Source organism: Carassius auratus, chromosome 18, assembly GCF_003368295.1.
Source record: "Carassius auratus strain Wakin chromosome 18, ASM336829v1, whole genome shotgun sequence".
NCBI classification, from domain to species: Eukaryota; Metazoa; Chordata; class Actinopteri; order Cypriniformes; family Cyprinidae; genus Carassius; species Carassius auratus.
The window spans coordinates 7,470,661-7,574,009 of NC_039260.1; the positions used below are offsets into that span (position 1 = coordinate 7,470,661).

At 36.7% G+C, this 103,349-nt stretch overlaps 2 protein-coding genes across 2 annotated transcripts; both read left to right on the forward strand.

The window, feature by feature from the left end:
- The first annotated feature begins 5,469 nt into the window (after positions 1 to 5,469).
- LOC113118006 (uncharacterized) lies at positions 5,470 to 12,761 on the forward strand. Its single transcript, XM_026286863.1, has 5 exons — positions 5,470 to 5,621; positions 5,761 to 5,762; positions 10,651 to 10,775; positions 11,726 to 11,850; positions 12,077 to 12,761. The coding sequence occupies exons 1-5, from the start codon at positions 5,470 to 5,472 to the stop codon at positions 12,633 to 12,635; spliced, it is 963 nt and encodes a 320-aa protein (XP_026142648.1). The 3' UTR covers positions 12,636 to 12,761.
- Positions 12,762 to 25,934: 13,173 nt separating this feature from the next.
- On the forward strand, positions 25,935 to 102,406 carry itpr2 (inositol 1,4,5-trisphosphate receptor, type 2). The gene is made up of 57 exons (XM_026287346.1): positions 25,935 to 26,346; positions 33,603 to 33,673; positions 39,676 to 39,791; positions 39,937 to 40,023; positions 40,826 to 40,984; positions 42,112 to 42,210; positions 42,845 to 42,928; positions 43,031 to 43,177; positions 43,878 to 43,973; positions 45,423 to 45,473; positions 47,163 to 47,311; positions 47,803 to 47,902; positions 47,982 to 48,145; positions 48,364 to 48,505; positions 48,582 to 48,740; positions 48,819 to 48,991; positions 49,751 to 49,870; positions 49,997 to 50,179; positions 50,268 to 50,519; positions 50,628 to 50,775; positions 51,983 to 52,130; positions 52,229 to 52,416; positions 52,544 to 52,664; positions 52,772 to 52,823; positions 53,687 to 53,855; positions 53,982 to 54,149; positions 54,904 to 54,993; positions 55,082 to 55,207; positions 55,409 to 55,531; positions 55,672 to 55,872; positions 56,150 to 56,392; positions 57,370 to 57,495; positions 57,660 to 57,788; positions 57,945 to 58,065; positions 58,476 to 58,654; positions 59,231 to 59,364; positions 60,447 to 60,555; positions 76,336 to 76,438; positions 76,536 to 76,723; positions 76,801 to 76,981; positions 79,549 to 79,790; positions 80,161 to 80,361; positions 80,648 to 80,758; positions 80,959 to 81,054; positions 81,197 to 81,313; positions 83,766 to 83,876; positions 84,053 to 84,245; positions 84,345 to 84,470; positions 85,087 to 85,262; positions 86,370 to 86,534; positions 87,863 to 88,046; positions 88,661 to 88,735; positions 91,607 to 91,737; positions 92,116 to 92,281; positions 93,261 to 93,421; positions 99,814 to 99,975; positions 101,633 to 102,406. Exons 1-57 carry the CDS (start codon positions 26,255 to 26,257, stop codon positions 101,714 to 101,716), a joined length of 7,992 nt encoding a protein of 2,663 aa, XP_026143131.1. The 5' UTR covers positions 25,935 to 26,254; the 3' UTR covers positions 101,717 to 102,406.
- Positions 102,407 to 103,349: the final 943 nt, after the last annotated feature.

Here is a 103,349-nt window from a genome sequence, read left to right on the forward strand (position 1 = left end):
CATCATGTACTGGAACGTCAATTAATAATAATGTTGTATTTTCACTGTTTTCTAGTTGTTTTTACATGTTTTTATTATTACTTTTGTTGTTAAGTTTAGTAACATTGTGTTTGACATCTGGGCTTCATTTTCTTCACAAAATGACCCATTTATACTCAATCACTGTCCACTGATTGTTACCATTATTGTGTTTTGTGTTTCAAGTGACAAGGTCTCGTTTATAACTTATTGCCTACGTTTATATGCCTATGTATACTTTGTCCAACAAAGTACAATAAACTATCTACTGTGTTGTTTACTTATATTTTTCTAAGTAAGTCATACACTTTAAAAGCATGACATAATTCAGTGTTCTATTGTTTGAGTAACATTTACAAAAATTTAAATGTACTGGAGTACTGCAGAATAAACTTCAAATGAGAAATTACTTAAACTCTATCTGTAGTTAATTTTACATATGTAATTCAAAAATGTTACTTATTTTATTATTTTTAAATCCTGTTTGTTGCTGCTGTGTGTTTTGAGTTTGAGCTCCGTCAAGTTAATTCTTTATCATAAATTTTTTATCTTAAAATCTATTTTATACACCATCATTTGTGTTTCTATAACTGAAACGACTGGGGTGAAGGAGTGGCAGGAAGCAAGTGCGAGGTTAATGTAATTTAATGAAGACAATGATGCAAGACAATACTGAGACACAAATAACGCTGGGAGGAATGCACAATCCAAGATGGTGGTGATGAGTGACGAATCTGGAAGGCGGAGGTGAGTTGGCAGCAGGAGAGTGTGACACAGGAACTGCGGGGAAGCGAGCCAAACTTAAGTGGTGTTGCTTGTTGGCTGGTTGCATAGAGTGGATGGGGTTCCGGGGAGACACGGACATCCAACGCAGAAACACACAAGAAAGCTAAGCATAGGTCACAAACTTGAAACAACGCTCTCACGAACACAAGACGCTAGACAAGCCAATATATAGGGATGAGTAATGAGTGACAGCTGTTGCTGATGACAATTAACGGAGACGCCCACAAACTAATCAGTGCTGATGCGTAACACACAGACTTCACCCACAAAGTGCAAAACCCAGAGATCACGGTTTACCAACCGTGACAGTATCCCCCCCCCCTCTAAGAACGCCCCCTGGAGTTCCCAGAAGGGCCTACCTGCTGATTGTAATCATCAATAAGGGAGTGATCCAGTATGTCCCTAGCAGGTACCCAACTCCTCTCCTCCGGACCGTAACCTTCCCAGTCCACCAAGTACTGGAATCCTCATCCCCTCTGTCTCGATTCCAGAATATGATTAACCGAATAAGTTAGTTCCCCATCTATGAGACGCGGCGGCGGGGGAACCGGGGTAGGTGGATTAATATGTGAATAAAACACAGGTTTAATTTTGGACACATGGAAGGCGGGATGTATTCTGCTGTACGCTGGAGGTAGTTTGAGGCAGACTGTCACCAGACTAATGATCTTGGTGACAGTAAACGGGCCAATGAATTTGGGAGCTAATTTGTTAGAAATGGAACAGAGAGGAATATTGTTGGTAGAAAGCCACACTTTTTGACCCACGACATAAACGGGAGGCTTTGACCGGTGACAATCGACCTTGGACTTAGTGCGCTCCCTCATCCGGAGCAGAGTCTCGCGGGCTCTGGTCCAGGTGTGGTGGCACCTCTGGACAAAGGCGTGAGCGGAGGGGACCGCGACTTCAGATTCCAAACTAGGAAAAGCTGGTGGCTGGTAACCTAAGCTGCACTGAAATGGAGAGAGGCCCGTGGCTGACACTGGTAACGATTTGTGAGCGTACTCCACCATAGAGAGTTGTTGCCTCCAGGAAGAAGGATTCTTGGAGACCAAACATCGCAACTTTCTCTTTAAATCTTGGTTGGCTCGCTCAGACTGCCCGTTACTCTGGGGATGATAACCCAAAGACAGACTAACCGTGGCTCCCAGCAATTTACAAAATTCCTTCCAAAATTTGGATATGAATTGGAATCCCCTGTCAGAAACCACGTCTACCGGGAGGCCATGTAACCGAAAGATGTGATCTAGGACAGTGACCGCTGTCTCCTTGGCTGTAGGTAATTTGGGCAAGGGAATGAAATGTGCCGCCTTTGAGAACCGGTCCACTATGGTCAAAACGACCGTCATGCCATTAGAGGGTGGGAGGGCGGTACACAAAATCTAGTGCGATATGTGACCAGGGTCTCGAAGGGACAGACAGCGGTTGAAGAAGCCCATCAGGAAGCTGGTTAGACGAGCAAGCCAAAACAAAATTGTGGACGTCACGAGTCATAAGTGGCCACCAGAATTGTTGTTTAACTAACCCCTTGGTTCGGCTTATCCCTGGATGACAAGCAACGTTAGAGCAGTGACCCCACTGAATAACTTCGGACCGTAACTCCTCCGGCACAAATAAACGATTCGGTGGGCAACTGGGTGGAGGCGTTACCCCTTCTAAGGCCATCTTGACCTTCGATTCGACATCCCATACGAGTGCTGAGACGACTATTCTCTCAGATAAAATAGACTCGGGAGTCACCGGGCGGGCGGAAGGATCAAAAAGACGTGACAAAGAATCGGGTTTGACATATTTGGAATGCGGGCGGTACGACAGAGTGAAATCAAAATGACCGAAAAACAGTGCCCACCGAGCCTGTCTGGAATTTAGTCTTTTGGCAGTTCTAATGTACTCAAAATTCTTGTGATCGGTCCAAACAATGAAAGGTACCCCTGACCCTTCCAACCAGTGATGCCACTCCTCTAAAGCTAATTTGACGGCCAACAATTCTCTGTTACCAATGTCATAAATGCATTCAGCAGGAGATAAACGATGAGAGAAAAATGCGCAGGGATGCATCTTATCGTCCGAGGCAGCACGTTGGGAAAGAACTGCTCCTACCCCCACCTCTGATGTGTCGACCTCCACCACGAACTGCCGTGTGGGATCAGGGGCTACAAGGATGGTTTGAATACAATGGAGGGCGAAGAGGAAAAATTATGCGAACTTATACGTATTCATCCACATTTATCTCTGCGTTGCCTTTGTTGCCGCCGATGTAAAATCAGCAACAGAATGCCATTGTGATCTGAATATCACTCGACCCGACTCTACTAATATCACCCCAACTCTACTTCCCCCTGTTGCGTGAGCGGTGTATTGCATACACGCATCGCCCGTGACGCTTGCGTCCACTGTTTAGACTATGAAAGGGAGCGCGTTGCTCACGTCGCTCGCGTTGCTTGCTCGCGTTTCTCACGTTGACTATGTAAGGGCCCTAAGCTTTGGAACAAGCTCCCCTTTGACATGCGTACTGAAACAGACGTTGTACTCTTTAAAACCAAACTTAACTTATTTGTTTAAATTGGCATTTGATACGCAGTAGCGGTGTAACATTGTAACATTGTAACATTGTATTTTCTCTACTTCTATTCGAATATTGTGTTCAAATGATGTGTTATTTGTATCTGATGTGAAGCACTTTGGACACCTTGTGGCTGCTGTAAAGGGCTATAGAAATAAAGTTTGATTGATTGATTGATCTTTTCAATTGTTACTATTAAAATTATGAACTGAAATTAAATATCGTATTGCTGTTTGCCATTCCTGTACAAAGTTTTGCAAATGAACTTCTTTTAACTAAACAAATAATCAAATAAAATACTGAATGGAAGGAAAAACTGTTGAATTCTCATTTTTAAAGGTATTGCAACTTTACAGCATTATAGATGGTCTACCCAAGCTTATACTGTAATATACAATGGAATACTAGTATGCTATCCTGAACATAGACTTTGTCATTCATGTACATGGAAACCGTAGAGGCAAAAAAAAAAAAAAAAAACATAAAATCATAAAATCATACAGTATAAGGTAAGTGTAAGTCTCTAGTTTACCTCAGAGAGGATGCAAAGTCTTTATTTTTAGTGCAGGGATGTTTATCAGATACAGAGTGTCATGTAGGCACTCTGGAGCTCTGGGAAGTCACATTTATGAATGCGTTTAAGTGATATGATGATACCTTTGTTAACAGCCAAAGTCAAATAATTCTGTAGCTTCAGTTCTGCTTGTATGCATTGGTTTGTAACATTTTCCACTACCTGATATATTCCAATTTCATCCAAAGATCATTCACAGTTTATTCTATGCTGTTCTGTACTGATCTGGACTAGTTGACATTGTTTTCTTATTCCATTGTGGTGCTATGAAACCCCTTCATCAATAAAGCCTTTACACCAGCAAGATTATCTTGTCCTGTAGTCCTGAGTACAGTTAGCTAGCTGTAAAACCTGAGAATAGTATTTTGTTTGATGTACCTCATGAAAATTAACAATGGTTTTACTACACACACACACACACACACACACAAACACACACACACACAAACAAAAGGTTATTGTCGTTAAGTCATGGTATCCACAAATTAGCCATGGTTTGGGGATCTATGGGCCATAACTCAAAAGGGCATGTTCATGTAGATTAAAACATTTCACATCAATTTAATGAACAGCACAATGTAGTTATGTGTGGTATTTTGCATTTTTAATACAATAAAACAAAAATGTTCAAATATTACTTGTACAAACAGTAACATGTCATTGCCAGCATGAACCTAGAACTCATAACCTAAAATTGTTGATATGAAGTTTAGAGTCACACATATTTATGTGTAAGTTTTCACAGTTTGTGTCTGGTGTTAACTACCAACTGTTTGTTATCACATGTGTGTGGTGTTTGTGTCTGCATGAACTTGGTTTGATGGTAGCATTGGTGTCTCTGACTCATGAGCTAAAATTGCTGGTGTGAATTTTAGAGTGACACTTTGCTTATGATGCCAAGAAAGCCTTTTTTGAACATGATGGATCAGAAATAAAGATATTTGAGTCTTTCTGGTAGTTAATTGATTAATACAATTTAAAAGTTTCATTATAGGCCACAAATGTGTTGGTCGTCTAATCTTTCCAATTTGATGGTGAACTAATAATACATCAAACTACAAATCACAAAGAGTAAATACGCGTACGACAATACAGACAGTAAACTTTGTACAAGACATAACGGAATCCAAATGAGGTAGAGAGAGAGAGAGAGAGAGAGAAAATGAATGAGAGAGAAATGAGAGAGAGAGGTGAGAGAGAGCGTGATCACAGAATAAGCTCAGTTATGCAAATCACAGACAGTAACCCTTGAAAGACAACAACGAATCAAATCATAGACAAACTTTAAGCAGCATTTAAATCTCCATAGAGAATGATACTTGCACGTGTCTCTTTGTGACCCGCCAGACCGGCGTGCGTGTGAGCTGGTGAGCGGCGTCCTTTGTTCTTTCGTGTCTTCCGGGGCTGCTGCGGAATCGCGCGATATATGAAAGGTCCAACAAAGCAATGTTTCAGAATTCGTCTTCCTCGTGTGGAGAGGCGAATAGGTGAATAAACTTAGTAAGGAAAAGAAACAAAAACAACGGAGATGAAAGCTCCCGAAGGAGCCATGAGAACGGCTGTTCTCTCAGCCGCCGTGCTGAGAGGGACGGCGATAGGAGAGCGGACCAAGGCCGCGAAGAAGGACAAGCGGGGTCAGAGCGCCAGAGAAGAAGAGCAAGAGGGCGAGGAACTTCCTGGGTCAGTCTTTATGGCTCGACTGGTTCATGACTCTGTTCGCGTGAACAACCAATGAATGACCGCGATCTAAAGTGGGAAAAAGCTCCTTTGTCTCTGGGGAAACACCCACTCTAATAAGTTCTGGTTTATGAGATTTCAGAAGTGATATTCTAGCAAGTTCGTAATTCCAGATTAATACATTTTAAACACCTTTCATATAGGTGGATAGTTGGGTCACAACATGACAATTCCAAAGACACCAAAAATTACATATATAACTGATAGAAACACAACGTTACATTCATATGCAGAATTACCCACATTTAAAGATTAACACACGATAAAATTGTAGATACTCCAATTTTTGATTATGGAAAACATCTAATGCACCAAAAAGCAATACTTAATACATTTAGAATACATTGAGAAAAGGTATCAGTTTAGAATACATTGAGAGAAGGTTCCAGTAGGCTGGCTTTTTCCTGTCCTGTTTCCCAGTGGGATCATAACGTTTAATGAGCTGCTAAGGGGGTAGGGTTAAAACTCATGATTCTATTTGAGAACATTAAAATTAGGAGAAACATTTCCAATGTATAAGTTAGCAACTTATACTCCTCACATAACAAGGATTAACCATTTTATGCAAAGCACAAACCTAATAAAAATACATATTATTAAGGGCTTACATAAAGAGCGTAAAGAAAAGTTTGTGTGTGTGTGTGTGTGTTTAGGAATGTGGTCGTTTCTCCTTTGAGGCTGCTCACGTGACTTTGGAATGTCTCGTACAGTGTCGTAAATAATTTAAATCCAGCCAGGCTGGCGCCAGGCATTTGGTTTAGAAAGAGTTGGGTTTATATGCCTGAATTCAAAATCTACAATCGTTGGGTTTGCATTGTTTTAGATTCAACGAACCGTGATTCATTAGTTCAGAACCCATGAATCGATGACATGCATATCCGTTACATTGCTAACAGTCCCACCATGTCATTATAGGCCACAAATGTGTTGGTCGTCTAATCTTTCCAATTTGATGGTGAACTAATAATACATTGTGTGTTCACGGCTCTGTGTGCGTGCATTTCGGATGGGTTAAATGCAGAGCACGAATTCTGAGTATGGATCACCATACTTGGCTGAATGTCACTTTCACTTTATTATTATTATTATTATTATTATTATTTTGCAGCCATCAAAATTAAAATGTGTTTATATTTACAAAATATATTTAATCTTTTAAATTATATATTTGTACTTTGGTTAATTAAATAACAGTTAAAGATTAAAGATTGTATTGTAAAACATTTACAAAAACTCCAACCGATAATATATTTGTTATTAAATTATTAAACTTTCATCTGAAACATCACATGGTTTTCCTGTTGTGACTGTTACTCAATTTTAAATATTTAATAACCATTTAAAAAAAAATTGTCTATTTTGTTTTTAACTCATCAAAACAGTTGGATCATAATATGAAGGTATACTTTGATTTTTATTCTTAGAATTTTTTTTATTTCATTTATCTAGATTTCTCACAATCCAAAATTATGATTCAGTGAATTGTGATAGCTTTAAGACCTCTTCCCACAATATTAAATAAAGCATTGTAAATTTTTTATACTTTGCTTTATTCCATGAGCAAACAGAGTATGAACAATGTTTAAGTAATGAAATATGAAAACAGCAGAAGTCAACAAATTAAAATGGGGGGAAAAAAATACCAGAAAATAAATTGATAAACTTCTAAAGTGACAAAGTGGCACTTCTCCGGGTGTGTGTTCACTGTGCACTTTGGATGGGTTAAATGCAGAGCACGAATTCTGAGTATGGGTCATACTTGGCTGTTTATCATTATTTTTTTTTTAAATGAATACATATATGATATGTTTTATAAATATTAGTCATGATAGTTTTTTGTAATATTCAGTGAAATGAGCCATTGTATACTTATCAGAAGCCAAAATTCATGTTTGAGGGACATGGGAAAAGTATTGGATTATAGGAAAGTCTTAGAATAACTTTTATGTCCCACAGAAGAAATAAAATCCTGCAGACATGAAGACAAGACATGAAAATGAGTATAATACTCAGTGATTACTTGATTATGAAGTTCTTGATTTTGGTGAAATATCCTTTAAAGGGGGGGTGAAATGCTCATTTCACTCAATATCTTGTTAATCTTGAGTACCTATAGAGTAGTACTGCATCCTTCATAACTCCAAAAAGTCTTTAGTTTTATTATATTCATAAGAGAAAGATAGTCTGTACCGATTTTTCCCGGAAAAACACGAGCCGCTGGAGGTGTGACGTGTGGGCGGAGCTAAAGAATCACGAGCGCGAGTAAGCTTTTGCGTTGAGAGCGTTTGGAAGTTGTGACATTACCGTGAGGAAAAAAACATCCAAAACAAACCATGGCTAACAGTCAGATTCAGCGTATATTTATGATCCAGAATCAGATCCAGAGGCTGAAATTTAACAAGAGCAGCATCAGCAATGACTACTGCAGGACGTCTCTATGTGGTATGTACTGAAACTGTATATATTTGCTTAGTGGTTTTGGAAAATGACTAAGTTCCACTTTATGTCGTTTTTTTTTTTTTTTTTTTTTAGCTGTAACGTTACATGTGGAAAGTGCAGTTTGATGCCAACATCGCATGTTGTTTACTTGATGTGCTTACACGCCGATAGCTAAGTTAACAACACAGAGATATTTGAAGCAGTTTTACTCACCACCTGCGGTTCCAACACACGATCGTGACCCTTTTTCGTTGGGACTGCATTATCCTTAAGAAATAAACGATACGCAAATCCGGCGTCAAACTGGGCCTTGTTTGTAAAACAAGCATCTTCGAAATGCAGGGAACAAACAAAAACACTTGCACAACTCCGTCGATGCTCTGTAAAAATAAACTCCATCCACTGGTCCCTTAATGCTGTTTTTTTTTTTTTGGTAATCTGTGCAGAGTTGTCTTGCCCTGGCAACCAAAAACACACTTCTTTTGTGACATTTCGTGACGCTCTCGCTCTGATCAGTGAATGTCTGTGCTTAGCCTCTCAGTGCTCTGCTATACGGGAGCGCGCGCTCTTCCGGCAGAAGTGCCCTTGGGACCCATATAAGGAAATTCCGCTCCATTTAACGTCACACAGACCCATACTCGAAAAAAACTTTCCGAAACTTGTGACAAACCGGAAGGAGTATTTTTGGAACAAAAATACTCCTTCAAACGTACAATTAAATTTTTGAAACTTTGTCGATGTTTAGCATGGGAATCCAACTCCAACAGTGTAAAAAACTCAGTATGCATGAAATAGCATTTCACCCCCCCTTTAAGTAAAATACAAATACATCCTTTAAGTAAAATCAAATACATTACTATATGCATGAAGGTATACTTCAGATATGACTTATTTTAACTTATTTCACTGAATTATAGAAAAACATGTTCTCTTTCATTTTATTACTTGGTAAAATTACACCTCCGATGATGATGTATTATTTAGAGGGTTAGTGTAGCTAATGCAGAGATGTACTTAACAAATAATAATTATTATTATAATTTTTTTTTTTGGCAGACGTCAGTTGAGGCGACATCAGTTGAGGCGACATCAGTTGAGGTGACGTACTTATCACGCGTCATTTGAGGCGACGTCAGTTGAGGCGACGTACTTACATAAGGCTTGTTTGAGATGAGCAAAATCTACGCAGAACCGATCACCGGTGATCAGCGCAAGATGCATGCCAGTTAGAAATGTGTCCGAGTGATGTCCGCCTTGCTCTGAAGTCATGCTGACGTATGTCAAAAATCTCTCGCGAGCGCAAGGCGCACATGTCGGATTCTGCAATCGGGCGCAGTTGCTCTCCACCGACTGCGCTGATCAAAAGCACGATGGGACGACACAGCTTAATGCTCATTGGTTCAAACAACTGAGATGTAATGTTCTCTTTTAAAATGTTTGATTTTAAAACTCTAATATCATGTTTTATGTGTTTATGTTATGTGTGAATATTCCCAAACTATCTGACAGTGCGATCTCTTTGGGTTATGTAATTAAATTTTTATTTAAAAAAAATCTAATAAATAAAAACACATAGGCTATGTCTGTATTAAAGAAAAAAATATTGATAAACACGTCTTTGGTATGTAATTAAATGGGTGTCTTGTTCATTTTATTAATTTTCATATAAAAGGTACAGAACTTGAATTACATCCAGTTTAAGCGTGAATCCCGCGATAGCCATCTTTGATCTCCCAGGTGTCAGATCCACTACTAAAAGAGAGATCTGTCTGGCTTGTCTGCACAGACTCAAACTAAGCTTGATGACGTCAGCAACCTGTCTGACAGATGTAAATCTTCTAGTAGCTGTGTGTGCAAACTGCCATCGTTAATCTTGCAGAGACAGCGAGCTTGAGCGGGGAGTTCTTTGGCGTGAGTGAGTAGGAGTAAGTATTCTGATTAATTATTTTGTATTGTATTTTAAAATGTAACGCCAGTACGCCATATTAAGTTAATTGACTGTGAGCTTCTCCTCCTGTCTGTACTGTAATTTCTTTACTGTGCGACAGAGAGTCGAGTGACGCAATCGTTGGCCTATTTTTACAAAAACTGTTTCTACGGGGCCATAATGTAACATAGAAGGTAATGGAGCCCTTTATACATTGTCGTGTATCTTTAGAAATAAATAATGGACAAATGGAGTCTTTAAACGCCTCAGATGTAAAGTTATTCGCTGTCAAAGTGACGCCAAAATGAATGGGAGGTCAGTGGGATGCTAACAAGTGAAGTTCTGCTACAAGATGGCGGCACCCGGCCGACTTCATATTCCGGTCGACTTCCTTGCCGCCTGCGTACTTATCACGCTTCAGTTGAGGCGACATACCCTTCTCACACGTAAAAGTACACGACTTGTCGACTTCGGCAGGTAATCCTGTCACATTCGACTCGCCATACTACTCGCTGGCCTCCGTTACATACGCAGATACCAACGATCCTAAAGGGCAACGAGAGCCCCGGAGCGGTCGTGTTTAACGCCGGGGTTAATGACACCAAGCTGCAGCAGACGGAGACACTAAAGAGGGACTTCAGGAGCCTGATCGAGACGGTGTGCAGCACACTGCCTGCGACAACGATCATTTTGTCAGGACCACTTCCCACATATCAACGAGGACACGAAAGGTTCAGTAGACTTTTTGCTTTAAATGAGTGGTTATTGTCATGGTGTAAAGAACAGTCTCTGCATTGGCTACCTATTAAGTTCTGTATCAGTTAAAAATTATTATTACTTACCTACAAGGCCCTTTATAGTTTAGCTCCTGCATACCACTAGTCTTCTACCACGCTACAATCCAGCACGGTCTCCAATACACATAACTCTGGACCTTTGGTAGTACCTAGGATAGCAAAGTCCACTAAAGAAGGTAGAGCTTTTTTGCATTTGGCTCCCAAACTCTGGAATAGCTTTCCTGATAATGCTTTCTCTGTTTTAATCTAGATTATAGACTCATCTCTTTGGCCAAGCATTCAAATGATGCATCTCATAATCTTGGACTGCAGTTATGTCTGATCAAATGCATATTATTATTCCTTAGCTTGGGTTAAACAAATTTTTTTTCTTGTTTCTGTGTCAAAATACACTACTTTTCATTTCAGAGAATATTTAAGATGTGACTGAGAGGGTGGAGAGTTTCTGTGGTTTACACGTCTCACTATAGATGAGTCAAAAAAAAAAGCTTTAATCCTCCCTTTAAACACCATAAATGACAGTTTACAAACAGTTACTATTTTTATCCCATTCTGGGTTTTAAAAGGGCTGGTCTAGAATCTGAATAAATTCATTTGCTCCTCATCATCACCACTTTCACAAGTGAGTCCACATCATTTTTGGAGCGCAATAAAGATTCTGTTAGATAATCCAATAAGGACAACATGGTAAGCAACCTTACTATATTTTATATTCAGTTAGTCCATTTTAACCTTTTAACCTCATTTGTCAATGCACTCTTTTGAACAAAATTGTAACTTTATCATAAAACTGGAGAGGTATGCTGTGCAGTTCAAACAGTAATATACAGTAATACACAGATAAAATAGGACTGCTGATGATTTTGCTTTTTTCAACAATTTAGGTTTTAATTTTGCTGTCCAGAGCCCTTCTCCTAGTCTCTCTGCTTCATCTTTATTCTCAAAGTGTGGAGTGTGAGTCTGTGGACATTAACACTCTGCACGAAATTACAAGATTCTTTCATCAGAAGTAAGTTTTCATTTTACTGAAGTAAAGGTTAGTTGAAACATTGCAATTTTAGCACTTTCTGATTACATTTTGAGTTGTACATGTAATTTATTATATTCAGACTAAATACAAGAAGAGATAATAGATCGATTTGCTCTCATTCACACTTTTGCAGCATGCATGTTTGACCAGTACCTCAGTTTTGAATATGTAATTGTGAAAATGTCTGTTTTCTCTTTTTTTTCAGTTATGAAATAGGGCAGTATGCAGTAGCCATCAATGTCCCAGAGGATCAGTGTAAGAAAGGTTTCAAACCGTCAACATTCCTGAGAGAAGACAGAAATGTAGATGTGAAAAATATCATAAGTGCTCATACAAATCCAGTTTATGAAGGCAGAGAACTCATTGCTGCAGGTGTACAGACGACACCAAACCCTGCTCATTCAGAGTTTTTACTGATGAACCCTCCAAATAAGTCACCCTTGACAAGATTGTTGAATAAGAGAAAGAATGGTTGTGTGGTTTTCTACACCTTAAACACTCCCTGTATGAACACCTGTCTCAATGACAGAAGCAAGTTCAACATTATAGGTGGGCTTAATAAATTAAAAAACTATATGGGAATTAAAGCTTTTGCTTTCAAAAACATCTGGAATCATGATCAAAACAGAACAAATGAGCTGAGAGAGAAACTTCAGATGATTGCTAATCGCATTCCACTCTACCGCTGTAATAGTGATATTTGTACCCTTTGCGGAGAGCCACAGTCAAACATTGAAATAAATGATGGCTGTTTAAATGATTAACCCTTTTTTTGCATAGCGCTGAGGTACTGATGGTTAATGACTCTCTTGCTTGATTAATTGTCTTAACTAAAATTTCAGATATTCTGTCTGTGTATACATTGACTGAGATGTGTTCTGTGTTATTAAAGTGGCTTTGCTATTGCTTTGGGGATGCTGAGTCTATTTATTTGATGTTATAAATTGTTGACTCTTTGCTTTGATTTGTTATGTGATACATTTAGCATGTTTAAAAAAAAACTAAGGGCCAGATTTACTAAAGGTTTGTGCCAGAATACACTCTCTTTTGATGAGAAAAAACTTATGTCAGAATTTACTAAAGGAACATTGTGAAAAATTAGCACTGAAAAGCTGTGGACAGTTGTTTACAATTGTAGGAATTTTCTTTTCAGACACAGAATTTATGAGAGAAGAATCTTCATACGAAGGTTTGTGCTAGTCAGTTTGCTGTTGTTTTTGCCATTTTTGCCAAATGCTAATTAGCACTGCTCGTTTTAGTAGATTGTGTTGGTAATTCTGGAATGATCTGGTTGTGATTCATTGTTTTTTTTTTTTTTTTTATGTGTTGCTGTTAAATATATTTTCCCTAACATGTGTCTGTCAATCAAACCTGAACACATTCTGAAGGGAAAGATGCAGATCCACATCCCCAGAGGCTCCACATAGATAAGGGCTCCCCAGATAGATAGTGTGTAAAAAAGTAGCTAAACATTTGGGGATAACTCATAGACACAGTGGTTTTTCTATGAATCTGATTTTCTAAATCCCAACCATGATAAATCTGCCAGTCATACAAAGCTATTGACATCTGTAGATTTTTTGTCCATTTATAAGCCTTACAAATACATTATCTCCTTAAGTGCCCTCACAGGTGAGTGTTTTCATGCTGTAGGTTTCAGTATTTGAATGAGGACCTCATAAGTATATTTATATAGTATATAAATGCTGACAGACCAAAGATGTCTATTGATTTTATGAAAAGCTAATTCATCATAATAACTGATTAACCATATGAATGCAGTTACACTCGTTCACTTAAATTATGGGGGGGGGGGGGCTTGCTGCTTGTCTTATAATGAGGAGAACTTGGATATTTGATGATTTTAAACACATAAAGGCGATTTAAATGCAGAAATATAAAAGCAATAAATGTTTAAGTGCAGTGTATGAGACCTAGAAGCAGGACCATTTTTAAAAGCAACATCACCTACTGAAGAAAATAAAAATTAAGAAGTGCTTGCTACATGTATTTAAGATCATTTTGAATTTAAATATTTTCTAGATTTAAATATACACATATATGTAGGCTATGATATACACAAAATAAATATGGGGCAATTTTTAGGAGAAAATGTATTGATAAAAGGGACGTATGCATGTTTCCATGAAATGCTTGTGGTTAGCACCATCTTGTGCATCTCTGTAAACCTGCACATTGCAGTCACTGAACAATCTTCAAAACCAATGAAGAAAACAAAAAAGAGAAAGGAGAAATGGTGGTGTTAACACAAAATTTTCACCAGATGTCGGTAACAACTCAAGTAATCCAAACATACAAATAAAACAAATCAAATAAATTCAGAAATTAAGTTAAAATTATGTGTGATAAAATGGAATGACGCAGGAAAAAGCAAGGTGGTGAAATGAGTAATATAAAGGGATATTTCTATATGTATGTTAACAATAGGATTTTATTTTTGTTAACTAAACCACTATTCGCACGGGATTAGTATTATATGTGGACCTTTTGTGATTTTGAAATGAGTAACATTATTAAACCAAATTTCGGTTGTAATCGAGAAACAAAATCAACGATGTGACCATGTGATTTTATTTTGATTATTTAATGCCGTACACATAATACAACAAATTACAACAATCAACAAATTACCCTTGCAGAAATATTAAATAGATCCGTTAATCACCAGTGATATTATACCATTAATCGTTGGTAGGCTTACGCGAGAAGTTACAAATTAACACTTTGCTCATGTCTGATAAGTTGTTTCTGTGATTATGGAAAAGGCTCAATAGATTATTCAAAGACACTTTGACAAGATATATGACATTCAAGTGGCACTTTTATATAGGTTACAAACCTATCTCATTTAAAATATTCGAAAGAATGTTAGCTAAATTATTTTGCTAGTTTAAAGCTGCGGTAGGGAACCTTTGACGCTCTAGCGGTTAATAAGCAGAACTGCTTGCGTTTTGCGGAAGAACATCGTAGCCGGAACTACTTCTCTCTGTTTATGTCTATGAAGAATCACAAAGGTACTGGGTTTCTCCGCCGCGGTATCCCCGAAGCAACCTAAAATAGTCTGAATATAAACACTTATTATAGGTGCATCCTAGTGATTCAGGACAAGCCAAAAACACGGTTTGGAAAATGGATTCATGGTGTAGTCGCTTATTATATAAATTTTTCTACATTTTGAACACAAACAAAGTTACGGACCGCAGCTCTGATTGGTTATTTTTTACCGGGAGCGATGGAGTTTCTGCAAATGGCAATAGGACCACTGGGAGGAGCCAGAGGAGCTTGATTTTTTTTTTCACAGATTATCTGTCTCATATTCTACTGTCAGGACATAATGACAGGTTAAATAAATATGTAAAAAATATTTTTTTTATAAAAGTTCCCTACAGCACCTTTAACTTTACATTTTAAACTTTACTTTACATTTTTAAATTCAGTTTCAGTTTAAAATCAGTTTCCCAAAAGGTTCTTAGTGGTGAAAGAAGGTTCTTCAGATTATAAAAAGGTAAGAAAGAGATGGTTCTTTAAAGAATTTTGACTGAATGGTACTTTGTGGAACCAAAATGGTTGTTCTATGGCGTAGCTGTGAAGAACCTTTTAATTGTAACTGTAATTGTAAAAACTTTATTGACCCCCATAGGGGCAATTTGTTCTCATATCAAACAAATCTGACAACTCAGGCAATTTCACACCCAATACCTTACTGCAATTATTTACAACCTTTAATACAAGTTTTTTTCTGTTTGACCTATAAAGAGGCGAACCAACAAATCAATGAAAAAGTAAAAATCGATCCAGTATATGCCTTATAAAAAGCAATCATCAGTGTCCTATCAATATTCAATTTCGCTAAAGTCTTTGTTAGCTCATCATACACAATCTATTAGTATTCTTTGCTAAATTTAGTTTGTTATCAATGATAGTACCTAGGTACTCATAACTATCAACCAATTCAATCATCTGATTATCAACAAAAGTACATGCAACTGCTGCCTGATTTCGCCGCAGGTCAATGCACATGTCCTTGGTTTTCTCAGCAGCCAGACCAGCCTCTCGACACCAATTTGCAAAATAATTGGCCCGTGTTCCGTCTCCTCACCAACCAACAAACTCACAATAACTGTATCATCAGCAAACTTAAGAATAAGTTTGCTTTAAGAACCTTTATTTTTTAAGAGTGCTGCACAAAAGGGTGCAAAACCTACTCTGCATAGTCACAAAATGCAATGAACGATGATCTTATTATAGAGTAAAATTTGTTGTATTATAGGGTACATTTTTACAGATTTAGAAATTTGTCACAGTTATGCTATGTTACTTTCATTTTCATGGACTTTAAGTTTGTATTCATCAGGTTCCTTTCTTATGTTCATGTTTCCCATTACTCATTAATCATCACAATTTCATAGATTAAAAAACAAACAAACAAAAAAACACTTTATTAGTTTTGGCTTTATTGTGCGTGCTGAAAATACTGTGAGTTTTAGCATATAGTCACATGACTTATTTGGAGATGGATATGAACATCAGTTAAAAATACTAAAAAGTTATAAAACATGTTTATTATTCAGGAGTCCTGATTCATTAATCACTTCTTATTTACATTTATTGGTTGTAATTATTATTATTATTATTTTTTTTTATTTTTTTTTTACAAAACATTTGTGAAAATGATAGCAACATGCAAATCATTCTAATCTAATTATTCTGTTTATAGTGCTTTATTCTATTAAACCGAGGAAATTACTGCCTGTTCTTTCAGTTTTGTTGGGTCCCATCAGGTCAAACCAGATCATTTTCTCCAAACTGAACCCAGACAGCTCACAAATTCAAGAAGTCCCTTGATGGGTTGGTTGGCTTTGGAAATAAAGATAACTGATGTGAGCCAGTTAGAGTTGTGCAGGTTTGAAACATGACCAAAGGTTCTGCTATACACTGTAAAAAATGAATCATGGGTCTTGTAATTTTCATTTAAAAAACATGAGGTGATAATTAAAAAGTGTGTGTATATTTCATGAAAGAGTTTAAATATTACATAATTAAACAATTGTGATTCAGTGTTGTATAGACAATATTGAAGACTTTTTAATAATAATACCAAGAGTTATGTTTTCTAAAAAATTTAAAGGACACTTAAGCAGTTTTTGGGGCTTGAATTGAGAAACTGATTAAACTTAATAAATAAATAAAGAAGGAAAGAAGGCTACCTATTTATTTTAAGGGAATTTTTATTTTAGAAGTGATTGTTAGTTCCAAATATGCTTTGTAAATGGCTGGATATTGAGAGTACATTTTGAAATTAAAGGCTATTTTATGTGTCTTTTGGGTGAAGGGAAACATCTATTAATGTTTAATGTTCAGTTATGTTTGACATTTGAAAGAGTTTCTGTTATATTGAAGCTTCCATTACACAGTGCAATCGTTAACATTGTGCAGAAGAGAGCTTATGATTATGGATACTGTACTCCTAAGGCATTAAGAGTCCACAGTGAGCAGTAGCTTTGCTAGTGCAAGTGCAGTTTTACCAGTATTTCTTAAGTATTTTCCTACTTGAGCTGTTTGACTGTATACAGTCTTTTAAATGTACAAAATAACTCAAAGTCAAATACAAGAACTCACTCAAAGTCACAGACTTTTGAGAATCAACTTAAAATAAATGAGCACATTTCACTAATTATATTAAACTCATTGTCTTATAGATTAATTAATTTAGGAGATTTCACATGATTTATTCAGGTAGATTCCATAAAAATATCAAGCCTGTAAATCTACTCAAAATTTTATGTGTAATATTGTTACCATAATTTTTTAAGTAGCTGCTTGTTCCATTTTTTACACTGTATGAAAATACATGCATATCTTATCAAATGCAAAAGGGCCTTCTCAGTGAATAATTTAACGTACAGAACTTACAGATAACTATATACATTTATCTGTCTGTGGACGCAGTAAAACAGTACAGTATTTGAATGTTATCTGTGGTTGAGTACTTTTAAGTTTCTGTCTGTTGGAAATTTACATGCAAGTTGTGAGTTTTATTACCTTTCTTCTTTGGAGTGTTAGGTTCAGTGTAATAAAGAATTTGATGTACATATAAAACTTCATCACATACAAAATATCATCAAAACAGATTAAGTTTATAGTGTGCAGGAAAACTTGCTTTGACACCTGCAGCATCTCATGCTGTAGTTTTCTCACTTTTGCCAAAAAAAAACTCACATTAGAAACAACACAGTTTCTAATATGCTGCATGAATGCATGAATTTGTTTTCTTAAATATTACAGTAATGAAGGCTTATAGAAATTGGGTTATGAGAACACTAAGAAAAGCAGAAACATTTATGGAGCACTATGTTCAATGCTGTTATAAGTTATTTTCCTCAGTAATTACAATTTTGTCATGTTAAGATTAGACGTACGTGAGGCCACTGAAGATGCTTTTCTTCTTTTGCCTGCTTCATTTGTGTTTTTTAAGCTTTAAGGGGATTGAGAGACTTGGCTCTGCTGCAGGGAAACTTTCTTTAAATAGGTCAACATTTGTACTCTTTATTATAAAAAGTAAAATCACATTGTTAGCTCAGTTTTTAATTAAAATGCATTTAATAAATGCAAGTTAAACTTAACAAAGGCAAGGAAAGGTTGTTTTTATAACCGCAGTAGAAGCAGTAGAAGCCCCCCAGCGCTCACTGCAGCTGGCTCGGGATCAGCGCTCTCTGAAGCTGGCTCGGGATCAGCGCTCTCTGAAGCTGGCTCGGGAACAGCGCTCTCTGAAGCTAGCTCTGAAGCTGGCTCGGGAACAGCGCTCTCTGAAGCTAGCTCGGGAACAGCGCTCTCTGAAGCTGGCTCGGGAACAGCGCTCTCCGAAGCTGGCTCGGGAACAGCGCTCTCTGAAGCTGGCTCGGGAACAGCGCTCTCTGAAGCTGGCTCGGGAACAGCGCTCTCTGAAGCTGGCTCGGGAACAGCGCTCTCTGAAGCTGGCTCGGGATCAGCGCTCTCTGAAGCTGGCTCGGGATCAGCGCTCTCTGAAGCTGGCTCGGGAACAGCGCTCTCTGAAGCTGGCTCGGGAACAGCGCTCTCTGAATCTGGCCCGGGAACAGCGCTCTCTGAAGCTGGCCCGGGAACAGCGCTCTCTGAAGCTGGCCCGGGAACAGCGCTCTCTGAAGCTGGCTCGGGAACAGCGCTCTCTGAAGCTGGCTCGGGAACAGCGCTCTCTGAAGCTCTAGGAACGGGGTCTGGTGACAAGACAGGTCTGACAGGGACTTCAAGGATCTTGACTAGGTGTGACAAATACTCTGACAGGGTCTTGGCAGCAATGACAACAGGCATCTCCTGACAAGCCGAAACATACTGCAACACCGCATCAGCAGCCGAGTCGGCCGCGGCTCTCTCCTCAGCACTCACGACTGCAGACTCAGACACTGTTCTCTCCGTTGCTGGTTCAGAAACCTCCTTCACTGAGGTAATCTCAGGAAAAACATTCTCCACTGCAGTCTTCGGAACAGCATACTCTGCAGCAACTTCTGGAACCGCACTTAAAGCAGAATTCTCAGGAACAGCGCTCTCAGTTACAGCAGCGGGTTGGAGAGGCATCACGGACTCAGGGGGACCCAGGGACGGAGAACAGAAAGGACCCTTCTTCCTCCTCTTTATCCTTGGCCGCGGAGCAGAGGCAATAGCCGGATCTGTGACTGGTTGGGGAAGTTCAGCAAGAGCCATGACTGGTAGTGGAAGGACAGTCTCAAGCAGGGTTGACTCCGATGCTGAGGATTCCGAGGCAGACTCCCACGAGAACCGTCTACCTCGTTTCCTGCAGAGACTGATAGGTGCGGAAGGTGCCTCGGGATTCGGGGAGGGATGAGCCTGATCTCCCAGTGTTGCAACAGCCAGGACATGACCCTCCGAGATCACTTGGCAGCTTGGCAGAAGGTGGGGACCTCAAGGGAGAAACTTGCGGCTCTTCCTGGGAGAAACTCTCCCATAGTTGGGCATAGTTTCTCAGGATCCACTGACCCTGGGATGAGAATGGAAGGCTGACCCTCCTCTTGTCAGTGGGGGATGACAACCAGCATTGCTTATGGAACTCCAATTGTCACTGAAGTTCGGAGGACATCCTGTCTGCTGAGTTCTCTCTTAGGCGGTTCATTCTGTCACGAGGGGGTGCGAGGATGAACTCAGGCGCAGACAGAATGCACTACACTCAGGGTTTATTAATGACAAAAGGGGAAAACAAAACCCACAATGGGGAAAACAATGACTAGGGAATAGACAAATAACTTAACAAACAATAAAACTAAAAACTCTTCACTCTGGTACTCACACTACAGAAAACCAATCCACAGGTCTCACATTATTTGTCAAAGTGTAACAATGAACCGCACTAGACAGCAAACACAAGGGGATTGAAATAGGGACACTAATGATAACATAACAGGTGACACAGGTGAAGCAATAATTACAGAACAAGGATAAGGGGGCGGGGCAAGGAAACAAGACAACACAAGCACATGACCCAAAGACAAGGCCACACAAAACACGGGCCTGTCATGATCCTGCCTCAAGACCAGAGAAAAATCAAGGACATGAAGGCAGAATCATGACACAGGTGCTTTACAATGTGCATCAAAGGTAATATCGTGTTATAATTATAATGACTTTATTACACTGTAGTAATTTATGAACTATATCTGGTTAACGGAATTATTTGCAAATTTCATCAAACAGACATTGATAGAGACATCCCTGCTAAGGATTACAAGTACTGTAGCTTATCTTTCGTTTTTATATAAGGGCAAACACAAGAAGAGAATAAATGAAACACATTTCCTCGTCTCAAATTGCAATCCAGAGCAGATTCAACACTAAGTTCTCAGCATCTTCTCTAGAATCCGTCACAGCCATCATGGTATGTATCATTGCTATATATAATTGTTAGTCTACATTTCATTTTCATTTAAAAAAAGTGTCACTGCTAATGTCACTGTAGCTTTTAACATTAATAACCACTAATAACCAATCGCTCTGAAGCATCAAAAAATGTTGCTGTCGATGATGGACACGTGCTTGTATGCATGTGCCGGTGATGTTGTTTGTGATGGTGTCCTTACCATTATACTTTTTTTTTTAAATTTTGGAATACCAGTTCCTCTCCTCTGGGAAATACAAAGTGTTTAACAAAGTCTTCTCCTAGAAATGGTGGAGGTCTGCAGAGATAGTTAGGAATATGCATGGAAGGCACTGATTCAACGTTCAGACCATTATGTCCTTAGATGCAAAGATTTAAGAAGTCATGCTGGCAGTCTGGAGATGACAATAGTCTACTGGCTTCTGTTAATGTCTCTCTAGTACAGATGGCATTTGAAGCCTATATCCTGTCCTATTTTGTTTCTAGTGATATGCAGTAGTATTAAGTGTCCAATTGCTGGCACTTGTCAAATTGATGGTGCTGTCTAGACCCTTCTCATTTGTGCTCACTAGCACACAGTTGTTGAGGGTGTAAGCAATCAAACAAAAAAATCAACTGAGAAATCCCCATCAAGAACTCACTATGCAGTTTATAGCAGACTATACTGTACATGTAAAGGGTGTTGCTGTAATATAACACTTAAGAAGAAATGTGGGATATTCATAGAATTTTATTATATTGTTAATGTAGATATGTATTATTTCTTTTGTGTATTTATACTAAGTGACAGTGTATTCAGACAATTTGTATTTTCATACAAATACCTAGAAACCATATAGTTACATTTTTACCAGATGCTATGTGTGGTATGGTATTATGATCTAAATGTATGCTACTATGGAAGACCGATGGCTAATTTTAATAAAACTCAAACCATCAGAATAATTCAATTTAATCATATAAAAATGAGTTTTATTTATTTATTTATTTATTTTTTACAGATGTTACTGTTTTTGATCATTAACATAAATAAATATCTGCATTCTAACTCAGGCTGCTACTACCGTCAACTCAAGCTATTGTCAAATGTGCATTTCTAATATTGTTAAATTTATGATTTTTGTAGTTTAGACAAAGACAAACTTGGCTGTAGATAATTGTCATCTAAGTCAGGCAACACAAACCTGTTTCATGATTTGAAACAATCATCACTCATCACATGCAGAAACGAGGAAATTATGATTGAAAAAGGAAAAAATGACTGAAAAAGTTAAAAAACTTCAAAATCTTAAAATGTTTGTCATGATCTGACCCTAGTTTAAAACCACAGTTAATGGTCCAGTTACAACTCTGACTTTGGAGCAAAAATATGCTTTTGAACTTGAAAGAAATAAAGATTTGAAATTCATTGTAATAATTAACGATATGAAATGATATGAAAAATATTATCATGATAAATTTTTTGCAATATCACCCAGCCCTAAATGCACCCAGTGTGTACATACATGTTTGTTTTAATAAATACCTTCATACAATTACATTTAATTCACTTCTGTAATTACTTCTATAACTTTAGACCTATCCCTCAGATCATACCATGAAACCTGTCCCTAACCTCTTTTTTTTCCCATAGTAAAGTCATTTGATATAATGTATGACCTTTATTTTTCACATTCTTTCTGAATTTAAGCAAAAATAGACTTTAACAAGTAAAATATTAACTTTTTTTTTTTTGTATTGGTTTGCAGTGAATGTAAAATATGACATTTTTATCTTTCATTAAAACCCTCAGATTCAAAAAATGCTGTCATCCATGATCATCTTGACAGTTGTGCTCCACACTTCTCTGAGTCAGCCATGTAATGATGCAGTAAACCAGAATGCATATGACACTTTCCTTGACCATCACCTACGCAAAGACACACCAGCTGATCCAAACAAAAACAATGAATGGCAGAAATTTGTTGACAAAATCGACACCTGGGACAGGCCAACTCAGTCATTCTTTCCCTTCAGTGAAGCAAGCAGGGTGATAGCTGTGTGTTCTACAGGAGGAAAACAGTTTCGAGGGAACCTCTGCATCAGCAAGAAGCCACTCACATTCTTCAATGTTGAAATCAATGATAAGAAGCAAGTCAATAAAGTCAAAGTTCTGGAACAGCATGTTATTCTTGCCTGTGATAGAATTAGAATTGAAAATAAATGTCTACCTGTTCATTTTGAGGCAAATATAAACGATGCTAAACCAAATAATAACCAAGAAAACTGCAGTTAAAGTGATGGCAAACACAAGCTTTATTCCTTTTGAAGACCTGTTTCATGTCTAGCACATGACCTGCAAAAGTCTGATGGATGTTATTTTTAAGCTTTGCTCATTTAATATTTATCAGACCATTGTTAAAATAAAATAAAGATCTCTGCTAATTTTTTCCTAAAGAACACACAACATACATGTACATGAACACACACAGACATATTGCTTTATATAGTTTTGCCTTATTAATTCAGTCATCTGTTGAATAAAGTTTGCAATTAAACACACTCGTCTTCCCTGGTTTTAAAATAACTCCTACTTACATAATAAAATGATATATGTGGAATCTGCTGTGCCCTTCTTTTCATCCAGCCATCAATTCTATGTTCTATTCTATTTTATGTTTCTATTTTTACTACTTACAAATCATCACCACATGAACACAAAGTAGTAATATAGTAAATAAACTAATATAAGGTACATGAGGTTAGTTAAGTAAATCTTACACCTTGTTAGTTTTTTTACGATTGCTATGACAATTTTATCAGATTCAGATTCAGATATCTTTATTAGTCCCCAAAGGGGCAATTCAGTTCTACAGCCAACCCATCCAATAAGGTTATTAGCACACAATAATATAAGGATTATAAAGTTAAAAATTTATACAACGATCACACCCTAACACACACATACAGCACAACACACACATTCACCTGCCAGTGACAGAACAAAGTAGTGGAATCCAAGAGCCGTTTATGTAGTTATGAGTTCTCATTCAAGAATCTTATAGCAGAGGGAAGGAATGAGTTTGCATAACGATTCGTTTTCCGTATTGGCACATAATACCGCCGACCTGACTGCATGAGCACAAATCCATACCTGAGCACATGATCTGGTTGGCACAGTATTCTCTGCTTTTTGGACCACTCTTTTTTTCCAGAGAGAACAGAGATCATTTAATTGGGTACCAGTAATTTTTGAGCATACTTTAACAATGTCGTTCAAACTCTTTTTGTCTTTCACAGCTAAACCAGTAAACCAACCCAAAAAAGAAAATGTTAATAGACTCTCAATGAATGCCTGATAGAATGTACATACATTTTTTTTACAAACCCCGAAGGAGTTCAACTTCCTCAGTAGGTATATTCTTTGGTTTGCTCGCTTAATAATGCTATCAGTGCTCTCTCTGAAATTCAAGTGTGAGTCAAATACTGTGCCCAAATACTTGTATGTTTGAACCACTTGAACACCTTCCTTGTGCATCTCTGTAAACCTGTACATTGCATTCACTGAACATTAAAATCATCAAAACCAATGAAGAAAAAAAAAGAAAGTGGAAAAGTGTATGCCCGATAATCAAAATAAAACTTGATGGACAGCAATTAAACATGTAAAACAATTCATTATTATATATGTATATTCATTTCTATTGTAGCAATTCTGAAAAGTGTGTTATGCTCTGTCAGGTGTGATTTAAAGGCACAATTTATTATACTAATACGTTCATGTTTATTAATTCCTGAATAATAACGTACATAAAGAAATAGGCTATATTTTGTGTTGGATCAGTTACCTGTGTCGGCAGTGCGCAGCAGACACACCCACCTTAACGGTTTAAATATATTGCTTGACCTGACCAAAAAAGACCATAATAAACATTGCAGATAACATCTGAAGTAAAAATGAATTTACATACACATAATATTAAAACTAATCCTGTTTGACTGATTTGCTTCCAATTTAGGTCAGCTATTTGCATGTGACTCAGTGGTGCTCTCTGCCGGTAGGGATTAGAAAGATGGGGGATCGAACATTTCTGATGTCTTCACTGTTGGCAGATTAGAACGTGATGAGCGATCCTATATAGATCAGTGTTATGTCTCGCGGGAAAGTTCTAGAAGTTTGTCAGTTATTAGGGAGAGGTCAAGCATTGGTTTTTTCAGGAGCTCTCGTTAATAAAAAGAAAGCCTAAAACCCTCAAGTGTGTCTTTTCAATTATTCGATTGCTACACTGGTGTCAGAAGTGACCTGATCGAATCCAGTTGGTCTAAGGATTGCTTGTCTCAGCCTCAGACGTCACGCCCATGGACTGTTGGCTAAAAAGCGGGTGAAGTGACATACAGTATGGTGACCCATACATACTCAGAATTCGTGCTCTGCATTTAACCCATACAAAGTGCACATACACACAGCAATGAACATACACCCAGTGCAATGGGCAGCCATTTATGCTGCATTGCAGACTTAGATTTTTCTATATAAGGGACTTAGATAAGGGACTTAGATTTTTCATCTAGCACAAAAAAGGCATTAAATGAACATCAATCAGACAAACACAAAGAGTACATTTTTAAAACATAGGCTAATATATGCAAACGTTTATTCCTATGCTTTTTAGGCTATTTGTTTTATTAAATATTTAGAACTGAACCAATTCATAAAATGCAGAGGGGGTTCTAAAGTAGTATTTTGTGTGTGTGTGTGTGTGTGTGTGTAATTAATGTATCCAATAACTGAACTTTTTTAAGCACTTTGATCAACCGTGGTTATTTTTGAATGTGCTATATAAATAAAATTAAATCGAACGGATATATAATAAAAAAAGCTAAACAAACAATTAAAACAAACAAACAAAAAAATAGCTGGATGACAATTCACGGAAATGCAGATTTTATATTAAATAGTAACGTTTAATACTTGTTTTACATTATCCTATACAAAAAAAATAACAGTATTGTTTAAACTCATTCATAAAATAAAATTTTTAAAAAAGTTTGACGACAAACTTCCGGTATAATTGTACACCACCGACGCAAGTGCAAGCACGACTGTACAAATGCGCAAACATACGGGTCGCGTTCTCACTTTTTGAGTAACATACCACAGCATTAAAGACAGACGGACAGCATCACTTCCTTGATTTCACGGGACAGAGAGCGAGTCTCCTCCCACTCGAGTGGCATATTGGTGAGAAAAAGCCTCGTTTGTCTCACAGGAAGAAGTTGAAAACATGAAGAAACGCGACAGTTAGAGGATTCACAACTCAAAAGTCACGGGCTCAGCACATCTCTTCTCTGGACGGCTGTATTACAATGTGTTACTGTCAAAGCGAAGAAACAAGTGGCTTGAGACACTGAGTCGCCTGGACACATTGCGCTGGATCAGAGGGGCTAAAGTATCCGAAAAACTACCAAACATTTGCAGATATGTCGGAACACAGGTCCTGTTTCCTTCACATTGGGGATATCGTGTCTCTGTATGCGGAGGGAACTGTCAATGGTTTCATCAGCACTTTAGGGTAAGTTGCCTCCCATTGCTCATTATATTAGTCTTAAACGTGAGTAATCATGGCAGTTAGATATTGCGTGCAGATACGTCGATGTAAATATGTTTCCTAAAATCCAGTGTTACAAATATTAAACATGCAATACTGTTTCATGTATGTTTTGTCCTCCTCATGTCAGAAGTTTGTTGAGTGGAAGTAGGAAGTGATTTGAGCACACACTGCAGGCCAGAGGTGCAATGTGACAGCATTGCTTCAGAAGCATGCAAATCATTGAACAGGAATGCAAAGTTTTCAGTTAGTTTACATAGTGACGCTAATATAGCAATGTAGGCACAATTTAAAGGTGCATGTAGTGGTGTTTGCTAATTAAAAAGCTTTATAGCCTACATGAAAAAATTTACAGCAATAGCATTGCAGTTATTTACAACACATGAAATAAAAAATCCAAGTATATTAGTCTACTAAAAAATGTAAAATAAAATGCAACAAGCTGAATTTATCTACATGGATTAGGTCACTGCCTCTTGGATTGCACCATTTTTGATATCATGTGAAATGATGTGTCGTGCAAATGGTTGATTAACTACTAATAATCACAGCAAGAATAATATGTTAAATTTATAGAGCTCTTTACATTATAACAACAATCACATTATACATGCTGCAGGCATGGAGTCTTAGTTAACACTTACCACTTTTCCACTGGAGCTTGAAAAATAGTCTTGGATTACAGATCTAGGTTCCGAACCGGCCCTTGACTCGTACTGATCTCGAACAAGGGAACCTCTGAATGCAGTTTGGAAGTGGAGATGCAATCCTGTTCTGAACGAGTGCCATTCTTGGCAGAGCACCAGCTCCGGCACCAGCCCCAGTGGATAAGTGGTAACTGTATGGTCCAGGATGCCTGCCGATCACCCATCCAAACTAAATGAGGATAATTGGTACTTTTGGAATGAGTAAGATCCAGCTAAACTCAGATTCAAATTTACTTAATTTACATTTAATAACACGTTTTAACTCCAATTTTACTTCATAATGCAGTCAAGTGTTTGAACTCCTTCTGTGAGATGATGTGGCTTCATAAACAGAAGAATTAAGGCACACAATATTTCATAGTATTCCAAGCAGTGATAAAAGCTATGTCATTAGCATTTCATTATAGATGCACTTTATGATGATGAAAATTATAATATGAAGAACTTCGATAAAACGTATTGCTGTAGTCATGTCTTTATTATTCATATAGAATCAATGAAAGCAGTTAAATCATCTGTTTATTCAGCTGCATCTAGTCATTTCTTGGATTTCTACTTCGGGGCAAATTTGGATTTCAGTGCGAGAGCGTCCTCTGGCCTTTGGATGGAGGTTTACTAATGATCACAGAACCATTCTTCACTGAAAGATATGCATGAAAATCGCAGCTTCTGCCTAATGATTTATTTCCTTGGGGATTAAATTTAGATTAATTGTGCAGCCCCACTCTGCAGTAAATGGGTGCCATCAGAATGAGAGTAAAAACATTATCCACAAATAAACCATGCTTTCAGTCAGTCATTTATAGTCATGTGAAAAGCTGTGTGTTTGTAAGAAACTCCTGTTTGAACTCTGCTACTGACGGCACCCATTCACTGCAGAAGGTCCATTAGTGAGCAAGAGATGTAATACAAAATTTTTCTAAATCTGTTCTGATGAAGAAACAAACCCATCAACTTTCTTTGATGGCCTGCGGGTGAATTTATTTTTCAGCAAATTTAAATTTTCGGATGAACTATTTCTTTAATGTCAAATCTAATCAAATATTACAGTTTCTGAGATTGCACTGTGCAATAAGCGGTTTGTGTGTGTGTTTTTATATATATATATATATATGGTCATGTAGGAACACATCTTGAGTATTATGAATCTAACCACATGGAGGTGAAACGCCCAGCTCCATTTCAGGTCGCACGTTGAATCACTTTTGCGTTGTTGTGCAATGACTCATCAAGCAATTAAGGTGCAGAATAAATGAGGTTTCAGTGCACCGTTGCATTCAACTCTGTGGCATTCAGAATGGTGCGGTCAAAATATGTACAACATGTCTTTGCTTCAGTGTCTAATCTTTAAAAGTTGTTTTGTGGCATTGCATCGGGGGGTTTACAGCTGTGGTCATTTCACAATTCACGACAGAGCTGTTTAGTTGTTTTGGATTTTCAGCGTTTGTAAATCGTAATGTGTGGTTTTTCACTTTCTTGCTATGATTCAAACATAAGTGATTAGGTTTTATTTGGAGCATAATGCAGGCTCATTTACACACATTTGTAGTAATGTGCACTTGCATTGAAAATTGTGGTGTTCAGTTTGAGCAGACTTTGTGTCAAAGAGAGCTGTCAGACTGCATGTTCCTTGTTGGGGTGCATAGTTGATGTTCCAGTTTTTGTTGTCTTTTGTTTGCACTTGTTTGTCCAGATATGTTGTCCGATATGACATACAGGCAGATTATGCTGATTATAGGTTATTAACATACTACTCTTACTGTCTCTGCAGTGCATGTTTATACTGCACTCTCAGAAACAAAGGTACAGTACGAAAGCTATCATTTTGGGCGGTACCCTTTCAAAAGGGTAATTACCCTAAAGTGTGCATGTAAGTACCTTAAAGGTACAAATTACTTCCTAAAGTATATATATTAGTAGCCCATTAGTATGGTACATATCTTTACCTTTCTGAAAGGTACTACCCCAGTGACCACTTTTACACTTTTATTTGAGAGCGTGTGCACCGTAGGGTTGGACAAGAATATTTGATTATTCGAATATTCGTTTGGTGGGTTGGCATTCAATTTTCAAGTTTCTCCATAGCTAGCCAAGTGGATGCACGCTATTTGATCAAAAAGACAAATAAACCGCTAAGAGAAGACAAAAATTCACAAGACCTCAGCTGCGTGGGAGCACTTTAAATTGCGTGAGGACAAGACAAAAACAGTGTGCCAGATATTTTAAACTGGCCTACCACAACACCACATCAAGTTTGAAAAATCAGTTCTGTAAGTAGTGTAGTATATTATAGTATATATAGTATAGTATAGTATATTGTTGGTGTTAAAAAATAAAAAGTTTATTTTATCCTCCATGTTAATCAGTAGTTTTACACATGATAAAAACGTGCTCTTAATTTGCTTGGAAAACACTTGCGAATGCGGCAGTCATAAAAAACTTACAGTAGCCCCGCATAATAATAATTTTGTCTATATTAGAAGTATTGCTTTAAACAGACCTGTGTGTTTTGTATCACTAGTGCAGTGTCCATTCTCAGAGCATAAGCCCTGCCCTCGGGATGCGCGCTGCTTTTGTTCTGTAGTTTATTAAAAGTGTATTTCTGAATGTGTCGCGTGTCCATATCGCACCAAAATGCCACACTGCACTCCCTTGGGTCCGCAGCTACATATCCGCCATGCTTGAAGTCAATTGGATGAACAGTTAACGCCATTATAAAAATGCAAACAGACAGACACGCAGAGATTCCTGCCCTTATTAAAAAGAATAAGTGTATCTTGTGCAGTATTTAGTAATTTGCTTGCATTCCATACCGAACATTGCCAGAGCTTTTCTTCTGATCCTAAACAAGGCGTTCTTGGATTATTTCCCAGAGGCTGGCATGGGTTTGTAGAGATATAATGGAAGTTGAATGGGGTTTTCTTTGTTTAGGTACCAAGGACTTGTTGTACTGCAGAACCCTAGTAGAGGAAAAAGACTGATAAGAAGCTTAATTGGTTGAAATTCAACATAATAAACATTTATGACCATCATTTGAGAGGTGGTCCCTCAGTTCATTCTATGTAGGCCTCAGTTCATGGCTGTGAAGACTTACTCCCAGTTTCTTCCATATAAAATACAAATGTTTAAGTGAAAGAATAGGATTTGTTATAACATACTTAGCTTGTAGCAAGCAAGGCACAATTATTTTGCTTTGGACAAGGTCTAACTCCTTTACCTCATGTCATCAAGTAATGGAGCTATAATTAGTATGTTTGAACACTGCCGACCAGGATTGCATTTGGTTCATGTTTAACTTGGTGTACTTCATTGTGTCTTTTGAAGATTGCTGGCTGTCAAAGAGTTTAAAAAGAACTAGAAGCCCTCTGTTACTCATTTATGAGCGTTTAAAACTGGGCTGTTGGCACCTTTCCTGCCTTCTACTCCCTCTTCTAAAACACATCCTATTAATGTATTTAATGCCTTTTGTTTAATACGGCTGTACAGATACACAGGAAGATGAGGAAGTGTGCTGGCATAGTCATTTATAGCAATAAAGCAATTTGTCACTATGAAAATATCCATTTGCAGCACTTACTTGGCTTCGTCATCATCAATCGAGAGAGTGGCTCTTTTTGTGGTGGTTTGATAGCTCAGTGGTTGCTGATTTAAAAATAAAACATTAAGGTTTTTACATTTGTTTGGATTTAACTGATATTTGCTCATTTACCTTGTTACTAAGCAAGCATTTAATATAAATAGCATAACATGTCCCATACGTACCTTTTTAGAGCTTTCATAGTTTTCTGTGACCTTGAAGACCATGTCATGCAAAAAGATATAAATTGTAAATTTTTTTTAGCTTTAATACACATCACTGGGGAACTTGCTGTTACTTGATGATGTAGACCTGAAAGGCAGGTCTTTGCAATTTCGACTCAATTCAAGAGAAATTACTTTTTACTGTAATTAAAATGTTGAATGGTGCATCCTCAGAATTTAATACCCTGCACATTATAACCTATAAAAAGTCTATGCATACCACATAAGGTATTTTAAAATATTGCTTTGTTAAACCTAAAAACAGTATTTGTGATTTGAACATACTATGGCTGTCAATAGATTATAACAGCACAAGACAGAATTAGATTTCAGGAAGCAGCACTCTTTACCCGCTTTATTTGCACTTCCTTCTTTTTCACAATTCTAATGTATAACGTTCAGTGCTGTTTATTCTGTGCTTTGAAATTATTTGTCATTTCCAGTGTCTCAAAGCATAGTAATACAAAGCATAGTAATACATAATCCATAATAGTAAGTTGAAATGCATCAAAATGCTTGTGAACACTGAACATTTTTTTCTAAATCTACAAAAATTTTCCCCCACACTCTATGGTCTTATGTAATGATAAATTTTTTACAAAAATACTGTGCTGCTACATAGTCATTTAATTTTCATAAATGATGGGTTTCACTTCATATTTCATGTTTTTGTCATTTTAAGCGAAACACATTTCTTATTTGTTGTTGACAAAAGGGTTTTTGAGGTACAAAGGGGTGCAAAAAGTTTTTGGGGAAACTGCTGCTGCCCAGCTCTTGGGCAACATTTACAAAGTAATGCTACTGCTCAGATAACGGCCTTTCTGTCATATGCTGTGATGTGTGGCACTTCCTTTAAATGTGGTAGTGTATGTAGTGTGAACTTACACAATTCATTCCTTTTTTGTGTCTTCTATAATTGAACAATGATTTGCTTGATGCCTTGAGCGATTAGATTTCCTTCACAAAATAAGCATTCATGAATTCAGTTTAAACAAACATGTAGTAAGAACAACTCTATTTTACTGTCAACAACATGTAGGCGACCTTTAAGTGTCTGTGCACACCCACATTCCTCCGGTCAGTTCAACAGAGCAGTGTGAACTTCTACATTTTATTGCTGAAGTATTTATTTTCAGGCAACTGTGTTCACAAGATAGCCAAGCTAAGACAAGTGCTATCATTAAGAAAACCATGAGTTGCCCTTGATAAGTAATTTCCTATTTTTAGTTTGAACTGCAACAGTGGGGAAAGCCTGAATGTTGGTGTGGTCATCAGGCCTACAAAGAGCAATGCGGCTTCCTCCTCTATCTAAACTTTGTTCAGGCTTTCACAAAAAGCCTCTTTATGTTTACAAAGAGGCGTTTCAGTTAAATTGGCTCTTAAATCTCTGGTTGATTGATTAATACTGAGGAAATAACTTTAAAATATGCTGGAAATGTACTCACCCTTGTGCCATCCAAGATGTAGATGAGTTTTGGTGAAATTTAGAATTACATCACTCACTCTCCAATGGACCCTGTGCAGTGAATGGGTACCGTCAGAATGAGTCCAAACAACTCATAAAAATTTACAGTAATCCACATGACTGATAATTTTTTTTTTTTTTTTGTGAAGCAAAAAGCTGCATGTAAGAGGGCAACAGGGAATGTACTTTTTTTTGTTTTTGGACACATTTTGGTCAGAAGCAGTTTATTACAAACATGCAAACATTCCAAAATCTGTTCTAATGAAGAAACAAACCACATCTTGAATGGACTGAGGGTAGGATGATGTTAATTTTGGGTCAACTATTCCTTTAAACTGAAGAAAATTGTGTTCCGAAAGGTTTCAACATAGCCTTACTCTGTTAAGAGAGCCTGTGGTCACAGCGACCGAGGATAGTGTGTAATTAAATTTAACTGGGTGGTTTTGCATTGACCATAGAGTGGGCAAATATGCTCTGCATTCAAAGAGAGCTTAATAGTTTGTTGATTTTAGGATTACAAGCAATTGAGTCCTTCATATGAGGAAACTGTTTGCTTTGATATACTCCGTTGAGTATCTTTTCTTGTGTTTTGAAAGACATTTTCATAATTAATCACATAAAGCAGTCAGTGTCCACAGCGGGACTTCAGTAAATGATGCTGGACTAATTTGCTGCTTTACAGTACATCCACCACTGGACAGAGTGCAAGCTTAGAAACTGATCAAACTTTGTTTGCACTGATTAAATGAACATTTGATTTGGTTTCAAATCTGATCTTTAATAGTGCCTGTCTGCAAGTTATATAATCTGTTCCATTCGTTCAGTATCTAGTGAAAATTTTGCATGTATAACATAGCATCTTACCATGACATGTATGCTGAGCAGGGTGCCCCAGAAAGCATAAGTGATTGAGACTATTTCCAACAAATGCATACTGTATTCAAACTGAGTATCTCATAGTTGGTTATTAAGGGAAAAAGTGAGCAAATATGTGTGTATTTGTTCACAGATTCAGAAAAGTCATTGTAAAATGCTGATTTGGTGCTTACATAATATTTATTATAATTGCATACATTTTCAACTTGTTGGGTAGGGTCATAATTGTATATATATTTTTTTATGTGATGCTTGCTGCTTGTCTAAAATGAATTTAAAAAAAATCTATATAAAAAAGCATGCAAAAAATAATAATAATAATTCTAATCCTTTAATGTATAAATTCATATTTTGTCATTTTTCTCTTTCAGGTTGGTGGATGACAGATGTGTGGTGCAACCAGAGGCTGGGGATCTTACAAACCCCCCGAAAAAATTCAGAGGTGAGATAGTCCGACATGATTCATCACATTAAATGACCCAGTGCTAACATATTAGCACCATTATCACCCAACCCAGATAGCAAAATACACTCGGGCCACTTCCGGTTAGATTCTCACCTGCCGGAGACTTCGTCTGCCGCACTCGGGCCGGATGCCTGTGGACTCACTGGCCGCATCTGGTCCCAGTCAATTGGGCCACATGCGGCAGCCGTTAGCTAGCTGACACTGCCACATCCACGCTGGAATCAGCCTGACATTAAATTATTATATTATATTAGCAAAATTACCTTTGCATTTATTTATACTTGGATACTAAAATTAAACAAGTATAAACAATAAACACTCAGGTGACACATTACAATTTACAATTAGGTTTCTTTTGTTAACATTAGCTACCTATCTAACATGACCTAACATGGCAAATACTTAATATTAACCTTAGTTAACTGTAGTTAATGTATTAACCTAGTTAATTTCAACATTTACTAATACATTAAGAGCAAAAGTTGTGCCTGTTGACATTATTTAATGGATCAGAGCTAACATGGATTTACAAAGAATTTTTTTTTTTAGCAGTATCAAAGATTAATGCATGTTGTAGCAAATGTATAGCTTTGATAAATAATTGAATGTTAATTTCAACATTTACTAATGTTAACTAATGATACCTTATCGTAAAGAGACATCAAAACTTAGTGGTTTGAACAACACATTGGTAAATGGCAAAGTTTTAAAATTAAACACATTTTGTACTTTATCTAATCATTTACAACTATTACCATGGATTATTTTTGAATGAAACAATGAGTACTTTTCCTTGGTTGTTGCCCATTTTCAAATCGCTCAGGATTTATGGTTGTGGTGGTGTAACATGTCTTTCCACATCTTAATCTGGTGACATCTTTGTTTGGGAGCTTTCATTTCTGCACTTGTAAAGAGCAAATAATATACAATTATCTATTAGTAAAGGTATAACGTAAAGGTACGGAAGTTCTAAGTGGCCATGCATTATAATTTTTTTTCTTGTTGTTTTCTCGTTATAATGACTTAATTTTCTCGTTATCTCGACATAACGAAGGTTGTTTTCCCGTTATAACGACTTAATTTTCTCGTTATCTTGACATAACGAAGGTCGTTTTCTCATTATAACGACTTAATTTTCTCGTTATCTCGACAAAACGAAGTTCGTTTTTGTTATAACGACTTAATTTTCTCTAAGAAGTTACAAAACTGCGCCAGCAGGTGGCACTATAGACCTGAATATAACTGATGGGGTGTTGTAAACTATCCACTTTAATGTACGCGGACCTTCCTGGAGTCGTGATCTCTATAATTTGTGCAGTCTTGTTCATTACTGACATTTAATTAATTCATAAATGTTAAATGCTTGAATCAATATGAATATTTTGTGTATTAAGTTCCTGCTAGATGCATGAGTTTCACCAACGCGTTCTGTGTCATAAAATAACTGCTTATCAAAACCAAGGTTGACATCACTATATCTTTTATTTGTGCTTCTTTTAGGCACATGATTAGGTAGTTAATTAGCGGAGGTGTTCTGTGTATCTACAGTAGGACGGGATTTAATGATGTAGGCTGATGTGCTTCTTTTCCTTATTACTAATCTTTATTGTTGACCATATTGATGAGAAATGTGATGTATATGTATAATTCAGTTTTGTTCTATAATGTTGTAATCGTTTTTTTTCTACACACACACACACACACATACACTACATGTACACATGAACGCTCTTTTCAAACAGAAGCTTGTAACACACATGATATGTGCCACATCATATAATGACTACTACAAATGACAAATTATATATAATTTTATTTCAAATAAAGGGAAAATGAAAAGTAAGTTTAATCCAAGCAGCTCTAATGGTGCGGTGTTGCCATTTAAACATGTTAATTACAAAAACAAAACGTTCATTGTACTGTCTCTGGAAAAATCAACATTGATCAGCCTTTATTTATGTACAGTATTGTAGACGTTGTTACCTAGGCGAAGCAAAATTTGCTGAAAGGCTAAAATAAGAGCACCACAGCACAAAAAGTGGCTGTGTCCAGCATGATAAAAAAAAAAGAAAGAAAATAATTTAGTCCCCTTCATACTGTCCATACCGGACAAACTTGTTGGGCTTGATTACCAGGATTCTTCAAAGTATCTTCTTCTGAGATCTCAGAAAAACAAAAGTCAGAGGTTTGAAGAAGCAATTACTGTAGCAACAAAAGTGATGAACAGTGATGATGTGTTTGTTGTAGTTTTGGCAGAGATGAGCATCTGTTCATGTACAGTCTGCTTCAATTCAGCATCTGTAAAAGCAGGACCGAGATATTGCAGATGATCTCAGACATAAAGATGCACATATGACTGCAGTACATTCTCATAAAAATAACTGAAACTAGCTTATTAGCTTGTGTATTTAGTTGAGGTTATTTGAAAACAACAATCTTATAAACACTAAAGCAAATCTTCACTCTCACGGGCTAGAAATATGTGGGAAAACAATGTTTGTTTGTTGCAACTGCATTTACAAAATTAAGAAAGTGGAGGCTAGAAATACAAACAAACCTTTCTCTTTAAATGCTTGGCCGTTATAATCTTCCTCTTCATCTGTTTGTTGCTGGACCATAGTGTTGCTTGTCAGTTTTCTGCAGCGTAAACACTCTAGACAAGGGCTGCACGATATTGGGAAAAAATGACATTGTTATATTTTATTTTTTTTGTGATATATATTGCGATATGAAATCTAATCCATTTTTTTTCTTACAAACAAAAATGGGGTGAGCACACTTACATTCTCATATTAAATTATTTAAACATCGACACGATCGTGTCAATTGATTAATATGCACGAGGGAGAGAGAGCAAGACGCTTGTGGTGTTTGAAGACTGTGAGCGTGCTGCCGGGGCTCGCTCTCTCTCTCTCTCGCGCTCGCTCTCTCTCTTTTGCTCTCTCACTCTCGCTCTCACTCTCTCTCTCTCTGCCCTGTTAAACTGACAGGACTTAAAAACACATGCAAATGATAAACTTTCACTCTATGATGGTTAAGCGGTGCAATTAATTCACGAATCACATTTGTCAAGGGCCGGGAGCAGCTGGCCCGTACAGTTAATGAATAACAGCTCAACTACGACAGCCTACATCGCACATCCTGCGATGTGACTATCGTGGATTCGTACATCGCGATATCGATGCTTAAACTCTACTCTAGACACACACAACAATACTTAGATCAAAGATGAAAAAGATATCGGTCATTTATTTTTAACTTGCGTTTCACACGTGAGGTGAACTTTGCGAGTTCCTTTATGAGCTTATGAGCGCCTGCGCTAGTAAAATACTAAAAATAAATGCTCAACGATGCCTACCAGAAGTGTTTTATCATTGTCCATACATCCATATCTATTGGTAAATAAGCCATTGTTTTGTTTGCATCCAAACCGCAAAAACATGACGGACAGCAATCACGAGCACAGGTATGAGACTGAACCCACACTGCACGAGTGAAGGTAAATGAATCACCTGTAAGCGCAAATGAAGCGTGTTCAAAATGCATACAAGCATATAAAAGATTGACCAGCTGCGTTACGTAAATCTAGAAAGGCTATTGTTTATAAATATTAGGGAATGTTCTGTCCTATAAAGCAAAATATTCTTTTTTTGGTTATTTGTTTTACATTTTATATCAGATATTTAGTTTTTGACAAATTCACTCTATTAAACATGTAGTTAACATTAAAGGAAACTGTAAAGGTCTTAAGTAAAGTTTAAAACTGTTTTATGTTAATTATTGCTATATTAATGTAACCATCTATGAGAGAGCAGAATCATTTCCAGAACTGGCCCGGACTCTTCGGACAGACTCGGGCCAGTTATGGTGAACAGGAATCGTGCCGATGGCAAGTCTGAGCTGGAGGCGCCGCGGGGCAGCCGAGCTCGGGCCGATTACTACATGCAATCTGGGAATGGACTGTTGTCATGGATATAACAGTGTTGGGAGCTAATTTAAAATTAGCTTATTAAAATACAACTTGCTCTTAATTAAAGTAGTTAAACTACAGTCAAGTAATAGCTGTGTTACAAGCTACTACACTAGTTGGTGGAAGAAGTAGCTTGTAAAGCAGTTTTGAAAAACTTGAGCTGCATGCTAAAGAAAAATGTGTTTAAGCTAGTGTCGCTACTTTTGCTTAGTTACTCCCCAGCACTGTAGTACCAATAAAAAGTGGCAGGCAAAAAGAAATCCCAACACCGGGCAAAATTAATATGTAGCTGTAGTTTTCTGTGTGTTTCTTAACACCTGCTCAGCCACTGATTAATTACTCAGCCCTTGAGCAGTAGCAGCCTCCTACACACTGAATATTTGCTCTCGCCAAGGCCACGCAGTCTGTTACAACCCCACATCTTCAGCTTTATAGTGAGATCTCAGTAGGGTGCCTTGGCTGTTGCCTAATGACTAGAATTGTTAGCTGAGGTGGATAAACAATGTTGTTCCTCAAGTGCAATTTGGAGAATCAGAAATAGCAGCAACTGTAAACTCTTATTTTCCTCTTGTCCTGGAGGTCTTTGTTGAAACCATAGACTGTATAAGGTTGAAACACTTGCTTCATAGGGCTGTACAAGTCAATACAAGCTTCCTGTGCTTTGGAACACCACACATGTGATGACTTGTGCTTTTTGTGTACTTGGTGATTTTTCAAAGTAAGAGATCCAGGGTTTCCCATACATTGATTTTTTTGTGGCGGGCGGCAAAACTGAGCACCATAAATAGATTTTCTAAAAGCCTTTTACTTCATTGAATAAACATGAGCACTGCACGTTTCAAAATCAAAAACCGGTGCAGGTGTTTTTATATCACTGTACAGGTGCATCTCAATGATTTAGAATGTCGTGGAAAAGTTCATTTATTTCAGTAATTCAACTCAAATTGTGAAAATTCATCATTGACACCCTTCAAAAGGAGGGTAAGCCACAAACATTCATTGCCAAAGAAGCTGGATGTTCACAGAGTGCTGTATCCAAGCATGATAACAGAAAGGAAAAAAGTGTGGAAGATAAAGATGCACAACCAACCGAGAGAACCGCAGCATTATGCAGATTGTCAAGCAAAATTAATTCAATAATTTGAATGAACTTCACAAGAAATGGACTGAGGCTGGGGTCAAGGCATACAGATGTGTAAAGGAATTTGGCTACAGTTTGTGTATTCCTGTCATATGTTAAGCCAAATTTCTTTCTTCAGATGAGAGCAAGTTTTGCATTTCATTTGGAAACCAAGGTCCTAGAGTGTGGAGGAAGGGTGGAGAAGCTCATAGCCCTTGCCTTGAAGTCCAGTATTAAGTTTCCACAGTCTGTGATGATTTGGGGTGCAATGTCATCTGCTGGGTTTGGCCTATTGTGTTTTTTGAAAACAAGTCACTGCACTCGTTTACCAAGAAATTTTGGAGCACTGAATGCAGCATCTTCAAAAAGCTGGTCATCAGAAGGAAGCATTTCATTTTCCAGCTTGGCACCTGCCTACACTGCCAAAAGAACCAAAAGTTTGTTAAATGACCATGGTGTTGGTGTGCTTTGACTGGCCAGCAAACTCACCAGACCTTAACCCCATATATATGCTCAATAAGTAAATAAATTCTGACTCCGTTGGATTTACTCAGTTGTCACTTTGCCAAAAGGGACATTTGAGGGAAGTGTATTTGAGTTTGTCTTCAAACTATTTTGTTTGTGCCCAGTAGATTCACATCAAGGGGAAATCCTGGATCTGTTTGTTTTGCAAGTAAAAATGACAGACTTGTGTTTGTCAGTGCTGTCCTTTTATTTGACTCAAAGACACAGTTACAGTGTACATTTATTTTTAAAATATAATATAATTAAAACTATGTATATGCACACACAAATAATTTTATATAGAAATATCTATTATGCTTTAAAAATATTTGCATAAAGCATGTATAAAAAAACTTCTGAATTGTTTTTCTTTTTGTCTTCTAGATTGCCTCTTCAAGGTGTGTCCTATGAATAGGTACTCTGCACAGAGACAGTTCTGGAAGGCAAAACAGGGTAAACATGGGAACAACACACAGGGAGATCTCTTCAAGAAATTACAGGTGCCCTTATAACAAACACTGCATGCTCACAGTGGATATGCATCTTTGTTTTTTTTAACATCACTGATTATGCAATAGAATTCTAATATTGGACATTTAAGGATAGCTTATTAAAGATTTCTGTGCTTTCTACTATGTTTTGCAGCATGCAGCAGAACTGGAGCAGAAACAAAATGACACTGAGAACAAGAAATTGTTGGGAGAGGTTGTCAAATATAGTCGGGTTATACAGGTACAGTTGAGCTTCCCTCTTCTTATCAACAAATGTTTGTTCTTTACACTTTTGGTTGGACATCAAGAACGTTCTGTTTGTTTTCACACTGTTGCCAAGGCTGCCAGTGCCCCGCTCAAGGGCCAAAGAGGCGTTTGACAGTGTGGGTTATATACGGCTCCAGAACGGCTCCAGGGAAATTAATGTTTGATTGGTCACTTTAAGTGTTTCTATGGGCTTATACAAAAACCAATGCTGACTGACATTTTGCCAAATATATCTGACTAAACGTGCCTCTTCCTTTTGAGTTTTGCAGTTGGCTTCAAGGCTAATGACTTGACTGAAATTAATGTGTGTGTGTGTGCGAGTGGCCTTGTGTTTTTCTTTCAAAAACATGATTTGAAATTAGCTATGTATATCTAGCATCTGATAACAAACTGAAAGTTTCAGTGTAGTATCAGAGTATAGTCTCACAGAGCCAGACTTTTCACTTTTGAATTATGATTGGTCTATATTGCAGTTTATTTTACTCATAATCATTCTAATATGCTCATTTGGTACTAAAGAAATTTGTAATATTAATATTTTTGTAGAAATTGCAATACATTTTTTCAGGATTATTTGATTAATAGAAATTACAAAAGAACAGCATTAATTAGAAATTAAATACCGTAGATTTTTTTTTTTTTTGGTAGTATGTAAATGTCTTTTGATCAGTTAAATGCATTGCTCAAAAAAAATATCCTATAGACCACAAACTTTTTTATCATAATGTATGTAATACAGTATTTTTTAATACAATAAGCTGTCCTTATATTTTCAGCTTCTCCATATTAAGAGTAATAAGTACCTGACAGTGAATAAGCGTCTTCCGGCCCTGCTAGAGAAGAACGCCATGCGTGTGTCTCTGGACCCTTCAGGAAACGAGGGCTCCTGGTTCTACATCCAACCTTTTTGGAAGCTACGCAGCGAAGGAGACAATGTAAGCTTTACTCCACTAACGCAACAAACACTTCAGAAACAATCACTGTGTTTAGATTCTGACCTTTATCATGTTTTAATTTTTTAAAACATGCAATGAAGAAATTACTGCATCATTATTTTAAAAAGCTAATCACCTCTCATCGTTATATTAACATTTTGTTGTTACCTCATTTGGTCTCTTCTCTTGTTTTCATCTCAGCAACTGAATCATGAAGGTATATAATATATTTGGCGCATGCTGTGTGTGTGTGTGTGTGTGTGTGTGTGTACACAGAGAAGTATGCAGCATGTTAACATGCATGTGACATGCAACCCTAACTGCCTGTTGCAGTCTTGAACTATTAAAATTATATCCAAATACAATCAGTTCTAGTATGCAAATAGTTTCCAAATCAGAATAGAATTATAAAATGTCATCCAAGCCGGTTCAGATTCACTGTTTGCATCAGTGGCTTGTGTTCTGGGTGAGATTGGTTGTGTGTGATTGTTATATTATGTATAGAGAAAAAGAATGATAAACACTTCACTCACATGTTCTTCACAAACTGTGCATTTACACTAGCTCTTTAAGCATGCAATGGATATTATATCTTTGTGTATAAACAAGATCTCTGTCATTTTTCATTAGTATATGCTATTTAATGACCCCATGAGATGGCTTGACAAGTGCAGGTTTCTTTCCCATGTGACAATGTACTTTTCTTTCTTAAAATCCAAATGACTTTTATTTTGTTGGTAACATTATTATAAACAATTTATAAACTGTTTACTGATGTATTGACAGCATCTGAAAGGTAAATAATTTACACATGAACAACTTAATTGACGTACAAATGATTATTTAATCAATTATTATTAATGGAATAAAATAATTTGGGATAAGTGGTATTATGTTTTTATTTGCTTTAACACAGTTGACTCCTTTACTTAGTATACTAGAAAAAAAAAAGACGTGGTTTCAGATTTCATGGGGTCAAGTATAAATCTGTCTAAAACACCAGTTTCCAAACTCTGCATGTCACAGGATGTGATGTCATTTGGTTTCTTCCATTGTTGACAACAGAAACAGAACAACAGAAACCTCTGTGGTTGAATGAAGTGTTATATATGTGAATGTGTTTGTAGGTGGTGCTTGGAGATAAAGTGGTTCTAATGCCTGTAAACGCAGGACAGCCTCTCCACGCCAGCAACATCGAACTCCTGGATAACCGTGGCTGCAAAGAGGTCAGACTGTTAGTGAGATAATGAGATGCATTGTATTAATTAACATGTTCCCATGGTGGTGGAAAACCTGTAAATGAGGCAAATTGTGGGATTCCAGGCTTAGAAAATTGATATAATGTTATAAATCTTGAACAAGTCAAGGAAATTTCTATAGAGATTTTAAAGTTTTGCTTTGTTTTGAAATATATCAGTCTAGATAATACATTCACGAAGAATAAAAATCTATCTATCTTAAATGCACACACATACTGTACATGTATTTTTTGTTATATATTTATATATTATACAATTTATATGAATATAAATATATACATGTAAATATACACCGTACACACACACACATTTTGTACGGACAAAATATTTTATTTTGGATGTGATTAATCGTTTGACAGCATTACTTTAAAATACTACTAAAAATCATCTTAATGTACTTTTAGAATATTTGCAATAATCTTAATGTCTTAAAGTAAAAATATATCGTATGAAAAGTGATCGTAAAAGACATTTTGATTTGTGATTATAATTGTTTTTTGAGTTGGTTCTTTTCAGTTAATCAGTCACACAAGGAGAAATAAGTAGAAATGTCATGAAAAAGTAATGGAAATAACGATGTTTTGTATTTGCGGTCTGTCAGGTTAACGCTTTGAACTGCAACACCAGTTGGAAGGTCACTCTTTTCATGAAGTTCAGTGAATACAGAGATGATGTATTAAAAGGGGTGAGTCTTATGTTGGGGTTTATAAGATATGTGGGAAGTGATGTATTGAATGTGGTTTATAATATCTCTCTAATCATTTGTCTCTCTCTCTGATTCACTCAGGGGGATGTGGTGAGATTGTTTCATGCCGAGCAAGAAAAGTTTCTTACTTGTGATGAGTACAAAAAGCAGCAGTATGTCTTCTTACGAACCACTCTCCGCCAATCAGCAACCTCCGCCACCAGTTCAAAAGCACTATGGGAAGTGGAGGTACGTATGTTTTTCTTGTTCACAAACTTAAAAGTTATCTATATGTATGTAGTGAAGTAAAATGTATAATAACATTTTATGGTTAATAAATGGGATACACACCTCTGTTCAAAAGTTTGGGGTCAATGAGTCTTTTTTTTTTTTTTTAATTGAAAAATCTTTGAGTAATTTAAAGTTATTTCTGTGATGACAAAGCTGAATATTCAGCAGTCATTACTCCAGTTTTCATTTTTTATTATTATCAATAAGGGGTGCACGGCTATGTGTAGTAACAGATGCTCTATGTGAAATCACGCACCTGATGCAATTTACCGCTGATTAGAGAACCGGCTTTACTGATGAGATGCGCATTTGATCGGCCGATCTTGATCGGTGCACCCCTATTATCAATGTTGAAAACATTTGTGCATCCTAATATTTTTGTGGAAACTTCATTTATTTTTTTTTAATAAACGAAAAGTTCAAAAGAACAGCCTTTATTTGAAATAATAATGTTACGTAATATTTTAATTTTATTTTCTGTCTTTTTTTTAATCTATTTTATTTGTCCTGGCTAATGTATAAATATTAAATTCTTGTACAAAAATACTTCATCGTACCCAGAACTTTTGAATGTATATGTTTTTACTTAGAAGTTTCGAACAATATGACGCTCCACTGAATTAATCTGGAGTCTCTTATCCTGCCCCATGTGCTTCAGGTTGTCCACTATGACCCCTGCAGAGGAGGAGCCGGCCAGTGGAACAGCCTGTTTCGTTTCAAACACCTGGCCACAGGACACTACCTTGCAGCGGAGGTGTGCATTCCTTGAATACATTTAGTCCTTCCCTGAAACTCATCCAGTTTTTCCTCCCTGCCTGTTTTGCATTATTCATTTATGGTCAAAGAGCTGTTTACTATATTGTTTGTCCTTTGTGTGGTTTAAAACGATTTGCATGCTGCACGCATGAAGCTTTTCCTTGAGCAGTAAGCTCACTGTTGCACCACTTGGGTGATTTAGCCGCATTTACTCAACTGACCCTGAAATCAATAACACATTAACTGAATGCTGATTTCAGAAGAATGTAAGAATGTATTAGCAGTTCTCTCTGAGATTACTGTTGTTTCTTGTAGACAGCGAGAAGTTTAAGGAGATCTTAATATCAACTCAAATATTTCTCATCAAACACTCCAAACACTTCATTATCTGAACTTTAATATTCCAAATAATTTCATGGACACTCTCTCCTAATTCCAGGTTTCTCAGAAGTGGAAGTCGTTACAACAAATATAATTTTTACATTCCCATTTGCCCCAATAGCAAGTGAAAAATATAAATAATATATTTATTTTATATGTATCCATCTATCGATCTGTCATATATATATATATACATATGTATATATATACATATGTGTGTGTGTGTGTGTATGTATGTATATATGTATGTATATATGTATATGTATATATATATATGTGTCTCGTTTTTTTTCCAATTATTATTTCTGTTAAGGAGAAACATCTGAGACCAAATGAATACTTGTTTACCACTTTAATTCAGCGAAAAAATTAAATTCATCGAAAGTGATCGTACTTTTACAATGTTACAAAGAATTAGTAATCTTAAAATGCATCAAAGTTTTGACAAAAATATTAAGTAGCACAACTGCTTCATTAAAATCATTAATAATAAGAAATCTTTTTCTTGAATACCAATCTGCATTAAAATGATGTGACGCTGAAATCTTGAGTAATGGCTGTCAAAAATTCAGCTGTACCATCAAAGGAATAGATTTTGTTTTAAGATATATTAAAATTTAAAAAAATGATTTTTTTTTTATTTATATTTAAACATTTTGTTGTTTTTACTGTATTCCTGATCAAATAAATTACATTTCCCCACCCCGCCCCCAATTTTTTTTTCTCCAAAACATAAAAAAAAAACCATACTAATCCCAAACTTTAGAATGGTACAGTACATGTAACTTTAATAGTCTTCTGAACTATAAAAAGATAAACTTTTCCAAAAGAACATTTTCAGAGGTTGATCATTATTTTTTTTATATATATTTTAAAGTGCAGAAGATGGGCTGCAGGTGGCAGCCTTCTCATTGTTATTGTCACAGTGCTGTAGAATCAGTCTCAGCCATCCACTGTGCACAAGGCAGACAGAGGGCTTATTGTCCAGATACAAATGATGTAACAACCCCCCCTTTGTGTCTGTGTGTATTCCATAAGACCTTCATGAACGCATCTTCTTTTTCAGGTGAATCCTGATTTCAAAGCTCGTACCGACAGTATCAGCACCAAAAATGAGGTAAGTCAGACCTCGCTTGGATGTCAACCCATCTGAGTCATAACTAGGCTGGCAGAATTCCACACAATTATCTGCAGAGTTCCACGGAAGATTTTCCCATTCTTCAGAATCCACACTTTTTTACCCCCTCAGAGCCACCACAAAGTGTGACAGAAGTTTGCAGACACTATCTTTGAAGTATTAATCACATTTGCTGATTGTGTTGAACTGTATTTGAAGTTTTGTGTCCGACTCGCTCTGCTGAAGTAAACAGAACTCGTTCTGTCTCGTCTACACAGCATTGCGGCTCAGCCCAACTCTCCTGCAAAATTTCGCTATTACGTAATCTGCTTCTCTCCCCTCCTTCAGGCTGCAACAGACAGACTCGCACAACTCCCGTCCTCCTACTCTCCAGAGGTTTTTTTTTCTCTTCCGCCTGTATCTCTCACTGCACCTTTCGACTGTATTAGCATTCTGCTTCAGCAGCCTTGCAGACTCGCGCGCACACACACACGCACGCACGCACGCACACTCGCAGAGGGGGCTCCTTACATAATGTCTGAATCTGGGGGTGCCCCGTGAGAGTCAGACGTGCTGTCTGCTTCAGTGGAGGAGTGAGTCAGAGGAGCTGCAGAGAGTCAGAGCAGAGGAGAATTTATAATGCTGCTCTCCTAATAGCCCTCCATCAAAAAGCTGCGGTGAAAACAGTCGGTGCCACAGATGCAGTCCTGAATAATATCCCCACTGTAGATGACCTCTGGGTTTTTCCTCTATATATATATATATATATATATATTTTTTTTTTTTGCAAGATCCATTTGAACTGTGGCCATTGTAGGAATTGCAGGTTCAATGCTGTCGAATAACAATTTTCAGTTTTTTAAAAACCAGCAAAAATGTGTTTACAGTTGCGCAATAACATTGGAACCGAATAAAAGTTAAAATGCATTATTTTATAGAGCCAGGAGACATAAACAATGAAAGTGTAGTAGTTTAATAGGATCTTGTCATATGCAACCTTCAAATCCTGTTAGCCAGCAAAGAGCTTTAACAAAAATAAGAGTTGCATATTTCTGCTTTTAAATGCTTTGCCCCATAGACTTCCATTGGAAGTGCATTTCTATAAATAGGTTATTTTATTGTATTTTATATATATATATATATATACATATAACTTTATTTTATTATTCAGCGGGGCAGTTTTTGTTATTTTACTATTATTGATATACTGTTTGTTGTTTAAATTAGTTTTGTTTTCCATTAAAATTTTAATTAATTCCATTTAGTAATTTTGTTTTGTTTGTCATTTCTGTAAGCTTTAGATTTTTTTATATTGTTTAATAAATTTTTATTTTAGTTTGTTATTTTAGTACATCAGTGAAAATGAGAAACATTTCCCTGGCAACTGGCAATACTGTAATATAATACATATTTTTAATATTTAAGTAGCATTAATGCTGATTTTTTTTAAAAATTGTTTTAAGATTAATTTTAGTTAACAATAATAACCATGGTTTGAGTTATGTAAAAATAAAAAAAAATTGAATAAAGTAAAAATAAATCCATACAGTAACCCATAATCACGACAAGGTATATATTTAAAACCGTATTAATGGTACAGTACATGCAGGCTCTGTGTTACTTGCATTGTCATATGTGGATTTTTATACTCCAGTGTGACTTTCCCCTGTCTCTCTGTGCAAACCTCAGACCAGCACAGACACGTTGTACTCTAAAAAGAAGTGGCAGGCTGACAAGATCCCCTACACCCTTGTTGCAGTGCCCCATGGCAATGACATCGCCTCTCTTTTTGAACTGGATGCCACCACCTTACAGCGGGCAGACTGCCTAGTTCCCAGGTTTGTTCCTGTACACTAAAATGATTTTTAATCATCAAAACCATGAAATTAGAATGAAAACCACTTAAATTTAGATGTTGCATTTATTTGTTTAACAAACCCCTTTATCATAAATGAGGAATGGGACAAGCAATCTACCCTGATTAGACAAGCTCCAAAATTGGCCAGAAGTACAAGCTAAGAGATGTAGGTGTGAAAAAACAGCAGTAAGGGTTTGAAAGGGAGTAATGATTGTAGAACAAGTGCTCCCAATGCATTCAAGTGCTCACAAAGCCTTTTTAGAGCAACCATTTAGATTTTAAAATATACTTATGAAGCCATTTGTCCAGATTAGTATTTTTATTCAAGTCCCTATTACATGCTATCGATGGGATAGGAGTCCATACTATGCCAAATGTACTGTTGGGTATTTCTAGTAGCTGAAAAATCAGCATTATTCTAACAACTGCAAGGTCCTGGGTTCAATTCCTTGAAAATATGTCCTTTTTTAGGAACTCCTATGTGAGACTCAGGAACTTGTGCACAAACACTTGGGTGACCAGTACTAACATTCCCATCGATGTCGAGGAGGAACGACCCGTTATGCTCAAGGTTGTTTATTTCCTTTCTTTTTATTTGAAGAAAAATTTGTCAATGAAAGCTTGTGTAATTTCTCTGTTTATTTGAACAGATCGGCACCTGCCACATGAAGGAGGACAAGGAGGCGTTTTCCATTAATTCTGTCCCCCTGTCAGAAGTCAGAGATTTGGATTTTGCCAATGATGCCAACAAGGTCTTGGAGATGTTTGTGCATATTTTGAAGATCAGCAATTTCGCAGTAGCAAATGAACGCAGGTATACATCATACTTACTGAAGGCCTTTGAATTTAAGGTGCGGTCACAATAGAATTTTTTTTTTTTTTGCACACTAGCATTGTCCATTGTCAATAGCATAGAAATGTATGAAGCACAGCTCACACAGAACTCACTTTCAAGCCAAGGAAGTAAAATGAGATCACTATTATGCATTTATAGTTTTAAAAACATACTTACTCTTGCATTTTTACGTTTAGGTTTACTATTAAGCTTTTGGAGGATTTGATCTTCTTTGTATGCGATGTGCCGAACAACGGACAGGACGTGCTGTCCGTGGTCATCTCGAACCCCAACAGAGAGAGGCAGAAACTCATGAGAGAGCAGAACATCCTGGCACAGGTTTGCTCGAACAGTTGATTCTTAAAGGATCGTGAATTGCATGGCAAATTTCTGACTGTCATTTTTATTTTTGCAGATCTTTGGAATTCTTAAAGCCCCATTTTCTGAGGTTAAAGACTCACCCATGCCGAAGCTGGAAGATATGGGGGAGCAGCGCAATGCTCCATTTAAGTACATGCTACAACTCTGTTACAGAATTCTGCGACATTCCCAACAAGATTACCGCAAGAATCAGGCAAGGAACATCTTCAGTTATAAGTTTGAATTATTAGGATTGTCCATTAGACTAATATACGTGGCTTCTTTCTCACAGGAGTACATAGCCAAGAATTTTTCCATCATGCAGGCTCAAATCGGCTATGAGATCCTGGCCGAAGATACAATCACTGCTCTCCTGCACAACAACCGCAAGCTGTTAGAGAAACACATCACTGCACGTGAGATTGAGACCTTTGTCAAACTTCTGCGCAGGAACCGAGAGCCCAGGTCTGACCCAGAGATTTAGACATCCTCTCAAATGTTTGGCACTAACCAGTAGCGGCAGAAAATGCTAAAGGAATGATGAAATCTTTAAGGAAAATGAATGGATCCTCTGTAATTTGGAACCAATGTATTGGGATCAAATAAGAGATCTTTAAAACACATACTGTAATATTCTGCTGGATAGACAATAATTTATTGTTTTTTCAAATTAGGATTTTATTTTTTTTATAAGATTATTTGTCCCATTAGTACATTTTATATTCCAGATTAGTTCTGTTCTGAAATATTACAATTTAAAATGACATTTTTGATTTTATGTTTTAAAATATAATAAAATACACTCTTGTGATGGCAGAGCTGAATTTTCAGCAGCTGTTACTTCAGACTTCAGGATCACATAATCTATCAGAAATCATTCTAATATGCTAATTTGGTGCTTTTTTTGTATTGTAAGTGTTAAAACAGTTGCTGCTTGATTTTTTATTTTTTTGGAAAGCGTGATATATTTTTCTTAGGATTCTGTGATGAATAGAAAATGAAAAGAAACCGGATTTATTTTCAAAAAAAAATCGCAACAATGTAAAAGTCTTGACGGTCACTTTAGATAAATTTAATGCACTGAATAAAAAATATTTCTGATACTTTCAAACAGTAGCGTGAATGAAGCTTTGATTCTTGCATTTGATACAAGTGCTGTTTTCTCATTGGTTAGTGGTGGTCTCATAGTAAACGGTATAGTTTCTTGTGCATTTTTTTCCCCAGGTTTCTGGATTATTTGTCTGACCTGTGCGTCTCCAACAAAACAGCCATTCCTGTCACTCAGGAACTGATTTGCAAATTCATGCTGAACCCTACCAACGCAGACATCCTCATCCAGACCAAGTGAGATCCTGGGATTAGCTATATAACAATGACTCCGAATAATGGGATGAAACTCTAATAACTCTAACAGTGACAAGGTCATTTTGTATTATATTAAGATGTATGACTGGGTTTATGTTTCCGTAGACTGATCCCACACACAGAGAGTTCTCTGGAGTCATCTTTATTCCCGGACGATTGTGATGATGAAGAGGTATGGCTATACTGGATTGATAACGACAAAGAGCCTCATGGGAAATCCATCCGCCACCTGGCTCAGGATGCAAAGGATGGACAAAAATCAGAAGTTGAAGTCATCACCTACTACAGGTTAGAGTTCATTTATTGATTTATCATATAAGCAGGGTTTTTTATTATTTTTAAATGGGAGTACATATACATTTCTATCCATTGTTAGGTGTCAACTCAATCTTTTCGCTAAAATGTGCCTGGATCGGCAGTATCTGGCCATCAATCAGATTTCCAGTCAGCTGCCAGTAGATCTAATCCTCCGCTGCATGTTTGATGACTGCCTGCCTTACAACCTGCGTGCCTCATTTTGTCGTCTGATGCTGCACATGCATGTGGACCGCGACCCTCAGGAGGCTGTGGTTCCTGTTCGCTATGCACGCCTCTGGACTGAGATACCCTCCAAGATCTCTGTCAATGAGTAAGATGGAAACTGCTCTTTGCCTCTGGTGCTTCTACCATTATGTGGCTTTATTTATAAGACTGCTTTGTGTTGTTCAGATTATCTGACTGTACAATTGGTGAACAGGTATGACTATGAGTTCAGAGACACATCCAGAGAGGACATGAAGAGAAAGTTTGCGCCTACTATGCAGTTTGTGGATGAATATCTCAAAGATGTGGTCAGTCAGCCTGATCCCTTTGGAGACCGAGAGAAGAATGAATTGACCCTTGAGGTGAGATGATGTTTGGTTCCGTCAACGGTTCTCACATGTGCAGTTTTCCATCAATGTGGACAGAACACTATAAACACTCTGAAATGCTCTGACATTGTTTCCTGCACTACTATTCAGCCAACACCAAATCTACAGTGTAAAACATAGAGCCTGATCTGGGGTGCGTTTCCCAAAGTATCGTTAGCTAACTATGGTGCTAAGTTCCATTGAACTCTATTGGTAATGACGGAACTTGCAAGCATAGTTGCTTTTGGGAAACGCACCCCAGGGTAGTAAAATCCCAAAAAAATGACTCTTTTTTTTTTTTTTTTTTTTTTTTTTTTTTTTTACTCAGTGGTTTAGATTGATTCATGTAGCAAGATCAGTGTAGTCAATGAATCATTCTGAAGAGTTGATTCTTTAAAGTGAATCAAAACCATCGAACTGTGTAGTCCAATTCTCAGACTGATGACTTTATTAGGCTTTTTTTAATGATGCAGATTTGTTCATATAGCATGACTATTCTAGTCAGTGCTGGTGACTCATTGTAGTTGTGAGTTGGTTAAAATCACTGCATGGCCAGTAGAGTCTAATTCTTCAAATTTAATGGTATTAAAGAGTTTTTTTTTTTTGTTAGTAAATCAGATTTATCCTTACAGCGCAAACATTGTAGTACAGTTCCTGAACTAATGTCTCTTATAAGCTGCTTTTATTTTAGTGAATCTTGACTACTCATGTAGTGCATTGATTCCTGAACAAATTACTCCATTTACTGAATCAAAAACACAGCTCATCCAGTGTAGTCTGACTGCCAAATAAATTTGATCATTCCACTCTATCCATGCAGCACAAATGGTCGATTCCTGAGTGAATGTCTCTATTAGTGAATGAAAAATACAGCACGTCCAATGTAGTTGGATTCCAAAAGGGTGTACTGTGTTTTGTTAGGCATTATTTTAAAGTCAAACTGATTCCTGAACAATTGAATTGGTTCTTTGTAGTGCCTCATTTTAGTGAATCAGTCACATGGAGCTTATGTTGCACTTCATGCTCGTGTGTCTGTGTGTGTTGTATTTGTGTGCCAGCTTTGATGTTTTTCTACAGTGTATTATGTGACGTATTCAGAGGACAGAGCAGATCGGTTGCATTAGCTCTACCAGAATACTGATGATTCAGTCTCTAACACTTTGAATTTGAATTGCTTTTCCTCTGTCTGTCCTTCTAACAGGTGGTCCACCTGGCGCGTAACCTGGTCTACTTTGGCTTCTACAGTTTTAATGAGCTGCTGTGCCTCACACGCACACTGCTGGCCATCCTTGACATTATCCAACCCACTTCCACATTTATGTTCAAACTCAACAAGACCCCCGAGGGAGGTGAGACCCCATTTTAAAGCTGTCTTCAGTGTTTGTTTTGCAAGATAATAGCTGCTTGTCCTTGAGGCGGTGTAACACTTCAGGCTGTGTTTGTGTAGGTAATAATGTCATGCGTACCATTCACGGTGTGGGTGAGATGGTGACTCAGATGGTTCTGAGCAGAGGCTTGATAATGCCTCACTGTCTCCCTGATGCTCAGCCAATCCACGGAAAGCAAATCTGTCTCCCTGACAACCAGAACGTCATGGTGATGGACACCAAGCTCAGGATTATTGAGATTCTGCAGGTGATGCCCTTGTAGACCGTTGCATCTCAATGAACTAAATTGATCAGTTATACAACACGGACTCAAGTTTATGTCAAAGAAAGATTTGGAGGTTGTGTTAAATGTTGGCATCCTTTTCTATTTCTAGTTCATTCTGAATGTGCGTCTCGATTACCGCATCACCTATCTGCTGTCTATCTATAAAAAAGAGTTTGGCGACCAGACTTTGGACACTTCTGTTTCATTGGCAGAAGTTCCTGTCATGGCTGGTGAGAGTTTCATGATATATACAATTATATAAATTCATTTCCAACCACACCATGCAGTTGATAAGTTTATTTTTGGTAAGTTTTAATATTACTGTGGTATGTTCCAGAGCCAAACATTGAGGAGATTGCGGAGAAAGCAGAGAACATGTTTTCAGGGAGGTGAGGGAATGATTTCTTTTTTTTGGTGTACAAAATATGATTGATATGTGAAACCTGAATCACTTTTAGCACTGATACTACCTTTTTTAAATGAGCTGAAATAAGTCCGACTGTCAATACAGGAATATTGTGAAATATTGTTACAATTTGGAATAACTGTTTGATGTTTTAATATATTTAAATATTCAGTTTATTCATATGATGGCAACGCTGAATTTTCAGCAGTCGTTACATTATTTAGAATCCTTCAGAAATCATTCTGTCCTTCAAAAATTAAATATGTTGGTTTTGTGATCAATAAATGTTGTCTTATTATTATTAATGTTAAAAACAGTTGTGCTGCATAATATTTTATTTGTGGAAATTGCCTTTTTCAGGATTTGATTAATAGAATGTTCAAAAGAACAGTATTTATTTGAAATTTGTATTGTAACACTTTGTTACAAGTTGTTTCACCTTTGATCAACTTAATGCATTCTTGCTTAATAGTTTTTCTTTGTCAAACCAAAAATATTACTGACCTTAGATTTTGATCGGTAGTGTAAATAAAACGTTTCCCCCCTTTTTTAAAAATTGATTTCAAAAGGCATTTTTACCTTTTATGTGTTTTTTTTTTTAATGACCATAAAAAGAAGCAGTGTGCTGTTTGCTACTCAGATTGAATAATAATAAAAAAAAAAACAATTTGAACAAACTTGCCCAAGATATAACACAATAAACTCTACTAGTTTAAATTTCTGTAATTGTGCCTTTTTCTCTTTTTTTTTTTTTGCTGCTGTGTCTTTAGGACTTCCATGTAAACACTTGATTTTAGGATTGGCTTCTTCATTACTGATTCCGATCTTGTGCTGTTGTGTTCACAGTGCTAAAGAGAGGAGCTCGGTGGACCTCGATGATGAAGGCGGTCAGACGTTTCTGAGGGTGCTTATTCACCTGATCATGCAGGACTACCCTCCGCTGGTCTCCGGCTCTCTTCAGCTCATCTTCAAACACTTCAGCCAGAGAGCCGAAGTTCTGCAGGCTTTCAAACAGGTCTCACTCTCACTCATATTTCTCATCAGTGTATGGAGACTACAGCTTTGAAATATTCTGTTTTAATGGAAGAACCACATGTTTTAATGGTGCTAATGGCCAATTAAAATGGTGTTTGTTTTGCAGGTCCAGTTGCTGGTTTCTGAGGAGGATGTGGAGAATTATAAGAAGATTAAGGCAAGTCTGGACCAGCTGCGGCTGACTGTGGAGAAGTCTGAGCTCTGGGTTGAGAAGAGTGGAGGTTACAGCAATGAAGACATTGGGGAGAATCAAAACAAAGAGCAGAATTTGGAGGTGTGCACCTACTGGAGAAACACTGCAAGGATATTGCTAAATTGTGATACAGCAGATTTGCTTCCTCTCTGCAGTGTATTGTAGATACAGCAAAGAGAATACGTTTGCCATCTTATTTTGTAAGACTTTGAAACAGCAGTTGATGTTTGATGTGGATTAATTTTGTGACCCTCATAAGATTAGTTCACTAATAATTTTGTCCTAATAATTATAGATTGACCAACATTATATTTTATAAATTGTGATAAACTCATAATACTGATATCAGTAATAATCATAATGCAAATTCCGTTTTATTTTCTTTGTAGTTTAGTGATGATTTTTAATTATTATAATTTTTTTTGCTATTGTTGTCAAAAAGCTAACATTTTATTTCTTGAAATAACGCTGAAAATAAAATATAAATACTTTATATAAAGAACTTTAAAAAAAAAACTTACAAAAACTTTTCAATTAGTTTCTTTTAAATCATTTAAGTTTAATTACTAAACTACTCAAAATTAAAAAAAATCTATATCAATAGCACATAATACATAAAAATTTGTAAAATGATATGTATACATGATAGCATATTTTATATACAATTATGAATACTTAAACTTACATTGAAAAACTTTTTTTTAATAAAATTTAATTCAAAATATAATATATAGTATAATGGTAATATATAAATAATTCTAAAATAAGAGTTAAATGGTTATCTCTTATGAGGCACTACATTTCTTGATTTCACATCTTAATTTCTGGTTTCTAGGAAGCAGGTATCTTGAGCCCAGTGCAGGATGGGAACAATAAACCTCAAATAGACAGCAACAAAGCCAACAACTACAAAATCGTCAAAGAGGTGGGGACTTTTTTAAACCGAGTTCTTCAGTTTTAATTCTGAAATATCTTTTGAAAACTTCAAACTTGTGATTTTGTTTCTGATGCAGATCTTGCTGAGTCTCAGTAAACTCTGCTCTCCCGGTAAGAAGATCCGTGTGCAGCAGCAGAGGCTGTTGAAGAACATGGGAGCTCACACTGTAGTGCTGGACCTCCTCCAGATCCCATATGAGAAGGTGAGTGGACATTCCTTCAGTGCTTAATGATCAGTTCAGTATTTTATAGATTCCACAACCAGGCATTAACAAATTTTGTTCATCAATTAAGAAGTGGTTTAACCATAATGTAACATTATCATATGCTCCTGTAAAATATACACATGGAGATTGTCATATTGAGATCCTTATGCCGCCAAACTATTGCTTCTCTGTCTTCAGGGGGATGAAAAGATGGACGAGATCATGTCTCTAGCCCACACTTTCCTTCAGTACTTCTGCAGAGATAACCCACAGAACCAGGCACTGTTGCACAAACACCTCAACCTCTTCCTCACCCCTGGGGTGCGTGTCACCACTGAGTTGATTTCAGCTGAAGACACTGTTAATGAGCATTACACGTCCTTTCTATTAATGAAAGATTATTTGGTGTTAAAAGGGAATTCTGATGCTGTTTTATTTAATTCTCACTTTACTTCTCTCAGCTTCTGGAGGCAAAAACCATGTGCTACATCTTCAGGAACAACTATCACCTGTGCAATGAGATCAGCGACCGCGTGGTGCATCACTTCGTGCACTGCATCGAGACCCACGGCCGCCACGTGCAGTACCTGCGCTTCCTCCAAACCATCGTGAAAGCCGATGGCAAATACGTGAAGGAATGTCAATGCAAAGTCATGAATGAGGTCAGAAGGACTTAGAATATATACTTATAATATTAAAATGTTTGCACATATTTTATAATAATTATAATTAATCATATATTTTGAAAATAATTAGGTTTTAATATCTATTGTTTTATTTTTTATAATTTTGTGATGCTTATTAGTTATTTTGAAAATATTGTAATACTCATTTTTGTATCACTCTCCACTAATTGTCAATATAGACTTCCCTTCACCTAAAAGTGAAGTTATGTTTTAGTAGAGCGAAATCGGACATTGTGTTTGTTTTGGGCCGTAGCTGGTGAATGGAGGAGAAGACGTGTTGGTTTTCTACAATGACCGTGCCTCTTTCCCGGTGCTGCAAAATATGATGTTGTCTCCGCGGGAGGAGAATGATGCTCTAGCGTACCACATCACCCTAGTGGAGCTGCTGGCAGCCTGCACCGAGGGCAAGAACGTTGATACGGAGCTCAAGTGCAACTCACTTCTGCCGCTTGATGACATTGTCAAAGTTGTCATGTACGAAGGCTGCATTCCAGAGGTGAAGAAACATTAACCCCTACCTGAATGTTCTTTTGAAATACTCACCATGGCATATTTGAAAAGTGCTACAGCTGTTGATTATGGTGTAATGATGCTTTTATAAGTTATCTAATGACATTAGTCTAATAATGGAGAACAAAATGTGAAACCCGCCTTCTGCCAGTTTAATTGTATTTAGGCACCTCAGGTTGGCAGTTAGCGAAAAAAACAGCGCATTTAATTTCATTCATCGACAAAGTGCGCTTGTTCTTGTTGGTGTCGTCAATCTGGCAACCTGTGTGTGCATCAAGTCTGATTTAAGAAATTCATTCTTTCTTTCATCTAGGATGCATTAAATTGGTCATAATTGACGGAAAAGTCATTTAATTTCTACAGTATCTAGAATTAATTCTGTACTTTTGAACATCAAAGTATCCTAAAAAAATATATATTATAATACACACAAAATATAATCTTCTTTAATGTGACATTAATATACTGTATTTTAAAATGCAATTTTTCTTTAAATTAGAAAACAGTTATTGGTGTTATTGTTATTATAATTGTATCATTTCACCATATTACTATTTTTCCTATATTTTAATTTAAAAAATGCAGCCTTTGTGAGAATAAGAGATTTATTTTTCTTTTAAAAACATTTGAACATTATTGAATATATGTTTTTGCCTACACATTTAAAACATTTGAATGTCATTGCATTAGATAAAATACCATACCAATACAATAATTGTAAAAAAATTAGGTTTGAAGATTTTTTTTTTTTTACGTTTTTTTTTACTGTAGATATCCAAATTCCTTTTTAATGCCACAGTATACCAAGGTGCTGAATGATTACAGAATACATGGTATTTACCTAGTACTCTAAGATACTTTATGTCATTGCAATAAAAAAAAAAAATAAATTAAACTGTAGACTTTTTTTTTGTTAGTGACATCAGCAAGACTTTTTGATTGTTGTTTTTATATCTGTTGCAGGTAAAAATAGCATATGTAAATTTCGTGAACCACTGCTATGTGGACACTGAGGTGGAGATGAAGGAGATCTACACCAGCAACCACATTTGGAAACTCTTTGACAATTTCCTTGGAGACATAGAAACTGTGAGTTAACTGACATCAACTAACTCTATCTCTTCCGTTTTCCCTCCCTCGCAATTTGTGAGGCATAATAGACAGGCTTAAAGAGCTGTTTAAATCATCTGTGACTGATTTGTACTTGCTTTGTGGGTGCTAAGCATCCTGAACTAATGATGATGATGTTGTAGGTGTATAAAGGCACCACAGACAGGAAGCATGCGGATACATGGCTCGAAAAATACGTCACTGATACCATCATGGCCATCGTCAAGGGCTTCTTCGGCTCGCAGTTCTCCGTCAGCAACTCAAACCTGCAGGTAGAGCTAGAAAGTTCAATCCACGAGTTCCTCCCCTCATCTCATTTCGGTCTGATGTGAAGAGGAGACGTATTTCTCTCCCTATGCTCTATGAAGCATATTAATGTTGCTTTACTAATGCTGATTGACATTGAGATATTTCTATCTTTTTGTCAGGCTCATCAAGCAACTTTCGTTAAGCTGCTGCAGAATGCCTTTAAACTCTATAACTGCACCTGGCTCAACTCCCTGCAGAAGACTAACATTGAGGGGTGCATCAAAACCCTTGCTGACGTGGGTAAGTTTCACATCTGGCAGTGATGATTCTTAACCCAAATATAATGCCCCCATGTGTCAGAGGGATTTGGTTTGTGGATTAAAGGTTTTGTTTTTATGAATATTCAAATATGGTAGCTTCACCATGGCTTAAAAATGCTTCCAGCTAATTATTCAATGCTCGCATGTTTTTAAATATTGACCACCCTCTTTCAGAATTTAGAAATCTGAAGGAGGATGGTCAATATTTAAAAAACATGTCAGCATCGAATAATTAGCTGGAAGCATTTAAACTAAAAAATACTATAAAAATGTCCCCAGAAGAGTGTTTGCCATTAGTGTTTGAGAATATTAATCTGTTTAACATTTAACAAGCTAAATGTAAGAAAATGCATAAAGTTTATAAAAGCATCTCCATCTAACCCTGTCCAGCAAAAAGCCGGGCAATCCCCATTCCAGTGGACCTGGACGGTCAGGTCAATACCCTGTCACTAAAGACACACACCAGCATGGTGCAGCGCGCAGTGAAAGACTGGAAGCTGTCGACCCGCGGCCGGCCCCGTAAGGAGCCTTTTGGGGCCCATGATTACAGGATCATTGAGAAACTTCAGGTAACATCACCTTCAGATCTAAAACTGTCCCTGACAGTTTTCTAAAGGCAGCTGACCAATCAGAATCAAGTACCATATTTTCTGGAATGTAAATTGCATTTTTCTTTATCATCGGAAGTGTGCTGCGACTATTTACTTTCAGTTTCGATTTAAGTTAATTTAGGTTTGCCATTTATAAGAAATGTTGTTTGTAATTAATGCCACTATAGTTTGTTTGTTTATACCAAAATATCATTTGACTTGAATGTAATAATAACGTGATGCCACAACTATGTTTTTTATTTTATTTAAATTTTTTTATGTGAAAGTGTATTTTTTCAAGATTTTCATGACAAACATCAGTACAATTCAATTTTGACCCTGTGCAGCTGTGTTTTCCTTCCAGAATATGGCCTTCCAGAAAGCTATTATTAAAAAAAGTTATAAGAATAGTATATCACATCGTCACTGATCCAATCATTACCTTATGCTACACAGCTGATGAGATAACAGTAATAGTGTTTGTGCATGTTAAATGTCTTCTGTCTTTTACACTGACTACTGCTTTTGATTGGATGTTATGTGTATGTTTTTCAGGGGGTCATTGTGTATCTGGAGGAGCAGTTTAGTCCGCAGGTGCATGCAGAGTTTTCTGTATTAGTAGACGTACTGCAAAGCCCAGAGATGCTGTTTCCTCAGCTCCGCAGTGAGGATGGAGCCTTCATGTCTAAGTGAGACACGCACCCACATCAAACTAATTAAAACCGTGCGTCATATGCGACGAATATATTAAACAAGTCCACTGGCAGTGTTAAAAATAGCCATAGGTATGACATTATAAATCCATGAGAATTTCTTTCTGCTATATCCGAGTCTGAGCAAGATATAGCTTTAAAATCACAGACCGTCTGTGTGTGATTATATAAGTCTACATGACTTCCTGTTTTATGTGTCACAATGTTTTAGGATATTCCATTTATTGAAATAACATGACTTATGGAACTGAAACTGCCAACCCAATAGTATGTGATATTGTCACATGTGGCTGGACTTTTTTTCTTAAATTCTGGCTTGCAAATCACTTGATTTTATTTACAGATATCAAATATATGGATTGATTGCAATGTAGACTACTTTTCAAAAGTTTTGGGTCAGTTTTTATTATTTTTTTTTTAAAGGAAATTAATAGTTTTGTACAGTAAGGATACATAAATTGAGAAAAAGCAACAGTGAGGACTTCTTCATTGTCACAAAAATATCTTGAAAACAATAACACCGCGCAACTGATTTTAACATTGAGAAATCTTTCTTGATGACCAAATCAACATATTAGATTGATTTATGAGCAATCATTTGACTCTGAAGCCTGGAGTAATGATGCTGAAAATTCAGCTTTGACATCACAGGAATAAATCACTTTTTAGTAAAAGATCTTACTGATCTCAAACTTTAACAGTAGTGTATTTTTAGTCTTTAAATATTTAAATAACATCTGACTGTTATATAAAATCCAGTTTTGTCACATGTCTAGCCTGTAAATGGGACTGTTACCTGCATAATCTGTTGTTCTCAAGAAATACAATCTAAGCCAGTGTTACTCCAATGAAATACAAAGAATTAAATTCTAAATATTTTAGGTTAAAAAATTGGATGAAAATGTCTTTTGATACATTATTAAATGTATGTATTGATTATAGTTAAATGCATAGTTGCAAAACATTTGTAGTTGATGTGACTAGTCAAGTGGCCAAGTGGATATACTTGAATTATATTACATGTTTAGTGTGAAATATGATACAATATTTTTTCTCAGGCTCATCAAACACACCAAGAAACTGATGGAGAAGGAGGAGAAGCTGTGTATTAAGATCCTGCAGACCCTGCGAGAGATGCTGGATAGGAAAGAAATATTCGAGGAAAAGGTAAGTGTGTTGGGAACTTTCCGTAACCTTATTCTGGCCTTTTTGCTAACGCTTTTTTTTTTTTTTTTTTTTTTTTTGTATGAGTGAATATTTTCTTTGTCTGTAATTATGAAAATGTGTTTCTTAGACAGCCTGCCACTAATGAGCAGTAACAAACAGCAGATCAGCTCAGGGTTTATAGTGAACATCAGAAACACCTGCCACCTGTGATGTCATAAAGCCATTACAGAATGTTGTTGCCATGCAAGTAACCACCAGAAGAGGGCGATAGTGCCAAAACCAGGGATTGTGAACCTGATGACCCCTCCCCTCAACCCGTTGAGCCAAGAGTGCTTGTGTGTGCGTGCAGTCGTGCAAAGTGAAGCGCGGCTCCTGGGCCTCTGCAGTGTTGTTGGCATCTGTAGCAGGATGAATGCTGGGAGTCCTAAAGCTCCAGACAGTTAATCAGCATTCAGTGGAGAAAAAGTCCCGCTCTGTTACATAAGCAAAGGCACATGAGGACACTCTCTTAGTGCTGGAGCAAGTAGCCAAATCATCCAGCGCCACAAATCAATACTGCAGAGATCTAACTATGGCCTTGCACATGGAGAGAGAGAGTTAGAGGAAAAACAAAGAAAAGGAAGAATAGAAAAATAATGAATAAAGGACAGGAAAAGCTCTAGCAGGTTAATTCCAATTTGTTGCATCATAAACATGTCATAAGTCATTACTGGTCGAATGTCTTAAATGTAACATTGTAACATACAAGACAAGTGACAAGTTTAAAATATAAAGGCATGGTTTCTGATGAATCATCGGTGAATTGGCTTATGATTAGTAAAAAAAAAAAACTTAATCGGCCCCGATAATTGAGATCGGCTTGGGACATTCCTAATTATGATATCGCAGTGCGTTGCAGAATGTTGTAAACGTAACAAACAAGACTTGTGACTAAATTAGAAGGTTCGGTCAAATAAGCAATTTTCAGCTAAATTTCATGTGTGAAAAACAGATCCGTTGATTATGTCAAGCTGTATGGAGCACAACGTGACCGAAATTTGTGCAGGGAACTTTTTTTTTTTTTTATCCTTGCGCAATCCGTCCAGTCGCACAGATTTATTTTAGAACAGCTGGAATTCACCCTCAAAATATCGCAGTGCAGCGATAAATATGGCCACACCTTAAAAAGGATTTGTTTAGTTTCTCCACCCACAAAAAACAACAAAAAAAAAAAATGGTTTGCGTGTTTATTTTGGAATGTTCGTTCTCCACTGGGTTTGGCTGTTTGCCATGTTGTTGCATCATAAACATTATGACATCATGTAATTATGACATCACAATAAGTGGCGAAAAGTCTTAAATGTATTTTAAGTTTAGAAGTGTAAAAGTGACTCTGATTTGTTCCGCCTCTCTACCACAAAAAAAGATAGTTTGCGTAATTCCACGACCATATGTGTTTGTTTATTTTGGAGCTCTCGTTCTCCACGGGGTTTGGCTGTTTTGTCGTGTTCTTCCCGCCCTGAGAGTGGTGCTGCGGTTTCAAGCAGACTTGCTCGGCACAGACCGCTGGCTCCCCGGAGAGACAGAGAGTAGGAGGGAGAGTGAGGGAATGAAGGAGGGAGGGAGCGAGCATGTGATAAGCCATGTGAGGGAAGAGAAAAAAGCGTGGCACAGCAGCAGGCGGAGGGATTGGAGAGGTGCGGTGTCTGCCGAGTCCATGAGGCGACGGAGTGGGGGGTGTTTACGTAACTGGCCTGCAGTGTCTGAGCCAACCTCACGTGGCTCATCATGTTCTCGCTCTCACTCACTCGCTCGGTCTCTCCCATCATTTAGCACTTGTTTATCTCAGTCCCTTTTCTCTTAAGTCTTTGTTTTCGGGTTGAATTTCTCTCATACTAGCTCGAAGCCATTCTTTTTTTCTCTTTTTTTTCTATCTCTCGCCAATGACTTGGTGATTTGGTTGCTGAGCAGCAGGTCATGACTCATGAGCAGATATAATTGGTCTCTCTCTCTCGAATGATCACTTGTGTCAGTGTGGTGAGCTGAACGTGAGCATGTGTCTGCACACAGTGTACAAAATGTTTAAAATGTCAAGCAGGTGCTGTTGTTCTGCTGTAATTTTAGATATGCGTTACTGGCCAAACAATTACAGCAGAGAAAGCCAAGCACAAAGCTTCAAAGTGGCGAGAGTATCCGTGTATTTTCCTGTGTGTTTATTCAGTTTTTGTCAGTGTGGAAGACGTATGTGTAGTTGTGTTTAGGAACATTTGACTTGTGGTTCCAGGGAGGGTGTGGTTTTGACTGTTCTAATTTTAATTGATATATTGACTTAAATTAGCATAATTTTTTTTGTGTTCCCTCGTAATCTTTAATTAAAAATACTAACTTCCACTAGCCCCTGCAATCATTTAAATATTTTCATGACATAGTCATAAAATAAACTAAGAATAAAGTTTTCTAGAATTTTTAATTCGTTTTTTACATTTCAAATAGTATTGTGACCACATTCCCTGTTAACTACTGTGTAGTCACTTTATTTATCCATCTTAAAATTATGAATTTAAAAGTTAGATTTTTAACAGAATTTTTAAATGTTCACCAAGGCTGCATTTATTTAGTAATAATATGAATATTATTAATATTAGTATTCTTATTTATATTAGTAATATTATAAAAAGTTTTACAATTTTCTATTTTAAAGTTTTTTTAAATGTAATTCTTTCCTTTTCATTTTTTTTATTTTTTCTAATATAAGATGTAAAAGTCTGTACTGTCATTTTTTTAAATAAAAATAATGCATCCTTTTTTTTCTTAAAAAAAAAAGAACAGTAATTACAAATTACAAATAATTACATATGTTGAACAAATTCTGCTTATTAAATCAAGCCAAATTGTTGATGCTCACTGCTTTAAGGCACAGATTTAAATGACTTTGGACATTAAAACAAAAAGATCTGAAACTTCAGACCGTCATGTACTGTGCTATGTTTGTGTTCAAACAGTGAACTACGTCAATGAAAACACTAGTCTGTTTATAAATCCCTCTGGCCAAATATCCAATACTGGCACAAGCACCAGCACCATTTTCATGATGCACCACACAGACTTTTTGTTTTTGCAGAACGTGATATAAATGTGTGAGTGAGTGTGGCTCGGTGTACGTGTGAAACCCTTCAGTAAGACAGCCAGGCCAGTTCTGGTCCTTGCATACTTTCTCTCTTTCCCAAGATGTTTCTGATCATTGCGTCCAGCTCTTGTTTCAAATCATTAACCGCAGCCTGTCCCAGAGTGTTTATTTAGAGTAATACCTCACGAGTCTCACGGGTTAGGTGTACCCTTGAAGTAAACTCTCTCTCCCACCAGTATTTGGTGACTAGCTTTGTGTGTGTTTGTGTGTATAAACAGGACTCTCCTGTTTGTTGACCAAAGGAAAGAAAAGCCCTGTTACATAACAACCTCTCTCTCTCCCTCTCATCCTGCCTGTATTTTTCTTCAGCCAAGTTTCACACTACCGCCCAAAAGGCAAAGCAGCTTTCCAGATTACCAACCTCAAGTGGTTAAGCTCCTCACACATGCAGATACACACACATCACTGCACACACAATGCTGGGCTGGGGGTGGGAACAGGACATGTACACGCTCTAAAATATATGCACATACATCAGTTCTGTGCGAGCAGGTCTCCCCAATGACTGCGGTGGAATACGACTGTTTCAGCCCACACACAAATCCTGCCAGAGCTCTTAGACCGAAGCCTACATGGACACACACACACACGTTTAACCCAGGGGTCTCACCAAAGCCACATGCTAGCATACCTGTTCAGGGAGGTAGTGTCCCGACTGCTAAAAAATCTATACAAAACACATTTGCAGTGCATTTAATTACTGGACAGTCGGGGACAAACGGGTTTGAGACCACGTTGAACATCTGGGATAAAAAATTTGGATATAAGCTAAATTTGAGGATTTAAAAAAATGTTGAATAAAGAAACCTTAAAGTAAAATGAGTAATGAGTAAACGAGTAAATCTTAAGTAATCCTTTTTTCTTTTTTTATATAAATACACTTTTTTCATCTTATAAAAATTAAATAAAAATAATATGAAATTTATATATTTTTAAATGATTTTTTTTTTTTTTAAGTACAAATTTTTCATTCTGCACTTTTAAACGGTTTGAATTTTGCATTGCTCAAATTAAATTTTCTATTTCTAAATTAGAAATGAAATACACTCTAAAAAAAGCAGTACATCCAAAAATCTGTGTTTAAATAAATATTGTCTTACCCCCAAGTCACCCTGGTAAACCTATAGTGTTTAATTTTAGATTTAGAGATGTCCTTTAGTTCGACTCTACTGTATATCACTTGCAATTTCATGTTTTAGCCACAGGTGGCGATAGAGGGTCCACATTTTTGTATTGTGTTTTATTGCATTATCTCTTACACTGTACAAAAATTCTTCCTTCTAGCAACTGTGTATTTGTAAGGGTGTTGCTTTTTTTGCCGTCCCACCCTCATTGTTTAAATAAGTCATCAAACATGGTGCAAGAGGTGTGTGATCACCATGGAAATGAGCCCAGAACATGCTGTACTGCTCCTTTTCCTCAGAAAAGCACACCTGTAGATGATCCACAGGAGGTCCAGAGTACGCTGCAGGAGCAAGCTGTAGTGAAGAGACCAACTTTAAGAGCAGAATGTTCTCAACAGCTTAGATCATGTTCTGTATTGATATTCATCCTGGTCAGCTTGTCCTGCATTCACACCATTGGAAAGCACCATAGTTAATTTGTAAGGATATTTTTTTACAATAGAATCTTCAAAAACACTGGACCACAAAACCAGTCATAAGGGCCAATTTCTTGAAATTGAGATTTATACAACACCTGAAAGCTTAAATAAGCTTGTTAGGATAATACAATATTTGGTCGTCATACTATTTGAAAATCTGGAATCTGAGGGTGCAAAAAATTCTAAATACTGAGAAAATCGGCTTTAAACTTTCCCCAATGAAGAGTTTAGTAATGCATATTACTAATCAAAAATGTAAGTTTTAATATATTTACAGTCGTAATTTTACAAGATGTCTTCATGGAACACGATCTTTACTTAATATCCTAATGATTTTTGGCATAGAAGAAAAATCAATAATTTTGACCCATACAATGTATTTTTGGCTATTGCTACAAACATTCACCAGCGACTTATGACTGGTTTTGTGATCCAGGGTCGCAAATGGAAAATCCAAGCAAGGCCAGTGCTTAGTACAGTGTCTGAATCTTCACCACATTATTATTTACAGGGCATTACTAAAGTATTACAGCTCGACTAAATATATAAGCTGTATTTTTTTTTGATCAAAAATGGTTGAAAACAGAAATCTTGTATTAAAAAAAAATAAAAAAGATAAATAAATTCTAGTGATATTGGAACTCTAACTGTTTGCATCACTCTGCTTGCGTTATTTCTTATTGTGAGTATCAAAGCTATGTCCAAATCCATTATAATTTTATAAATAATACTGTGTTTGTGTCATGGAATACAGTTTTGAGAGTTCTTATTTTTAGGTGAGAATGTACTTTTTTTTTTGACTTCATATATGTGGTTTGTTAAAGATAATATCTATTTGAAAATTTGCTTTAAAGTTTTTCGGAGATGTGAGCTCCAGGTTGTCAGAGGCCGTTCAGCACTCATGTCACGTTCACACCAAATCTTCTGGAATTTGCCACTACTTCTGTTGTCTCTATAATGGTTAAACATGAGATCTAATTTGTTATGGGTAAATCTAAAGAGCAGTCTTGAGCCCCGGGCATGCCATTTTAACTATAGTTTACATTAATAAAATACAGCCTTGTTTAAAATATTTTAAAAAATCTAGGCATGCTATTTGTGAAACAATGGGTCAGTCTGAAGAGCTTGGTGAAGTACAATTCCAAGCATCATATGGAGTGGACTCCAGAGCAGTTGAAACATGTTGGAGTGGCAAATCTTGCTTTGGCCGTCTGATGGCTGAGTCTGGGTTTTGCAGATGCCAGGAGAATGTTACCTTCCTGACTGCATTATGCAGACTGTAACTGTTGTAGGGCTGTTTTTCAGGGATTGCCAAGACATTTTTGGACTGTGCTATGCTTCCAACATTGTGAGAGCAGTTTGGGGAAGGTCCTTTTGTTTTTCAGCTAGCAGTGCCCCAGTAAACAAAGCAAGGTCCATAAAGATATTGTTGGATGTGTTTGGTGTGGAAGAACTTGACCTCAACCCCATCAAACAGGTTTGGGATGAACTGGTGCAGAGATTTCGAGCCAGGCATTCTTGTCCAACATCAGTGTCTGACCTCACAAATGTTCAAAAAAGGGAGCAATCAAAAATCTTGTGAAAAGCCTTTCCAGATGATTGGAAGCTGATATAGCCATAAAGAGGGGACCAACTGCATGTTAATGTCTGTGGATTTAGAATGCAATGTCATTAAAGAGAGAAAGTATTGGCCTTGCCTGTAAATCAACATTCTCTCCATACATGCAAAGATAGAGATACAGATGTATATTTCTTTCCTGCATGCTTTTATAACTGTCTCCACGAAAGGCTGTGGAACAGATGTTATTAATGTTGGCTGTTTATCAGCCCTTTGCTTGTATATTTGATAGATTTAAGTGGATTCATCATGAAGATTAATTGTGCATGAGACTCAGCATCTGTGAATTCATGCTGAGTACTGTTTGTGTGTAAATGCTCACTTCGGTGGGCTCCAAGTGTTCAGGTCTGTCCGAAATCCAGGCCCAAGCATCCACGGGTCAAGGACCTAAGGACGTTAGGTGATCACATGCCCCACTTCCGAATGACACCAGGGTCCGTCATCTTCAGGAATGGCTGTTTATGTCCTTGCTGCTGTTTGTCTTGGCCCTGGCTGCAAATCAACAATCTCTCCAATTGCTCTCACATGCAAGGCTAATTTGTTTTCCTGCTTGTAGCACTGTTTATGAGGAGAGCCACATTGAACACTGCTACCTCTGAGAGCAGGTCACAAGGGACCTCTGGACCAATCGCAGAATGGTCAGGCCACTGGACTAGGCGGATGCTTACAGGAACCCAGACTTAGAGACTCCCACTTGTCCTCCTGACTGTGGGAAGATAAATGCTGGTAGAGATTGATATTGGAGAGTAGTGTTAGGTGTCAAGTCCAGAACAATGCAAATGGAGCTCATGATCATGATCTTGAAATGTTTTTAAAGTAAAAGAATGTATTCTGAAGACTTTAGAATTGCGTAAGGAAATTCACATGTTTTGTAAGCCAGATTTAGTGAAATGATCTAACTCAAAAGAATGATTTGTCCCACACTTATGAATAGTGAGAGCTATTAAGTGAATAATAACTTACATTTTGGCTTCAGAAAACTTGGTATAAAGTGCAAATTACTTTCATACAGGATCAGAAAATTTACTTTTAATTTATTGCCCCCCTTAATTGAATTTGTTAACCTTTTTAAGGACTTTGTTATAATTACTAAATGTACATTGGTTGACTATGTATTTAATATAGAATAAAACACAACTTAAATTAATTTTTAAAAACAATAGCCTGCAGAAATTCAGGTTATTTTAGTTGAAACAAACAAACTGTGAGTAATTTAAATAAATTGCAGCAAGAATGTCCCCCATCACTGAAGCACTCTGCAAAATGAATCTCTTACTTGAATCGTATCTGCACTTTGTTGTTCATGAAGAGAAAACTTGTGAGAGTGCAGATTCACATTTCAGTCAGTGAGCATGTAGACAGAGCAAAACTGCATTTTCAGAAATGACTCATCTAAACTCCCCTGATTGGCCATTGTATTCATAAATTCAACAGAAATGTCTGTGATTGGTGGTTGTAAAGCTCAACTCTCATGCAGAGTGAGAAGATCTAAATAATTAACACTTAAATCACTTTCATTTCATCTACATTTGCAACAGTTTAAATAGATTTAAATGTAATTTTTAATAGATTTTCATTGTGGTTTGCATCCTAGAATGCTTTTAAGCTTCAAAAATAATGCAAAAGCACTATAAAAGTGAACTATTTATCATTTCTGAGTGAGCTATCCTTTATTAAATGAACTAGTATCTTTCTCATTCTTTTTCCACTATCTTCCCTGGTTTCTGTTATGCAAGATCTCGACTCTGAGAAGATGTGTTCATTGTGTTCATGTCTAGACTGCCTGACAAGATTTTAGGTGTATTGATTTTTCTCTCACTCTTTCTCTTCCATAAATCTGTTCCACCCAAACGTATACTCCTCCCTCTGCTCTTAAATATGGGAATGCATCGTAGAAAAGTTTCAGTCCATTAATTTTAAAGTGCCAATGAAGTTGTTTTGAAGGCCTTTTGTGGTGTGTGAGATGTTTACAGAAACGCTTCAATGGATAAAGCACATAAAATTAGTTATCTGGCTTAATTCAGCACCTTTCACAGACTTTAATTCTAAAATTTTATCACCCTCTGAACAAATTATATTATTATACTGCAAATGTGTTTTTGGTCAGAAATGTAAAATATTTTGAAAAACTTTTATACTCACCAAGGCTGCATTTATTTTAATTCATTATATGTTTATTTTATATTTATAATAGATTATATGTATTGTAAGTGTTCTGTGCTTACCATAGCTTGCACTTATGTTATCCAAATACAGAAATACAGTAATAGTGTGAAATTATTACAATTTAAAATAACTGCTTTCTATTTTATAATGTATTTTAAAATATAATTTATTCCTGTGATGGCAAAGTTTTCCAGTGAGTCTTTAGTGTCACATGATATTTTAGAAATCATTCTAATATGCTGAATTGGCATTCAAGAAATACTTATATTATTATTATTAATGTTTAAAACTGTTGTGCTGCTTAATATTTTTATGGAAATAATTATAAATTTTTTCAGGATTCTTTGATCAATTTATTTTTTCAAAAGAACAGCATTTGCGCCGTTTCCACCGAAATGGACATAAAGCACATATTATGCGTGACCATATTCTACATCCCTAATACGATCCATAGGGATGTAACAATTAACTACAAGCCGGTTGAAAATCGATTAAAATATGTGACAATTCAAATCGGTTGCGATGCTAAACAAATCGCAATTCAGTTAGGGGTAGGAGTTTATATGAATGCATCTCTGAGGGGAACTTACTGTCTTTTAGAAAAGTTTACATTATTTTTTCTTTTCATGTTGCCTCTGTATAATGCTTAAAGTTCATAATGCAGAACTGCTTTGTTTACAGCAGAAACCAAGGAAACTCTGTAAGCGCCATTTCATGCAGATATTTTTATTATGTATAGTTTTACACAAGTGAAGTCAAACCATTCTGTTTTTGCTTCAGAATTTCGAAATTATACAATCTAATTAAAAAAATACTCATGTTGCGTGTATGTAGCATCTTTGTTTGGATCATGATTAAAATGCAGTGGTTGCATTTATGGATGTCAACGATTAATCGATGATCGATTAATTGTGGATAAGAGATACAATCGATTAAAGCTATCGATGGTTGGTTAACCTATTTAATGTTGGGTTTACGTGCGGCTCATGCGCAAAAAATGTGCGAGCAACTGTGGGTGCCAGTGACCGTATATAAATGCATCATCATTCATAATGTGGCAGCTGTTCATGTTTCATTTATTTTGTTCCTTAACCTATGATTTAACTGAATTGAGGGAACAAATAATAAATCGAACAAATTCTTAATTCATGAAAAAATGGGACGAAAATGGGAAGAAAAATGGGAAGAAAATGCATAGCCTATGTAAGTAATAGGCCTAAAATAAAAATAACAGTTTTCATAAAATAAATATATATATATATATATATATATATATATATATATATATATATATATATATATATATATAATATAATTCTACTATATCTGACTTAAATAATTATGATAACTGATTTAAAACAGAAGTGTGTCACGGTGCTCCATAAACTAGTTCACGGAAAGGAAAGGATGACAACGCGCATTCTGTTTGTTTGCTTTATTTTACAAAAGCACAAATCTTCTGTTTTTTATTGAGTGTGCACAAATAAAAATAGACACTTTTTGCGGATTATATCTTACTCCAAAAAGGATTTTCTTTTGAAAAATGTCTCTGAAAAAATGTGAACTGTTCGATCGCACCCCCACATATTCTAGCAATTCAAACTTGCAGTCTGTTTATTATGAGAATAAAATGCAGTCAACCAAACATATAAAAGGTTACACTGGTCAGTTTAAATAGACCTTAGTATACCGATCCAATCTGCTGTTATGCCACGGACATTTTTGCTCATGTGAAGAGGATGATCTTTTCCGTCTATATGCAAATGCATGTAAAGTACAGGTCTAGTAATTTACATTATAAATAATAGTTTAACATTCAAATACAGTGTGAATACGGAAACATTTGGATTTGGGCCGGCACATCCAGCCAAACCTGCGCTCGCTCTTTCTCGGCTGCTCGCAAGCACTGTCACTATCTAATGCACTGTAAATGAAATTTTTAAAACAAGTAGGCCTACTGGGATGCAAAAATTCAAAATCTGACATTTTCTGGAACAGGAATCCAGCAGGATCAAACTAAGTACTGGTCATAATACTCGGATAAAAATGTTTGATGTGAGCAACAGTTTGTTCTGAAGCAGCGCCGATGGAAGTGGTTCTCTGACTGCGCAGCACAACCACACGCGCCATAATTACGTTTGAGATAATTTTATTTTCAATGGCATAATGTCAGTTGAAAACATTGCAATTGTATTTTAAAATACAACAACGAACACCAGGAAAAAATTGTGGGGCATTCAGCAGTCAGTAAAATGATCTCAAATGTATGGCGTGCTCTCTTCATTTTATTAAATGATCATAATCACATCTATTCATTTTATAATCCTGCTACTAGCATTTTATTCAAACGAAATGCCTTTTAATTCGGTTGAGAAAGTGTTTTTTTTTTTTTGAGTTTTTTTTTTTTTTGACGGATTTTGCAGCATGATTGAAAATGTACATCCCTGCCTGCATTTAATTTTAAATGGAAAGTACAGACAGCCTTATGTTGTTAATATGAAGATATTTATTTTATTTGTTATTTATTTGATTTGGTGCTCGTTTTAAAATGTCAATTTTGTTTTGTTGTTTACATTTACATTCTATTTAAATTTTGTCATTTAGCAGACGCTTTTATACAGTACAAAGCAACATACAAAAGAGGACAATAAAAGCAATCAAAACCAACAAAAGAGCAATGAAATGCAAGTGATATATTACTATATTATTATAGTTATATTTCAATTTCACAAAGAAGTGTACATCATTTTGTCCAAGCAATAATAAAAGGACACATTTATTTCATAATATTTCTTAAATATCTTTTGTTTAAAAAATAAATAAAATCATGAATCAAATCGAATCGTGAATCGAAATTGAATCGTGAGTTGAGTGAATCATTACTTCCCTAACTAATATATGTGTGGACAATTTTGAGAAAATAATATTTTGTCATCTTTTTAAAAACTTTTTAGTTTTCTCCATTCTTTCTCAATTCTCCATTCTTTCCCTCCTCTATTCAATTTTTTAACACATCCAAAACTTGGAGAAGAAAGCCTGGCAGCTGTAACCTTAGAGCGGAGCCCCATGTGTTGTAACGGGAGGCGATATGATCCAGGGGTGTACCTTGAGGCCTTAGACAGAACCTGATTTGATGAGTCCAGCAACGCAGAGCACCCCTCCCTTTTGCTGCGTCTCGCTCTCTCATTCTCTAGATCCCTCCATCCTGAGTTCTCAGGTACCTGCATACAGCAGCGGAGGGCTTTTTTGAAGCTTGCTGGAGCATCCCAGGCTTAGCAAGGCCAGCCGCAGTGTGGCGTGCCGGTGCACATTTTAAAAAAAGTCGGCCTGTCTGTTTTTTTCCTCCTCACTGCTCTATCTATCCCTCCATCTTTCCTTCACCCCCCTTCTCTCTCTCTCTCTATCTCCTATCTGTTTTTTTTCTCTCCGTCTCTCTCTCTTTTGTCCTCACTTCACCTGCGCAGGTTTTTTTTTTTCTCTGCCATGCAGCAGCAGACGGATGAGTCAGACCGGCACTGCTACCTTCATCTCTCACTTTCCTCCTCGCTCTTCTCATCAAGTCCTCCGCAGAAGTGCAAGAAAGACTGCAGCATCAGGAGACACTAAACTCCCCCATTACAGCTGGTTTTGTAGGAAAGAGAGCAGCTTCTAGTAAAACATGTCCAATTACAGTGAACAGGAGAAGAAAATGACATGACGACGCCCCTGAAAATGGGCAAATATGGTTAATGATGATGCTTTATGAAACTTAAAGGGATAGTTCACCGAAAATCATTTAGTCACACTCATGTTGTTCCAAACCTGAGTGACTTACTTTCTTCTGTGAAACACAAAAGATGATATTTTGAAAAATGTCTCTGTATTAAGTTTATTCCATATACTTTACAGTGGAAGTGAATGGTCGCTAAAATGGTTTGTTTACCAGCATTCTTTAAGATATTATCATTATATTATTCATGTTTTGCAAAGTCATAAAGGTTTGAGACCAGCATGAGGGTGAGTAAATGATGGCAGGATTTTCATTTTTTGATGAGCCATTTCATTACTTCATTAATTCACTAATTCATCACTTGCTTTGTTTCGGTGTGTGTTTGTGTGTGTGTGTGTGTGTGTGTGTGTGTGTTTGTGTGACGGCTCGTCCAGACAGTGGAAGCAGACACAGTCTGTGCTGACTGCTGATGAGTGTTTACTGAGAGAGTGGGAACAGCAACAACACGTGCTTGTCAGAGTGAGAGAGAGAAGTGTCTTCTCTCTTTGGCAGTTTGTCACTCTTGTGTCGGCGCATGCTTGGCCACACGGCCACCCTGGGTTTCATTATCCTCCTGGGTGACAGTGTGGAAGGGTGAAGTCAGTAAAATGTCAGGGTCTGTCCACCACCTAACTCCTTTCCTGGCCATCTACCGGGTATTCATGAACAGTTATTTGATATTTAATAGTTGGTTGCAGGTGTTGTTAGCAGGAGGGACATCGTCATTCTGGCTTTTGAATGGACAAAATTGGTAGAATATATTGTGCAGTTTGAGTTGTCAATATTTTAATAAAAAAAAAATTCCGAAGGGAAATGTATTTAGAACTAACATTTTTAATACCTCAACATTTTATTTTTACTTTTTTATAATAAAATAAATATTATTATTATTTTTTTTATTTTAATGTAATAAAATTGTTGTTTTATTTTTTATAATGAACCATTTTATTACTTGTTTTTTTTTTATAGTTTTTTTATGTTTGTCAATCAATGTTGAGTAAGTTACTCTAAAAACATAATTAATTACTAGTTACTAATTATATCTTCAACAGTGTAATTGGATTACTGTTCAAATAACTCTCTCCAAAAAGTATTTAATTACTTATTACTTATTACTAATTACTTTCTAAATTCTATATCAACCTCAAAGTTAATGATACAAGGATAGACATGAAACCGTTCTTTTAATTCTTTCAAATAAATAATAGATAACTGCGGAAATTATTCTGGTCACACTTTAGATTAGAGCCCTATTCTCACTATTAACTAACTATTAACTTACTTTTGTATTAATACTTAGCTAAGTAGTTAAGTTTTTTTTTTTTTAAGAATTGGGTAGGATTAAGGATTTAGAATAAGGTCTTGTAGAATAATACATTACTATGTGTTTTTTAAATGATGATAAACAGCCTATATCCCAGTAATATTCATGCTATTTACTAACTACTCTAGTTAAAAGTGAGAGCTGGACACTAAAATGTTACCAATATTCTTATTAACTAAATAAAGTATATAAAGCTAGAAAGGTACTTTAAATTATCATTTTAAGGTTAGACTTTAAATTTTAATGTTAAATCGTGGCAGCAAGATTCATTTTTAATGAGCCGAAAAGAATGCATGTCACACCTCTGTTTATCCATTTTTGTGCCACTTTTATTTAATATTTAAATTTTACCTTTTACTTTATTTTATTATTTTGGTATATTTGTTATTTTATTCTATATTTTTAATTTATTTTATTGTATTTTTAATGGTTTTTCAATAATAAAATAATATTATTTTTAGTCCGTTATTTCATAATTATTTTAGTTATCTATTATTATCAGTTTATTTTATTTTTATTTTTACCATTTTATTAGTTATGGATTTTATTTTATATTCCTCTTTTTTATTATTGTTATGCCCATTTCATTTTATTTTTTCATTTCGTCTTTTATTTTATTTTAGATTCCTTCATGAAATGCCATGATTGTTGTGAAGACTTTCTGCTGCAATAAAAGTGTCCATCTCTGAGATGTCTTTTAGTGACTGTCAATATAGTTACAGCTTTTTTAACAGCTTTTGCAAGAGGTGCTTGACTTTGCTATTCTTTCATACAAATGCTCTATGACGCGCTCATGCAAGCTGTCGAATGAACAGGACAATTGTAATCACACCTGTTGTAAATACGTTTGTCAATCCCAAACACTGTCTGCGTGAATACAGTCTTTCAGTCTCAAAAATAGCTGGAACCATCCCTAGCCAGAAGTATAAAAGCAAGAAAATGAGACAGACAGAAAGGATTCAAAGAAATGAAAGAACATTCATCCAGGAGACAGAAGAAGGGAGAAACGATCAGTACCATCCTGCTCCCTCTACCATGTCTTCCTCGTGATCTCTCAGCAAGCCGCCACCAGGTGTTACATAACTCTCGCTCTCTCTCTCTCTCTCTCTCTCTCTCTCTCTCTGTGTTAATCTATCTCTCTCGCTCACTGTCAGTCTCTATGCCAGCCACTCTCCCCCCACCCTTGGTCTTTTTCACACGTTCAGTTTCTCTCCCACTGGGAAACAGATTTTCAAAGCAGCCGTCTGCTCTCTACCTTCAGCACTCGCCGTCTCACCCTTCGCCTCCCCGAGGTTTCGCTACACTTCTGGCATAATTACAGCAATTACTAGAGTTTATACTAGTTATGTAAAAGTTCTCCCATGCGAGTGTGTGTTTTTATTCAACACAGTTGGGTGGAAAACACTCCAAAGTCTGAAGAGAATCAAAACGGACAGGAAAAGTACTCGCCACTTCACACAGTCTGCTATGGCTTTGGCTTTTTTTTTTATTAAAATGGCTTTTTTTATTTAAAAAATTATAATAAATTAAAGAATGTTTTGGGGGTCAGCTATATTTTATTATATTTATTTAAGGTTATTGTTTTCTGTGGTTATTTTGTGCTTCCTCAGGTTTTTTTTCTTTTCTTTTTCTTTACAAGTGGAGCTAGGGTTGTAATGTTTGTGATAAATTCATAAAAGCTAAATTTGCTAAGATGGTCTCAATAGCATATATATATATATATATATATATATATATATATATATATATATATATATATATATAATATACACTTATTTAAAATTCACATTTTGATGGGTTTTTTTTTAATAATAAATGTCTTTACTGTATTTACTATTGAGTGCATCTTAGCTTAATAAAGGAAAAGATATACTTTTTCATACCAAATTTGTGTAACTGAACTGTGTATTTTTTTTATCGGACATCTTATATAGGCAGCTGCAAGTGTTTTTTTTTTTTTTTTTTTTTTATAAATGTGCAAAACATACTGTAGTTTCAAACCATTTCTAATCTTTCAATTATATTTTAAGTTATAGAATAAAGCCTTTCTGAATGGGGATTCTTGAATATTTGACAAATGTTCATCTCTGAAATATCAAAAGACCTGATACACTCCACTCTAAAGGATGCCTCCCTTCCTCTCTGGTCTCCTCAGGGTAATACACTGAGGAAGAGTCTCCTTACACACTACTTTGGCAACCATCGGCCCCACGCCAAAGCCCTGGAGTACAGCGGCGCGAACAGCTCTTCCTCTGGAGGTACGTCTCACAAATGATCATCAGTAGAAGCACTGTTTGCTCACCATAATACTACCTCTCGACCAACTTCTGCTCCTCTCATACATGCCTCATACAGGTGGTTCTCCAGGACAGGACTCTGATAAGCCAGGCACTAGCGTAGCAGACATCCAGTGTGCTCTGGACAACGTTGGAGCATCTGAGCTGGTCATCGACCTCATCGTCAGCACAAAGAATGACCGTATCTTTGAGGAGAGCATTTTACTGGGCATTGCACTCCTAAGAGGAGGAAATACACAGATTCAGGTATAAACGGGTCACACATTCCCAACAGGAAATATGTAAGATTCAGGTGATGTCATTTTCTGCATGTCTCCCTGCAGAACTCTTTCTACAATCAACTGCACAAGCAGAAGAAGTCTGAGAAGTTCTTCAAGGTCTTCTACGATCGAATGGAGCTGGCGCAGAAAGAGATCCGCTCCAGTGTGTCAGTCAACATGTTTGAGCTCAGCTGCAGGAAGAGAGAGGAGGAGGGCGAGGGCTCTGGAATCAGACATAAAAAAGGTATTTCTGTCTAAACATGAGAAAAAGATTTACAAAAGCACAGTGAATATAATGAAAACGGTAAAGAAATTGTATTTCATTGAGAAATTTCATTGTATTTTACACTTACAGCAAAAGAACAATAAACAATAGCAATTAAAAGGCACAGTATGTAAGATTTTAGTAATAAAATATCCAAAAACTACTTGCTCAGTGTTATATATTTTACGGAGTTCTGTACTTTGCTATCCCAAAAGTTCCCAAGTATTTGTAAATCGGTCAAATCGGTCGTCCCTAGTCAGACAATCAGTGATGTAATATCCACACTTTCCTCAGTTTCTACAAGCATGAACAAAAATGCCGCTGCACAGGACAACTAAATCCATTATGTCTGAAATGAAAAGTGGTGACTGCAGCATTAAATTTAGATCTGCCAGATGTTGCATTGTGAATTTTTTTTTTTACGTGTTTTTAAAGTGTTGTGCGTTATAATTTATCACACACACACGAGTCTGTTGATCTTATGAATACAATGGCCAATCAGAGGTGTCCACATGAGTCATCGCTGAAACGCCAGAGTGTTAATTGTGCGTGCATGCTGACTGAATTCTCCTCTAACAGATTCTCTCATCATAAACAACAAAGTGCAGATGTGATTATGATCTAACTTTGATGAGATTGATTCATCAAACAGTGTATAGATGGCTTTACTGATTATAAGGGGAGTTTTTTGAGAGTGCTTAAACTCTGGCTAGACTGAAGTCAGATATAATGTTTTTTGCTCGCTTTTGTATAATTTCTTCGCTGTTTGAACAACTGTGGAGCATACACAAAAATGTATTACCTCATCTGTGAACATGATTGGTGAATTCCATGATGGTGAAAATGACATCTCCCAACAGTCCAATTTCCTTCATAGCGTCATCAAACTTAGCTTTATATTGTTTTGAACATGCGACCTCTAACAGCAAAAACATACATATTGTGCCTTTTAAGGAAATATAGCCTGCTTTTTTGTTGTTTTTAATAATATATTGATTGATGTTTATTTATGCCTTTATTTAGACTAATGACTAGCAAACTAATATAATATATAATACACACACAAACACACACACACTTGTCTTGTCATACACACACACACACACACACACACACACACACACACACACACACACACACACACACACACACACACACACACACACACACACACACACACACACACACACACATATATATATATATATATAATTTATATAATTTATATATATAATGTATAATTGAGTAATGAGAATAAACAACAAAACTCATAATGCTCCACAGAAAAAATCCCATTGCTTACTTTTGCACAATATAATTTCTTGTTTTTGTCCCCATTTTCATTTTGGAATTTGACCTTGGTGAAATTCACCAGGAAATGTTTCTCCAGTTCAGAAGGTCACCTTACTAAAATAATGATCTGAATGAAGAGATTGAGAAGTTACCATGCATGATTGGTATAATCTGAAGTGGAAGTATAATAATAATAAATCTACAGTCTGGTCTATGTATGAGCTTCATATGTATCCATTATGATGCTGCCTTTCCACATCATGATCTATTTGGAATACAAGTGAAATAGGTGGAAAATACAAAAAAATGCTATTTTGACTGACTTTGGTGTATCTCTAACAAAGGAAGGCCTCAAAAAAAAAAAAAAAACACAAACCAAGTGTGATGTCTTAAAGTCTAAAAATAAACCATTAGAAGTCACTCTTTCAGTGTCTCGCTGAAAATAGGGATGTGTCCTAATTGCAATGTTCTGCTTCATCATGCTTAAATCTTAAAAAGCAGACCTAGACTCTCTAATGACATGCTGTGTCTGAACTAGAAGTATGTCATTGGTCCCCTGAATAGCCCGTTTATCACAAACAAGTGTGCCTTAATGCATAGCTATTCATGTGAGTTCAGCTCTGGCCTGAGGCAGCGTAAATGAAATTAATATCAGGCATAAGAATAGTATCTGTCCCAATTATAACTGCTGCATCACCTGAGGGGGTCAATGGCACCTTATTGAATGTTCTTTTTAACACTTCAGAAGGAGAAAAGATTTCAAGTTCGCCTCGTGTGGTGCACGAGACATAATCGTTTGATAAAATAAATATTGTTGACAGCTCAGCTCAAAAACGACTAAAACTCTCAATATCAGTACCTACAGTGTTCTATGGATAACTTTGGATAGATATATCAATTCTCAATTAGTACATTGTTCAAAAAAGCAATATTATGCTTATTAATGAATCACAGCTCTTAATTGTGTGATATTATTGTACCTAAATGTGTTTTGTCAGCAGTGCAAACAATTGTACATCTTGTACAGAAGTACTAAAATTACTAAAACTGAAAAAAATGCATTAAAGCTAAATAGAAAGATAAAAATAAAAAGCACATAAAAATACTACAATTAAAATGAAAACCGATAATATAAAAGCTTTTTTTTTATTTTTATAAATACTTTAATAATATGTTAATAATAAAATAACACCGATATGGTAAGAACTATAAATAACAGTTTAGTAATCTCAAATCTCTCATGTCTTATGAAGTTCGCGACTTGCAACTCCGAGAAGACATTCGGGGTCAGCTAAAAGACGCTTCCTCGGTCACCTCCAAAGCCTACAGCACCTTTCGCCGGGAAGTGGACCCTGAGATGGAGCCGATGGGATCGGGGGTAGACGGGATGGAGGAGGTGGTGGAGGAGACCCAGATGAGCCAGGCCATCATCATCATGAATCCCATCCTACGCTTCCTTCAGTTGCTCTGTGAGAATCATAACCGGGACCTGCAGGTGATGCAAATCATTTTCATTGTTCCGGTTTTGTTCAGCTGTTGTTTGTTTTGGGCTATGAATCATTTGAGTGTATTACTTGTGTTAAACACCGCAGTGTGAATTGGTACATGGTGTGCTTAGAACTCAAATACAGTGACGCTGCCTTCACCGTGGCAGCAAATCAGAGGGCTTTAAATAAGTGTTTTTCCAATGTGAGAAGAAAAAGCACCTTGATGTTTGAAAAGTAAACATTTTTTCCTGTGCAAAAAAATCTCAAGGGACCCCCCGACCTAGTATGAACGAGTCTGTCTGAATAGAGATACCAATTACTGCCACTCAGGACTTGACTTGTGTTGTTCGTCCAAATCTTTGTTTCGTTTGTATACAGAACTTTCTGCGAGATCAGAACAACAAAACCAATTATAACCTGGTGTGTGAGACGCTGCAGTTTCTTGACTGTATCTGTGGCAGTACGACGGGAGGACTGGGGCTGCTGGGGCTCTACATTAATGAGAGGAATGTGGACCTGGTCAAACAGACACTAGAGACCATCACAGAGTACTGCCAGGGTCCCTGCCACGAAAACCAGGTATTGAAATGGCATCCTTTTTGGAAAATGGGGACAAATCTTATTCCACATGGAAAACTGAATCCAAGGGTAACGTCTTGTCCCAATAATTTATAGCCAGGCCATGGTAAACAGGAATTGAAAATCGTGCTCTTTGGAAAAAGGGAACAAATCTGTTTCCACATGAAAAAAGTTTCAGATTTGCTATCAAATCTTTATTAATGGTTATGCATGAATAAGAACAATTATTTTCTATATATCTAAGACTCTGTTTGGGATCATAAATTGTGTATTTCATCCTCCGCAGTCATGCATAGCCAGGCATGAGTCAAACGGCATTGACATCATCATCGCTCTCATTGTGAATCCAATTGATCCGCTGGGGAAGAACCGACTTGACCTCGTGCTGGAGCTGAAGGTACTTGTTTGTTGCAGTCACTCACGTAGTTTGAATAAGAAAGCTGTATAATGCAGTTTTACAGATAACAGAATTTTCTGAAGCATTGCAAATTTTTGATTTGGCATGTAAAACATATCTCCAGGAGGAAAATGGTGAATATTCTTTACTTCACAGTAATTTAATTTAAAACTGCTCTTGTCTTTACCATGAAAAATCAGAACAATGCATCTAAACTACTTCTGGCCATCATGGAGAGTCGTCATGACAGTGAGAATGCAGAGAAGATCTTGTACAAAATGAGACCCAATGAACTGGTGAGCTAATATTATGCAATAGTGCTGCAGTTATGACAGTATTTACTGTAGTTAATGAATATAGTTTGAATAATTTCTTACCAGAAAAAACATGCCTGTTCTTTGCCATTACTAAAGTGATGATCTGGTGTTACATCTCTAGATTGACGTAATCAAGGAGGCTTACGTTCAAGGAGAAGAGAGTGAGATTGATCAAGAGATATCAGATCAGATCAGACCTAAAGATGTTGGCCACAACATCTACATCCTGGCCCATCAGGTAAAATTTCAATACTTCATCACAGGAATTTTTCAGATTCCTTTTAAGGAAAAAAAAAGAGTATGTTACATTGCGAGGCTTTGTTTTCCTTCAACTAAGTCTATAGTTTTGTTTAAAAAAGGCCTTTAATAATAATAATGGCAATCCAGTATAATATAATAATAATAAGTGAAATATTTATTAAGTTTTTCTATTGTAAAAATAGAATAATACTTCAAAAGGAAGGGTTAAGGTCTCTTGTGAGGAAATCCTCAAGCCAGTTGTGCATTTCTCAGTTTCAGTCTTCACTTTCACTTCCACATGCATTCTTGACAGGCTCAGCCATCTGCTAGACAGTTTATTTCTGTCTAACCGGCTGCTTTCATAATGACATAACTTCAGGTGTACGTCTATCTCTGTTTTTCCAAACGCACTCACGCAGATGACCGAAAGAAAGTGGAAGTGTGCATTCAGTAGTTCTCTCACTGTTAGCTTTCCTGGAATAATGTATCTCCTGGCAAACTCTTGACATCATTTTCGGTGAGATTTTTGTTCAGAATTCAAGACTTTTACTTGGGCCTACTGGCTATAATAAATATGGACACTGGTTTGAGAAACTTTGGCCTATGGCTGGATGATCTGGTCGGGGAGGTTTTGTATCAGTTGGACCATCTAAATCAGTGTTTGTCAGTCTCATTTTGTTGTTTAGTTTCTTATTTGTCAACTAGTCAGCAATAAAGAAGTCCTCTTCATTGTCAACAAAAATAAGAATAAGTCCAAATCTTCCAGTCTTGCTGACAGTGAGAAATAAATAAACAGAAATTAATTTAAGAAATGCTTAAACACTGATTGAAAGGCTTTTTCTCTAGTAAGCAACCACCCAGAATACTCAACATGGCAACATGATAAAATAATACAACTACGTAACTAGCATTTTGCACAACCCAGAACCAGTCATATTTTGAGTTATTGCGAGAAAGCTCCGTAAACATTTTTTGATTGTCCTGTAGAAATGTGTGTACGTTTACTTTGGCCCTAGGAAAGTTAAACTGAATGATAGTACTGTAAGCGGTTTTCACAAAGAACATCCCCATGTCCTTTTTCTCCTGTGGTTTTAATTTCTTTTTATTTGTTCAGCACTGTTGACACGGTTTCTTTAGACTGTGTTAGCTCCAGTGCTAAAAAAAATCAGCTGCCAAATACAAGATCCTCCTGTGTTTACTTGGTACATGACAAAGTAAATGACATTATTCGGTGTCAGTTTAGCTTTCCGTTGCGTGCCTTACTCTCCTCCAGCTCTTATAAACAGATTCCTGATGTTACCTTTGATCTGAAATCAAAAGGACACTGTGAACATGATGGCTTAGACGTCTAAAAGGAGACAAAGTGATTTCACCTTCTTGGTGTCTCAAGTGGCGCACATCTTTTGTGCTCCTTCAGCCTGTGAGAAAACAAGCATGTAAATCCCTCGCTCCCATTTAATGCATTAAGGCCATTATGTGATAAAGGGACACTGAGGGTGTGGAATGAATACTTGTTTGCTTCAAGGACACGTCCTTTTTGGAGGTTAAAGAGTGTCCGCCTTCCTTTCAGACTTGTTATTTAATAGAAAGGTAACTGGTTTGATTCAATAGACTTATGTATAAACTGCAAGATTAATTAAATGAATTGCTTCAGTCTTGCAGAGCGTCATTGATCATTCGTTGCCCTTTGATTTGTCATTTGTTGGAAATGATTTTTGGAGCACTGTTTTTGATTAGGTTGTCTCTGAATGCTGTTGTCTCACTAATGCATCTTGGCCACATCACTGCGGGTATTCAGTCATTGAGATAAACATCGGAGTTCCTCTGTGTAGGCAGCTCTTAAAATGTTTTGATTTTGAAGTAATCCGATTGATCAGTCCTGACCCCTTATGAATTGACTCGTCCAGGGGTTGCATTGGCATTATGAAACTGCTAAATTGCTAATGGGATTTGTGTTAGCCAAGTCACCCATGTGTCACTAATAGATTAATGGGTGTCCCTGCAACTTCAAACACTTTGAAGTCTTAGAGGTTGACTTTTAGCTATATTTATTCATTTATATCTTTTTTTTTTATAGTATATGAATCTAAAGTTAACTTTTTTTTAATGCCTCCATTTATTTTTGCTACTTTTCAGATGTGTAGATGTTTATTTTAGTGTGTACCATTGTCCCAGAGCCATATTTGAAGTATTAAACTATAAACTGCATGTTAGAAGCTATGATGATATTAATCAAATAAAATAAACATTAACAAATTTAACAAATGTGGAGCAAATGGTCATGGTTTTGAGCAAAACTTACAGAATTTTCCTGTAATGCATCTATGTCTAATGGACATTATTAGTAGACAAATCAACTAGTGAGTCTATGAAGAAATGCCCTGATGTTGAGCTGCGGTTTCTGAATCTGTTGAATCTGTGATGTTGACTGAATTGTTTTTGATGATCAGTTGGCACGCCATAGAAAAAACCTCCAGCAGAGTTTGAAACCTGGCCCAGATCCATCCATAGAAGGAGAAGCAGCGCTCCTATACTATGCCAACCACACTGCTCAGATAGAGGTATGACAGTTTGAGAACTTATAAAGATACCTTTGTTTCCCATTATTAATTTATTTAGCACCTTAATTGGCTTTTCTATAGCTTTAATATGACATATTTGAAGTCTCATTTACTTATCAGTGCCTTTATCAGACAATTTAATTCAAAACAAATCCGTTAAACATGATTGATTTCAGATCGTCCGCCATGACCGCACAATGGAGCAGATTGTGTTTCCTGTGCCTAACATCTGTGAGTACTTAACAGAAGAATCAAAAGTGCGCGTGTTCACAACAACCGAGCGGGACGACCAGGGCAGCAAGGTCAACGACTTCTTCCAGCAGTTTGATGACCTCTACAATGAGATGAGGTGGCAGAAGAAAATAAGAAGTGGGTTGTTTTGCTTTCTGCAAAAACAATGTAACAATTTATCACCAGTTCGAGCCTGTGTCAGAGTCATTATGCTGATGTACTGCTGTGTGTTTGCAGATAATGCACCACTTTTCTGGGTGTCAAAACATATATCTCTGTGGGGTAGTATCTCCTTTAACTTGGCTGTGCTAATCAACTTGGCTGTTGCTCTTTTCTACCCATTTGGAGATGATGGAGATGAAGGTATGGCTTTGATTTTTGATGCATAAAAAAATTGCTTAATTATAGCCATATTGTTTCCAAACTGTGGAAAATGTGGACAGAATAACAGAATCCAGCCATAGTGAAATTTATTGATTTATTGTATGATTCAGAATATAACAAAATTTACCAAATTTGGATTACTAAATCATAGTTGGTTGGTTTAACCTGAACAAATTATGACAGATATATACTGTAAATTTAAACTTTAAAACACGTTGTGCAGAATTTTGTTTAAAAAAAAAAAGGAAAATTTACATTTTAAAAGTTAATTAAATGGTTTAAGTTTTATGCTTTTAAAATCAATCAGAAAACATAAAAACCAGACAAATTACAACACAAAAATTTCAGAAAAAAATTTCATTGGGCAATGCAATTTTAAATCTATAATAAATTGTTTTGTTAACGTTTTACATATTGACTTAATTTGATATCCTTTTTTTATTAATAAAATTTAAACTCTTAAAACTGAATTCAAAATCATTTAAACTGAAAACACCAAATTTGGGCGGGAGGGAAATCAAACTGAATTCATAGGGCCCTACATATTGGCATTATTTAAAGGGATTTTCCTGCCGTTCTTTGTCCTCTCTCTCAGGTGTCTTGCCGCCGTTCTTGTCCATCTTGCTTTGGGTGGCAGTGGTCGTGAGCACATTCACGTTGTTTGTTCTTCCCCCGCGTGGAGGAATCCTGGTGTTCCTGGTCACCGTCATCTTCCGCTCGATTTACACGCTGGGCTTAGGACCCACACTGCTGCTTCTGGGGGCCGCCAATGTAAGGCAAATTCATTATCAACCATTCACACTTCATTTAGCCCATCAGCACTCTGCGTCCATGAATTGATTAAATGTCAAAGTGTATTTTGAATGTATAAACCAACTGAAAAGACCAGCCGCTAACACCTCGTGTTCGCTGATTATTCACTAATACCCATTAATTACGAGAAGCCACTCGATAGCTGGATAAATATGAAAGATGGCAGAAGAGGAACTAGTGTTGCCATTTTGCATCAGTGTCAGTTACGATGACAGAAGCGGCTGATGTGCTTGATGTGCGTTCAGATAAAAAATGAGAGCGATTTCATGCCTCTTTCCCAGCCAACTGGAGCTTCAGCCTTCAAACTGCTGACACGTCCCTCTGTTGTGTCAGTCTGTTTGCGTCTGCTCAAGCTGCCGTCTCCTCAGCCATTATGGCACCACATGAAAAACCAACAGAGACATGTGCTGAAACAGATTCTAGGAGTCTGGGATCTGTTATACTATACGCCACTCGCCACGTCTTCTAGTGGTCGCCACAAACTGTGTATCCTCACTGCAAGTGAACTCGTGTATATATTTTCTTTCAACTTGCTCAGGGTTTTAAAGATGAGGGCATGTCACACAACTGGCCATGTTGGTGTCTGCCTAATCATGCTAGCTTCAACCAAGACCCACTTACTTTGATGTCAGCCATAAAGGATATGGAAACATTTTCTTTTTCATTTACAAGTTATTTAATTATAGCCTTATATATTTTCCCAACTGGGCATGCTTTATATAGTTAGGTGCAGCTGTCTTTTTTTTTTTTTTTTTTACTCAAAAGTATTTAAGCATTTTTCTCAACTTTTTCTCACAAATCAAGTATTTTCTGTAACTTAGTGGAACAAAAACTGAATTGTGAGATGTAAACTCAATTAAGTGAGAAAAGTCAGAAATGTGAGATATAATGTCCGAATTGTAAAATGTAAACTAGCAGTTGCAAGAAAAAGAGTCTGAATTGTAAGATAAAAGGTCGTAAGGACTTCCATAGAAGAGTGCTTTAATTGAAGGCAGTTGAATATTTTAATGTTATTATATAAGGATGCTAATTGCTAGAGCATTATCTTCTAATGTCTTTTCACAGCTGCTGAATAAAATCGTGTTCCTGGTTAGTTTTGTGGGGAACCAGGGCACGTTCACACGAGGATACAAAGCAGTTATCATGGACGTCTTCTTCCTTCTGCATGTCAGTTACGTCATCGTTTGCATGCTGGGTCTGTTCGTACACGAGTTCTTCTACAGTATTCTGGTAAGACATCACACCTTTTCTAGTATAATTTTTAGCAATAAATGAAATTAATGCTGCCAAATTATAATGTTAGGATATGAATTAAAAAGTTTGCACAATATTTGAATACATTTATTTATTTATTTTTTCTGATACTAGGGGTGACACGGTTCGCTGAAAAAAAAAAACGAACCGTTCGGTTAGCACGTAAAACAAACATGGTTCAGTTAATATATGTTTCTGTTGATGCGTGTGCATTCTGGATTCCCAGACATAAGAAACCTGGACAATCCATGCATTCTTGTTCAATGTGAATGCCTTTTATGCTGGAATATAAGCAGTCATTTTTTCCGTCATCACCCGGGTGCTGATAATGTGCACGCATAGATGAGACCTGAACAGCACACATTGAGATCTGTGTTTAAACTAAATTAATTTAAGCTTTGTCAGTTTAAACATTTAAGAGCCAGAGGACAGTGAGAAGATTTGTGCATGCGCTCACCAGAAGGACGCAAACCTGCTCCGCATTTATTTGTCCTGTTGCTCATGGTTAGATTTAAAAAAATATATAGTTTCTCCATAAACATAGCACATACCGAACCATACCGAAAACTGTGACTCTAAAACCGTGAAACAAACCGAACCATGAAAAAGTTGAACCGTGCCACCCCTAACTGATACTTACCATTTCATTCCAGCTTCTAAAAATGTAATTTACAACTAGTTTATTTTATTGACTCTGTTAGTTTTTAACAGCAAAGAAAAAAAAAATCTTATTACTGTAAAAGTATATGGACTACTGTTCAAAAGTTTGGGGTTGGCAATTTATTTTGTTCTTTTTATAATCTCTTGTTAACCAAGGCTGCATTTATTCAATACAGAAAAAAAACATTTACATTCAATATATTTTATATATAAAAAACATTTATATATCAAATATTTTAAATAACTGTAAAATGTTTATATATTTTAAAGAGATGAATGTTTAGCTTCCATTTTTTCAATCATTAGTGTCATGTGATTCTTCAGAAATGTTCATAATATGCTGATTTGGTGCTCAAGAAAAAATCTAATTTTTATTAATGTTGAAAACAGTTGTTCTACTTATTATTTTGTGGAAAATTGTATACTTTTTTTCAGTTTTTTGGTGGAATGAAAAGTTCAATAGAACAGTATTTATTTCAAATAAAAACTTTTTCGCATTGTAAAAGTCTTCACTGACACTTGATCAATGAAATACTAAATGTATAATTTCTTTTTGGATTTAGTGACGATTTAAATAAATTATTTATAGTTATTTAATTTCATAATCAAGATGTTTTTATTATATCCTCTTCTATTCCCTCTAGTTGTTTGATCTTGTGCGACGAGAGGAAACGCTTCTGAACGTGATGAGGAGCGTGACCAAGAACGGCCGCTCCATCTTCCTCACAGCTGTTCTGGCTATCATCCTGGTCTACCTCTTCTCCATTGTGGGCTTCCTCTTCTTTAAAGATGACTTCCTCATGGAAGTCGACCGCCTCCCTGCTTTAAGTAAGCATGAAGCGCACACGGTGTCCCCGTCACGCTCTTTGCTGTGGTGGCCTCCTATCTTTCCAGCTGCACATTATGTAGAATTTGTGGTTTTAGTCTTTTCGTTTCATATTTCCCAAATGTTCTGCATGATTGAAGTCAATATAATTTGCTAATATGCATCCCTGCATATCGTTTGTGTAAACAACTTGGTATGAATAGCACTAAAATGTCTCTTTTAGAGCGATGACCACATCTGTAATATATTCAGTTTGTGCATTCATGTACGCATGTGAACATATTTGTGTTTATATGAACACACATGGCCATGTAGCGGTGTTGAGGTGAGAGAGGACCTGCTAGCACATGGCACCTGTTGCATAACCCAGCAGAGGCCACACTCCCTTACGTAATCACTTCCTCTGTGCACTGCATCACTGTACAAGCACTGGGGACAGAAAGGGCACACACATACACACGTGCACTGTAATACACCGTTTAATAAAACATTTCAGTTGTGGCAATACAAAATGTTTGACTCTTGAATTAAGCATATGCTATGAATGTAGATTTTGACATTTTTAAAAATAAGACAGTATTTAACTTGTGTATATATATATTTTTTTGTCTTTTAGAGAAGATGAATGTGAAGGAGCCCACGAGCTGCCAGAGTGAGACCTGTTCTAACTCCCCTTTTAGTTCTCGCCATGGTAAGTCACCATTTTTACAGTGACCCCAAACAATTTCTGGACACTTACGCTACACATAAAATATATTTAGACAAAAGCTATATTCAGTATAGCAACATTTTCAAGCAAAACATGTCACAACAAGAATCTTGTAAAAAAAAAAAAGCTTTTTAATTAAATTTACAAAAGTAATGTTTAAAATATAAAATGTATTCGGACACCCAAATGGTTTTTAACTTTGAATTTTTTTTGTTAGTTAGTTATTTTACACTGTTGCCACTTGGTTTGATATATTGTGAGGACAACCGTGCTTTGGTGATTTAGGTGTTACTTAAGTGATACTTTTTAGGACCGCGGTTCACTATATAGATCCATAAACCAAACCATGAAATGGTTTGAGAAGCATGATGTCTCCAGTGTGATTTCCATCCAGCTGTGCTTGTCTATCATTAGGCTGTAAAATCTTGGATTTTAATTGATTTGAGTGTCATATTATGAAGGATATCAAGAATAATTCAGTATTTACTGTGCAGCATTGCAGTTCCTCTTGTGATTTCACCTGCGTCTCACCCTTCAGCTAAATGTTCTTTCACAATCTGTAATAGTGGTGACATGTCATGTGATTTGCATGTGAGTGTGTGTTTATGGTTTTCCTAAGTGTTTGTTTGTGAAGGGCTGGTCCTGAGTATCTGTTATAGGGGTTAAGAAGCTGAGTTGACCCGTGACAGTGTGTGTATGTGTGTTGAGGAATGACTCGTGCTTCTTTGTTCTGCTTTGCCCTGTGAGTCTTTAAATATCACCTGTTCTTCTAGATATCAACATGTGCACGTTCTTTCTCTCTCGCACGCTCACCCTCTTCCCTTCTTTTGACCTCTGTGGTCTCTCTATGTCCTTCACTTATTCCTTACTTACCTTTCCATTCTCATTTCTTTCATCTCCATGTCTTTCTTGCTTTGTGTCTTTTCTTAGTCTTTGTTTTTCTTTATGTATACATTATATATATATATATATATATATATATATATATATATACAGTACAGACCAAAAGTTTGGACACACCTTCTATGACTATGAAAGTTGTAGATTCACACTGAAGTCATCAAAACTATGAATTAACACATGTGGAATTATATACAAAACAAAAAAGTGTGAAACAACTGAAAATATGTCATCTTGTAGGTTCTTCAAAGTAGGCACCTTTTGCTTTGATTACTGCTTTGCACACTCTTGGCATTCTCTTGATGAGCTTCAAGAGGTAGTCACCTGAAATGGTCTTCCAACAAACCATCTCGATTGGGTTCAGGTCCGGTGACTGTGGAGGCCAGGTTATCTGGTGCAGCACCCCATCACTCTCCTTCTTGGTCAAATAACCCTTACACAGCCTGGAGGTGTGTTTGGGGTCATTATCCTGTTGAAAAATAAATGATGGTCCAACTAAACGCAAACTGGATGGAATAGCATGCTGCTGCAAGATGCTGTGGTAGCCATGCTGGTTCAGTATGCCTTCAATTTTGAATAAATCCCCAAACAGTGTCACCAGCAAAGCACCCCCACACCCTCAAATTTGGACTCATCAGATCAGATTTCCAACGGTCTAATGTCCATTCCTTGTGTTCTTTAGCCCAATCAAGTCTCTTCTGCGTGTTACCTTTCTTTAGCAGTGGTTTCCCAGCAGATATTCTACCATGAAGGCCTGATTCACACAGTCTCCTCTTAACAGTTGTTCTAGAGATGTGTCTGCTGCTAGAACTCCGTATGCCATTGATCTGGTCTCTAATCTGAGCTGCTGTTAACCTGCGATTTCTGAGGCTGGTGACTCGGATGAACTTATCCTCCGCAGCAGAGGTGACTCTTGGTCTTCCTTTCCTGGGGTGGTCCGCATGTGAGCCAGTTTCTTTGTAGCGCTTGAGCTTTCCCAATTTTTCAGATTGACTGACCTTCATTTCTTAAAGTAATGATGGCCACTCGTTTTCCTGTACTTAGCTGCTTTTTTCTTGCCATATTACAAATTCTAACAGTCTATTCAGTAGGACTATCAGCTGTGTATCCACCTGACTTCTGCACAACATAACTGATGGTCCCAACCCCATTTATAAGGCAAGAGATCACACTTATTGAACCTGACAGGGCACACCTGTGAACTGAAAACCATTTCAGGTGACTACCTCTTGAAGCTCATCAAGAGAATGCCAAGAGTGTGCAAAGCAGTAATCAAAGCAAAAGGTGGCTACTTTGAAGAACCTACAATATGACATATTTTCAGTTGTTTTACACTTTTTTTGTTATATATTTTATGTATATATATATTCACATGTGTTAATTCATAGTTTTGATGCCTTCAGTGTGAATCTAAAATTTTCATAGTCATGAAAATAAAGAAAACTCTTTGAATGTGTGTGTGTGTGTGTGTGTGTGTGTGTGTGTGTATATATATATATATAAAGTGTATACCTTTAAAACTGATATATATTGCATATACATTGGAGTCCACTTGTTTAAATCTCTAATTTGCATTTAATAGAAATAGAGGGATGAATTGATTGATTGACTCAAACAAATGAATCAAATGTATTTACAAAATAAAAGTATAAGTAAAAATTCAAAATATATAATATGAATAATTATACATAGAAAATATATATAAATGTATATATAAAATGTTATTATACAGAATGTTTAGTTATAGTTCTGAATATATTATGTACATATATGCAAAAACATATGTAAAAATGTTAGACATCCATATATATATAGATGATAAAACATCTAAACTGCTGCTTAGTAAAAATCCTGAATATGAAGCCTTAAATCTGAATATATACATAGTCACAAACGTTTGAAACAGTTTTTTTTATCAGTGCCTGTATATTTTGGTGTGTATGTTCATCCCAGTGGAAGAAGAGGATGAAGATGGTACAGAGCGCGTTTGTGACACCCTGCTGATGTGCATCATTACGGTTCTGAACCACGGGCTGAGGAACGGAGGAGGAATCGCAGATGTTCTACGCAAGCTCTCTAAAGAGGTGAACAGAATATCATCAACGCAGCACACTCAGACATGAGATACGCCAATAAATCCTCTCCAGCGTCTCTAATACTGTCAGTATAATCCATGTTTAACGCTGTGGAATCTGCAGGCATCTGTACATCATGCTTTTACAGACCCCTGCATTCGGTTCTACTCTCTGAGCATATGTCTTTATGCTTTGAAGCGTTGCAAAATCAGCTTCAAAGGGTCTATTTTAGGGATGACTGAAAACTGTGAATCAATAGATAAAAACTGTATTTTTTTATAACTTTTTTTTTTATTTTTTTATTGCTTTTAGAGATAAAACAGTATATAAAGTATACATAATGTGTTCATATATACAACTATTAACTCCCTTACTGTTGCTCATCAGGAGCCCATGTTCCCGGCACGCGTCGTGTATGACCTCTTGTTCTTCTTCATTGTCATCATCATTGTGTTGAACCTCATCTTTGGTGTGATCATTGACACCTTCGCTGACCTGAGGAGTGAGAAACAGAGAAAGGAAGAAATTCTGAAGACGACCTGCTTCATTTGTGGTATGTCTTGTTTGAAGGGAACATATTTTGAGAGACGGGATTAGTAAACAGAGGTTAGCCAGTCATAACAGTGATCCTTGCTGTAAAACATAAAGATATCTAGCTGAATTTAAAAACTTCAAAATTAGTTGCATGTATGTGATTTATTAAAAACGTCCAAAGATTCATTTTTTTTTTCATGTGAATCTTTCCACTGAATCAGTGAATCCTAGGTATGATTCTTTAAGAAATGGGTATGAATTAATGAATTATCCTGTTAGTACAAATGAATATCAATTTGAAGAATCAAATTGATCCCAAAAATTGGGAATCCTTGAATAAGTTGAGTGCTATAATGAAGCATAATATTTCAGTCTATTCCACATGCAGAAGTTAAAGTAGCAAAAACGGTTATTCATTAGGGATAGAGTGAGAGCAGAAAATTGTCCAATAAAGCTAAATTATGAGGTCCAATGCGCTGCAGAGTTTAGCTTCAAACCTGATCAAAATCACCTGCATGTGATTTTCTAATGTTCCCAAAGACATTGATTAGCATGCTTGGGTGTGTTTGATTAGGGTTAGAGCTAAACTGAACGTGAATTTCAAGGTCCATATTTGAGGATCCCTGATATAGCCCTTTTAAAACAGCTCATTTCAATATTTGCACAGCCTCAAACATCTTAGAATGGCTTGGAACTAGCCAGTGGGGCGACTCTCAGCAGATGTCATGCCCTGTCACATTCTGTTACTCTGACTGCCTTTGAATTTGTATATAAGGACTGTGACAGGGCTTTTTATTTGATGGATTCAACTATGATCATGGTGACGTTTAGTCCGCTAAGGAGGACATAAAGTTTATGTTGGAGTATAACTGATGTGGGAGAAAGTTTTATAGTGACTATAAACAGTGGAATACCATGAATAAAACCATTGATTTTGATAGACCGAGTGGGCTCCTTTTTTGAAGAACTTTTCATTTTTATGATCTGCTCCTCTTTAGGCCTTGAGAGAGACAAGTTTGATAACAAGACCGTGTCGTTTGAGGAGCACATCAAGTCAGAGCACAACATGTGGCACTATTTGTACTTCCTAGTCTTGGTGAAGGTGAAGGACCCCACTGAGTACACGGGCCCCGAGAGCTACGTAGCCCAAATGATTAAGGTTAGTTCATCATCTAATTTGGTGCCGTGACCCCTAAAATGTATTTGGACACGTTCTGGTTGTCGTGTTCATGGTTAATGTGTATTTATTCTGATGGGAACACCTGTGTGAAACTGTTTTCATACATCAACTATTACTTACCACCAGTTTGTTAAATGTAAATAGGGAAGCTTGTTTCCACCATGTGAAAAAAGTCATGATTATAAACTTAGAACCACGATTCTGAGATGAATTTGCAATTTGCAGAAGTCCAAATTAAGACTGCAGTTGGATTACGTTACGAGAATAGTCTAAATTGTGAGATGTCATTTTAAAATGTAATTCAGCTCTCAATTCTTAGTTGTGAGATGTAGTCAGAAGGTCTGAATTGTGAGATGTAAACTAAGTCTATAACTTGTGATTGTGATATACAGTAAATTTGTAGTTTTGAAACAGTCAATATTGTGAGATAGTCACAGTTGCCTTTTATATTTTTTGGTTTTGTGGCAGAAAAAAGCTTTCATATAGTACATAAAGACAAAAAAAAAAAGTAGTTATAAGAAAAGCTTATTTTGATTCACATAATTATCTTATGTAATGCAGTGAAATTCAGACATTTCATATGTCCACATACTTTTTTGGAGTCAGCTGTATGTTCATCAGCTGACTTCGTTTCAGGAATGTTGTTTGTTTCGTCTCACTTAGTTATGTCTGTGCCTGTATGTCTGACATCATTTGACTTTCTTGTTTTAACTCCAGTTGTAATTCATGAGTGATTAATTAACAATGTGTCAAATATATGTCATTTACTTCATGAATAATATGTTTATGAATACTAAAACACTTAATTGTACAGTTAATATAATATAACTGGATTCTTGTTTGCATTGTCATTTTAGAACATTGTTAGCAGTGACAAACCAAGGACTGGCTGGGAAAGTGTGTGTGTGTGTGTGTGTGTGTGTGTGTGTGTGTGTTTATATCTCTGTCTCTGACTTGGAGCAGAGTGTCATCAGTGGACACCAGTAAAAGGAGACTTCCTTTAATTAATCAGATGAGCTTCCTTAAAATAAGAGACTCCCTAGATGGAGTTCCTAAAGTTTGTGTGTGTGAGTGTGTTGTTTTTTCATATATGTGTGTGACCTCCTGTTTCTGCTGGTATCTCAGAGCATACTGAAAGTAGTGTAGTAATTAGAACCCTTGTTAAGAGTGCTTCCTCTTTATAATAAAAAGAGCCAAGTGGGGCTAATGTTCATAGTGGAGATGAGAACAGAAGTCCGTGTGGTTTCATAAAGGAAACCAGTTATGTTTTGTGCAATAATGAATATTGCACAAGAAAACTGATTTAAATTACTAGGCCCGAATAGAATTAGCTCAATTTTGATTGTATTTAAATGCATACATACAATTTTGTGGCAAAAAAACCCTGCCATTCGTACTGCTGCTTAAAAAGCATCCCAGGACCACATGAAGTATTGAAGAGAAAATATAATAGTTGATTTGTTTAAAGGGGTCATATGTTATTTCAATTTTTCCTTTCTCTTTGGAATGTTACAAGCTGTTCGTGAATAGATAAGATCCCTAAAGTTGCAAATACTAAAATCTCAAACCCAAAGAGATATTCTTTATAAAAGTTAAGACTCGTCCACGCCCTCCTAAAACGGCTCGTTTAAACACCCCCCCCCACAAGACTACGTCACTGTGTGGGACGATTTGCATACCACTGCCCAAATATTCACACAAAGAAAGAATGTGTAACTTTTATTCTTGCTGTAGTATTGTTGCTGCTGCCGCCATGTCATGGAGACGCTGTTTCATTGTAAAAGTGAAACTACTTTGTTTGGTCTTACAAAAAAGGACACAACTATAAATCAGTGGTTGAGTTGTATTTACAACTCTGTTACAGAACAGTTCAACCCAAATATTCAGATAGATGCAGTACATTTTACAGAGGACAAGTAATGTTTCCTAGGAGAGTAGCCTATAATGCAGGCTGTTCTAACTCACAGTCTGTAAGTATGTTTTCATATTTGAAGAATTTGCCACTGACGATTCAAATGCGAGTTTTAGCAGTTTAGAGTAGCGCTTATTGTTTGTAATTTCTCCAATCAAAAATGCAGACATGGTTTTATGTTTACGCGGCATGATGCAATGCATAAAAAGACAGTTTAAGTCATTATAATCAGTAAATGTGTCCCCACTGGATGCTACAAATGCCTCGTTTATAATGAGTTTTATTGCTTTTGTCAATATGGTGACAAAAGGGGTGTAACAACATTTCCGTCAGACGCATGAGGTATTCGGCCAATCACAATGCACTGGATAGCTGACCAATCAGAGCACACCTCGCTTTTCAGACCGATGAGCTTTGTAAAAGTTGACACATTTCAGAAAGTCGGGGCATAGAGGAAAAACAATAATGTACAGTATATGGAAAATGTTTTTTTTTTTTTTTACCTTAAACAACATAAACACTTTTCATTACACCAAAAACACAAAGTAATGTACTTGTTTTAGCAACGTTATATGACCCCTTTAACATTATTTGTAACTGCACATAATTGCCATACTTTTACTTTTTGATAAGCTGAAAAGGGCCAAAGGTTGCCCATTTTATCAGCCTGGCCAATAAAAAGGCATGTTAGTAGACAGGTGTTTGTGTCCTGTGGAAATCTACAGAGCTTTCTGCAGGCCCAGATTCCATGAAGCCCTACTGATGACACACAGAGTTCTATTAGTCCTATATGAACTAATTAATGTGAGTTGCTGCAAACACAAGGGCCCTCATTAAAGCTGATATGGGAGAGATGAGGCATGGGCGACTCATAAATAACGCTGGTTTAGTTTGTTCTGTCTCATACAAGGATCTTCAGCTTTTGTAGTATAGCAGGCAGCAGGAAAAAGTGCCTGAATGCAAAATACTACAGTCTAGCTTTTAAATGATGTGTGCGTGTTCGTGTGCGTGTGTGTGTGTGTGTAGACCCCAGTCACCTGAAAACACAACTAATGCAGATCTCTGCAAACCAGCTCACGCTAGCTTCACTGCTTGTATTCAAAGAGAAGAGTGCAGCACAGAGTTTCATCTGCAAGTTTACATTAAAGCAGGTGTGTGTGTGTGTGTGTGATTATCACTCACAGGCTGCTGGAAAGAGTGTGAGCAGGTACTGCAGCAGTCACAGCATTATGTAACCCATCTCAAGTGGCCTGCTATTAGCTCAGCCTATCCTCACACGTGCTTTCCTGTCCCACACACACGCGCACACACACACACACACCTGCTATGCCGCTCATTATCACACAGTGAGTCAGGCATCTCCTTGGCAACACCATCGTCATGAACCATCGGCAGGAACGAGAATAAAAAAAACACATCGGCCTCTAGACTTGTGATCAATGAGAGTTCAAAGGTCACGTATTCACCATTGGATTTGCTTCTCCCAGCTGGGCGTCTCGGTGTGTGTGTGTGTGTGTGTGTGTGTACGGAACTGCAGGAGTGCATGTGCAGTGGCCAGCCACGCTAATCAAACTGATTATTGCAATCTTGCTGCTATTTCCAGAGCTGGTTTGATGGCAATGCTCTGAAACCACTTTTCCATTATAAAACAGCAGCTTTATGGTGATGAGAGCTGAGGACACGTGATCGAACGATTTATGCTGTCTGTCAGATGGGAAAAGAAGTTTAATGGCACTTTAATGACAGCTCAGACACCTTTCCCACACACAAGTCTGCAGCGGCGTTAATGCTGAAGCATATATGTGTGCATGTACTTTTGTGAAGTGTTAGCTGCTACGTTATAAGGTGCTATTTGCGATTAGTGTAATTTCTATGATGGTAAAATATTTGTGTCTATCTTAGTTGCAGGTTAATTTGGTTGTTTGCATACACTACCCTTCAGAGGTTTGGGGCTGGTAAGATTTTTTTAAATGTTTTTGAAAGAAGTCTCACCAAGCTCCCCAAGGATGCATTTATTTGAGAAAAATACTGTAAAGATTTTAATATTGTGAAATATCCTAACGGTTTTCCATGGAAATACATTTTAAAGTGTCATTTATTTCTGTGATAGCAAAGCTGAATTTTCAGCAGTCTTTAGTGTCCCAAACCTTTTAACAGTAGTTCATATTGAATATATGAATGTTAATATTTTTCTTGCCTCGATCGGGAAGGCCCTTATCACTGAATGCTCAGTGTTCATTAATCATGTATAATTTAAGTTATGATCAGTTGACCCTGAATAAAAACTCGCTCAGTGGTGTCCAGCTTTCATGCCCCTCCCTCATAACGGTCATAATAATGATGTTTTCTTGTCTGTTAGATTTTTAGCCCCCTTTGTATCCTTAGTGGAAAAATGGAGTGGGTCATGAGACTCAACCCCTCACAATCTAATCTCTGTTCATCTGTCCTCACTTCACCTATGTTTTCCACATCCTTTAATGTTTTTCATAGATTCATAATGCACCATTCCCTGGAACCAATAAGCAGCTAATTCTAATTTTCCATTTCTTCATATTAAAGATCCCATTGCAAGCTTCAGCAAAACCAGACTGCTCTTTTCCAGCGAGATTTGATGTGAATGTGTGCTTGACCTTGTTCATGTGCCTGCTTCTTAGAAGAGCAGTGTGTTTATCCAGTGTGTTTTTCTTGGAAAGCCTCATTCTGTATTGTATAGCAGATAAAAGCACTGTGTTCGAATCAGAAGATGCGCATGCCCAGGTGTGTCACCTCGTGAGCGTGTTTCATGATTGTGTAAGAGAAGGCAGTCTTTTCCCACCTCTAAACATATCCTGAAACTCTATGTGCACCTTGCAGTGCTCCCGTCAGGCTGACTGTGAAAAGCACCTTACATAACTGTTGTGATGAGCCACCGCTCTGTTACCCCCCCCCCCTCCCCCTTATCTCACACACCCCAGACTAGATAAACTCATATATATACACACTAATCACACACACTCTCACACACAGCAAATTGTAGAACGCAAACAAATATCGTGTACGTGAGCTACAGTGTGGGCACACATGCTTTACAAACAGAATGACTCACTGTTATTATCTAAAACACAAAAAAACTGCAGTTCATTTGCATGACTACTTCCTGTTTCTAGAGCTGTCCCTGCATCCAGGCATTTAAAGTGTCCAGATTTACCAGCTATATGCTTTAGCCTTTGAAGGAAAAAGCTTGAGGGAGTTTCAGCACACTGGCTCATATTCATGAGCTTGCTTTTGCATGTAAATATGGGTCGTGATGATCAACTTTGTCATCCATGCTCTAGTCTAGTTAGCACAAAGCAATTTCAAATGTTTTAATGTAGTTTGGGTCTCATTTTCTTTTACTTTGTGATGTCAAATGTCCTGTCCATGTTGACATCTAATATGAATAGATTCCTCCATGCAATGAACTTGTGTTCTGATTAATTAAACTTTGTACGTTGGGTCAGAAAGTTAAATACTTAAATAATACTTTTACACTTTTAAGACTTTTACATTGTTAAATAAAAATCTATTTATGAATTTCCATCAACCGATTTTAAGTGACTAAAATGTAGTTTTTTCCTTGATGAGCTATGGTGATGGATGTTCGTAGGTTTACATATGTAGCAGCCACCGCACTAGCTATTATTTTTAATCAAAAGAGACAGGCATGTGAAGCAGTGCGGAGAGCCACTTCTGGGACGCTTCTGAAGCATGCCGCAGCGCAGCTGGTATAAACGCAAGCATTGCTTAGAGTGGCCAGTGGTTGTATCGGAGCCATAACGCAGTGTAAAAAAAACAAAAAGGGATTATCCACACATTAATGGCAAGGAAAGTGCTTTATACTTTAGAGCGGCCACCTATGAGGTGTTTCTCAGAGGTTATATTACATTGATCATGTGACTTTTACTTACAGCAGGTGACACATAAATGCAGAAAAAATTGTTTTGCGATTTATATTCATTTTTCTATTTGCCTTTTTGTGATATATGGGAATTTTTGCAAAATGTACGTGTTTCCATTAGACAAATTTTCAATTCGCAATTTCAGTTTATGCAATTTGAAGGCTAATGGAAATGCAGCGTCACATGATCCTTTAGAAATCGTTCTATTATGCTGATTATCTTCTCAAGAAACATTTCTTATCAATGCTGAAAACAGTTGTTGCTTAATATTTTAAGCAGCAGAAACTGTGATTAAGTAGAAGTGGAAACCTATTTGTTTGTTCAGGAGTCTTCAATGAATATAAAGTTCAAAGGAATTAATTAATTTCTAAAAAAAAAAAAAAAAAAGCGTAATGAATTGAATGGTAATGTAAATGTGTAAAATCCAGTATGTCTGAAAGAAAATTTTGTCTGCTACAAAATAGTTACATTCTGTTTCATTTATTTATAAGATGTTTGGAAAGTTTTCCAAGTGACATTCACGTCTCTTTTTCCCCCTTCAGGAGAAGAATCTGGACTGGTTTCCACGGATGAGGGCCATGTCTTTGGTAAGCTCTGAGGGAGAGAGCGAACAGAACGAGATCCGATTGCTGCAGGAGAGACTGGAAACCACCGTTGATCTCGTGGCTCAGCTGTCTTCCCAGCTGTCTGAGCTTAAAGAGCAGGTAACATACAGCAACGCGACACCCGGGTTTCACAGAGCAAAACAGTGTTTCTCCTCACAGGGCCTCTGAAGTGTTTACTATTAGGCCCTGCTGTGGAAGTGCGTCAGAGCAGGGGTGGGGCGGTGCCCCGGGGTCATATGGATGTTCCGGCTGTGCTCCGCTGTGTCGGATCACTGCCATCACCTGCCTGACCCACATGTGATTCACACAAACAGTTTAACCGATTCACATGACACAGGGAGAGGGAGAGCTTTGGGTTCTAATGGGATGATGTTAGAAAAAAATTGCTGCCCAATGGCTCATTTTTTTAAGTTCCTCACTAAGGTCTGAATGTTTGTTTGACCTTAGACTTCAGATTTGAACTGTACTCGCACGTAAACACACAGAAACTGCACAGTCATTGGGAATCGGCACTGATCCAAACCAGTGAGCTTGAAACAGTGGAACCAGAAATTTTGACCACATCGTGGTCACATCCTCCAGCGGTCCTTCTGATTCCAGCCGGTCACGAGGAGCGGGCTTACTGTAATTCTCCTGGCAGTGCTAGATGTTAAATAACTTATTAAAGTGATTTCTTCTCCGACAGCCAGGCCTAATTAAACAGATCCTCCTCACCTCTCAGCTCGAGCCAGGCTGAGATCCAGCTCAGATGCTGTAGGCGAAATCCAAACTTGTCATGTGTTCAGACAAACAGGCTCTCTCTCTCTGATTCAGTGTAGCACAGTGTGTTCCACCTCCGTTTTCTTGCTAGGGCTGTTTACTTGAAAGTTCCTTCTCTTTGTCTGGAGTGGCCATGAGGTCAAAAAAAGATACTTTGTAATGTTTAAAGCCAGTGTTTTTGGGAAAGTAAAAAGTGACCTATGGAATGAGGTTGTTTTGATATTGCTGCAAATGACACTATGTTGTAAAGAAACAATTCAACCAAAAAATGAAAATTGTCATTGTCATGTCCTATCCTTTTAAACAGACTTCACGTCGAGAGTGTAGAAATTACACTCTAAAATGGTGATTATGGAGGCAGCTTGAATAATTGTGTCTGCGCTGTCACATTGGTGAAATTTCACAGTGAAAAAAAAAACATTGTCTGTTGTCAGTAGAGTTGCTCAGAAGTCAGTTTCAAACCAAGCAGCTTATCTGTTGGTCAATATGGCAAATTATTGAAAATGTCTTGAAAATGAATAACATTTGTATGAAAACTTTTTCAAACTGAATAGATATTGCCCACAAAATTTCACTCCACAATCATAAATGTAAATGCGTATTCAGAAAGTAAACTATTAGAAAATTAGTGAAATTTACAGAAAAAAAAGTGGTAGCTTTGGTTTCTAGAATTGTACTGTTAAAAGGTAGCATTTACAGATTGATTGACCATTAATTTAATGTTAAAATCCTAAATTTACAATTAAAGCATTTACAATATACTGATACCAAATATTGTAATATTGAATGAAACATCTGATTAGATCTGTTAAAAAAATTCAGTCATATAAGTTTTGACAGTTAGCAGCATTTTACAGTTTTTACTGTTCAAATAACTGTTGTTATTTATTTATTTATTTATTTGGAGCTGATTGCTGATAATTTTATATAGGCTGTGATCCGATGCAACTGAATTGGCTTCCCTGTTTTATGTATGTGTTTTTCTGCACTTGTACAGATGACAGAGCAAAGGAAGAATAAACAGAGACTGGGCTTCCTGGGACCATCACAGGTGAACCATCAAATTCCCCCTGCACACTGAGGACGACCCATCGCACCTCTCCACACACACACTCACACACAGATGCTGATGTTCACACCATGGACAACACTACACTCATGGTGATATCACACTTTACATCATGACATGACAGTTGTCCAGTTAGATCCTGCTGTCTTGAGCGTCGTTTTCTAAGCGTTTTCTCATTTAGATCGTATAGACGGATTACGTTTGGAAATATACTGAGTGTGTTTGTTTGGAAAATCATGACCCCTGTGCGTATGAGGGCTCACATCAGATGACTCAAACAGTCTTTGGAAGGGCTGACTGAATTTTTTTTTTCTTTTTTTTTAAGTTTCAAGTATTAACTCCTTTACATTTTAATTGTCCTGTCCAACTGGAGTATTGCTGTAATTCAAGGAGGACTTCAGTCTGTGAGGGAAATACTGGAAAGATAAAGTGCCTTTAAACAATTTAATAGTTTTTTATAATTCAAACTCACAATAACTTCAATGAAAGATGTAAGACTTGGAAATATTATTATCTCATAATCAGACAATCATGTGACTTGGAATCTGTTAGTGTCACCTTCTACAAAGACCTAAACGCTAGTCTTAACTCTTAAATGATGATCATTTTTATTATGTATTTTATGTTGGAGATGTGTCTAGCATATTTGTGCTTGCCTTATATAAAGTTGTACAGAAAATAATAAAGAATGTATATTTGGTATTACAGTGGTTCCTGTGACTATTCTTTAAACCATTTAGAAACTCTAAGGTTTAGAGGGTTAAATTATGTGAAACCATAGAAGCAGTCCTTTTTGGGATATTTTGGCATCTATGCAAGGATTGAGAATATCTAAGATCATTTTATAAATGATCAATATGTATTTGTTGTGTCCGCACTGATTGCTGATACTAGGCAATCTGTTTTCAGATCTGTGTACAGAGTTCAGATTTACACACAAACAGTGGATTTAAATCAGACATGCAGCATTATACTGTAATATTATTTGAAAATACTACAGAATTGCCACATGATCCTTCAGAAATTATTCTAATATGCTGATTTGGTGCTCAAGAAACTTTTCTTATCAATGTTGAAAACAGTTGTGCTACTTAACATTTTTGTGGAAACTAACCGCAATTGTTTCAAATATAATTGTTTTTCTAATATTATGTCACCTTGGCCTATATTATTATAGCTATCAGCTTTTAATTTCACAAGATGTTGATTGATGGACTGAAGTCGTGGATTATTGTGATGTTTTGGACTTCTTTCATTCTGACGGCACCCATTCACTGCAGAGGATCCATTTGTCAGCAAGTGATGTAACTGAGGGCTTGTAAATTTTCAGCAAATGTTATTTTGGGTAAACTTTCTCTTTAACCTATAGTAGCCAACTCTTGTTTTTGGGTACATGATTCAGTTTAACTACGTGAGAGTGCGAAGACTCACGTCTGCTCGTACCTTCACTCGGGCACAAGTTAAAATTAGCCCCTGACGGCTCCATTATAGCCCACAGCTGTCACTAAGCAGGGGAAAGTCCAGCATGTCTGGAATGCTCCATCAGGGAGGAGAAGACCGTTGGATAACTGCCACTCTCACTTACTGATCACTTATCCGTCGGCAGGCACGTCTTTACATAAAACAGGAACAATCAAAAATAGAA

Bases quoted from the DNA above. Each gene is read 5' to 3' on its own strand.
- LOC113118006 (XM_026286863.1), top strand. From the start codon at position 5,470: ATGAAAGCTCCCGAAGGAGCCATGAGAACGGCTGTTCTCTCAGCCGCC. The intron at 10,776-11,725 runs GTTCAGTAGACT...TCAACAATTTAG, and splicing joins TATCAACGAGGACACGAAAG to GTTTTAATTTTGCTGTCCAG. The intron at 11,851-12,076 runs GTAAGTTTTCAT...CTTTTTTTTCAG, and splicing joins ACAAGATTCTTTCATCAGAA to TTATGAAATAGGGCAGTATG.
- itpr2 (XM_026287346.1), top strand. From the start codon at position 26,255: ATGTCGGAACACAGGTCCTGTTTCCTTCACATTGGGGATATCGTGTCT. The intron at 26,347-33,602 runs GTAAGTTGCCTC...TTTCTCTTTCAG, and splicing joins GGTTTCATCAGCACTTTAGG to GTTGGTGGATGACAGATGTG. The intron at 33,674-39,675 runs GTGAGATAGTCC...TTTGTCTTCTAG, and splicing joins CCCCCCGAAAAAATTCAGAG to ATTGCCTCTTCAAGGTGTGT.